General features: G+C 40.4%; 6 protein-coding genes and 2 long non-coding RNA genes across 14 annotated transcripts; 3 read left to right on the top strand and 5 right to left on the bottom strand.

The window, feature by feature from the left end:
- Window positions 1-4,953: 4,953 nt before the first annotated feature.
- LOC113417588 (uncharacterized) lies at window positions 4,954-12,427 on the bottom strand. The gene is made up of 2 exons (XR_003371636.2): window positions 12,192-12,427; window positions 4,954-5,944 (listed from the first exon to the last, which is right to left on the bottom strand). It is a non-coding gene; the product is annotated as an uncharacterized LOC113417588 (long non-coding RNA).
- Window positions 12,428-17,889: 5,462 nt separating this feature from the next.
- On the top strand, window positions 17,890-45,697 carry UBXN11 (UBX domain protein 11). Of its 3 annotated transcripts, XM_026676039.2 has the most exons (14): window positions 17,890-17,980; window positions 18,458-18,495; window positions 19,176-19,286; window positions 19,722-19,822; window positions 20,987-21,041; window positions 21,349-21,431; window positions 22,505-22,619; window positions 23,812-24,029; window positions 33,258-33,335; window positions 39,248-39,368; window positions 40,707-40,810; window positions 41,068-41,138; window positions 42,110-42,256; window positions 44,729-45,697. In XM_026676039.2, exons 1-14 carry the CDS (start codon window positions 17,916-17,918, stop codon window positions 44,880-44,882), a joined length of 1,461 nt encoding a protein of 486 aa, XP_026531824.2. In that variant the 5' UTR covers window positions 17,890-17,915; the 3' UTR covers window positions 44,883-45,697. The 3 variants fall into 3 exon arrangements, with proteins under 3 accessions (XP_026531824.2, XP_087826770.1, XP_087826769.1); XM_087970644.1 differs by lacking the exon at window positions 19,176-19,286; XM_087970643.1 differs by lacking the exon at window positions 33,258-33,335.
- A 3,377-nt stretch (window positions 45,698-49,074) lies between these two features.
- Window positions 49,075-53,650, bottom strand: SH3BGRL3 (SH3 domain binding glutamate rich protein like 3). The gene is made up of 3 exons (XM_026676047.2): window positions 53,252-53,650; window positions 52,311-52,478; window positions 49,075-50,035 (listed from the first exon to the last, which is right to left on the bottom strand). Exons 1-3 carry the CDS (start codon window positions 53,297-53,299, stop codon window positions 49,970-49,972), a joined length of 282 nt encoding a protein of 93 aa, XP_026531832.1. The 5' UTR covers window positions 53,300-53,650; the 3' UTR covers window positions 49,075-49,969.
- Window positions 53,651-55,981: 2,331 nt separating this feature from the next.
- Window positions 55,982-71,855, bottom strand: CEP85 (centrosomal protein 85). Of its 4 annotated transcripts, none has more exons than XM_026676014.2 (13): window positions 71,713-71,855; window positions 70,621-70,741; window positions 68,426-69,111; window positions 67,190-67,323; window positions 66,070-66,187; window positions 65,309-65,494; window positions 64,662-64,814; window positions 64,326-64,480; window positions 60,517-60,634; window positions 59,425-59,475; window positions 59,233-59,340; window positions 57,574-57,799; window positions 55,982-56,948 (listed from the first exon to the last, which is right to left on the bottom strand). In XM_026676014.2, the coding sequence occupies exons 2-13, from the start codon at window positions 70,673-70,675 to the stop codon at window positions 56,785-56,787; spliced, it is 2,154 nt and encodes a 717-aa protein (XP_026531799.1). In that variant the 5' UTR covers window positions 70,676-70,741; window positions 71,713-71,855; the 3' UTR covers window positions 55,982-56,784. The 4 variants fall into 4 exon arrangements, with proteins under 4 accessions (XP_026531799.1, XP_087826766.1, XP_026531801.1 ...); XM_087970640.1 differs by having other exon boundaries at window positions 59,233-59,358; window positions 71,713-71,854; XM_026676016.2 differs by lacking the exons at window positions 70,621-70,741; window positions 71,713-71,855 and adding an exon at window positions 69,413-69,608.
- A 1,951-nt stretch (window positions 71,856-73,806) lies between these two features.
- On the bottom strand, window positions 73,807-102,798 carry CNKSR1 (connector enhancer of kinase suppressor of Ras 1). 2 transcript variants are annotated; one of them, XM_087970638.1, is made up of 21 exons: window positions 102,608-102,798; window positions 99,383-99,540; window positions 99,055-99,257; window positions 98,040-98,124; window positions 93,849-93,890; window positions 92,978-93,097; window positions 91,625-91,684; window positions 91,049-91,117; window positions 88,084-88,212; window positions 86,977-87,053; window positions 84,036-84,169; window positions 83,457-83,641; window positions 83,047-83,077; window positions 81,771-81,943; window positions 80,528-80,601; window positions 79,674-79,745; window positions 78,785-78,858; window positions 78,125-78,189; window positions 77,662-77,788; window positions 76,654-76,835; window positions 73,807-74,877 (listed from the first exon to the last, which is right to left on the bottom strand). In XM_087970638.1, exons 1-21 carry the CDS (start codon window positions 102,657-102,659, stop codon window positions 74,677-74,679), a joined length of 2,313 nt encoding a protein of 770 aa, XP_087826764.1. In that variant the 5' UTR covers window positions 102,660-102,798; the 3' UTR covers window positions 73,807-74,676. The 2 variants fall into 2 exon arrangements, with proteins under 2 accessions (XP_087826764.1, XP_087826765.1); XM_087970639.1 differs by having other exon boundaries at window positions 92,978-93,175; window positions 102,608-102,787.
- A 7,557-nt stretch (window positions 102,799-110,355) lies between these two features.
- Window positions 110,356-114,243, top strand: LOC148129887 (uncharacterized). The gene is made up of 3 exons (XR_015750444.1): window positions 110,356-110,631; window positions 111,017-111,143; window positions 113,983-114,243. It is a non-coding gene; the product is annotated as an uncharacterized LOC148129887 (long non-coding RNA).
- A 9,399-nt stretch (window positions 114,244-123,642) lies between these two features.
- Window positions 123,643-126,529, bottom strand: ZNF593 (zinc finger protein 593). The gene is made up of 3 exons (XM_026676041.2): window positions 126,307-126,529; window positions 124,394-124,456; window positions 123,643-124,157 (listed from the first exon to the last, which is right to left on the bottom strand). Exons 1-3 carry the CDS (start codon window positions 126,501-126,503, stop codon window positions 124,025-124,027), a joined length of 393 nt encoding a protein of 130 aa, XP_026531826.2. The 5' UTR covers window positions 126,504-126,529; the 3' UTR covers window positions 123,643-124,024.
- A 5,126-nt stretch (window positions 126,530-131,655) lies between these two features.
- Window positions 131,656-139,607, top strand: C8H1orf232 (chromosome 8 C1orf232 homolog). Its single transcript, XM_026676040.2, has 4 exons — window positions 131,656-132,014; window positions 134,400-134,486; window positions 135,939-136,036; window positions 138,946-139,607. The coding sequence occupies exons 1-4, from the start codon at window positions 131,928-131,930 to the stop codon at window positions 139,241-139,243; spliced, it is 570 nt and encodes a 189-aa protein (XP_026531825.1). The 5' UTR covers window positions 131,656-131,927; the 3' UTR covers window positions 139,244-139,607.
- The last annotated feature ends 2,571 nt before the right edge of the window (window positions 139,608-142,178 follow it).

Here is a 142,178-nt window from a genome sequence, read left to right as displayed (position 1 = left end):
CATTGGAGGGCAATGTTTGATTTGAATTGTATATTGCAGTTTTGCTGGCAAATGAATTCTCATGTCTTCTATTAAGGAGGAGAATTTCTCATAGGATATTGCACAAAGCTGCATTCAGTAGAGCCATAACTGGTAGTGACTCCTCACAGGAATGTGTGAAAAACTAAATACAAATATATTTGGACCTCTTTCTTTAAAGTGACATCGCATTGCTCTTCTTTCTATTATCTATTCTATAATTGGACTTAGAATGACTGCGAAGAATATTGGGGACCACTTCTTTATATTTGCTTTTATTTCTTTTCAATTCTTTGCTTGCTTGCTTTTTCTTTTTCTTTCCTTCCTTCCTTCCTTCCTCCCTCCCTCCCTCCCTCCCTCCCTCCCTTCCTTCCTTCCTATTAATTTGTGTTAGCTTTTATCTTCTTGTTTCAAAGTTTTAATAAAAATTATATATGTATATTTTAAAAAAGGAATGTGTGAAAAACAAATGCATATGGCACCTGCCTTACAGGCTATGGCAGCTTTTTAAAAACTTTTTGCCCTGATGAGCCTTTTAAAACATTCCTGCAAATAATAATGTGATCTTACTTTCAAAGATCAATGCTCAGATGGTTGGCTTAAGTCAGAGGCTATGGATGGAGAACACTGTAGGATTTCCATCCTGTTTATTAATGGGTTCATTTTCCTGGGTACTGAAAAAATAAACCCTGCTACCATTAAACTTATCTTTCGATAAAGTACCAGGCTGCCATAGAAGCCTTGGTACAAAACATTGAATTAGCATTGGAAATTTTAAGACTTGTGGACTTCAACTCCCAGAATTCCCCAATTTTGAAAGTTGAAGTCCACAAATCGTAAAGTTGCCAAGTTTGGAGACTCCAGATTCTACATAAAACAAAGTAATGAAATAATTATTTCTCCTTCTCTTCAGCATAGCAGAGTCCTAACAACCCTTCAGCTTGATTTTTGTCTTCTTCTGGCCAGGAGAGCACAATAGAGTAAAGTCTTTCCACTTTCCTTTTCTAAAAATTCTTATGCAGCTTATAAACACCTTTGGAAATGAAGATGATTCTGAAGTCTCATAGAGGAATAATTGGCTTATTGGTGTCCATAAATGCTATGGGGAGGACCCTCCAAATAATGAGAAAAATGCATCTAATTAGATGTTGTATTTCTTGAAAATGACCCATAAATCCATCAAATTCCCATCTTTCTTTGGAATAATTTTTCAGGGACTCCATTCAGAGGAAAAGGAGAAACTCCCATTGAATTTGTAGCTTGAGGTCCTGAAACAAGAGAGTATCTTTACTTTAATAGCTGTGACAAGCTACATTGGCTTCAATATAGCTTCATGACAAGCTACATTGGCTTCAATATCCTCTTTTTCTTTCTTGTTTACTTCTGGCCAGTATCCCAGCCAGGTCCTGGGAAGAAAGTACATTGAATGTGGGAGGACAAGGTTTTCCTTGATGTGTGGAACGGGTTATGACACGCCCTTTGGAATACTTTAAGGATCAAACAGTTGAGCAGATGGAATTTGGAAGCCTTTGCATGTCCTTGAACCCACAGAAATCAATGCAGTTGTGGAATGTGCTGTAGAGAAATTCCATTCCTGTAGAAGCATCCTGCAGAGCAGTCTTTCTCAAGTGTGGATTTCAACTCTCAGAATTCCCTAGCCAGCATATTGGCTAGGGCAGCAGTTCTCAATCTATGGTTCACTGATCTCTTGGGGTGTGTGTGTGTGTGTGATGTCATCACAGGGGGTCCACAAAGGCTTGAAGAAATGTTATGATTTAAATATCGAGTTAAGTCTTGGGGGTCTGTAGCCAAGGTTCTTGGCCACAAAAGGTATTTAAGGGGAGGTCCGTGGTGAAGAAAAGACTGAGAACCACTTAGGCTAGGGGATTCTGGGAGTTGAAGTCAACATATCTTAAAGTTGCTAAGCATCAGAAACACTGCTGTAGAGGGTTTGTTTCTGATTCCTGCTCCTCTTTAATTGCCTCTGCTTTAAAAGGCCCTGAATATTCGTGAATATTCTACATTAACTAATGAATGACAAAGTCTAACATGTTGATGTTGATTTTGAATGGTACCGGAACAAGAAGACAGACTTTATTGTGTGCAGCTAAGGGGTTCCTACGGCTTTCTCCTAGGCTATGAAGCAGAAGGAGGCAACGTCATGTTGTCAGGGCATGTTGATATTGTGGCTGGGTGCAAATGGGAAATGACTTTATGGATGAACCTGTTCTGGCTATAAAGTTTGTGAGGTTTTCTCCAGGGCTTAATGAGGCTGCTTAATGCTCGGTGTGCGTGTGGTCACCGGGCGTGGGGGTGGGGGGGGGTGGGATAATCAAAGTAATTGAAAGGCAGCACTTCCTTTCCCATTGCGTCCATGAAGACAGAGAAGAAGTAAGACTGGGGTAAGCAGTTTGTGGTAGAGAAGAGGAAACGGTTTCCTATCTTTATCTGAAACATCAGGTTCACATGTTTTATAGGCAATGGAGCATGATGTATCACAGTAGAGTGGGTGAGGAACACATACATCCTGTGTTGAACCTTAAAAAAAAAATACATGCCAAAGAAGAATGCTTAGTTGTATCGGCCTCTTGGTTTTTCTTAAATCTTTCCCATTTTGCTTTGCAGCTGAACATGAAATTCCAAAAGGCAGGGTTTGTCTCCAACCTAAGAAATCAGCACCAGAAACCCCATGTACGCACACAGTCACAAAATGAGTGGTTCAATGCCCTCCCCTCCCCTCTCCAAGAACTGATGGTGATAAGACCTGAAGACAGAAAAAATTACCCACTTCCTGGATGGTGCATTGTTCAGCTCAGTGGGTGTAAGATTACTAGCGTTGTAGGCTTTGCGGCTGTCACTAGGAGTTGAGGAGACTCTGTAAAATGAGCAGGTGTTCTCGTCATCTTGACACCCTCAGAAGCTGCAGATATGTTTGCAAAAAAAGCAACAGCAACAACCCCACCACCCTACAATAGCATTGTTTTTTTGCCAGTTTAAGTAGGAACACAGTCAATAAATAAGGCGAAAAAAAGGGGGGAGGCAAATTTGTGTTAAACAATAGCCAGGCGTTTAGGGCTAAATCTGAAATAACATTAATTTCGGATTAATTTCGGGATTGCACTTTTATTGTTAGTAGGATACGTCAGTCTACTGAAAATGTGAAATAGTTAATCAGGGCGCCTCCAGGGACATATATACAAATGAAATATGATGTGATACAAGGCTGTCTCTAGAAATTGGTGAGGTCTCAGAAGACTGGAGGAGAAGAAATACTGACCCTTGTTTGAGTTCTAATAGAACCTAGGGTTGGAAGGGCCCTTAGAGGTCTTCTAGTCACACCCCTGCTCAGGCAGGGGACCCTATACTATTCCAGATAAATGCCTAACAAATATAAATACAGATAATACTACATATACTACAAATACAAAAAAAAAAACCACCACAAATGCAAATAACAAATAAATATAAACACATGCCCTGGTTTTAGAGCTGAAAAAGCAAGCAGTAATTTTGCAAGAAAGAATTGCTAAAAAGAAGAGCTTGAACGCCATTGGAACAGAGACTTGGGGATTGTTTCCATCTACAAATAGAAATAAAAGCAATCGGGGGAAAGAGACCCTGTAAATTTTTCTGTCCAGAGCTGAAAAGCAGATAGGACTTTTGCAAAGAATTACTAAAAGGGCTCGCACACTATGGGGCTCTCTGCTTGCAAGGATGACTGTCATCCCAATGGATTCATTTATGTATACTCACTTTTTATGCATACTGTACTGATTTCATGTATACATAATAAATAACTCCACATCGGCTTGAAGAGCAGTACTGAATGAAATGATACCATGGGCACATTTTTATTAATGGCCTGGATGAAGGAGTTGAGGAAATGGTTATCAGACTTGGTGATGTTGTAAAATTAAGAGGAAGGATCAACACTTTGGAAGAGAAAGAGAATATTCAAAAAGATTCAGAATGGCCAATAAAAACAACAGGATAAAATTTAGCAGGAAATATATATATATGAAATTCGGCTTCTGGGGAGGAAAATATAGGAATCTAGTTCATAAATGTGGAAAAGATCTTGGTTGTTTTACCAGTGTTTCTCAACCTTGGCAGGTTTCAGATATGTGGACTTCAACTCCCAGAATTCCCCCAGCCAGCTTTGCTTTGCTGGCTGGGGAATTCTGGGAATTGAAACCCACACATTTTAAACTTGCCAAGGATGAAAAAGTAGGCCACAGGCTTAGGGTGAGCCAATAGAGACACAGCTGCTTAATTAAGGTAAATACTATAGGGGACAATAAAGTCCAAGTCATAGGACATAGTAGTCTCTTTCTACTCAGTCCAATCTTTTTATATCCCTATGAGCTGCCCAAAGAATTTATAAATTTTTATAAGGTGAGATCAGACTGATATACATGCTATGAAACCCACCATCGAGGGCAGGGGCATCAAACTCAATTTCATTGAGGGCCGCATCAGGGTTGTGATTGACCTTTGGGGACCAGGATGGGCGTGGCCAGGATGGGCGTGGCCAGCTCAACATCACTTGTGTCAGGGGCGTCTGTGGGGGCCCGAGCGCTCTGCCAACGAAAACGGGCTTGCGAGCTCCATTTTCAACCATGACGGCCTCCTGCTGCCCTCTGCCAGTGAAAACGGCGCTTGCAGGGCTCCACAAGCTCCATTTTTGCTGGCAGAGACACCGCGGGCTGGTCCTTTGCAGTTTCCAGAGCGGCCCCATGGGCCAGATCTAAGCACCCTGTGGGCCGGCTCCGGCTCTCGGGCCTTGAATTTGACACCCCTGATCTAGGGTTTGCCCTGTCTTTGCCTTACTTTCTTCAAAGAATTCACAGTTATTTTGCTCTTCTGTGAAACTAACTAAATAGCCTTGCCTTGGAGGATTTTCTTAAATAGCCCAGACAATTAAAAAAGACAGGATTGCCAGCTAGCCAAAAAGCTTTTATTTAAATCAACCTGCATATATATATTACAGATGGTAACAGCAACCTATTTATAAAACAAACTTGTATCTTGTGTTATTATTTTCACTTTGAGCTGTTTTCTGTAAATGGCCGAATGCAAAACCTCTGATTACATTTCACATAAACGTAGGTGCAGTTACAATCAAAGACATTCCGTATGTTTGGTTACTTCAAGTCCGATGAACAATTGTCCTCTCCTGTCCTGTTAAAGAAGGATAATCTGGTGGAACCACCACACTAGATCTTGCTTTACTGGTATTCTTGTCTTGAAAAGCTGGAGCTCAAGATGAAGCCTCCTGGATGGAGGAATTACTTCTTTCTTTGAGACAAGAGAAGGATTCTCACAAGGTGGATTCATGGAAAAAGATATAACCGTTTCTCCAGAGGTGACATTATAGTCACTTGGGAGGCCAAATATAAAAGAGCATCAGTAGGATGGACACCATAATGGATGACAGGCATGTGTGGCTTATGTCTATTCCTCTGCAGAAGGATCTTGTGCCTTTTGTAGGAAAGTATGATCTGGATTATATCTCTCAGGCACAGAAGATGCATCTGAGATATTTTATAACTCCTCTTACTCAGATTTCCTCTGAACAATGACAGTCATATGTAACGTTACAAACAAATGCATGTACTTGAGTATTGACATCAGACATTTTCCTGGCTTTCTTTTCACTTCCTCGTTTAGCTGGCCGATGCAATGAAATCATGGATAGTCCAACATGTTGGAGTAATTGCAGCAAGAGCAGGATGCCGGCTGGCTGGATTATTAAGCAATTAGCAATGGAAAAGAGCTCCGTTTCTTAAACTTGGGTAGGATTGATGAGCCTTCATGTTCTCATGAAAAGTGAAGCTCATTACATGTGAAGAAGATGGACCATCATCCACATCAGTGGCAGCAAAATGAAAACTGGGCTCCCAGACACCATTTTTCCAGTGGAGTCCTGAAAGAGAAATTGAGAAAGATGTTTTATATTGGGTCAAATAGGGTGTCCACAAACCTCTACACTAACAATTATTTTATTCACTGACACATGTCCCCATTCATAGAGCTGGAATATGTGTTTGTCCTGTATATACACATAAATTTGACATCTATTTATGCTGCCAGAGTAGAGAGATAGATCTTCAGACCGTTCAGAGTAGCTTTGGAAAGTGAGATGGGTGGTATGCAAAATTTAAAAATAAAATGAAAATGAAACGTATGCAAAATAGAAGAACATGGAACATTTGCTCCCAAATATTGTTAACATCTGTTCCTCCTCCCCTCCTAACAATACCTAAGATATTGTAATATGATTAGAGAAGCAAAAGTATAAAAAAAAATAAACAGAAAAGAATTTTTAATAGGAAATCCAGTGGTACCTTGGTACTCAATTGCTTTGAAACTCATCGCATTTGGTACTCAATGCATTTTGACATGAAAATTTTTGTCCCGGTATTCATTGTTAGTTTGGTAGTCAATGCACAAGTTAGAACGTGTCGGTGTCGGCTGCCTTGTGACTCACTGTTCCTTATGGGAAAAAATTGCTTGGTACTCATTGTTTTTGGTTCTCATCCTGGAACCAATTAAGCAGGAGTATTGGGGTACCACTGTATATGGAAAGGATATCTTTTAGGGTTCCCTTTAAGCCACTCCATTAAAGCTCCATTAAAGTCTAGGCGGACACTGACTGTAGGACAGATAGATCCAAACCACAAGGAGGAAGTGGGTGTGCCACTCAACTCAGAGTTCATTGTGCATTTTAAATAAGGTCTGAAAAAGAACATCTAAGTGCATTCTAGCTTCAAAACTCCATGTGCTTCGAACTCTCCAAATCTCACCATATCTAGAAAATGCATAAGAATCTTCAAAGCAGGTGGATACATGGAAAAATTGTGGAAAAAGCAGATTGTTGTGAATCGTCCTCACCCTGGGTCAAATGACTCCATGAATCTTAACTGGAACATGAAAACACGCATGATTCCTTTGGGAAGAATTTTTTTTTAGACGCTGCACAGGGAATGCCTACTTAAGACATCCGTTGTCCCCATGGTCTCCATGCCATGCTTGTCACAGACCTCCTAACTTATTTATTTTATTTATTTATTTATTTATTTTATTTTATTTTATTTATTTGATTTGTCAATTGTTTACAAGATAATAAGTATAAGTGTATACATAGTTGTGAATACATGAAATGGGTACATATAAGAAAAATAAAAGAAGAATAAGAGAAACAATAGGACAGGGACGGTAGGCACGTTGGTGCGCTTATGCACGCCTCCTACAGACCTCTTAGGAAAGAGGTCGTCTAAGGTTAAAGTTTTTGGGGTTTGGGGAAGAAACTACAGAGTCGGGTAGAGTATTCCAGACATTGACCACTCTATTGCTGAAGTCGTATTTCCTGCAATCAAGTTTGGTGCGGTTAACTTTGAGTTTGTATCTATTGTGTGCTCTTGTGTTGTTATGGTTGAAGCTGAAGTATTCATTGACAGGTAGGACATTGCAATGTATGATTTTATACAATGTCTCATTGTGTTCCAATGGTTAATTAAAATTCTGTTTATACTTTCATAATGTGTTATGTTCCCCCCTGCCCAGATCCCTGCACCAGTTGCTTAAGTTATCAGTTAAACCAGGGATCCCCAAACTTGGCAATTTTAAGACTTGTGGACTTCAACTCCCAATTTGGAGACCTCTGAGTTAAACCAATGCAACTGTTGCAACGGACACATTCGAACTTGAAGAAACTATGGTTTCCTGTTCCTGCATCTTATTTTACTGTACAGAAAAGAAAATGCAGAAATAGCTGAAAGCAATGTTTTAAGAAATGTATCTCCAAGGAAACGAATGTCACTCCAAACCTAGGACGATAGAATTAGTTTGGTTTGAACTGTGAACTAATTTGAGCAGACATTCTCTGAAATGGTAAAATAAAGTTCTCGGACGGAGATGAAATGCTGAAATCTCAGACCACGCTGAAATCAATGAGATTTTGGGAGAGCAAGATGTATCTAGAAGTAGCAGAAGGTTGCACAATTGTACCTGAATTCTAAAGAAGTCGGCCAAGCTCTAATTGATTATATAATCTTTATTGTGAGCATAGATATGATTTAATGCTTGGAAGTTTTAGATTTGGACACAATTCAAGTGTTAAAGGGTGGGTGGTCCACACTCAAATAATCAGTCAGATAGTCCATGAAAACCTTCAAAAGATTTCTTCTGTTGTGATGGGATTTGGATTCAGCCTAATGTACTTTATAAGGCTGTTTGGCAGTAGCACAGAGCAACATAAATATAATAATGATGATGATAATGATGATTTTTAAAAATAAGTGACATTTAGTGCAAAGCAGCAGACCAGCTAGATATTAAAACCTTATAAATGCCTCCTTTTGGGCAGCAATATGAATTGGTTTGTTTGTACAGAAGTAACATTTACCTGCTCCGTTATCATGCCATACTTTACCGACATCAGAGAATGCTGTGTTGATTAAATTTAACTCCCAGAATAGTAGCAATTGGTCATGTTGGTAAAATTTAGCAGGTCTGGAAGATCGAATCTTGAGAAAGTTGATCTGCACCTGTTCCTTCCTTCCCATTTTTTTAGGATGAAACACAATGAAACCGTGCTAATCCTGCTACCCAGTGTAAATTAAATACTGCAAGCGTATTGACTTTCTAATTTTTAGCCAGCAATAACAGCAAGGTCATTTGCTTCTGCTATCCTGATACTAAATGATTTGTTGGGTTGTTTTTTTTTTTAAGAACCCAATAAACACATCTGCTTGTACAAAAAAGAAAAAAAACAACATTAATCATGGCCGCTGTGTTTAGCTGATTTGAAAGGAAAATTAAGCAACAGAATATTTTCCATATTTTGCCTTGGCCCAACACAATGGGTCATAAACCAGCCAAATAGTCTACGTTAACATAACATGGCCAACTCACAAAAGTCTAACCAAGATTAAAACTAATCAAGCCTAGATTTGGTCGCATAGTATGAATGCAACAGTTCTTAAGTTTGTAGCTGCCTGGATTGGGCCTGTTGTGTGAATCCACCCTCTTTTAACATCTTTCTTGACATGTGACCAAATTGTCACAATGTTAAAAATGATGTTTTGAGTTCTATTGAATATCAAGTCTGAGGCATATGAAAACACAGCCAGGTTATAGTAAATCTTGCAAAAAGTGTTAAGTTTGTGAATGATGGAGAACAGTTTGCCCTTCGAGATAAGTTAAGAACTGGCTGGATTGACTAGAGAAGAATCGGTGAGGTCCTTGTCTTGCTGGACATTATTTTCTGAATAGTGATTTGGAGTGATAAATTCAAAAGCTTGGGACCAGAATTTCCATTGTTAAGGAGCAGAACAGAACAGAACAGAATAGGAGCTGGAAGCTTGGGGTCTTCTAGTCCAGCCCCCTTCTCAAGCAGGAGAATCTATACTATTTCAGATAAGTGACTGTCTAGTATGTCCAACTGTACAGCCACAAAAGAAAACAGTCAGCGCAATGGCTGCAACGTGTGAAAAAGTAGTTTGGAGTAGTAATTAAAGCACCAGGCTATCAGAAGAAACTGGGAGATGGTGAGTTGTAGTCCAGCCTTAGGCATAAGGGCAGCCATTCACATTCTCTCAGCCATAGGAACATCAGAAAACCCTTGCGAAGAAAACTGCAGGGACTTATCCAGATAGCCTGAGAATTGGACGTGGTTGAAAAGGAAAAAAAATTGTGTACATGCACACCATACTTAAGTTATAAAATAAAAGAATGGAATAGAATAGGAACCAGATTAAGTTATTTTTAAATGACAGTAGTTGCAGTGTGTGTAAACATAATTTTAAAAATGCAGGCATTGCATACAATGAATCTTGAACATTTAGAATAATACTGAAGAAATTGCAGATTGAGGTCAAATGAGTCAATTAATAAATTCTTAACTGACACCCACCGTAAGGAAATGAGTGTTTTCTCTGTGCATTATCTAGTGGGTTAAACCAGGGTAACTGAAAATTAATGAACACAATGGGGTTACTTCAAATTCTTGTTTCTCTCCAAAAGTGAAAGGCAAATCATACCGTATATAGGTTTGTGTCTAAAATAATTGCAAATAGATCTTTTTCATTTCAGTTAATTGCTCATGAATACCACAGCTTCCTTCTGCAGTCTTAGGGTTGTAAGTACCCGGTAAACCAGGATTCGTATTTTATAAATTACTACAGTTTAACCAAACCCAAATGATCTCCTTACAGGCACCACCTTAAGCTATAAGGCAACTTGTTTGGCTACATGTTACAGGAACACAGCCAATGTGATTTTTTTTAAAAAAGACCACAGCACATTGTTCAAATATAATAATTATGAAGACACATTCATTTCTGGTGTGCTGTATTTCCAAGAGGCTGAATTTAATTGCTGGAAAAATAGTGCACCAGAAAGAAATTTTGTTTGAGTTTCTGTAAGAAATGAATTTTGAGTCAGGATGAGTTTTCTAGAATTTAACTGCAGTTAGCTAAGTGGGCACACGTTCTAACTCTTTAAGTATGGCCATCTCTGGAAACAGTCTGTTACTATGTTGTTGAAGGATGATTTGGCTCTAAAGCAGTCTGCTTTAAAAGTTGATTAGGATAATGGTAAATATTCCTTTATAAGCCGTGAGGAGAGAGGAAGTCATCATGGCTTGGGTAAGCCCTCCAGTGTTCTCTGCTAAATGCCATGTATATTCTATATAAATATACCATATGATGTGCAGAAAAGGAATTGTATATGTTTGAGCAGACTGAATACAAGGCAACATGGCTGCTATTTTTATGAGATATGTTAAGCCAGAAAAAAGGAGGAAGGAACCTGATTGTCTCTTAGTCCATATTGCACACATTATTTTAACCAAAAGTTGACCCCAAAGGGCCAGCACTGGAATTTATAAAACCTGGAATACTATATGAAGCACTAAAATGATAGGACACATGTGCTCAGTGCTTTGACTTGAATGGGATGTGAAACAGTCCTAGGGTAGATAGATGAATTTGTGCTCAGTAAGTCAAAATAATTGTCAAGTACTCTCATCTACTGGACTGGACAAAGCATCCAACCATGGGAATGGCCACCAGATGGCAGCAAAGAAATAGAGGGGGAATAAAAACATGTGGTAGTAGATTTCTGCCCCCCAAACAAGGAAGCCTTGGTAGGTATAGTCTGCTTGTAAAAACCCACTAGGGAGTATGCTCTGAACAGCCTACGGAGACATAGAGAAGAGGAAGGAGGAGCAGAAAAGTCGAGAAAAAAACAGAAGAGAGAATAGTCCAAATGGGAGAATACAATTTGATGCATTTGCAAAAATTTAACAGGATTCCCTCTGGAAACTGGAATGAAGATGTGCCAATTTTTGCCAACTGACTGTGGTAATTATTTTTGATCTTTATAAATAAGGATCACCTTATTTATAGTATGCTACTTTATCTACAAACTTTCAACAGTCCCCCCCCCCTGCCAAAAGATACAGAAATAGGAGTTTTCAAAGGCCAACTAGCAATCCCAATAGGATGGTAGACAGGTTGGTATCTATCTATCTATCTATCTATCTATCTATCTATCTATCTATCTATCTATCTATCTATCTATCTATCTATCTATCTATCCGTCCATCCATCATCTCATCCATCTACGGCAGGGGTGTCCAACCTTGGTAACGTTAAGCCTGGCTGGGGAATTCTGGGAGTTGAAGTCCTCCAGGCTTAACGTTACCAAGGTTGGACACCCCTGATCTACGGTATCATCCCATCCATCCATCTATCATCTACCCAGTCTTAAATAAAAATACAATTATGTCAGTAGAAATCACAACACAGCACGTGTGAGAAAGGCTGCTTGGCATTACAAACAGTTTGGATGCCAATGATCTCTAAAATCAGTTTTGAAGTACATGCCCTTTCAATTACATTTCTATATATATATATATATTTTATTAGCAAATAAGTTCTATATAACTTAGGGAAATTTCATCCTTAGTAGAAATCCACTAATACCAATTATTAAGCATAAACCATTGAAGTCTTATGGATTATTACTTAGAAATCAGTTCTTCCACGTTTAGTAGAACGTCTAAGAAATATATCTCTCATTGAAAACCTGTACCCAGTTCACAAACACATATTTCCTTCAATAAAAGCCTGATGTTTGAAATAACCAAAGATTCTAATTCAACTCACCCAGACAACTGTTTCATTTTGAGGTGTAGCTTTATCTTTACCTTCAGGTGAAGATTTATCTTGTTCATCAGCCATAACCAGGCTCATCAAGAGAATGGCACCAAGGAGCAAAGTGGCCTTCATGGTTAAGGTCTCTGCAGCTCTCAAGGTTGGAGTGTCTGGGAAAAGCAATTTCTTTCTTAGAAGAGATGCAGAAGGTTTTCTACTAAGGCAAAAGCAGAAGGAACTTGCCAATCACAACCAGCGTCTTTTGATTTGCTTTTGTGTGGATGATGGTGGGTGGGGATTATTATGGTTGGTCCTTTGACACATCCAGAGCTGATCTGCTTGCCTAGAAGAATAAAGCTGCAATAGCTTGGCTTATGGAAGTGCATTCAAGGGACAGCAAACCTTTGATCCGTCAGAGGACAGATAGACATTTTGTAAATCTTATTGCCTGAAAGGAGGGATCTGCAGGCACGACAACTGTCAATCGTCTTCCTTTCTTCTAAATGAATATGACGATGTAATGAACCAGGGGACGATTCCAATGATTTCGGCTCTTGTCATGTTTCACAAAAATCAATGGGGGCCAAGTCCAGTAAGTGTAAAATTCCTAATGTTTGGCAACTTGTGTCATTGCGCCAAAAGCTCCCATTTCAATCAATGTGACAACTGGTTCTTTTCCCCCGCCATAATTTTTCTACCTCAATTTGTAAATCTTAGTATTTTGTTCCTTACTCTGATGGTTTTCATCAGTTCTCTCAATATTGCCACATTAGTGAAATTTACCTTGATGATAATATTCCCTTCTGAGGACTGATTTGGCTGTAATTTTTTTCTCTCTCTAAAAGTCAAATTGAATTTTATTTGCCTTAGCTGTTATGTCTATGGAGATCCTCAGTCATCCAAGTCATGGTTGTGCTTTTTTCAAGAGGCAACTGGACTTTCTTATTGTTTATTTTAAAGATGTTTTGCTTCTCATCCATAAGTATATGGATACTTCCTTATCAATCCTTCCATTCCCCACAATCCAGTCAGAGCTGAAAAAGCTTCTTGGATGAGAAGTGAAATGTCTTCAAAGAAGAACTAAAAAGTCCAGTTGCCTCTTGAAAAAAGCACATTTGGGACAACCTTAGCTGTTATTATTTTAGGTCCTCTGCCATTGGTGACAGAATTAATGCTTAACAGGGCTGGTCCTATCATTAGGCAGATTGAGGCAGCTACCTGAAGTAGTAATTATTGGATAGCAGTAGGGACGCCCATCTTATTTTTCCGTCTGGAGAATAGAGATGCACATGTGCGATATACAGGTAGTCCACAACTTACCACCATTTATTTGATGACCATTCAAAGTTATAACAACATTTTTTTAAATTTGAGCACTTGTGTTTACACTTGTGTTTACAGCAAAAGCACATAGACTTATATACTGCTCCACAGTGCTTTACAGCCCTCTCTAAGCAGTTTACAGAGTCAGCGTATTTGCCCCCAACAATCTAGGTCCTCATTTTACTGACCTCAGAACGATGGAAGCCTGAGTCAACCTTCAGCAGGTCAGGATCCGACTCCTGGTGTGAGCAGTGAGCTAGTACTGCATTTTAACCACTATGCCACAACAGTGGTCTAGGCCAGTGGTTCTTAACCTTTTTGAAAGAATCGCCCCCTTGAGCCATTAAGGAAGTTATCATTGCCCCCCTCCCCCAACATAACCTCTCAATCACAACACAGGGAAGTAATTCTTCAATTTATGCAAACACGTTTTTTGTTTTCTTTAAAATTGTCATCAGGACATATCGATGCAAATAATTTATTTCCAGTCTTTTTCCCATATCTCAACTGTGTGAAAAATTCTGATGCCACCCATCACTTTACTCCCAAACTTCATGATACAAGTGTTTCATTACTATCTTATTTATTCAAGACACTTAAATGCAATGACCACTGAAAACAAAATTCAATTGCAAGAAAATGAAATGCCCGAAAATAACAGTAACATTTAATGATTTAATTACAAGTGAATTTTAAGATGCAAAAAGACATATAAAAAGAGCATAAGAACAAACTGTAATGCAGGAACTAAGAATTTCAAGACAAAAACTCTGATACTAAATTAAGATTCGAGGAAAATATATATTCATGCACACTGTAAAAAGGCTTAAAAAGACACAAAGAAAATTTTTACAGAACATTTTAAAACGCAGTTCAATCCACTAATAGCGAGCGATCTGATGTTTTTGTACGACAGATATACAGCTGCTCACTGTACAAAAAAAGTCTCAAAAGTGTCCCCAAAACTTCTCGTTCCATTGCCCCCCATATCAGCCCCTTCCGTTCCTTCACCCCCTTGTTGCCTCTTTTTGTTCCATTGCCCCCTGAAAAATGAAATCGCCCCCTGGGGGGACGATATCGCCCAGGTTAAGAACCACTGCTCTAGGCCAGGGGTCTCCAACCTTGGCAACTTTAAGACTTGTGGACTTCAACTCCCAGAGTTCCTCAGCCAGCTGGCTGAGGAAGTTTGGGAGTTGAAGTCCACAAGTCTTAAATTGCTAAGATTGGAGACCCCTGGCCTAGGCCCTCACCTGATTAACTATGCATTCTTCTATGCATTCTTCAAAAATGATCAGAAGAGTTTCTTCAGAATGCAAGGGGTGTGAATGCAGCACCTGTCTAAAGCAGCTGCTTTTTTCAAGCTTCCTCAGAAAAAAAAAAAAGACACAGATGAATAGATTTATTAATAACTGCAGATACTTTAAACAGCTTCTGGGCTAAGGCTTCTGCAGATAGCAGAGGAAATAATCTGAATGATTTTCAAATCATGCTCCCCTCTACTGATATTGACTGTAAATTGGGAGGGATCAATAAACCTGAAAAAATGGTTAGAGATTCAATGTTACTTTCAGAGCCTTTTAATACCATGGAACCAGTGGTGGGATTCAAATTTTTTAACTACCAGTTCTGTGGGCATGGCTTGGTAGGCATGGCAGGGGAAGGATACTGTAAAATCTCCAGTCAGTAGTAGCATTTGCCGGTTCTCTGAACTACACAAAATTTGCGCGACTGGTTCTTCAGAACTGGTCAGAACCTGCTGAATATCACCTCTGCATGGAACTGAAAAATGCCAACAGGAAGACTGCATTTGTCTAACTTGCTTGGGGGCTTCCCCAAGACACTTGATCAACCACTGTGACAATGCTAGGCTAGATGCTGGTTGTTTGATTTAGCGGAATCTTCTCATTTTCAACTTTTTCTCTTGTCCTTTTTGACTACACAAAAATGGCATACAGATGTGCCAAAACATTTACTTTAATAAAGTGAATTCATCTATCTTTGTGCTATTCAAAAGTCAGTGCATCAGGAGCACAAAGTCAGTCTTAGGAAGAAAAAAAAGATTTTTAAAAGCCACAATGCCAGAGATTTATATAAATCCAACATTATATTTATGGCAGGGTACATGGGATGAACACACACAAAATGTTTGGCTTTTGGCCTTCTCATCTGGGATAGGCAGTTTGGGCTTTCTAGACATTTGGCATTGCATGGGGTAGGATCATCATTGGACAAATCAGTCCAGAATTGTCACTCCAGGAACATACGAGCAGGCTATTTTTATGCTACTTCGGAAGACCCAGCTCTCTGGAAAATGGCCCAATGCTGGGAAAGGTGAAAGGAAACAGAAGAGGGCAACCAGCAGCAAGGTGGAAATAATTGTGGGGAAGACCCAAAGGATCCCCTTGGCAACATATAATCTTGGAGTAAATCTATCCCTGTGGTTGTTAAGAGCCCACAGTGACTTGATGGCATATTCTCCATCCACTCCATCCATCCATCCACACACACACCTGTTCACTTGTCTATTTGGAAGGGGACAGATCGTGTCCAAGGCTGCATTGATTTCTCTTCCTGGCCCCCTTCCAAAAATAAAATAACAGTGGAAATACAAGTGATGCGAGAGATGCTCCGTTCTCACAACTCTGCCAAAATACATCAAAGAAGAAGCTGAATCCCTGTGGAGATTCTCAATCTCAATCATCCAGGCCAGAGGTCTCCAAACTTGGCAACTTTAAGACTTGTGGACTTCAACTCCCAGCATTCACCAACCAGCATAGCTAGCTGGAGAATTCTGGGAGTTGAAGTCCACAAGTCTTAAAGTTGCCAAGTTTGGGAACCCCTGATCCAGGCCATGGTTGTTCCAAAGGCGCTAAGAAACATGCTAAGAAAAACTGAACTAAAGAAAGCCCAGTTGCCTTTTGAAACGCACTTTTTGGAGAAGCCCAGCTGAACAGGGAGCTTGGAATGTTGGGAAATGTAGTCTCGGGAAACGCAAACGGGGGTCGGTAGCCTAGGCAACCGCCGGTAAACAAGATGGCGGCGCCTCTCTGAAGCCTCCGGAGGGGCTGGTGAGTCCAGGCTGGGAGCGGGAGCCCCCCGCCCCGCGCGCGCTTCGTTTTCCCACCTGTCCTTGACGAGGCCGCCTCATTCCCGCGAAAGACCTTCAGAAAAATCCCCGGCGCCTCCCCAAACTAGCGGGGCACGTTGGTTCTCATCCCAGCGAGGTGGCTGCCAAGTTTTCAAGACCGTGTGAAAGGGCAACAGGGACGGGGGCAATTTAATTGGGGGTGGAGGTGGGGGGAGATGGCGATATTTCAACGGGCCATGGCAGAAAAGGGCCTTGGAAACTGACTCCTTAGCTAACAGTACCCAGTTGGTGGGTTTGCTTAATGTAGTCTGTTCCCATAAAACAGGGGTCCCCAAACTTCGCAACTTGAAGCCTTGTGGACTTCAACTCCCAGAATTCTCCTGGTTGGAGAATTCTGGGAATTGAAGTCCACAAGGCTTCAAGTTGCCAAGTTTGGAGGCCTCTGCCATAAAACACAACCTTGACTTCACAAGGCTCAGACCTCGGCTGGGTCCCTGGAAGCATGCGCTGAAGCTGAAATTCCCCCATGCCTTTCTCACCTAGCCTAAGAGGTTGTCTGAACCCAGCCAAGGAATCCCTCTGGCCTTAATAGGGAGCTTCATCTCAGGATAAGGATTTTGCATAAGGCTGATTCTCGTCTTCTCCTTTGGGAGCTCTTTAGAGGTGTTGGAGCATTGGGAACCTATGGAAGTTGAGGTCCCACATTTGGTGAGTGCAAGGATGGGGCGGGTTGTATTCGGCTGCAGTGCGGTCCCATGCAAGAGCAAGTCGTAATGTTTTCAAGAAAGGTCAAACATTTTTCCTCAGTTTGGTGCTGATGGGATAAATTTAACTTTAGAATATGTGGATTGCACTGAAATATGTTCCTTATGTGGACTGAAATGGCCTTCCACCTTCTGGCACCCTCCAAATGTGTTGGAATTCAACATCCATCATTCACAGCCAACATGGCTAATAATTCTTCTATTATTTCATAGCTAATAATGATCTAAGGGATGATGGGAGCGGTCATTTCACATATGTAATAACCACCAGACTGGCAAAAGCTGGAATCAAGTCTACCATTTAGTGGGCAGATACGCTTCAAAAAGAATATTGCTCATGTTTATCTTCTGCAGAGACAGTTATACTTCAGGATTGCCCGACACTAGTACTAACTTTTGCATTCCAGCGTGTATTCATGTGTTGTAATCATGATATAGTTCACCTGAGGATATTTTTTTTGCTGTTTTGAACAAATAGAGTATAATTTACACAATGGTCTCCAAAAGTTTATATCTCTTTTCTCCATCTAGGAATTAAAACTGTGTTCAAGAAAAAAAAAAATGTCATCTCCCTTCTCTTCTCTCAGCAAGATTCGCAGAATGCCACTTCAGTTGCAGCCAACAGAGTAAGTGAGGGCTTATTGGAGGAAATAATCTAAGTCTAAGTCTGTGGTAGAAAAAAAATCCCATATTTTGGCTTCCGAATATCACAACAGATGGACAGTCCTACCTCTTTTGAATGACTAAAATGGCCCTTAAGCTTCTTCCATTAGTGAGAGCATTACCTGGGAGAGGTTAAATGTTTCTAATACACTTAGTTTCATTCAGTTTTACTACAGTTTGAAACTATTAACCATGATGTTTTATATTTTTTAATTTTTTTCTATTTTAATGTTACATATTCCTACAGGAAATCCTAAGTTATTGTTTGAGTTATGCATATGGTCTAACTTCCTTAAAAAGAAGAACTAAACCATTCCAAAAAATAAATCATACGGCAACCTCGCAAACGTGATTGCAAATGTGATATATTGACATGATAATTGAATTAATTTTCCTCTTTATTTTTTAAATTGTTTCTCCCATTTGTTTCTGGATTTTAGGAAAAAGGGAGGACCACCCCCGATAAATATCCAGAATGGTAAATTAACAAAGCTTCATATCTTTTATTTTAAATACATGTTGTAAACATTGTAAGCTTTTCTTATAGTTTAATGAACCATAGGATTATTTTTACATCCCAGATTCATAAAAATTGCTGGTGTTTAAATACCATACCATTAATGTTATATATTTCCATAAAGCTTTTAAAATTCTACCAGGAAACAATTAAACTATAGAATGCTATGAAAATAACCTTTGGGACATATATAGGAAATATGGAACTAAGAAAGTTCTGCTTGATTTGACCAATTGATTTGATCTGATTGTTTTTTACACCCATATAGATGACAGTTAGCAAAAGATGGTGGATGCAATTAATGCTGTTTTAATGTGCCATACAGTTTCCTGGAAAAAATGCTTTGAATCATTCTTTCACTTTGTTATATCAGTCTGTGTGGGAAAAATGATAACAATTGATACCATGTGGCAATGGATATTTCTTTCTAAACAATAGAGTCCTTGGTGCTTTCTGAGCTTGGTTGTTTTCTTTCAGATGTTTCATTACCCAACTAGGTAACAACATCAGTGCTAGAAGAGTGTGGGACACACACACACTCTCTCTCTCTCTCCCTCCCTCCCTCCCTCTCTCTCACACAGCAGAATAAAGAGAATATCATAGCTTTGCTCTTGATAATAGTGTATCCCTTTGATTCACAGAAGATGAAGCTGCTATGATGGATGAAATTCTAGGGCCAGGAGCTCAAATTCCAGTACAAATTAATTTGCCTTCTTGCTCAAATGGAGCTACAGCACAATCAACCATTCTTGGTATGAGTCAAGGAATTGGATATAGAATTATGTAACTGTACTGGGTAATGCTAAGCATTTACATTAGTCACTTTAGAATGAGTAAGAGTAAGTTTAATCATAATTCACTGTACAGTTTAAAAAGCTGACTTAATGAGACCCATGTCCCTATGCTAAAAATACTTTGTGGTTCCTGTTAGATTGGGACCACAATTTGAATTCCTAAATTTTGTGTATAGAACAAAACCAAGAAACAGCCCTTTTCCCTGAAATCAGATAGCTTCTCCTCATGAAAGTGGAGATACTGATATAGATAAAGAGCCAATGCAGACAACATAGCAAGTCTTCGGGAAGTATGGCCCATTTTTGAGCAATACAAAGTGCCCTTAAACTGATTGCTAGTATGAAGGCTCGTCTCCAGATTATCCTCATGTCCTGCTCATTTCATGTCTTCAGGGAATGCTCCCAGTGATATGGAATTGATGACTTCTATGATGCATAAAATTGCTTCTTTGGAGCGGAAAGTCAAGAGCCAAGCACAAGCAATCCAAGAGAAGGTGACAACACAACCAGTGCAGGAATTGCCCTTGAACTATTTGTAACGGTTCAGACTGGAAACTGTTGAAATGTTGTTAATATTTTACTTACCATTTTGTTATTTTTAATTTTTTATGCATTTTTTTTAGGCCAGCTTGTAGCAGATATCTCATTAGGATAAGCGGCAAAATTAAGAAGAGTCATGATTACAATAAAAATAGTATAAAACAAGTAATATAATAACATCAAAACAACACATTAAAAGAGACCAGATGATAATAAATGTAGATAATTTGGCACAAGATGTGCAAAGAAATTTAAAAGATACAATAAAAAGCTCTGTATGCTAAAAGGGCATTACTCTATAGTTGCTCTTACATTGGTATGTTTGGAGTTAATACTCAGAAATGTTTTCTTTGACAGGGCACTTAGGGAAAATTGCAGTCTTAAAAGCTGAATAGATATACTTGAAAAGAGGTACAGGTAGTTCCTTGACTTAAGACTGTAATTAGGACCAGAAATTCAGTTTTATGTTGTTATGGTTATAAGTCAAGGCACCACATAACCAGAAGTAAATTTCTGATTTTTTTTATAGTAGTTGTTAAGCAAACATGGTGGTTGTTAAGTGAATGGGGCAGTTGTTAAGTGAGGCAATTGTTAAGTGAACCTATTCTTTGAATGGACAGTTTTTGCCATAAACCAGCAAAAAATATTGGGAATTAGTCACATGACTATGGAACACCATGGCTGGTTTTAAATTTGACCGTAGAAGAGCAGGCAGGATTAGGGGGCAGAGTTAAATGTGTCATTAGTTTAGAATACTTACGTGTCCACAAATGCTCCAAGCCTCCTTGAATTCCTTTGACTCTTATTGAGCACCAGTTTAGTGTGGGCTATTAGTTGACTAAATTCTTGTGTGGGGGCTTCAATAAATCTGTTGTGCTGCAAGTTAATGTATGGGTCCTGATCTTTTGCACTGTCAGGGGGAATAGAAATAGTCAAGGACAGGAGAATTTTTCCAATGCAGAAAATGAAATGTGAATAGTAGCAGATGAAAACAGACAGGGGACTAATGTGCTTTCCAAGTTTCAGAAAATTGTCTGGCTCTGTGTCTATAATAATCAAGTTGAGTTTGCATTAATATAAAAAGCAACTTGCTTTGACCTTTGCTTTTGGGCTGGCAGAATAAGAAGATCAGAGAACTTGAGGAGCAGATCAAAACCCTTCAGAAGAGAACAGGTAATGTGAATTCCTCTTCCTTTTCTTTTAGTCCTCAACAGCAGGCAGTGACTTGGGAAAAATGGGAAATGCAAAACAAGAGATCATATTTCATCCTTAGCATTAATAGAGAGATGGATTGTAAGACTTTGTAGACTACTAAGATCTGAAACTGATGAAATGTGGAAAAATAATACGAAGAATATATATCCCAAAGTAAATTTGTCTTATTTTCTGTTCTGAATCAGAACATTTATTGATTTTTCATTTGGTTTGATATTTAAAAAGAAAAAGGAATTCCAAATTCTTTTTTTTCCCCTCCCTATAGAAAAAACGTCATCGGGGACAACCCGAGTTGAGGAATTGGAAACGTTATGCCTTCAGCTGCAACGTCAGGTTTGGGAAATGGAGGTTAGCTAAATAATAGAAAGAAATAAAAATTTTCCTTTTCCCCCTAGGAATCTGAGCTTTTTCATGAATTCAAGGAAAACTGACAGTTGTTGAACTGGAAAACTACAGTGTGTCTCATGCAAACAGTAGTGGAAAGAAGATGGGACACACACAAACACCACCCTTTATGCCAGGAGTGTCAAACTTGATTTCATTGGGGGCCGCATCAGGGTTATGTTTGACCTTGGGGGGACGCTGGTGTGTGTGTGGCCAGAATGGGTGTGGCCAGCTCAATGTCACTTGTGTCAGGGGTGCCTATGGTGGCCCGAGGGCTCTGCCAGTGAAAATGGGCTCCTAAGCTCTGTTTTCAGCTGCGACAGCCTCCTTCAGCCCTCTTTGCCAGCAAAAGCAGAGCTCAGGAGTACTGTGAGCTCCATTTTCACTGGTAAAGGCACCATGGTCTGATCCTTTGCTGTTTCCAGGGCAGCCCTGTGGGCCATATCTAAGTACCCCGTGGGCCGGATTCGTTCGACACCCCTGCTTTATGTCATTCTCTGTTGCTATTAAGAAGAGACAGGAGGGACTCTGCATCTGCAGAGGTGGCTTTGTGATTCTCCTCCCAAACAACATTTTAAAATGTATTAAAATTCCCTACTTAAAAATGGCCTTAGTTAATGGCCTTATGAGCCAGGGTGGCGCAGTGGTTAGAGTGCTGTACTGCAGGCTACTTCTGCTGACTGCCAGCTGCCTGCAATTTGGCAGTTCGAATCTCAGCAGGCTCCAGGTTGACTCAGCCTTCCATCCTTCCGAGGTGGGTAAAATGAGGATCCAGACTGTTGGGGGCAATAGGCTGACTCTGTAAACAGCTTAGAGAGGACTGTAAAAGCACTGTGAAGCAGTATATAAGTCTAAGTGCTATTGCTATTAGTTGACTTTCAGGAAAATTAGTAATTTCAAGTTTTAACAATTTTAATTTTCCTATTCTATCTTGGAATGTACATATGTTGTCATTGCAGATAAAAAGATTAATGTACCAATTAATAAATACTATCAATTTCCTTGTCCCTAACTTTTCTATTCCCTCTCCCATAAAGCTTTTTCTGAATGACTATGGATTGATCTGGGTTGGGGAAGACCCTGGTTCTTTGAGAGATCTGGAGTCACAAGAGGAAGAAGAAAGCCTGACAGCAAAAACGTTTTGGAAACCAGGTTAGCTGGGAGGAATGATTTTCTTTTTTTAAGAAGCATGAAAATATACGTCATCTTTTATTTTAATCTCATTTCTCCTCTTTCTCTACTGATTTTATGAATAATGAAAGACATACTTTCAGTTTCTTGAAAGAGGAAATAATCTTTTTTTTCTTTGCAAAATTTCATAGAGTAGTTATGTATTTTGATATCTTCTCCCCATCAATGTTCATTATATAATCCTGCTGATACATCTATGGAGATTCTCAATTATCCAGGTTATGTTTGTCCCAAAGATGTTTTCAAAAGGCAACTGGACTTTCTTGGGTTTTTTTCCTTGAAGATATTTTGCTGCTCATCCAAGAAGTTTCTTCAGTTCTGACTGAATGTTGTCCCCACCCTTCAGTCAGAACTGAAGAAACTTCTTGGATGAGAGCAAAATGTCTTAAAGGAAAAAACGCAAGAAAGTCCAGTTGCTTTGTGAAAAGCACCTTTGGAACAATCCTGCTGATAGTTAGACTTGTGATAACAAATAGCAAGACTTTCAGGTGGGTTTTGGAGGAAAGCGTTTATTGACTGTTCCTATCAAAGCTGATTTGTTTTATATACTAGGAAACAAAAATTGGCCTTTTTAGTCCTCAGGAAATTATTCCATTCATTTTTCTATTCAGATGAGTTTGGAAATTATTTTGCCATATTTCTAAATATTAAATATTTTATTTTTGTTGTTTATAATTAAATTTAATTTTGTGGTAATTTTAATTATATACTTTTTAATTATATTGCAGATCCTTTGGAGGAGGGTGTGCGGTGAGAATTATAGTAGACATTTAGAAAATATTTTTAAAAGCCACAAACATATCTTACTTTTTAAACTGTGCTTTCCCTAGGAGGGAAACATCACTATACCTGTAGCATATGATGAGAAACTTATCAAATAAAGCAATGCCTTTGTTATAGAAATGCAGATAATAAAATTCAATTTGTGTGCCACTGTCTACCAAACTATTGCCCCCCCAAGGGTATTTAGACTACAGTTCCCAGAATTAATGTCAGGAGGACATCCAGAGGATATCACATTTGGGATTGGAAAGGTTGCATTGGAATGTTGGTTTTGCTTTTGCAAAGATGCAGTTCAAATACTGAGCTTGCACTAAAATTCAGAACTATGCCTTATCTTTGCCTTCTCACAGTCGTTTCTCCTTTCATGTAGGTGAAGCCATCATTTCTGAAACCCCAATCAATTTTGATTTGATTTTCAAGAATCTGAAAGATTTGAATGTGTTAGCTGGAGAAGGTGTGTCCCAAATCAAACACACTACAGGTGGAGCTCAGTTGAAGCGCTTGGATTCAGTTCCGATCACCTTCTATCAGAATGGGATTGTCATGTTCAAAGGGCCTTTCCGGTCCTATGAAGATCCTTCCACAAAGGTAGGGATCAAGCTTCGAAGAAATGAAATTGTTGGCTAGTAGCTAATCTGAGATTATCTGATAGCATTAGCACTGATGATGTTATGGAAATTGGGTAATGACATGTCTGCAAGAAAACATCCAAGCTTCTAGAGCACCAAGGACCTCTCATTTCAGCCCTGAGCTAGAAATATTCTGTGGTGACCTGGGGTGTGGCACAAAAGCAACAAAGTCACAAAAGTAGGTAAAGTCCTTTTAATACCTCCAACTTGGCCCCCAGTGTCCAGTTATCATTGGCTGGAGAAAAAAAATCTCCCAAGAACAGTTTTTAAAGGGAAGAAATTCCATCCGAACCCAAAGTACATATAAATTATAAATAAAAACCAACACAAACCATGCTGCAGCAATTAACAAGACAGGGCAGGATAAGGAATTGCAGACTTCAAAAGATAACGAAACACACACAGTTGGGAGGACGCCAAGACTTGACAAACAAAGATAATTAATGCTTTGCTTCCAGCAAGGTGCTGTGTGCAACGCCTTTTTTAAATCCTGTTTTCCCAGCTGCAGCTAATGAAGGGAATCAGGGCCTTTTCCTCCCCTGTAACTCACGTAACTAACGTTGCTCCCTTCTCCGTTCCTCCCTGTGTGCTCTTGGATGAAGAGGGGGTGGCCCTGGGTCTTCCTCTGAATGCCCAGCCGGACTGTGCCCTTCCCCAGTTTCTTCCACAGCCACCAGAGCCACACTCCCACTCCCTGTCAGCTGCTCGACCTCCCCCTCGGAATCAGATTCCAACAGGGCCATGACATATTCTCTTTTATTGGAATTTGAGAGTTACTAGTACATGTACAAAATAAAAATCTTTTGTGACAGTAACATTCTCCCACAACCATCGCCAAGCCCTCTCCCCGTCCTTATATTGTGGCAGAATCTTGTCTTTTAGTGGATCTTTGGGCATTTTGATCATTACATTTGGAAAGACTGACAAGATAAAAAGCTGCAAAGATGCAACAGGCATATGACAAGGTACAATTTGGATTTTACAACAAAGAACAGGAACTAGACAAAATATTACAAGGAAGTGAAAAAAAAGATTACTAAATTATACAATTGCTTATTGGAATTTAAAATGGAAGAGGAAACGGTTAAGGAGAATATGATAATATGGGCTAAAAATTGCGGTCGTAACATCCACTTAGAACAATGGGAATGAATATGGCAAACCAGCTATAAATTAATGTTATCAGTATCACATAAAGATAATATAAAATGTTCTACCGCTGGCACCTTCCACCAGCAAGATTGGCAAAAATGTTTCCCAATATGTCACCCAAAAGCTGGAAGTGCAATCATAGTCAGGGAACGTATTTTTACATGTGGTGGACATGCCCCAAGCTCGAAAATACTGGTCTAAGATACAGGGATGGTTGGAAGAGATGACAAAATTAAAGATCAAACTCAATCCAGAGACCTTCTTATTGGGAATATCAGAACTATCATGGAGTAAAAAACAACAGCATCTAATACTACACATTGTCACAGCAGCAAGAATAGCCTTTGCCCAAAATTGGAAATTAACAATGGTACCCACAGATCTAGCAGTAATCAACAAAATTTACCAATGCGCAGAAATGATTAGATTAACTATGATATTAAAAAACAAGGAAATAAAGAAGTATAGTGGAAATGATTAAAGAAATATCATGGAACAACAGAAATAAGGAAAAATGTATAGCTATGTTTACATGTATAGTATAGCTATGTACATAGGTGTAGTAGTGTAGTAACATAGAAAAACAAACTATCACGACGTATTAATAACATAGATAAGTAAGAAATTGGGAATTAGATTTAATATATTTTTGTAGTAAATGGTTTCAATTAACATGTACACTGTTATGAAAACACTAAAATGTGAGAATGTGATTCTCTTTTTAAAATATTTTTTTCTTGAATAACAACAAATAAAAATGAAAAAAAATGCCAAAAAAAAGATGCAACAGGCATAAAAGTATAAAAAGAGATCATTGATTGAAAGACTCTGTTCCTGTGGCTCAGGAGAGGTGGAGACTGTGGGTCACATACTCCTTCGATTTTCTTTTTGGTGGCCCAGTGGTTAGAGTGCAGTACTGCAGGCTACTTCTGCTGACTGCTGACTGCTAGCAGTTCAGCTGTTCAAGTCCCACCAGCTCAAGATTGACTCAGCCTTCCAACCTTCCGAGGTCGGTAAAATGAAGACCCAGATTTTGGGGGGGCAATATGCTGACTCTTTAAGCCGCTAAGAGAGGGCTGTAAAAGCATTGTGAAGCGGTATATAAGTGCTATTGCTTAGAGATACTGAAAAACCAAATTCTGCCAATAACTGCTAGGTATCCTGGCCGTTCTGATACTGCCTATCTTCAGTGGCTGCTTAAGGATGAACAGTCCATAACTACAGTGCAGGTTGCTAGATTCTGCACAGGAGCACTGGAGATTTTAATCCACCATAGGTAAAGGTTCTCCTCACACATACGTGCTAGTCGTTTCCGGCTCTAGGGGGCAGTGTTCATCTCCATTACAAAGCCGAAGACGTCTCCATGGTCATGTGGCCGGCATGACTAAATGCCGAAGGTGCACAGAACGCTGTTCCCTTCCCACCAAGGTGGTCCCTATTTTTCCACTTGCATTTTTTACGTGCTTTCAAACTGCTAGGTTGGCAGAAGCTGGGACAAGTAACAGGAGCTCACTCCGTTACGCGGCGCTAGGGATTCGAACCGCCGAACTGCCGACCTTTCTGATCGACAAGCTCAGTGTCTTAGCCACTGAGCCACCCCGTCCCCAATCCACCATAGTTATGTTATATAACAAGTGTGGCAAACCTTTGCACTGCTTATTCCTTTCCCTTTTAGTATTAAACTGACAACGGGCCACACAGTTTATGGCTTGTAATTTTAATATAGTTATGCATGGATAAAATCCAGACTGGATTTTATCATATATTTTAGTTATTATTTATTATTTTATACTAAAAAATTTAATTGTATATTTACTGAGTGTTTTTATTTGTTCTGGTCTCTGGTCTATGACTGTAATAAAGTTAATTGAATGCAACATTTAGTTGTCAAACTGATGTGGAACCACACTTATTCCATGCTGGGCTTAGACATACATCTCTGAAAGTTCAGCCTTGGAATAAGCAGTTTCCAACATAAACAGTGCAAGGTGTGTAATTTTGTTTCCCAGAAAGAAGGGTTGTGTAATATTATTGTTGATGATGATGACCATGCTTAAAAAGGAAAACAAAAGAGAATACAGAACTTGGTAGGGAAACATGAAACAAAAAGGAAGCACTGGAGGCTCAAATAGCAGCACAGAAAGGGAAATGGGATAATAAGATATGGAGAAGTTATTGAGAAGAATATTGATTTAGCAACTGTCCAGTTAGAGAAAAGAAAAGAAGGATTCCAGCTGAAGTGGATTGGGTAGCCGAAATATTACAGAAATTAACAGAAGAGAATAACAGCACAGGGACCTTGGAGGTCTTCCAATCCAACCCCCTTCTCAAGCAGGAGACCCTAAACCAGTGATGGCTAACCTTTTCAGCACCAAGTGCCCAAAGTGAGCGTGCGCGTATTCCCAAAATGCAATGCATGTGCACCCTGCGCATGCGCCCCTCCCCCATGCATATACGCACCACCCTCTGCCTATGCGCACATGGCTCCTGAGTGCTCCCTGTCACCCGCGCATGCGCAGCAGAGACCTGAAGACCAGCTGGTTGGCGGGAGGCGCACGTGCTGACCTGGGGTGACGGCTCGTGTGAACAGAGAGAGGGCTCTGCGTGCCATCTCGGGCACACGTGCCATAGGTTCACCACCACGGCCCTAAATTATTTCAGACTAATGTCTGTCCAGTCTCTTCTTAAAAACTTCTAGTGATGGAGAGCACCCACCACTTCTGAAGGCAAAGCTGTTCCACTGGTTAATTGTTCTCACTGTTAGGTAGTTTCTCCTTAGTTTTAGGTTGCTTTCTCCTTGATTAGTTTCCATCCATTCTTTCTTGTCCTGCCTTCAGATGGTGGAATATTGGAACCTTGCTATCATGTCATCCTTAGTCCTTCTTTTCATTAGACTAGCCATACACAATTCCTGCAACCGTTCTGCATATGTTTTAGTCTCCAGGCCCTTAATCATCTTAGTTGCTCTTCTCTGTACTTCATTGAAACCAAAAGTACGCCAAAATATCTGCTTGCGAAATTCCAGGAAAATGCTTGGATTAGAAAGTGTCATGATGATGATGATGATGATGTACAAGCAAGTTGCGGTGGCCTAGAGGTGGAGCTGTCGCCTCACAATCAGGAGGCTGTGAGTTGGATCCCAGGTAGAGGTTAATATTTGGAATAACTCTCCTGCTTGAGCAGGGGGGCTGGACTAGATCAGTGGTTGCCAACCGGTGGGCCGGGACCACTGGTGGTCTGTGAGAAAATTTTGGTGGTCTGCAGAGAAATGTCCCCCACAAAGCAATCAATCCAGGCTGCGTGGGAACACAAGGCTGCGTCACACCCACATGGCCTGCCCACCCTTTGGCTGAGCGCAAACCTGACCTTGAGTAGAGCCACGCGAGCTGGAACTGGAAGGTAAGACCAACGGCAGGGGAGGGAAATCCGTCCCATGGTGGCTTGATGACATTGGTGGGAAAGTCAGTCCCATATACCAGAGCTGCAACTGTCACAAGACTGGCCCTTTGGTCATCCTGGAGCAGCTCCTTCAGTCCATGGCAGGCCGGTGCACCTGGGTGGAGGAGCAGCTGCTCCGGGATGACCAAAGGGCCAGTCCTGTGACTACTGCAGCTCTGGAATATGGGACTGACTTTCCCACCTACGTCAGCAAGCCACCGTGCAGTCAAAATTCATATTAGTGGTCTGAGGGATTTAAAATTATGAGTTTGGTGGTCCCTGAGGTCCAAAAGGTTGGCGGCCCCTGGACTAGAAGACCTGCAAGGTCCCTTCCAACTCTTATTCTATGTCTATGTTATCCATTTAGTTGTGTCCGACTCTTGGCGATTCGGTGGACCAGATCTCTCCACCTCTTCCAATCTTGCATTACTTCTTTGAGTTGTTCTATGCTCTGGCTGGTGTCAGCTTTGATGGTGAGAAGCTGTCAAGATCGATGCCAATCCTTGGAGAAACAGGAGCTGCAGAGATTCCACAACTGTTCTTCCACAACAGAATTTTGATAGCTTCTAAGTTTCTCTCAGCCCCATTTCATACCATACAAAACCAAGGCAAGGTTATTTTAAAGTCCTCTCCACTTGCCATCTTTTCAGGACTGAAAAGTCTTTTTCTTTTCTTTTTTAGGTTTTTTTTTTTTACCTTTAATATTTTTATTGAGTTATGAACTATTATATAAGATGCAAAATACAAAAGTAAATAGAAAAGCAGTGGGGAGGAAGAGGGGGAAGAGACGTGAGGAAGGATAAGAAAAGAAAAGAACATTGACTTCTGACTTTCTTTATTGCAGTAAAATAAGGTGTTAGCATCAAATCACAACTTTCTGCTTTTTCATAATATGAACAAGCCATTTCTAGGACTGAAAAGTTTTTTCTTCTCCCTTAATGGTTCGCTGTTCTGTTCTGAAAGCCAGATCTATCTTCATTTACAGTTAGCAAGCTTGAGCCTAGCTGGTGTCCTAGGCCAGAGGCCTCCAAACTTGGCAACTTTAAGACTTGTGGACTTCAACTCTCAGAATTCTGGGAAGTCCACAAGTCTCAAAGTTGCCAATTTTGGGGAGCCCTGTCATAGGCTATTTGAATGCATCACAAATCATGAAAGAAAACTCCTGCTGGGGTACTGATTTTAAAAGGTAACGTGTGGGAAAAGCACCTTTCCTTTCCACCTGTGGCTTATTTCCCACAATCTGTCTGTCTCTCTCCAGGCTTCTGAAAACAAGGGTTCCAGTATTGGGATATGGAGCTTTGGCTGAGAGCAAAGCAGGCTTTATTTCTCTTACATTGCCAAAAACAAGGTTTTATTACTTCTCATTTGTTTGCCCTTTTCAACTGGAAAGTTTCACGTTTAAACAGCCGAGTCCTGTTGATTCTCATTCTGAAAGGGAGTTGGAGGAAGTGAAAATGAACTGTAAAGTGCCTTTCTTTTTGAGACAAACACAAGAATCTATATGTTACCTTCATAGTATTTCAAGTTCATTTATTGCACATCTGCCATGAATGGAAGCTGCTTCTTGTTTTCAGCCTGTTGCAGTTCCCCATCCACAATAACCAAGCTGTCTGGGGCCTTCACCACATGCAAATCCTAGAATCTGGTGTGACCTTTTAAAGTCTCCCCAGAAAGATATTGCAATGTATACAAATTAAGTTGCTTCTTTCATTTATTTCATTTATTTATCTGTATCCCATTTTTATTACCTTTGCAAATAAGTCAAGGTGTTGAACATATCCAACACGTCTTCCTCCTCCTCTTTTCCCCACAACAACCCTGTGAGGTGGGTTGGGCCGAGAGTGTGCGACTCTCAGCCTAACCCAGCCGGCTTTCATGGCCAAGGCAGGACCTGAGTTCACAGTCTCCTGGCTTCCCATGCCTTGACCACTAGACCAAACTGGATCTCATATTATTGTTGTCTTACTGTCAGGATTCCGGCAGTTACCCCAATTAAATCATGAGTCTTGAGCCAAACTTCCAAAACTTTAAAAGGATTTATTGGGAGTTAACATGTCCAGCACTGCCTGGGTTTAGCCGACTCTGAGACACATAATTCATTGTCACCCTTGATCCTGGTTTCCCCCCACCCCCTGGGTGTATCATAATTAATATTTTCCAGTGGGACACATCCATAGCCAAGTCATCAATCATGCTCTCCAGTTAGAATTTTGTGTGGCAGAAACTTCGGTCACCTAGTTACTATCTATGAAAACATTTATGGAATGCAGTTTTGGTTTTGCAAACTGCTGCACTGCTCCCCCCTCCCTTTCTGTTGGTGACTAAAAAGACCAGAGAAATATTTTATGAATTGATACTTATGATAAATAAGTTAGTTATTGGCTGAAAATTGTAGTTAAGACGTTTGCTGAACTACTCCATTTAATGTCTACCTAGATTTGACATTTTTATATGGAGAAAATATATTCAGTGCCCCCTAATCCTGTTATCCTATATTCACCAATTAACAGAGATACTTCCATCCATGTCCTGTTGATACTCAAAGTCTAAAAAACAAACAAACAGGATGGGGCAGGAGTTTCCTTTGTATTCTGATTTTCTTTCCAGAAGAAAATCTTTGTTCTGTATGCTTAATTTTTTAAAATTATTACCATTTCTACCAATTCACCTTTAACAGTTGCTAGGCTGACTGGCCTAAGTTTTCCTGGATTTCCACTTAATCACTTTCTAAAAGGGATGTGACAGTGACCTCTGGCACTGACCCTGATTTGAATAAAAAGGGATAATATTTGCTAGGAGGCCCGAAATTTCTCAAATGAATTATTTAAGATAAGTGGAGGCCATCAAGACCCAGTGATTTGTCTTTGAATGTCTCCTAGAATGGATGCTCTTGATATCCCATTTTGCTTCAGTTGTTCCAATTCCTATCCTGAGAAAGTCAACCCAAGCTCACTTTTGGTTTAGTCTATAGTTCCTGTTACAGACAGATGAAATAATTAATTCAACTTCTCTGCAATTTCTGTATCTTTCCTGAGGATCTCTTTCCCACCTTCATTCTCTAAAGGCCCCTCAATGATTTTCTGCTTTGTACATAAAGTTTTTGCATTCATTATTATGATTTTATTATTTTTCTGCTAGACTTTTGTGTTCAGCTTTATTCTCAGTCTTCCCATTTCTTGAGGGTCTGGGACAGTAGCTGGAATGGGCATTATATATCTAGGTGTACTACTTTTTTTGAGAGTTGCCTAAGATTCTCCAGGTTGTTTGCCTGCCTGCCTGCCTGGTTTCTTGGTATGTTCTTGATCTTTGAGTTAAGATATTAGACTTAATTTTGTCTTACTTGGTGCCTTTCGGGATGTATTGGACTTTGTATTTCAGCATCATGGCCAATGGATAAAGTCCAAGTGTTGAACAGCATGAAATTGGGGAAGCTGTAATAAATGGGCACTTCCTTTCTGTCTTCCCCTCCAGATAACTGTTTCATTGGCTTAATGTAGACTCTATAGTCTAGTTGGTTTATCTTTGCCAGGAATATACAGAAAGCCTCCCCTGTCCTTGCCAGATTGTAAACTTGTTCTTCAATGCTACATATACAGTTGGGATTATGGTTTCACATTTAAATATTGCAATTCACATTTCATTATTAGAATAATTGAGACCCAGTTGGATGCAGTGGTTAAAGCACTAAGTTAGAAACTGGAGGCCGGTGAGTTCTACTCTCACCTTAGGCATGAAACCAGTTAGGTGACTTTGTTAGGTGATTAATTATTTAATTAATTAATTAATAGACTTCTGTGCTGCCCATCTCGTCAAGGTGACTCTAGGCATCCTATAGTCAAGAAATTAAAAGACCATATAAAACATTAAAACAATAAGTAAGTATCATACAAATGAAAAATTCAGACAAAATTTGATTAACCATGATGGAAAGGCAGGGAGCAAAATAGGCATAGAGTAAAAAAATTTAAAAATTGAGAAAAAACAAGTGTAACTGAATTGTAGGATTGTATATAAATTAAGCCTTTGGTTTCTTAGTGTAATAAAGTACGTTCTTACCTAATCGACAAACCTCAACAGAATAACCAGTCAAGAAACTTGAAAAGACAAATTACAGTCTAGCTGATGAAATTATGACTCCCAAATAGGTCTCTGTCCAGCCCTCCTTTTTATTTAATTCTTCTATTCTTGGCCTCATCTTTATTGGTTGCTGTCATTCCTGGGCTAGGTAGGTTTCACTCCTTGATGTGCAGGTTCCACCAGGTAGTCAGTAGCCAAGGCTAGTTTCAGACTGGGTCACTCATTGGTCTTCTCATGTCCAAGTCTGCATTTCTTGAGATTGCTTGGTCTGTTCTTTTCAATCAGGCTGTTCCCTGTCTGCCATTGCTACTGAATACAGAAAATGTTGACCTATTTAATTTCTTCTTTTTTTTAATGGTGGGGAACAATAAACATTTTCTGTGTAAACCCCCTGATAAAAAGGGAATACATAAACGGAAATAGATAAGCTGTCAACAGGCAAATAATTGAATTTTTCTCCATTGTGGTTGCTATGTCATTATGGGGGAAATCTAATGAGTTGGTTCTGTTGTGGTTTCAGCATTGCCTGCGAGATATCATGGATGGCTTTTTCCCTTCTGAGCTGCAAAGTCGTTACCCCAATGGTGTCCCATTTCAGGTATATCTTTATAGCTTCCTGTTTTTGAACTCTGGGTTTCTTGTCACTCCAGAATTGAAATTCTGAGGTCATAATGCCTACAAAAAAGATACTCCACTACAACTTAATACTGTGTTGATTCTGTGGTTTTATGATAATGGATCCGTACAATCAGCACAGCTTCTATGAGGTGTGTTGAAGTGTCACTGACATATGGATAGAATACTTTCTGGTCAAGTTATTATACCTAATTTTTGTTTCATTCAAACAACAGACAATTGGTTTTTGTTGAATATTTTTGCAAGCTGTGAAAGTTTTTTTTAAATTATCAGACTGTTTGAGGAACTGAGAATGCTTCTTGTATCAGAAACTAGAACAATTTCTCTCATAAAACCTTCTTTAGAAGAGTTTAATTGTCATTTCTGTATTTTTGCTTTAAAGCAATTCTATTTATGTTAGGTTTCTTTTTTTCCTTTTCCTTCTTAGTTTGCATTTCTTTAAATTTCCTTTTTAAAAATACTGTTTTATTTTTAAAATAAAGATAATAAAATTCAAAAATCATCTACTAGTGGTAGCAATTTCTACTAATTAAAATTAAATTAAAAGGTATTTTCAGTAGGTAAATAGTTTAAGAATACCACTGGATATTTCAGCATCATGAAGGCTGACAAGATCAAATTCTGTTAGAAAAATTAGTTTAGATTCTCATTATGTGACTCAGGGAAGCAACAGAGGAAAAAAAAAAAATTGAAACATGGAAAAGCACATTGGCTCTCAAAAAAAAAATCTTTACCAGAGTAATTTACAACAAAGATCAGAATGTATTTTTTTTAAAAAAGCAATAAATAAAAATACAGTTTAACTCGGGAGATTAATAGGATAGTTTCTTTATGAAGAATGGAAAAAAGGTAAACCCACAAGTTGGAAACAGAAAAAGTTAAACAGCAAATAGATTTTTTTAAAATTGAGAAAAGACAAGTACAGTTGAATTGTAGGAATCTGTATAAATTGCCTTCAGTTTCTTAATGTAATAAATGATCCCTCATCCAAATATTATCTAGGTTTACCAAATGCTTACTTTTTTTTTAAGATTAGTGAAGATTGGCAAAGTGCTACTGCCTAGCTATACATTTGCCAATTTAACAAAGCAAGCAATGTGAAAGGTAGTTTCTTTGTTTTATAATTATCACAAGATACATACAAATACAATTTTATTTATTGAAATCAAGCCCAAAATAAAAGTAAAATATCATTTGTATACCAAAAGTACAAATAAGCCTAAAGAGATCCTTTGAAGGTTGTTCATCATATCAAACTCAATGGCTTGCAAACATTAATTGCTGCTGTCCTTCAAAAGCAAGAATCTGTCAGCTTGACCTGGATCAACGAACAACAAAAATATGAAGCTTTTCTGTCTGTGTGCATAAAAGAAGTAATATTGCAACATATATAGGATGAATTTAACAGAACTGGAGCCACGGGGCAAAATTGGCAAGTTATATGTATTTTATTAAACATCCTACATAGAACTGCTGAAGAGAAGATGCTAAACTGACTCTTAAAGAAGTAACTTTATTACAGCTAGGCTGTCCCTCTTGTTCCCTGGTGGAGTTTGAAAACAGACCAGTCTCATTGTGTGACCACATTGTTTAGCAACAGTAGCTCTGGTAGCCCCTGGTTACCTTTCTTAAGAAAGAATTGCACAGACTGTGACCATGACTTCCAATTTCTTGCCCGCTTCCTCATTGACTTGTTCCATGGAAAGCCAATAGGGAAGGTTGCAAATCATGATCACATGACTATGGCATGTTGTGACAGTCAGGAGTCCGAGCTGGTTGCTTGAGTGCTCCATTTTCAATCCCACCACCCACGCCCTCACCCACAATCACTCCAATCCTCCCACATAAACCAGACATGAAACATGGCAAAACTAATTCTACTCTATTGTAAAGCTCCATGATTGTAAAGCTCTTGCAAATCCAAAGGCCCAAATTTGGCTCCATTTTTGACTACTTGATTTGTTAATGCAGGTCTTTTCCTAAGTTTCTTTCTCTGTTAAGTAGCTGCAAGTTCCTGCCTCTCTTGTCTAATTGTTTCCTGGGTAGCATCTCCTCCTCTCTTTCCCCAATATCATTCTTAACTTCTTACATTCCATCACAGATGCTGCAACTACATCAGAACTGTGGCAAATCTAAACAGCTTTGGAATGTCCTTGAGTTTTAATTTTATTGGAAAAGCTCCTTCTATATCAGAGGTCTCCAAACTTGGCAACTTTATTTTATTTTATTTTATTTTTTTATTTGTCAATTGCTTACAAGATAATAGGTATAAGTAAAAACATAGTTATGAATAAATAGATACATATATAGATAATATATATATATATATAAAAGAAACAATAGGACAGGGACGATAGGCACGTTGGTGCGCTTATGCACGCCCCCTACAGACCTCTTAGGAAAGGGGTGAGGTCAATAGTAGACAGTTTAAGGTTAAAGTTTTTGGGGTTTGGGGAAAAAAACCACAGAGTCAGGTAGAGTATTCCAGACATTGACCACTCTGTTGCTGAAGTCGTATTTCCTGCAATCAAGTTTGGTGCGATTAACCTTGAGTTTGCATCTATTGTTTGCTCTTGTGTTGTTATGGTTGAAGCTGAAGTATTCATTGACTTTAAGACTTGTGGACTTCAACTCCCAGAATTGAAGCTCTGCTGGCTGGAGAATTCTGGCAGTTGGAAGTCCACAAGTCTTAAAGTTGCCAAGTTTGGGGACACCTGTTCTACATCATATACAGCTCTATGTGAGCAGAGCTGTGAGCTTTTGAGTTTCCAGTTTAGGGATTGGGAGGGTTTTTATTTTTTTTATACTGTATTCAGTCTGTGTTAAATCTTACTCTAGTCTACAAGATTTGTGTTCCCCATCTCAAAAGGGCAGGAAAGCATCCTGTCCATTTTGTTCACAGCAGATTCTGGTAGCCCAGAGAAAACCACTTTGGAGGGGCTCCGTGTGGTCCTGAAACTTTTGGTACCCTGTCCTGCCTTGAACTAAGAAATGTATATGTTACACAAAAGTAGGATTGAAGATCTGAATAATGTCCTAGAACGTGTCTTATTTAAGAAATGTACCCCTCCCTGCCTCTTGAAAGATAGTACAGTACATCAAAGAGACCGCACAATTTAGACACTCAGCAAGTTTCAGGCAAAGGAGGAAAATTGTAAGGCCATTTACTGATGCCTGGAATTTATTTTTGAACTTCCTTGAACATATTATCAGCTAGAACATAGCTAGAATAAATAAAACACATTGTTTTACTGATCCTTGTTAAGAGATAAGCCTCATTTAGGTAGGGTATTTATGTGCCTCATACCCAAGGGTGGGGGAAAATTTTATTACATTTGTAAACTTTCATTGTTTAGAGATGCATGGGAAAGCCTTGTTGAAAAAGGGGAAACGTGGGCCACTGTTTCTAAAACCAGCCCATGTGCACATTGGGCTGGTGACTGCTGAGGAAAACATCTGCTCTTTTATCAGTTGACGGTTGGGTGTAGGCCCTAAAAATGAATGCTTGGTTAGCTCTAGAGAGGAAATACAGACTGGAGGAAACAGAGAGTAGCAAAGTCACCAATATTCTGGTGCATTCTTGAAGTCTTAGACCAGAGGTCTCCAAACTTGGCAACTTTAAGATTTGTGGACTTCAACTCCCAGAATTCTCCAGCCAGCGAATTGAAAATCCACAAGTCTTAAAGTTGCCAAGATTGGAGACCTCTGATATAGAAGAAGCTTTTCCAATAAAATTAAAACTCAAGGACATTCCAAGGCTGCTTGGATTTGCCACAGTTCTGAAGTAGTGGTACTTAGACCGGTCCATAAAGCTATGCTGGCTGGAGAATTCTGGGAGTTGAAGTCCACAAGTCATAAAGTTGCCAGGTTTGGGGACCCCTGTCTTAGACTGTAGCTCCTATTATCCCAATCTGGTTATATTTTGCCTCAGCTCAGGAGAAGCCAAAGCAATAGCTAGTGCAGTGATGGCGAACCTTTTCGGCACTGAGTGCCCAAACCGGAAAGTGTGTGCATGCGTGTGCATGTGTGTGTGCCAGTGCGTGCGTGCCTGGGTTTTGGTCATTTTTTGCCATTTTTGGGGCCGTTTTCAGGCTGTTTGGGGGGTAGTTTTCAGACCATTTTTCAGGCCGTTTTCAGGGTGTTTTTAGGCCATTTTCAGGCCACAAATACCCTGAAAATGGTCTTTTTTTTACTCTTTTTGGGGCTGTTTTGGGGCCATTTTGAGGCTGTTTTGGGGGGCATTTTCAGGCCATTTTGGACCATTTTCAGGCCATTTTTCAGGCCAAAAATAGCCTGAAAACTGGCTGTTTTTGGACCATTTTCAAGTCACTTTTGGGGCCAAAAATAGCCTGAAAACTGCCTGTTTTCGGCTGTTTTGGGGGGCATTTTTGGGCGCTATGGCACCCGTGAAGATCAGATGGCCAGCGCGCTTGCCCACAGAGAGGGTTCTGTGCGCCAGAAACCAGAAAAGCATCTGGAAACGACATGTGTGCCCACAGAGAGGGCTCTGTGTGCCACCTGTGGCACGTGTGCCATAGGTTCGCCACCACGGAGCTAGTGTGTGTGTGTGTATGTGTGCGTGTGTGAGATGCAGTTAGTCCTTGACTTATAACCATTCATTTAGCAACCGTTTGAAGTCACAACAGCATTGAAGAAAGTTACTTGTGTGCAAGAGTGGTGAAAGTTACTTGTGGCCAATCTTCACAGCATCCCCACAGTCAAGGGAACAAAATTTGGACACCTGGCAACCTGAATGTATTTATGACAGTTGCAGCCTCCCAAAGTCAAGTGATTCTTCCTTTGCAACTTTCCTTAAGCCCACAATGGGGAAAGCTGGGTTTGTTTAATGACCATGTGAATCGCTTAACAACTGCAGCGAATCGCTTAATAATCATGGCAAGAAAGGGCGTAAAATTGCGTGTGACTCAATTAACCTTCTTGCTTTGCAATGGAAATTCGAGTTCCATTTTGTGGTCATAAGTTGAGGATTAGCTGCACGGTACATGATATAATTGGACTGTGGTATCACTGTTGCAAATGCCTGTCAGATAGTTACTCATTTATGAAATGAAACTTTTTTCTGTTCATAATGTCTGGAATATATTCATGGTTTCCCCCTAAAAGACCATGAGAAAGAAAGATAAATGTTCTCTCTACAATAGCTGAAAAATGTAGGTGACCTGTTGTTTTGTACTAATTCTGTTGATTTTATCAGGATTTGAGGTTGTGTAAGACTAGTGAAAGAAAACAGAATTAAGAAATCAATCAAACTTTGAATAAGTTCTCTCTGCCAGTTTCCATTACTGTAATCAGCATTCATTTCCAAACATCTGACTCAATTTCAATTGAGCTCAAGGAGATTTCTTTAGAGATACACCTGTAAAATACCATAGTTTAAGTGTTCAGATATTTATAGTTGTATGAGAATTAAAATCTAGTGATATATGGTCTGGGAAAGACGAATGAGAAATCCTTGTTTTTTAAATAAATGGAGAAAATGCATTTTAATTATTTGAGCATCTTGATTATTACTAGATATCTGCCATTGTTGGCTTCTAACACTTCTTATTTTGCATTCATTCTATAACTTCCTTTGTAAGAACAATATATTTATTGTGTCATAATGTTCAGTTCATTATGTGCAAGGCAACTCCTTGTTGGTTTCCTATAATGGGGTGTTATCAGGTGTGCTTACATTTCTGGTGTCTGAAATGTGGTATTTCCTTTGAATATTGACAGAAGAAGGAAGAGGTTGTTTCCATAGCATTTGTTATTGCTACTAACATCCAGTTTCATCTGCTTTTTAGTCTAACAGTGACCTCTGGAGTCTGGAATCCAACAGGGTACTTAACAGCACCGGGATTTATTCCATAGGTCACCAACAAGAGGGATGTCTCCTTTCAAGAACGGAAACTGCCAGGGTATTTTCCTGGCTTTGGCCAGGCCGTTGGGCGTTCCAAACCAAGTGGCATAAAGGAGACAAATGAAATCTCAGGTGATGGTTGGTTTGTTTTTATTCAAATGTATCAGCCACCCAACTGCAGTGGTTATACGTGTCTATTGCAGATTCATTCGGAGTTCAGAAATTCCAGGAATGCGGTTTGAGTTTGGTGCTACAAATACCTCTTTAGTAGTTTGTTCCGCTATTCAAGCTTGTCCCAACCTTCCCTGCTGTTGAGCATTGAAGTTGTGTAGGGGATTGCAACTCCCATTCATTCCCAGATGCCAACACATCTGGAGGGTACCAGATTCCTAAAGGTAAAGGTTCCCCTCGCACATACGTGCTAGTCGTTTCCGGCTCTAGGGGGCAGTGCTCATCTTCATTACAAAGCCAAAGAGCATGACTAAACGGTGAAGGCGCACGGAACATTGTTACCTTCCCACCAAAGGGGTCCCTATTTTTCTACTTGCATTTTTACATGCTTTCAAACTGCTAGGTTGGCATGCATCCTCTTTGCATAGGACCATTTATTTTATGCTTAGAGCTTAAGTGGGTTGTATCCAGATAATATCATGCTAATTGTAACCTGGGTATCTCTCATTCATTAGATAAATACAGGTAGTCCTCAAATTACAACAATTCATTTAGTGACCGTTCAAAGTTACAACGGCACTGAAAAAAGTGACTTATGATCATTTTTCACACTTATGACTGTTGCAGCATCCCTATAGTCACGTGATCAAATCTCAGAAGCTTGGCAACTGACTCATATTTATGACTCTTGCAGTGTCCTGGGGTCACGTGATCATCTTTCGCATAGTCAATGGGAAAGCTAGATTCACTTAACAACTGTGTTACTAATTTAACAACAGCAATGATTCACAACTGTGGCAAAAAAGGTGGTAAAATGGGTCTCACTTAACCACAAAAATGTGAGACTGAATTGTCATAAGTCGAGGACTACATGTACTGAGTTAAGGAGGCACTGTTGAAAATGTCCACTTACAGTAGATGCTTGTGTTGTTTGTGCAGATAGCTACAATAATCAGACATAAGAAAGGTTGAAAAAGAATGTACAATAGCTGTAGGTCATATTGAATAAGAGCTTCACTCCTTGACTACTGGAATTCCCTTTTGTGCTCAAAATCTATGTTTCTGTATTAGATGTATATTCCAATTATTTTCAGGAACTCAAGCTGCCATGCATAGTGCTTCCTCCTTCTGTTTCTCATACAATTGTGGGTGGTTTTAATACACCTATATTTGAGAGGATTTTGCCCAGGAAAGAAACCTATAGATATTTAAGTTAATTAAAATGAAACCTCAGCATGGCTTTGTCATTGTTCACATACCCCATAAAGCATCTACTCATGAAATCCTTTCTTTTGGCAGGTCCCAAGCTCACCATGGAACAATTTTTGAACAAACTTCCAAAGTCACTGGTTCGAGACGGGCAAGTGATAGGTATCCGGGAAGATCTTAAAAAGACCCTTCAGGTAAGATGCTGTCTAATTTTGCATCCCCCTCTTCAAAGCTACAAAAAAACAAAAAAACAAATAACAACTGAGATCTAAAAAAGCTATTTAGAATTATTACCAAGCCTTCTTGTTCTTTTTGAAATAGGTCTAGTAAAGAAAGCTTCCTTTCTTTTTGATCTTTGCATGTGTGGGCTGGTTGACCAGAAGGCCATCATCTGACTTAACGTCTCTTAGGGCATTTGAACATTGGCCCACATTTCCCTCTTTGCTTCCAGGGCCTGGATGGAGCGCAAAGCCACGAAGTAGTTTTGGTGGAGACGCCCAGCCTTACAGCACTGAGGAAGAGGTAAACGGGCCTCTTGAATCTTCATCGGTTCTTTCCCTCGTGCGTCTTGTTATGGCAGAAATCCAAAGCTGGAGTAGCACCAGGAGCACAATGTTTCACAGTGTTCAGGGACATGTTTTATATATGGAACCCTCTGAGATATGATTCTGGTTGCCTCCAGAAGGGAGATGATGAATTGCTTGGTGATGTTGCTAGTCAATGTAGATAAAATGGACTTCAATGAATCAGTTTGGAGGTCTGAATCCATCTCTTTCCTTATCCCTGATTTTATAAGAACATAAATCTTGTGTGACATTGCCAAAATCTTTTTTGTGAAAAAGAAACGTTAGTGTTCATTTTGGCTTTTTTCCCCGTTTTGTACATCATCCTCTATCATTTTCAGAGGGCAAGCTTGTATAAAGCAATCAATCCAACAAGCAAACCCGAAAGAATTGGGAGCACTTTTAACAAAAGGTTGACTCCTTTTCCTCAACAGTTTTGAGGTGTTTGCATGCCAGCCTCGATAACCAACCCCATTAAGTAAGCTGAATTTATGATTTGTCTTCCTTCTCCATCCTAATCTCATTATGCACCTGATCACTCCTGAGAAGCCAAGTCTCCCATATTTTATAATTTAGTGACTCTCCTCCCCCCCGACATGTGCAGGCCACTGTTTTCCCTGAGACTGTTTTGCATGTTGGAGTGATGGATTGTGGATGCTAAGTATTTGTGTGCCAGAACTAGAACCAGCATAAGGTAAATAAAGAAAATACACAGTAGCCTTCTTCAGTCAATTTGTGTTGGGACTGTAGCATGATTGAAAGCTCTGCTTTCTGGGAAATGGTAGATTCAATACATTTGGAGAATGTTAGGACAGCCTGTATCTATTTTATAAAAGGGGTGATATCATTCACACATACCAGTCTGCCTGGGTTATTCTGGCCTCCTTAGAGAAGCCATCGTTTCCATCCCCATCTCCCTTTAACTCTTAGACTGGAAGGGAAGCAGAAGACAGAGTGTTCTGGCACCAACATTTCAACTCTCCGCATAAAGTCAGAGGATGGAGAGAAGACATACATTGTCAAAATGTCATTCACAGAGACTATTGGAGACTTGCGACAACATCTTGCTCAGAACAGGTAGGAAGAATGATGGTCCAGCCAAATTTGAGAAGGATGCTAACTAATTGTTTTGTTTTATTTATTTATTTATTTATTTATTTATTTATTTATTTATTTATTTATTTATTTATTTATTTATTTATTTGATTTGCCAATTGTTTACAAGATAATAAGTATAAGTGTATACATAGTTGTGAATACATGAAATGGGTACATATAAGAAAAATAAAAAGAATAAGAGAAACAATAGGACAGGGACGGTAGGCACGTTGGTGCGCTTTATGCACGCCCCTACAGACCTCTTAGGAAAGGGGTGAGGTCAATAGTAGACAGTCTAAGGTTAAAGTTTTTGGAGTTTGGGGAAGAAACATTTTTTCTTCCCCAAACCTCAAAAAAAAGTTTTTGGGGTTTGTGGCAAACATCGGTTTGAAAAACTGAAAAACAAGCTCTCTCCCGGTTTTTGCATTTTAAACATGACTTGCCAAGTGTAATCTCAAGAAATAAAAGAGCCCTGGGAGTATTTAAGCATGGGTTCAGAGCCATGCCTGAAACAAACTTGGGTCTCCTGCAGCTTGGTCTATGTTGTTCCTAAGTGCTAACCATTTCACTAGATCCTGGCTTCCTCCCACTGCAACCTCAATATTTGGGGCAAATGAGAAATAGTTGTTTGCAAGCCATAAATGGAGGCATTTTATTATGACTTGCTATCTTGGAAAGAAAGGAAGAGGATTTGTTTTCAGTATAAAATCAAGGAGGTAGGATAATGCCCTCTCTTCCTGATTATGAGCTGAGCACTGGTTGGCTGAGATATCCTTTGTTCATCACTTGGTTAGGAAGGGTAAGCTTTGATTGGCTGTCAGATCTCTGTGAATGCTTCAGTCAGATTCAGGTAGAAATACAGTACTTAAGCATTCTGGAATTTAAGAGGTTGGCACAGTCTGTGAAGCTCTGCGTTTCAGTCATGAATCAGAAGATTTGGGTGATGCAGAGACAGAAATCTTTATGGACTCTACAGAGTGGAGTGGAGTGGAGCGGAGAATAAATGTTTGTTGACCAGGGACTTTCAAAATATAGATACAGAGGGTTTGTTTACAAACAGTTGTGCTTGAAGCTTAGGGTTTGCCTTATGTGGAGATCTGGATTGGTCATCTAAATGTCTCAGAACTGTAACTCCCAGAATTCCTCATCAACCCAACCAAAGAGGTTAACAATAACACTTAGACTTATATACCGCTTCACATGCTTTACAGCCCTCTCTAAGCGGTTTACAGAGTCAGCATATTGCCCCCAACAATCTGGGTCCTCAGGTTCTTGAAAATGCAAACCCAATTCATCCAGGTAGTGTTAGGTTGGAGAGGATGCCTGGAGGCCCACTTACTTTCACATCCAGTAACTATAATTCTCCTACTGAGAAACTAGGATTGATTATACTGGTCATCAAGAGTCTCAGCCAGAGCCATCAAGCACTAGCCATTGTCTGATTGTTAACCCAACTTTTTGGGTGGCCTGACTTGCATGAGTCTCACGATCTCTCTTCTTAAACTTCCTTCCATCTAAAACAGGGGTCTCCAACCTTGGCAACTTTAAGGCATGTGGACTTCAACTCCCAGAATTCCTCAGCCAGCGAAGCTGGCTGAGGAATTCTGGGAGTTGAAGTCCACAAGCCTTAAAGTTGCCAAGGTTGGAGACCCCTGATCTAAAAGGTAGTCTGCTATCCTCTTTTCTTCCCTTACATGTGCCTGCAATGGCATAGTATTATTTTTCTTTTTTTGATGACTGATTGGAAATAAACTTCCTTCCCAAATGTTTTTTTTTCCCTACAAAAATAAAAGCTGCATTTTTTTCTGAAACTGGGTTACTGGAATAGCAATTCTCCAAAAGATAGTAGAATTACTTGAAATTTGGCAAAGTAATATCCAAAAAGGATTTATTGGTCTGAGAATCTTTTTCCTTCAAACTGATTTAAGAGATAGCCAATAAATCTGGAATATACAACCATTCATTTAGCAGCCATTCAAAGTTATGGCACTGAAAAAGGTAATTTATGATCACTTTTTACACTTAATACTGTTGCACATCCCATGGATCATGTGATCAAAATTGAGTTGCTTGGCCACTAGCATGCATTTCTGAAAGTTGCGCTGTCACGTGATCGCCATTCGTAACCTTCCCCGCCAGCTTCTGTCAATGGGGAAAGCCAGATCTAATGATCACACCATTTACTTAACAGCTGCAGTGATTTGCTTAACAACTGTGGTAAAAAGGTCGTAAAATAGGGCAAAACGCACTTAACAAGTGTCTTGCTTGGTAATGGAAATTGGGAGCTCAGTTGTGGTCGTAACTTGAGGATCACCTATAACTGAATTTTTGAGTTGAAAAATAAAATCAACTCTGAACTACCTAAAACTGAATTCAGGAAGGCCACCAGATTGGAAAAGTTGGCAGGTGTGAAGTGAGTCTGTTTACAAACCTGGTTCTGCTTTTTTCTAGGGGTGAAGCACTGCAGCCCTATGAGATCCTCAGCACATTTCCCCTGCAGGTGTACAACAACGATGCTGCGAGCCTGGAGGAATGTGGGCTGGTCCCCAATGCATTTCTTCTGCTGAGGAAAAAACTCTCCCCTACCAAAGCAGGCAGGGAATAGCTGTAATGGTTCACAGTAGATGATGCATCAGACTTGGCTGCCGTTCAGCTAGGACGTTGTGTGCCTTCTTCTCCTTCTCCCAAGGTATACGAACCAAAGGTCTAACTGTATGAGAGCAGGTCCAGGATGGAAACAAGTAAAACTTGTAGTTCCAGCTACACGGGTTAGAACTAGCCACTGTATTCTGCCTTCCTGCCCCCCACCCCACCCCCATCCCCTAAGTAAACAAGCCAGGGCAAATTAAAGGAAGTTGAATGGTTTAGATATAGAGCAGTGTTTCTCGAGCTTGGCAACATTAAACTATGTGGACTTTGTCAGAGTTTGTTGTAGAAAATCAGATCCGGACAGCACACACAGATAACCGATTCAACAGGATTCATTAACTTCTTTATATACATAATAACACATGAAGTAAATATACAATACCAATGGCAGATTTTCCAATGTGGCAGCAGTTACAGGCAAAAAACAAGCAGAAGAGAGAAGAGTTTCGGTTTTGATTCAAAGTTGCAGACTAGTTTGCAGCTTCAGAGCTTAATACAGAGCCACGCCCAAGCTCCTTCCAGTTTTAGTTTCCAAAAAGTCCACGTTGGCTGACTTAGTTGCTATGCCTATTCATTGGCTGACCTTGTTTACCATGCCTTTGCCAGTTCATGAATATTCTGACAGACTTCGACTCCCAGAATTCCCCAGCCAGCCATAGAGCTTTATGCAACACTTTAATTTCTGATCCTGACAGAGGTAAAGACTTTAGCCTTATTTGTCTCATTCTACCCATCCTGAAAGGAACTGAAATAAACTGGCCTTTATTACCATTCCTTTAGGAATGTCAGTCTATTTCTGCAAGAAAAACAGTTGGGCAGTCAATGCCAGTTGGCAACTTCTTGAGCATGGTAAAGCTTTTGTAAAACACAATACCCATTTGGGGCATCACGGCCTCCCCCACCCCCCACCCCCCGGGGCAAGATGTGCCTTCATTTTCTTTGTACTCCAACATTGTAAATCATAAGCAGGAAAGGTGGACATTTCTGGATCCTGTTGTAACCAGGGGTGGGTTTCTACCAGTTCGCACCTATTCGCTAGAACCAGTTGTTAACATTCTAAGCAGTTCGGAGAACCGGTTGTTAGAAGAAATTACTGGCCTAATCCTGTAAGGAAGGCAGGAAGGAAACATTCTGGTGTTGTTGACAGAAACTGCCTCTCCATTAACCCTTATTACATTCTTGGCAGGACTAGACTTCCTGTCTCTGGAACTTCTCTGGAGTTTCCCCCCCCCTCTTTTGCTGGTACTTTGCTTGTGTGGAGTGACCATTCAAAGTTACAATGGCACTGAAAAGAGTGACTTATGACCATTTTTCACACTTACGACTGTTGCAGCATCCCCACAGTCACGAGAGGCCAGGCGAGGAGATGCGTGCCTCGATGTTGAGTGATGTTGAGTTGGCCACACCCAGCCAATCACATGACCACCAAGCCATGTCCACCCAGTCACATGACCACCAAGCCATGCCCACCACCTAAGCCACGCCCACAGAACCAGTTGTTAAAAATTTTCAATCCCACCCCTGGTTCTAATCTATTAAGGACATCCTGAAAATCATCAAAGGGGACTGGGGGTGGGGTGGGGAGCAAGGCTCTCCAACCTTGGCAACGTCAAGCCTGGCAGATTTCAACTCCCAGAATTCCGCAGCCAGCAAAACTCCCCAAACTCCCAAATTCTGGGAGTTGAAGTCCGCCAGGCTTAAAGTTGCCAAGGTTGGAGACCCCTGGTGGGGAGAGCTTTCTCCCTTTGGACAGATTTAATGTATGGAGCAGACAAGTACCTGAAGCAAAGGAGGACCAGAGCGGTCCAGCTATTATTATTTTTTCCTGGAAGAGCTGTGGCTGCAAGGGCTCACAGCTTTCCTCAGTTGTGTCTCTCTGGATGTCACAACTGTCCCCTACTTCATTGTTTTTTGGTTCTTCCAGCTGCGAGATGATGAGAATAATCAGCATATCTGAATAGGCATTGAGTGGGAGTGGCTTAGTGCAATAATACAGCTGGTTCCAGCCAACTTCCTTCTCATTGTTTGTCTTATCCTTCAACAGAAAGCGCTTTTTTATGACTTACCTAACTAACCTTTTTATTACTCATTGTGGCTGTTAATTAACACAAAGTATCCAGATAGTCTGTTCATTTAAGACCCAAAGCAAGCTTATTTCTTACTGTTGTCACTAGTTTTGTGCCCACGGGGTCCCATTTTTTGGTTAATTTCCCTGTGTGTACTCTATTTGGATGAAGACGTGAAGCATTAAGCAAAGGGCACCTTCAAATAGGATCTTTGTAGAGCTTCAAAAGAAGGCAGGCTGGATTTCTTCAGCATCCAAGTCTTCTGCTGTCTTTCCTCCCTTGGGGTTTGGACCTTCCAGAATTATATCAGGGTAGGGATTGAATTATGCATTACGATCCCCCCCTTTGTAGCAGCGGTTCTTTTCATGCAGAAAGCTCGATGAGCAAATAGAAGGCTTTAATAATTAAAAGCACATTTTGCCAGCAACGGCATCTATAGTGAGTGGTATGGTATTATATAAGCCCATGAGCTCTGTGTGCAAGGCTCTTCTGACCAGGAGGAATATCTTAAAACATTTGCCATTTCTCCTAAGCCTGCCACAAAGTTGCAGAAATATATTGATTACGAAAGATAGGCTAAAGGCTTTTTCTGAACTTTAAAAATCAGTTCTTGGTGCTACTAAACCACAAATGTTCCAGCACAACCTACTTTTACTAAGCACATGCTACACACGTTAAGATGCTTGCAGTCAACTCAAGTGGGATCTTCCCAGAAAGAGCCGTGGACAAATGCTTCATTGTCACAAGAATATGTCTCTAATCACTAAAATTGCCTGCCGCCATGGATCCATAAAATTTGACAAATTGTGGTAACTATTAGGGCTATTGATTCGGGGCTGATGGCTGCCGTGTCGGCGTCATCAGGATTTTTACAGAACAGATGTGGGAAGCATAATACTCAACTGAATCTATAAAATCTAAGGATGCCAGAGTAGGTATTTTGCCATTGTTCCCAGCTGCACAAAAGCAGCAAGTTGGCTTCTGGTTTTCAAGACCCCGTGCCAATCTCCCCGATGTTTAAAAATAGTGATGCTGAGTTTTCAACCAGCATTTTTAGAAGATATTCTGTGTGATGCTATTTGGACCATAAACACACCAAATTATTTCCATTGGACAATGCCCTCATTAATACAGTATGCTCAGCCAAAATTTGCTTAACTGTGGTACACTTAACTATAGTATCTTAACTGATTGAATTTACATAACAAGCCAAGCCCAATATGATTCAGGGTTTGGGTTTTGCATATTGTAATCAGGTGTGTTTCTTTCCTCCCCTTTCCTCTCCATGAACAATAGACTCATTGTCCAAATGTTTATCTGTATGTAACCAAAGCAGCATTGTCTGCATACAAGAGGGAAATTGTAGTAAGCCAATTTAGCCCCAGTCCAACTGACTTTCCCACCTACACTTAGTATAGATGGGGGTGGGAATGAATATTATGTACCATGAACAAGGGAACTCTTTTTGGCAACTTCTTGTACAACTGTGAAGTGCAGCTGACATTTTATATTTACTTACTACCTCCTCCTCTCTGGGAGGCAAAGAGAAGGATGCTGATTGGCCCTTAAAGCAAGAAGGTAGGACGCATTAAGGTCTTCTTGAGAATTGCTCTCAAGTATTTATCTATTTCTTGTCCTTTTTGCATTATTTTCACCAAAAAGCAACCTTGCACATTGCCTCGTACTTAGGTGGTAGAGAAATGTTGTGGAAAGTCTCTTTCCTCGGGGAAAAAAATGAACTGTAGACATGGGGGACAATTTTCACACCCCAAAATAGTGCAACGACTTAGCCTCACATTACAAATGGTTGCAAAAAGCCCAAACACTAAATCTTATTTTAGATGCAAATCACTGTAGGAGGCAGTTGTGGCAAAACACTTCTTTGTGCTTCTGCCATTCTTCCGGCACACTTAGGATTTTTTTTTTTTAAAAAGATAATATTGCCCAAGTATACAATGAAAGTAACCAAGTTGCTAAGAGTTAGAAAATAGTTTTTCAAATGAATGGAGTAGCATCCAACTTCTGCATCCAACCAGACCATTTTTAATTTTTATTTTAAAAAAAAACACAGAACCACTGGGATGGAGGTTTTTAGCAATATTTAATGGCATCTTAACAAAAACATGGCTGTTTGTAACTTTTACTTTCAGAAATAAAAAAAAGAAAAAGAATGCACTTGGTCCAAGTTTGCAAAAAGCCAGTTCCAAAAAAAGAGGAAGCAGGAAACAGCTGAGGCTAAAATAGAGTGGAAATTGCCTCCCCCTCTTGGGGAGCAGGGACGTGTTTTTTTTTCCATTGCCAGATGGGGGCACAAGGAAAAAAGCACTAATGGACTAGGAGAAATGCTCTTGCCGCCCCCTGGAGAACCGCTTTAAGAAAGGCTGAGCTACATCACCATGTTTTAAGACAGACACATACACACCCTCTCCCCACTAACCGCTGGCAGAGAAGGCAACGGGAGCACAAAACCCCCGTGGCAGCACTTTTTGCATTGCTAGACAAGAAAAATCCCAGTAAGAGCAGATGTCTGCTGCTCTCTTTCCTGGGTTAAAATGAAAAAGGAACTACAGGAACTGACATTTGCACATTGAAGGACGTATGATGATAAGAAGGGAAGAAGCAACCAGCTCTTCCCTTTCAATACTAAGGACAGCCTGAGCTTGGAAAAGAAAAGGGGGAGGAGGGGAAAGTAGGGGAAAGCTCTGCTTTCCAAGGTCCTTAATTAGAAGATTAGCATCAGTCTAACCCCATAGGCACGAGGAGAGGGGCCCAGCTGCATTCGAGGGGAATGCACCACCGGTCTTTGGAGACCACAGTGGAAGAGGGAATGCAATTCAGAGGCAGTTGGAGAAGAGGTTGGTCACGCAGAGCTGACAATCACTTGGGAGGTGATCCATCTGGAATGCAGAATTTCCAAGTCCTGGATGGTTTTCATGTGGGGAGGAAGGTTTTCATGTGGGGCAGGGAAGAAGCAGGCTCAGGCTAACTTCAGGAATTGCTGCAGGGTGTTCTGTTCCACTGCTTCCACAAACAGTTCGTAGTCCTGCCAGGTGGGAGAAAAGTAAACTAAAAAATAGGGACATTGTGCAGTTGAAAGGCTAAGAATTTCCTAGCATCAAACCAAAACAGCTTCTTCTGGAGCCAAACAGAAGAACAGCTTTCATTACAGAATGTTCAAAGCTGTTCTTGTGCCTCAAAACTGATTATATAGTCCTCTCCTTTGTAATCCCCTCTAGATACTTCTCCTCACTTAACAACTGAGAGGCTAATCACAAGTCAAAAGTAACGTGCGAAGTAATACAATTATACTGCTTAAATACAGTTGATACTATTGCTTCCATGTATTTTGTCCTCTTCTATCACATGAAAAACAATAATTTGGTGGAAACATCTGCAGAATCCCTGGGAGGTACATCTGAAATCTTCAACTAAATGGCTCATTGGTGCTTTTGCCCAGACACCAGCTTGGGTGTGTATCCAAGTCACAATTACTATGAAAGCCACAAATACCCATATAACCTCTGACGTTTACTTCATAGCTGTTCTGTCTGATACAAACTGAGTCACACCCCACTACCCAGGATTTGGTTAGAATAGAATAAATAGAATAGAATAGAATAGAATAGAATAGAATAGAATAGGAGAGGAGAGAAGATAATAGCTTTATTGGCCAAGTGTGATTGTACACACAAGGAATTATAAGGGACAGGCATGCAACTTTCAGCATTAATACAATCCATACATGCTGGAAAAAAAAAATTTTTCACAGAACAAGGCTAACAATCACTCTGGCATGATGACATTTCACAGTAAATGCCTTTTAAACTGCAGTATGTCACTTGTCAGTATCAGTATTAAGGCACAGAATTAGAGATTTTTACAGATACTTTCAGGTAGAGGGAAATGAGAATACCCTTTATGCCCACGGGGCTGCTCCCTCTGCAAATGACCCTCCGACTTTGTCAGGAAATGGCTCAGGAACATAATTTAAGCTGGAATCAATATTCATTCTCCTCTCAAAGAAATGCATCACTATAGTCTATTCATATTTTCTCCTGCTGTCAGCAAACCAAATGTCTTCCTCACCCTTACATTAATGATTCATTTTATAGTCTGAGACATTTTGTAATAAGCACCTAAAGAGTATGGAAATGTACAGAAAGAGATGGGATTTTCCCTCCCTGTCCTAGCAAGACTCCCTGTCTAGTTTCATGCCAAGCCCAGCAAGATTACAGCTTTCCTTTAAATTACTCAAGGGATGTTCACTGTAACGTGCTATTAAAAATGTTTGGAAATAGCAAGTGTTGCCCTACACTGCATATTTGAAAAAGGACTGTTGACAAAAATTCATTTGAACATTTGCTGGAGGAGCCTAAATCTCCAGATGCGAAACCCCCTCCAGATGTCGATGAACTACAACTCCTAATAGCCCCAGCCAGCATGGCCAATATTGAGGGATGCATTGAGCAATATTTGGAAAGATAGAAGCTTCCTTTCACCATTCTAATTAATACAAAACAACACAAGTAAGAATACTACCACAGTCATATTACACATAAGGAGTTGTTACTCTGAGTTACTCTCAGAGCACACCCCTTGTCATGCAGGCCATTCATTCATTTAACATTAATATTGAAATCTTGGCCTGGTCACAAAATGAGGCTACCGGAGTCAATATTCCATCCTATGTTTGTAGACTAGCCTCTTATGTAAAACTACAAGTTAATTATTAAAAGTCAGAATTTCCAGCTGGCCTAGCCAAGAGTCTTGCTGACTGGGAATTCTGGTTAATTCAAGGCCAACATGCATGGAGAGTACAGAGAGAAGGGCAACATTCATTCTCATTTAAAAGGGGCCAACAGAACCAAACAAAGTCCGGGTTGAAAGCAAAAGAAACAATGAAGCCCAGAGATTGAGCAATTAACGTAAAACAATTGTGAGAGACACCAGATGGCAGCACTTAGCCAACCTTGGCTGATCTTTAGAAAGGGGAAAAAATTGATCAAGCAGGGATGGGCATAATATTTACCAGGAAATTCAAGATTGCAGTTCAGACTGGGAAGTTAAAAAAAAACGAAACACACCCTGGAAAAAGTCAACGGCACTGGCATGCCTCATCTGTATTGTACCCAAATCCATGGATACTCCCATGCCAGGAGACATATTTACCACGATCATGATTGGTTCTTCACCCACCTCCAATTTTTTAATGCTCTTGCTAAAGGCTGGGGAGGCAGAAATGCTACTGCTGTCCCAGGGAAAACTCCCAAATTGTAATGTAAAATACAGCACCTACTACCGTGCCAGGGACCACTCACCCCGCAATAGTGGTCCCCGTTGAAAATCTGGGGAGGAATGGCTTTGGGGTTGCCTGATTTGGTCCTCATTTCTTCCCGAAGGGCATTGTCTTGGGAGATATCCACCATGTTGTACTTGATGTTCTTTCCATCCAAGATCCTGGTCACTTCGCTTTGCTGGGATTTGATCTGTGGGGCAGGCATATCAGTGGGGGAAAGGAAGAAGAGGAAGGGAAAGGGGGAAGAGGGTGAATCATCCTGCATTGGGATTATGCAGAGAAGGCAAGTGAAATACTAAGAGCCAGTCCTACTTCCAGTGAATGAATCCCAATCCTAGCTAAATACAGGCAGAATCCTCCCCTAGTGATCAAGGAGATCAAGCAGCCTCCCCACCGGAGTAAGGATGGCTCCACGCCTGGGGATGGGGAAGGAAGGAAGGCTCCACGCCTCCCCTCCACAAGGGGGAAAGAGCCTTTGGTAAAGGAAGACCCTCCCTCCCCTTTGTGACAGGATTGGATTTCTTCCCGTTCAGGCTTTCCTCAAATCGCTCCAGTGTCTCCACTGGCGGTGGGCGGGAATTTGGAGCCGAAAAGGCGTTGCTCCCCTTCCCCTTAAGGAATCCACCCTCGCGAGGAACCTAAAGGGAAGAGAAGCCCACCTAAAAGCTAAGAGGAAAGATGCATAGCCCGCCCTCTTCCAGATGTTCTGCCTGGAGGAGGCAGAGGCGAGCACATCTGGAACAGCTGGCTTTTGGGGCGGGGCGCGAGAAGCAGGGAGGCGAAAGTGCGGAGAGAGCAGGACCGTTTGGGGTGGGGGCGCGCAGGCAGCAGCCCCAGGGACGGGAGGGGAAGAGGAGACCCCACCCCCGTAGGCAGCGCATACTGCAAAGGGGCGGCACCGACTTCTTGCACGGACGGGCGCTGGTGTGTGTGTGGGGGGGGGCTGCTCTGCGCTGGCCTTACCTCCCGAGAACCGGTCACCGAAGTGCTGTAGATGGTGAGGCAGGCCATGGCTGCTCCGCTCCCTCTCGTTGGGCTGCCCGCTGGCTGGCTGGGTGGGGTGGATGGGGAAGGAAGCGAAAAGGTGGGCAGGGCTCCGTTGCCTCCCCAACCCCAGCCAGCACGTGACCGCAGCCCGACCAATGGGGTGAGTGGCCGCGGGCATGCGGAACAGGCAGCACGCCAGGCTCAGCTGTCCGCCGCCGCCGCCGCCGCCGCCGCCGGCCAAGCTGCGGTCAGAGGGGCGGCAAAAGATTCAGAGGCGGCCCGCTTCCCCCCCCCCCCTTCTCTTCCGGAGCTGCAGCCTCGGGATCGGCCTCGGCGGGCCTCCTTGCAGCTCTTCCGGAGTCCCCCGCCCGGAAAGGGGGCGCCTGCGGGCGTGGAAGGTCTCTGACTCATCAACTGGCAACGCTTCTTGATGTGGTTGTCTGTACAAATCCAGCGGATACAGGATAATTGTTCCACTGATCGATCAAGTCTCTGTTTCACACGTTTTGCTTTATTTATTTATTTATTTTACAAGTTCTTTACGCTTATTTGTGTTTCTGGTTGCATCTGGCTCACGAATCCCCGACCTTCCTATTTTCAGCTCGTTTTATTAGGAAAGATGGGGAAAAAATGGCAGCTATAAAAATAGGCGGGTTTTTTTTTTTTTTACTTCTGCTTCTTAGATAGGTAGGCAACTGCTATACTTTCACCCTTAGTTATTTTAATAACTTTTTAAAATTTGGAATCTGAATGGATTTGCAGCAATTTTATTGCTACACTGAATTTGCATCAATAAGAAATGTGTATAATTTCAAGAATACATTTTCTAAATTTCTCATTTAAGAGTCAGATGAGGTCCCAAAAATCAGGGTTGGAATTCAAAACATTCCATATACTTTGATTAAACGCAACTAGGTCAATTCTACCAAAACAAAGAACTTTTCTTTCTTTTTCTTATTTTTAAAATAAATTTAATTTCTTCTGAAAGAAATATGTTAAAACAATGAACACAGCTTAAAATACTCCTAGTTTGAAAATGTAATGTAGAAACTGTGTAGTAAACTACAATCTTAACAATGAAATTCAGTGCAATCCTTCTATTAAGGATATACTTTATATTTTAAAAGTTCTACTCTTTTGCAATAAAAATAACCAGTATACAAACAGATTTTCCTTTCTGCAAGCACAACAAAATGTTATACCTCTGAAATTTCCCCTATGCCTGTACAAAAAGTTCAAGTAAAAAATTTCTGCCAAATGCTGACAATAAAACAGCTTCTGTCACAATTTCAGATCATAGCTTTATAAACATTCCCTCTATTTTTATTAAACTTTCACTAAAGGCTAGTAAAAGTTGTCAAAATATAGAATACTAGCTATTACAACTGTATTGCATCTGGAGAATTTGGGAAATAGCTGTCTGCAAACCAACAAATGTCAAACAGACAGTGTATGGGCTGACAAGGGTGGCTGACATTATCACACTAATATATTTTCTAAAGCTTTAAAAGAATGTCGAATCAGTGGTACAATAAACTTATTGTATCCAGATAGTCTACTAAAAAATAGCAGCCATTGTTTACACATTTATTCAATTAGGTTAACTGAGTAAAAGTAACTCAAAATAAAAATATACTGATAGTTATTCAGCAAAAATAAAATCCATGAATTATAGGAAAATAAGGACACATTGCTTGGATCCACACATAACTACAATACATTATGACATTCTAAACTCTTGGGAAAAACTCCATGTATGAAGGTCAGCACCAGTTAAAGAACTGGCAACTCTGGTTTTAGTTTTTTGTTTATATAACTATGTTACTTATGTATATATTGCCTGATCCTCAGTGACTCTGGGCAATTAAATAATAGAATTCTATTCTAACCCAGAATAGGATTTGAAATAAGGACTTAGAAAGATACTTAAAATAATAGTTGAATCTATACAAAATAAGACAGATCTCCAAAGATAAAGAAATAGTGAATTTCATTCCCCACCCCCAAAAAAGAAATTGGAATATCTAGGACCCTAGCCTAGGCTATAATGATAAATATCCACCTTAATTATATGAAGAAACATTCAAGGGATTGTCAAAAATATATTGTTTCAAAGAATAAATAGCACTGATTACAGTCAACCTTTACAGGAGATCCCACTAAATGAAGTAGTTTATCATAAGCAATCTGTTTAACTAAATTACACAAGTATTCATATACTTAGTTAAATACATCTACAGCTGGGATTGTAGTCAAAAAGACTAATCAAAAGAATGGAGAATGCTTGATTTGCAGTTCTCTCATTTGAATAATTTCCACAGGTAAATATTTGACATGTAGGAACATACTCAGCTTTCTGTTCAAGGTCAATTTTCAATTTCAAGAGCAAGCGTAGACCATCTACATGCCTTCACATAGATCATGCTACCTACAATTGACAGGAGTTCATCAATATCAGTAGCTACCGCCAGCCATGCTTGTCCTAATGTAAGGTCTTTTTGTAAAGTGCTGGCACAGCATTAAAGACTCCTCCCATATTACAACCTTGTGGAGGAATGAGCATTAATCTGTTCGGTCATAAGGACTAACCAATTTAATTATCACCTTCCTGTTTCACAGAAGGGTTAGTTTTAAAATCAACCTGTAATTCTGTCTATTACAGTGTATAAACCTAATTGTCCACATGACAGCAATACAGAAATTCAGTTTCTCTCTTTCCAAAGATTTATTTCTAGGAGAATTAAGGCATTTCAACATTTGAATTCATACATTCTAGAATGTCAAGTTAATGCTTGCATAGATAACAGTGATATGAAAATACAGTTTAAAAAGTGCATCTGCATTGAAAATGTATGAACCCAAGATGGCACATGGACATTGAAAGTGTCCATGCCATTAGCAGTGGTCATATCCTAAAACCTGGGGAACCAGCACAGGCTTTGGAGACCTAAAACATTTAAGGAGAAATGCAATAATGCCTTCTACAATTTAATCATCATATTCCTAGTTTCAGGAAGGAATCGGAAAAAACCTGAGAGTACAAGATTATCTTAGAAATTTCAAAAACCTGTTTAAAAAAACAGATCTTTCTTCACTGTTCAGACTTTCTTTACCACAGCCGACTCAGTTTTTCTACATACGGACTGCCATTTTATATTCAATCCTAACTCATGAAAGATTTCGCAACCTCACAGCAATTACATTACAAAGAAAGTCTCCATGATTGTAGTGTCTGAAAAAACGTTTCTGCCATAAATTACAGAAATGAATGCTGGAAGGCACTTTCCTGACTGCAGCTGCTAACAGGAACCAGTTCCAAAATTGCAGGATACAAAAAAAAAGTTTTTGCCACACCCTTATAGGCTTGTTTTCCTTAGACAGCTTTCCTGTCAAGAGAAAATCTGATTTCCAGTTGTGGGAAGCATCTTCACCTGAACAGGTAATAAAGGCCTCTGAAAACTCACCCTGCACAGTACAAACTTAGTTCACATCTTCCACTAATTTGGCCTTCACTGTGTAATGCAGTTATCACCCACATCTTGAGCGTATCTGTCCGAAATAGCAGTCCGCAAATCTTCAATCTCTTTGTGTAGCTGTTTTACATCCTCCAGCTTCTTTGCTAGCATATCTGGTTTCAACAAGTCTTTTTCTTGTTGAACAGAATAATGTACAGCTGTGAAATCAGAAGAAGGGTCTCAGATTAATTACAGTCATTTTCCAGTGAAAAATCAACATTGGGGATTTTGCATCTAATCCCTATAACAACTATGAAGTTGGGTTTTTCCCTTTTTTTTTTAAAAAAAATGCAGTTTTAAAAACTGTTATTAATGATCACGGAGATCGCCTCCAAGTAGTTTGGAGTTAAATGGATAGTGCAGAATATCACAAATGTAACCATTACATCACAATCTTGAAAGTACAAAAGAAAAATCTAGGGAGCTCCACAAGAAGCAATCATGCTTAAATAAAATGGAGGGAAGAGTTAAAAGGTACTATTCAAGAACATCGATTGGCAAGGTAGGATATAAGGGTGCCTACATGGAGGGCAAGAACAGCAAGTGACAAATTGTACATGATGTCATAACCGTGCAAATGCCATGACTTAAGAGATTTGAGTCAGATTATCAGGACCCAAGTAAGTAGTGGGAAGATCTGCACAAGGGGGTCACTGGGTAAGTGGTGTCATGGTTTGCTGTGGACACCATGCTAAGAAAGCTATGAGGGGATTACAGTCCTAAAGTACTATAGACAAAGGGACCATAATCTGTCACTATGGACAACAGGCTCCTATGACTTACTGTGAATGCCTAACAGCAATGACAAATTGGGATCTTTCCCTTGAGCCCGCTGAGTAACCACACTGTAGACAGAGTGCAAGTCCTGTAGGCAGCTGGCTAGTTCACTATGCAGCTCTTGGGTCAGGCTGGCTGTTTCATCTGACAGCAACTGGCCCAGCTCCATCTGCCGGAGATGCTCCTGGAAGGTCAGGTTTTTTTCCATCAGTTCTTGGTTCTGAGAAGCCAGCTAAAAATAAGAGGTGAAAAATCAGGGCTTTCAAAAATGATTCCACAGCTCTGGATTTCACAAGCATGTTTGGGAACATCAGAAAGTCCATCTGTATCTTTTGCCTTTAGTTCTGAGATCACTTAGCATCGTCTAGGCTTAACCATCATACTGCTGGGAGAATGAAAAGATACATTTGCAGGAATTGGGATATTTGGTTTTTACAAGGAAGAAAAAACAAAGATCATTGCATGTGTGCTACTAGGGAAAATGGTCTTACAAAGAAAAGTGGAAATTATTTTGATAGGAGACATTCCAATACATTTATGCCTTGCTTCACAGAACAGAACTTCCAATTTGGAGACAGTTTTAATTTGTCCTCTTTTCCCCACCTGAGAAGCAGATGCAATCTGTCTTGATTAAGAGAAGGGCAATGCGGTCAAAATATAGAAAAAATAAAATTCCTATAAAATCCTTGTATCTTTCCAGGAAGGATAATCTAGCATACTTTTTAGTATCTAATGCTCCTCAGATACATTTCAGGGAAGTAGGAATTGGTATAGAATTTAGATTGTCCTAGCTTACAAAGTATTGGAGAATGAAGGAGTTACAAGTGCCTTGTGTATTCTATGGACATTTGTGATTTATTTGTGTTTCATTTATTCAGAATGGCACCAGATAGATGTTTGCAGTCCAACCCCTTCCCTCCCCCAAACTATTTAGAGGGGGGGGAGACGACAAAATGTAGATTGTCCTGCTTCATCCATTATCCAACTTCTGCTGGATTCAGTTGGGCAACCATATCTCCAGGAGTCCACATAATCTCCACCCAGCCTTCTTTTACTACAATATGTTTTTGTATTACCAAAGAAGAGAATCTAGCAGCTAGATGGCACTAGATGTAAATCACATCTCAGCATGATAACAAAACTGTAGGAATCAGCCCTAGCAGAACCATAATCTCACTTACAATAATGCAGAACATTGATAGCGTATGTGCTGGTCAAAAGGCTTTGAATCATGGGACTACACGCCCTCTCCAAGTCTCATGTAATCCCTCTAAACTGTGTTTGTTTTTACTTTGAAGTGACAGAAAGGAGACTTATTTAACACATAGAGAAAAATAACATTCTTGTTATCTTAATTCTGTTTTAATTAAACTTAAATAAAATGGAGTTTTTCTCTTCTTGTTTTCTCTTCTTTTTAAAGTATAGTCCTTAATATTCTACTCAAAGTCAAAGTACAGGCATTAATTAAAAAAAGATTATGCACTTCTGAACTAATTAAAAGGGAAGGTTCAAATCAGGCTACAGATTTAAACTGGGAAAAAATCAGATGGATAAGGATACACTATGTAAAAACAGAAACTGCAGTAGTAAAGTAGTAAGAAGAATCAGTCAGTCTAATAATTGCGATTGTTAAAACTGCCAGTGTTTTTTTTAAAGAAGCTACACCTCTTTCACAGCTCTGCGTAGCTGCTGCAATGCATTTTCCTGCTTCAACGCTTCTGCTCTCAGAGCTTGGGCTGTACCATCATCCTGGGCAATCTGTTCCTCCAGATCCTGGAAGACAAATTGAGACTATGTTACTAGTGATGTGTTACTTCAACAAGAAGTTTGCCTTCAATGTTCCAATAAGAAGCTCACCTTTATTTGTGAAGATAACTGGTCCAATTTCTTCTTCTGATTTTCCACAATCTAAATTTAAAAAATCAAAATGATCAAATGTTCCCATACATCTTCCACCATATGTGCTGCTGCTGAATGAATGTGCTCACAAGCATTTGTATCCTTGTGCGCGATCTAACCTAAAGGACTTGAAAAGTTTTACTCCTGAGGATAATCCCATACTCAAATTGCTAATTAGCATAATTTATGGGTTCTTTTATTACAAATCTGACTTATCCCATACAATGCAGCCTTAGTTTAAAATCATTTTTGCAGGAAAAGCTAAACTTCCAAACATCTGATATAAACAGTTATAAATAATATTTATCCAAAGAGACAGAACAAAATTAACAACCCACATCAAATCTGTACAATGCCTAACTTTCTCACATTATTTTCCTGAAAACATTCACTTCTTCAATAAATGTGTATCACATGTGAATGTATGTATATGTATCTATATAAGCATCCACCGGAAGCTGCACTAAAATGGGAGTTTAATAGTAAGTGAACTAACTTTAAAATTAATTGCTGTAAAATCAAGGTATTCTACACTTATATAATTAGTCCTTTATCTGCAAATAGCAAAAAAAGTTGCATAGATAGCAAGGAAAGGCACTGGTGCACTGAGGAAGGGAAGGGAGAACACAAAACTGAGCGAAGATGAAGAGATAAAGAGAAGACATCACCACCAGGAAAGAAGAAAAGCGTGTTAGTTTTTAAAAGGGTTAAAATAAACTAGGCAAACATCCCACACAAGACACTCTTTCTTTAAAGGCAATGTGGGAAGATTCCCATGTTTGTAACTGTAGATTACAGAATTAGCCCAGGTATGCTTATTTTAAGTGAACGTGGCTGTAAATTTTGATCCTTTATGATATAAACCCAACTTTGATTGGGTTTATAATCTTGACCAGGTACATCCCAGCCTGATCAATGAGATATTGCAATGAGATCCTAATACAAGAATATTGATATTTACAAATGATCATAAAGGAAGAGAATGCTGATCTTCTATTCAATACAAAGTAGATGCAGAGTTAAAAGCTCCAGCCTCATCTTTGGAGTTACCTTCCTGAGAAGATCACGTTCTTTGTGCAGAGACTCTTTTTCTCCTCTCTCTCTCTCTATCTCTTGGGCATAATCTTCTGGTATTGAAGGCTTCATCTGCTGCATTTTATCTTGTAAACTAAGAAACAGGAAGTTTTCATTAAATGAACTGAACTTTATATAAGCTCACCCTTTGAAAGTGAGTTTCATCATTCTGCCTCTAAAGCAAATTAAAAACATCGCTCCATTCCAAAGACATGCGCTGATACAACACCCCCAACTATTAAAGAGATTCTCCAATCTTGATTCTGTCTGTGTTGAAGTTTCATGTCTGTGAGAAATTGAAAAGCTAAAGTTGTCTACACACTATGCCCTTCTATTCTCACAATCAAGCCTAAACAACAAGGCAGGTTCTCTTACCAGTGTTACCAAATTCCCATGGTGGAAGCAAGCAAATAAAGATGCCATCAAAGCCTGATCCAATGTGGTTGCCCCCACCTACCCCAAGCCAAATGCCCTGTAAGGCTGATTTTTGTAAAGATGCTCAGAAAGAAGTAAGTCTTAAAGGGGGTAATAAATAGGGGCACCCAGTTGAGGGAAAAGCACATATGGGAAGGAGATATAAACACAACCCCCTCCCAAAAGAATTATCCTTCCCCAAACAGAGAAAGAGCTCATATATAATATATAATCCTCGACTTATGACCATAATGGAGTCCAAAATTTCTGTTGTTAGATGAAACATTTGTTAAGTGAATTTTGCCCCATTTTACGACTCTTCTTGCCACAGTTGTTAAATAAATCACTATAACTTGATAAATTAGTAACATGGTTAAGTGAATCTGACTTCCCCATTGACTTTGTCTGTCAGGTGGTTGGTTATATGACCCCAGAACACGGCAACCATCACAAATATGAGTCAGTTGCCAAGCGCCTGAATTTTGATCATGTGACCACGGAGGTGCTGCAATGGTCATAAGAATGAAAAATGGTCATAAGTCCCTTTTTTCAGTCCTGTTGTAACTTTGAACAGTCACTAAACAAAATGTTGTAAGTTGAAGACTACCTGTAATATCTTCTGTGACTGCTACTCCCGGGATTTTTTCTGAGTCCAAAACCAACACACTTTTGACTCTGTAGTCATTTTCCGCCTTCCTCTCTCTGGAGAGAGGAAGCCATAACAAAGTAGGACAAATGATGAAATAAAGTGCCATGCCAAAAGAATGCAAATCCTGGAGTTTCCGGTTTGTCGGCCAGAGCGGTAGGGATTCGCGAAGCTGCGCGATCCCTGCCGCGCTAGCCGTTTTGGGGCTCCGACCGGACGGGTGCGGAGCAAGGCTGCCCTGCAGGGGTAGCTGAAGGTAAGGGGGATCCGGAGGAAGGGTTTGGGGGTGTTGCAGACCCCCTCCCTGGCCGGCAGAACCCCCTGTTACCAGGACGGTGCAGCGGCGGTCCGTAATGGCCGCCACAAAGAAGTTGACAGCCGGGCAAGTATGCGCAGGAGGAAGAAGAGAAAGTTATTGAAAGTAAAAGTTCTTCTTGGTCGACCCAGGGCTTTGAGATTTATCTAATTTAATTCCTGGAAAAGATGGTTTTCTGATGATTTCTTCCACAAGAGAAAAAAAAGCGGCTATTTTTGAGGTGCTGAAGGGAAAGTTTACTCTCCCTCCCGACGGAATTAAGCCGGAAGGGAGAGGATAAAGAAAATATATTAATTTGGATCTTGTTGGAGGAGATGCCTTGAAGACTTGAGGACAGAAATACAATCTTAATAAGGCTTTAAAATATAGACTTGGATTCTTTTTTTTTTTATTTGTTTGATACCACCCCTGGAAGAGGAAGGGGGAATTTTGGCTTGCTTGGATTTATTGAGGATTGTGGATTTTGGGATTGTTTTGCCTTTCTCTCGGAATATTTGGTTGGTGTAAGAAGAAAGAGGAATAAAGAAAAGAAAAGATTTATTTATAATGGCTTTCCTTTTTGAAGACCTGAGGGATGAATATGAGCAAACAAAAGCAGCCTGCAAAGATGGCATGGAAAAAGCTTTTCTATTTCTAGAAATGGCGCTGGTCAATTATCAACAGACAATGGAACAGATGGAAACGGAAGAAGAACAACAAGGAAGAGACGAAGACGCCATCTTCATTGAATCCCAAAACTTATCTAAGGAAGAAGGAAGGAAGAGAGCAAGGAAAATGAAGGACTTAAGATCTAAAAAAACATTTGAGAAAGAGAAAAATATGATGCAAAGTAAATATAATGATAACAAACAAGAGAAAAAGGGAACACAACAGAGAAGGGATCCCAGCAAGGTAGAGGTTAGAAGAAGAAGGGGGGTAGGAAGATTTGGTGGGGAAGAAAGAAAGGGGAAAGGCGGAGAAAAGCCTCAAAGCTTTAAAATTGGATGGGAGAAGAGGGATTTTTTTAGAGACAAAGGATGAAATATAATTTTCTGTAAGAAAGATTCTGCTAAGGTACAGAAAGATGGTATTGTAACATTTATATTTGAAATAGTAAATTAGAATGGTTTAAGATTTAATAAGAAATTAAAATGTTGAAGTTTTTTAATAATGATTGATTTTTAAAATGTAATAAAATATCGAAGGAAAGGAGGATACAATGTATTTAAACATTTTTGGTGGATAGAATGTACCAAGCAGAACCAAATTGGGTATTTGTTATGCTGAATGTTAATTTTACTAACTTAGGGGAGGATAGAAAGGCATCATACTCTGATTAGTGATTTCAGGAGAAATTTTTTTTTATTATAAGAAGAGATAGAGGGATAATTGAATGGGCAAAAGATACAAATTTAATGATTTAATTAAGATGGATTAAATAAGATAGAAATGTGAAGAGTGATATGTGCTATTATTTTAGCCCATGCAAAGAGAGGTAACTGGGGCCAAGGTACTTTACTAAAAGATTTTTTTTATGTTTGTTTGTGTTTGTTTGTGTTTTATGAGAATATTGGGGAAATTATTGTAGAAAGACAGGGAAAGATTCAATATGTAATGATTTGTTTGTTGTTGAAACTTTTAATAAAACTTGTTTTAAAAAAAAAAAAAAAAAGAATGCAAATCCTGCCCAATTTGTACATAGGCCCCGAGGACACAAACCTTATAAAGAGGGTGGGATTTGTGCCCTGCCATTCCTTTCATCATTTTAGTAAATCTGTTGGGTTCTGTGAATGCCTCTGTCCAAGGACAATTCCCTATAGATTCTTAAAGCATATACTGCTTGCCACAGTTGGCTTTCAAGGCTCTTTTCTCCTCTCACTACAGTTCCCATCACTAGAATCAGGATCGAAAGGAGCCATTTGGCCCTCTTAGTGCAAGAATCTACATTAAGGCATCCTAAACAGATGAGCTGTCCAGGCTCTCTTTGCACAGATCCAGTGAAATGGAGACAACCATCTCTCTGGATAATCAGTTCCATTGTCTAACAGTAACTAACATTAACATCCTTTTTTTTCTCAAATTCCAATGAATCTGCTATCCTGTAACTTAAAAACCATTATTGCACATCCTACACTCTGGAATGAGAGAGAAAGGTCTTGATCTTCTTCTAAGTGAAGGAGTTTTAAAAATGCTACTCTATCTCCTCTCAGGTGTTTTTTCCTTAAGGCTAAACATACTTCAGCCATTCTTCTTCAAAGGAGATTCTGTCAAGAACTTGTCTCTTTTGATTCCCATCCCTTTCTCTGATACTCCTATATGGGCCTGCTGTGCCTGCTATCTGTAGGAAGGTTTTATTGCCAGGCAGCACAATGTACTTCTAGATTATCCTAGAAGCGAATGCTCTTGTTTTTTCCACTTCCCTGGTGTTACCTGCGCACGGTGGAAAGCAGTTCCATTTCTTTGTGTTTCTGCACTTCTAGCTGCAGCTCCTTCTCTCGGCAGTCACTGCGAACATCTCTTAGTTCCCTTTCAAGAGTAGTCACCGTTTCCTGCAAAGTGCTAACTATCTTCTGAGACTGCTTTAACTAAAACATTGAGGGTAGGGTGGGGTGGAGAGAGAACAAACACATACATCAGACTTAAAAGGAATTCCTTCTAGCAACTGGACTATTCACAAAGCTAACACATTTACTCTGTTCAAGTTTGCAGGCCTACCCTATCCAGCTACCCTTCAAAGCCAGCTGCATCCAGAAGGTGCCCTCCTACCTGTTGACTTTGTTTTTGATGATCCTCCAATACTGGGAGGTCAGCAATATAGCGCTCCAGAGCCTCAATTCTCTGCTGTTTCTCATGGTTCTGGTCCAATTCTTTTTTGCATTTCTTTTTCAGATGTTCAATGTGCTGGTCTCTGGACTTGATCTGCAGGATAGAATATCAGGAGTAGGTAGCAGCACTTTCCATTTTTGGTTTCAGATGCAAAAAGGCATCGCCCATGACTCAAAATGGGCCATTATGTGCAACAAAAGGAAGTGATTCTGGGGCATAACCTATGTTTTAAAAAAATATACTTTCCAGAAACATGGTTATGGAACAGAGTCTACATTTTACATTACATAAAGAGCAGGGATTTAGCTTTCTGCTGAAAACCTGAAGCACTCTAATAATACTCCAGCCTAACTTTAGTGCAATCATTTTGGGAAAATGTTAAAGCTTTATCTTTTGCTCCTTTCTTTTATTAATTCATAAAAACATCATTTCCCATAACACTTCTCTATTATACAATAGGGTATGAAATGTATCAAAGTTTGAAGTGTGAATATTGGAGGAATCAAATATTACAACAAAAAATTGCATTCCCGTGTAAATAAGCAGACATTGGGACATCTGTTGGGGCTTCATGCCAAAAAGCCTACCCTTTCTTCTTGTTTCTTCAATTCCACTGTATGCTTCTGTGTGGTCTCTTTGTGAGTCTCCTGGATCCGTTTAATACCAGCTTCTGACGCAGCCAATTTCCTTTCCAATTCAATCTTTTCCTTATTGAGTGACTCTGTTTTTTCAGTAAACTGGGCTCGTAAAAATATATTCTCGCTCTGTAACTCCTGCAAAATATATTAAATAAAATAGCAATAGCCAGAACGTCTCCTAAAAATCCATACTCATCGTCGTATTCTTTGAAGAATTGCTCAAATTGAATGTGAGCTCAGTAAATACTGGGGACAAGAAGAGAAACACATCAATATTTGGAGGACGATCAGAATATCTGATTCTCTTCAGTGTGCTCACCAGAGAATCAAGCAGCTCCAATGCTTAGGGAACAAAACACCTGTACAGAAAACACCTGAGTGCCTAGAAGTGAAGATGCTCGCCTCATATTCAGGAGGCTAAGAGTGCAAGTCCTAGGCAGCGGCAGGTGTTTCTCTACCAGGGCACAAAAAGAAAGTATTTGCTGCATAGGCATCAGGAAGGGCATCCGGCCAAAGCTCAGCTCCAGTAAGTTGCCTTGACTCCAATAAAAGGAATTTTAAAGAAAAAAATAATTGCAGAAATTAAAGGTTCCTGAAGGAGCAGCTACACGGCATGTTTCTTCTCCATCCATGTCTCCTCCAACCCTGCACTGAATTTAAAATCCTTTCCCCAATAGCATATTTCAAGTGCCACCAGTTATAAGGGTTACCTGCATTCTGAACAGATGCATGTCCCCATAAGGAGCAGGATGGCCATAGAGGGCACTGTGGACTTGCATTTCACTTTCTTGTAGTTTCTGCTCCAGCTGGGAAATGTGCTGTCTCTGCCTATGAGAATAAACCCGTGCAGTATATTAACACTGACAAAATTAAAAGTATAAAAGGGAACATGAGAGGGCTTTCAGTAAAATGGTTAAATAGCATTTATTTTTTTCATTTTAGAACTGAGCAGGAAATCAATACACGGACTCACAGAGTGATGTATGGGGAAAAGCTAAATGAGAAAGTTATCCACTTCCACAATTCCCCTCGTAAGTCAATAAAAGCCAATTAAATGCACTCAAGAGAAATCACAACTCACCCTAGAAGCAAAATATTTGTTATTCTAGTTAAAAGACGAGCTACATACCGTGTTTCTCATATAAGGCCGGGTCTTATTTTTTTTTGAGCCCTGAAAAAATGGCTAGGCTGTCTTTTTTGGGGGTGACTTAATTCCCCCCCTTGCATCTTCGGGCGGGCGGCGATGGCTTGGATGTTGACCTCGGCATTGGTGGGGCACTTCGTATCGGGGTCAACGCAGGCAGCACCATATCTGGGGGTGCAACAAAAGTACTTCCTAATGGCAAGCCCCCCCCCCCACCATTCCCCCCATTTTGCATGTTTTAATATAGGCCTTAATTTGGGGGGGCGGGGCTTAATTTCATTTCATGCCTATAAAACATGCTGGGACTTCCTATTGGGGGAGGCCATATTGTTGGAGAAACAGGGTATTAGTGTAACCAGAAGAAGCCATGCACTTCCTATTTAATTGAGAGAAGGAAGAAAACCTCTGTTTAAAAAGTGGTGTTCTTCCCCACTATTCCTATGTTTTTGACACAGCAAACACCAAAACTGTTTGGTGTTTGGGCAAAAATAGTCTGAACAATATAATAATTTCTTCCATGGAAATATAAAACATAAGCTTAACCACTCATAAGTAAGTTGTAGAGTATTCAGTGAAGTTTATTATGCCAAGGATTGTTTACTTTTCTATCAATATGAAATACAATCTAAGCATTGTTATTTCCTAGTGAAAAAATCTAGAAGGTAAACTAATGTTTAATTTCTTACCTGTCAATGAGTATTTCTTTCTCCAGGAGCAAATTTTCATTTGTATTTGTAATGCCAATCCACTGAGCTGGATCAAGTGTGTGCAGTGAAGTACTGTTCACCAAAGGATAGTAACAAGTTGCTTTATTTTGCAGCTGGAATTATGAAATTCAGAAACAAGGCATGAGTGTCAGTGTTAGATTTGGGGGGGAAGAGGATTGTGTTTAGATTTTTTTTGTCCTCTTCTCCATATGTTAAAACATGGAAACTTATTTCAGTCTATATCCAAACACCATCAGGCATATATAGTCTGTGACATAATTTCATATTATTGTGTGCCACTATAAAGCATCTAGAAGATAATGCATATTTTATGGCAGAGCTCCTTGAAACAAGTTAACAAGTCACTCTGTTCAGAAAATAGAAGTCAACAGCAGCAAAATTTAACTCAACAAAGCAATCCTGAACTCATTTGAACAACATCTAATTCTCAAAAATTTGGTTCTGGCTTATTAATGTTGCATTTTGGCTGACATAAATAATATTGTTAATATGACTCTGGATTGATCACTGGATTTTGCAGATGAATATTTATCTTGGCTGAATCTGTCTATATATGAACTTGGCATAAAATAATTATACAATACTGGTAAATCTACACCAAATTTGAAATGATGGACTGTTGATATTATTTTGTCAACATTTGTCTTTTTTTCAATCAAGAGACTTTCAAGGATTATCATAATAGTTTTTGGAACTATTAATAACAATTTTAATTTCTACTCCATGCCCTATTTTTCTTTAAATTATTATACTTATCAATTTTGAGATTGCATTTTTTAATTTGGTAATATATATTTGTATTTTTCTTGTATTGATTTGTGTTTAATGAAATATTGCCCATGTGTCATACTATATCTTTTACCTGCAACCTCTCCTTGAAAATGTATAGTGCCACCACTTTTCAAAAGCCTATAAAGCTAAATCTACAGCCATCAAGTCCTTGTTTTCTTTCCTAAAGGTTTGATTCTACAATAAAAGCATTTAGGAGATTATTTCTCCAGAGGTAAATACTAGAATACATCAGGCTTTTAAATTAAGACGTTTCTAAGGATTCTCATTCAGCATTTGTTCACTTTAAAAATTATATGCAACATTAGCTCTGGTCAACATACTCATGAGCCTTGGCAGAAAAGTTACAGGCAGAAACACTACATATGCAGACATTCCCTATAGACAGAGATTAAAATAACTTACATGCATCTGTTCCAGTTGCAGCCGAACACAATCTATATGTTGTTTCCAAGCACTGTGTGCACAATTTTCATGTGGATGTAGTGTACAAGCTTCCAGCTTTGATGTTTGAGATTGAGCAGCCAAAGGGGTGGAAAACATACTAGCAGCATTAAGTCCCAAGGATACTTGCTTTCCACAGACTCTATTGTAATCTGTTGGTGGTTTAGTATTCTGCAGTATTTTATTGTATTCCTTTTCTAGGCCAGCAGAAGTGCTATTTGAATTGTCTGGAGTGTACATCTGGAGTTGGGACCAAGGACCAAGAGAATGCCTATTTAGAAAAGCAGAATGGGTGACTTCAGCATCTAGGCTGATAGGTTTCTGAACACCTTCCACACCTGACTGACCAGAAGTATGAAACAAGGATTCATTGTAACCATTTTCTGCTGAAGTCTGATTCAGACAAAGAGAACTCCGGTTGATCACCTGGGATTGCCTCAAAGTATCAGAGTCATAGCTGGACATCAGTCCTCCCACGTTACCCAGTAAATTTGACATGGAGGAAGCCAAAGTGGTCTGAGGAGAGCTTAATTCACTTGCTAGACAAGTTGATCTGTCCAATGTGGAGGGCATGACATGAGCTGTAGGAATGGGCACTTGGGTTTTGATGGGTTGAAATGAAGAACCATAGTTGAGACTGCTGGATGCTAGAAAAGAAAAAACAATACCGGAATTAAAAATGAAATTTTATAGATCAGCTGATATTTCCCTTACCCTGGCTTTTGTGTATACCAAGTATCCAGAAAATTGCCCAGAACAGATAATTACTGCTTATAGTAATTATAATAATGATCATTAGCTTTCTTAATGTATAGTGTTATGACTAATAATAAAATCTAGATAGGCAATCAGATTAAGCCTTTTTGATTAAATAAGACTTTGTAATCATGTAGCATTTTAGTTGCTCATAAAACACAAGTTAAAGCTTTAGAAAATGTCAAAACTTACTTAGATCTTAATTATACTCCCATCCACTGAATTGAAATCCTCATTTGTTTCCAGATATATAAAGGAACAGGCTACTATTCCAAGGAAACAGTTAACTAGTTACTGCTATGAAAATGCAGTAAATGGTTCTATGTCGGCACCAGGCTCTTCCGAAAATAGGTGTACGTTTTTGCAAATCATTATATGGGATAAGAAGTTGAATGCTGAAAATACTGACGTGGAAATACCAGAGCTAACTAGATGGTCGTATGAAGTTATTCTTAGTAGCTCTCAGATTTCAATACAGGAAAAACAACAGCAGCTATACTAAACTGCAAGGGGCATGGTGTTCTAACAGTGTTTCTCTCTCATGAGATTCATCATATAAATTTCAAATGTATATATAACACCAAATCAGATTATTAGGAAGTGGATTGTGAAGTTAACTTTAGATAAACTGCTAAAATCCTTTTTAAAAATGTGAGAAAAATGGATTGATCAAAAATTTGTCTAGTAAGGCAATGCAGAAAAGTAGATTAGTGCTGTTTATGTTTTAGTTAAGAGAAAGCCAGTTTGATCTAGTGGTTAAGATACTGGACTAGAAACATGGGAATCTGACTTGTAATCCTGCCACAGAAGACAAGTGGGTGATATTAGTTCAGTCATTCCCTCTCAATCCCAGGAAGAAGGCAATGGCAAACCATTTCTGGGGGGAAAATATTGCCAAAAAAACTGCATAGACATGTCTGTGTCAAATCCAGGAATCAATTTTAATTTGAAAGGAAAAGCAAAATAAGGGGGGAAATGTTAAATAAAACTTCCTAGGAAGACTATCCCTGGCACTAAATAGTACTTCTTCTTTAATGTCTAATAAGACAAGTATTTGGAGAAAGGTATCCAAATATTAAAAGACCTGTCAGGCTAGCACACACAGAAGGAGACAATGCTTTAGAGACTCAGTTGTACACATGAAATTAAACTGCCTTTCAGATCTCCATGCCTGAATATATGGAGGAGACAGAATTGTGAGGCTGAATTTCTGAATGTGATCCACTTAACTGATCAGGCTAATCTGTAGCAACCTGCACAAACTGTTGGAGCTGTTCTTCAATTTATTGGTCCTCACTGAGTGTATTATTTGTCTCAAGATTTTTACAATTTCATCTAATACGGGGAGTTAAAAAAATTAAAGGGATTCTAAGAATTAAGAGATCAAAGTAAAAAATTACCATCATTATTGCTTGATGGGGGGGCTCCAATAAATGTTCCCCCAGAGGCAGCCATTCTTGATTTATGATAAACACTTCTCTCTAAAAACCACAGGTTGATCTGGAATGTTCAGATCCGTACCTAGGGAGTTGAACATAACAGAAACAATATAACACTTTCATAAATATAAAAAGGTAATAATCTTCCTAAATTAAGCTTCAATTCTGGTGACTGCTTTCATGGATTTCTGTTCTGATCAGGTCTTCAAAACTTTGATGCAATCAGACCAAGGTAGAGGCAGCTGAGTCAAAGCTCTCCAACTGATCTGAAACCTTCCCAAAATCTCATGTATGTCCAGAAGACACTTTGACCAGGATGTTTGACCACGGTCATGTGAACAAAATTCAGACCCCTGGCAACTGGCATATATTTATGACAATTGCAGTATCCCAGGGTCATGTGATCACCTTTTGGGATCTTCTGACAAGCAAAGTCAAAGGGGAAGCCAGATTCACTTAACAAAAGCAATGATTCACTTAACAGCTGTGGCAAGAAAGGTCACAAAATGGGGGAATACTCACTTAACCACAGAAACGTTGGGCTCAACTGTGGTCCCAAGTGGAGGACTATACCTGTAAATAAATCATTCATGTCACCATTATATACCAGGAGTATCTCTCCAACAAGCTTGATGGCCCAAAGTTGGGGGGGGGGGATACGTGTGTGTGTGTGTGTATGGGGAAGTTGTGTGCTTCCCCAATGCAACAAGACCCCCTTCTAGCACCAGTTCTGCGCATGCTCCAGAATAAGCCGCTTTCCCCCAACCTGTAGTCCTTTCGACCCATCAGACATCAACTCCCGTTATCTACAGCCTGAAAGTGAAGGCTATGAAAGATGGACATTGTAGTTCGCGCTGTCTCGAGCGCTCCAGTTGGGGCAAAGTATCCAATTGGTACATAATTTCACTTTCCGTCCCCCCCCCGCCCCCCGCCCCCAAGAAAAAAGCAGAGATGTCAATTCCAGAGGTTGAAGCACTGAGGGAAGGAAAACGAGAAACTCTTCAGGGCTGGAAACTTTTAAAGCAAAAGGAGAAAGTAATTTTTGATTATTACCTCCGAGGGAACCTCGGGCCTCCACTTAAGAGAACTTTAAATGGAGACTAACGACCACCGCCAGCGAAAAAACAGCGCCTCAGAGACCTTGGCGATAAGCCTGCCCGCCCTCCCCGAGCCGTGGGCTACCGCGCGTGCGCAGCAACCGTTGCCAGCAGGAGGTTACGACATCCCAGGCGCGCGGGCTCGCGGCGTCTGGCCCGCTGTCTCTTTATTGGTCTTCACCCCCAGAGTAGAACCGTCCGCGGTTGTCCAATGGAAATTCTCTTTTGGCAACAAGCTCCGCCCCTCGCCCCAATTTAAATTGAGAGCAGAAGAAAATTGTTCCTTGCCGCTGGCCGTAGGAAAACTGTAAAAATCATGTAAGAATGGACCTAAGTTGTCAGGGGTCTCCAACCTTGGCTACTTTAAGCCTGGAGGACTTCAACTCCCAGAATTCCCCAGCCAGCAAAGCTGGGGAATTCTGGGAGTTGAAGTCCTCCAGGCTTAAAGTAGCCAAGGTTGGAGACCCCTGGATTAGATGATGTTGCTTCTCTTAGGGGCGATGTGATGGGGAACCTGTTGCTTGGTAAAACTCGCCCCTCCTCTGTCAGCGTTACCATTTTTTTACTGGACAAAAGGCAGAACAGCTAAATCTGTCTTTTTTTAAAAAAAATGATAGAAGGTTCAAATGCACAAATTAAAAAAGGGCAGTGGGGTGAGAAAGGCAAGCGTGAGGTTTTTTGGGGATGGGACTGGGAGGAGGTCTATAAAATGAGCTATTCCATTAATCTGAATTATTCAATTTTATCCTGCCTTTTTACATATTTATAGGAATTTACACACCTGCATACAGTATACACATGACCTATGTACAATATATATGTATGTCAACTCAAGGTAGCAAACATGCCTAATACAGTACTCCAGCTTGCTATTTTTTTCACAACAACCCTGTGAGGTGCTTTGATCTGTGAGGGAAGGATTGGCCCAAAGTCACTAGTTGGCTTTCATGCCTAAAACAGGACTAGACCTCAGAGTTCCCTGGTTTTTAAGCCAGCATCTTCACCACTACACCAAACTGGCTTTCTACAGTTAAAGAAGAAATGTGGTTGCCTAGACTTGAGCCACTGCAAACCAAGCATTTCTACACATTATTCCTGTCAGAATAAAGCTAGAAGGTCCAACCCTCTGGCTGAAGCAGGAGTCCTTATAGCAGGGGTGTCAAACTCATGTCACGGCAGCATCATGTGATGTATTGGGACTTTTTTCCCCTTCACTGAACCAGGTGTGGGCATGTCCAGCACATGACACATCTGGCCCATGGGCCAGGAGTTTGACAGCCCTGCCTTATACCATTCCAGACAAGTGACTGTCCATTTATTTTCTTAAAAACCTCTAGTGATGAAGCACCCACAACTTCTGAAGGCAAACTGACCCACTGATTAATTGTTCTCACTATTAGGAAGTTTCTCCTTAATTCCAAGTGGCTTCTCTCCTTGATTAGCTTCCATCCATTGTTTCTTGTCTTGCCTTCTGGTGCTTTGGAAAATAATAATAATAAAATAAATCAAGTGATACTCCTTGTTTCAGGCACTTGATCAGTGACCCTGCTGGATCTTCATAAGACACAAGATACCACAGTGAATTAAAATTGCCTTCAGGATGCAACTGGAGAATAATCCAAAGAAATGAGAAAAGTTCTTGCAATTGCACACTACATACAGCATAGTATTTAACCACCTAATAGCAGAATCCTGAAAGATTTTACTTCAAGTTTCTAGGGACCGCAAGCTAACATTGCAATGTGTATTAAGAGGCTCAAAACATCATCCATTTCTGTGCAGACAACATACTTCAGTTAGTCAAATTTAACACGATATATTGAATATGTGTTAATGAAAGTTCCGGAAAATTTTAGTTGGCTCTGGGTTTTAATTTTTACTATTCTTCCCCTCATGTTACAGTACCATCAACATTTCATTAGGTCCCACGGTTAGAACTGCAGCAAACATACAATGTATGTATCACTATTCTATCAGTTTTGCCTTGCACATTTACCTGAATTTCTCTCTCTCCTAAACCAAAAAGAGTAAACGATATAGAGGAATGCTCATCTGTGTTTCAGTGCTTATTAACTTAAGACATCTCATGGTTCACAACTATATTGTCTTCCAATTCTCTTAGTAAAAACCAAACAGCCTTAGTAATTTCAATAAAAACATTGATCCTGGTGACCTAGAGAGTTCTGAAAAGTACTATGGGGCAGTATATAACTCTAAATGCCATTATTATTCATTCTGTTGCATTGCAGCTGGATTGTTGGCAAATGGTCATTTTGAAAATAAAAATAAGGGGAAAAATAATTAAACTACCTTTAATTATACAAACATATTGTGACTACAAACATATTGTGACAATTATTTATATAACTCATTTCTTACATGTTTACAGTATCCCGCTTCTAATGCAAGTTGGTTTTCAATATAAACTATCATTATTGAAAACCACAAACTGGTTTACTCAGATGTCTCTCAGTTGCTGAATATACTCAAGGGAAAGTTTCATTTTGAAAGATGCTGGAGGAAATGGCTTGTTTTGAAAAAATCTGAAGGGCACAAAGTCTGTGCTAGTCAATGCCAGCTTCTTTCCCAGATGCTTAGCCACTTTCTTCTTCGTTGGTCTTCTATTTTGCAGTTGGGAAATCTCCATCGTTACATAAAAAGCCAACAATCTTTCTCCATTGCCACCATCTTTACAATCCATCTCTCTAAAATGAGAGAATCATTTGGAGCTATTGTTGTTGTCTGGATAAAACTTTTAGACCAACCCAACTGTAATCCCAATGCCCTCTAAAGATGAAGCTTGTCATAACACATCCCTATCCAAAAATTAGAAATGACAAAACTGCACTTCTATCTGGTGTTGTGTAAGTGGAGCTGGGGGAAGAAGGTTTTAGCTCACAGGACAGAGGTCCCACAGATGTTACGGATCTGCAGCTGCCTCCAAGTTGAGGTCAAAACTTGAATCTAGTGAGCCATTGTCTTGGTCCAGTTTTTTAGCCCACCACATCTGTATTTCCTGGTATAACTCCTGATGTTGTTCTTTCCAGCTCCTGAATTTTTCAGAGTTCAGTTCGGTGTCCTCGAGTAGAATATCAAGTAATTGGAGCTCAGCAGTTTTGGCCTGGGGAAGGAAAGGAATGTTCTAAGGCTGGCGCATGACTCACTTTTACAAGGACAAGAGAGGCCAAAATAGCACAGCCATTTGGAGTGGCTTTTAAATGGTTTGCTAGATCCCTTTCAAGAGAGACAAGGGCCCACCACCCTTACAAAGCTGTCGCAAAATATGTTGGGGTCTTGAGAAGCAAAACACCCGATATACTAATAAACTTCCAGTTACAAACTGTTCTCCCTTGAAGTCGTATTGACTTTATTCATGATATTTCTAATGCATCCAAGAGCCAAAAGTGTCTGGCCAGATTCCAAAAGGATTTAAAACTATTGACATTTTCTAAACCTTTAAAAGGAAAAATAAATAAATAAATGAACAAATAAATAAAATGCTGTTCAAAAACAGCAGAGGAAACATCAAATCCATTGTGCCAGATTGGTTCAACCTCTTACGTTATTAAGCCTAAAAGAGGACTATCTTTCCTTGGAGTAAAAAGACATTATTATGCAAATCAGGTATGCCTAAGCCCACACAGTTGAGGAAGTCTTTATAAAGAACAAGGAAAGATTCAACCTGGAAATAAGGAGAAATTTTCTGACAGTCAGAGCAATCAACCAATGGAACAGAAGTTGCCTTCTGAAGTTGTGGGAGCTTCATCACTGGAAGCTTTCAAGAAGAGACTGGACTGCCATCTGTCAGAAATGGTGTAGGCAGGGTCTCCTGCTTGGGTGGAGAGTTAGACTAGATGACCTACAAGGTCCCTTCCAACTCTGATAATCTGTATCTGTATCTGCCTCACATGGGCTGGACACTTGGCCTGGATACCAGGGCAAGAGGTCAGATGGACACCAGGCATGACATTAAAAAAATCTCCTTTGATATTAAAATATTTTGGTCTCAGATTGATCTGGGTTACAAGGAGCACATCAAAGGAGCACATCAAAACCTTGCATTGGACCCAGAGACAATCTGACAGTGATATATCAGCAGTATAGAAGCTCCTTTTATTGATTGAGAACTCTGGTGGCCCTATGTGGTACTTTCCACTACGGTATGGATCTGCAGGATTTCAGACACATCTATTTTTCCTATTTGGAAAAACCCAAGAATTGAACTCAGGATTCTCCGCTTAGAACAAATGCTATTCCCGTCCTCTCAGTGATATCCCCAATATATGTCATCTGAAGCAAATTCTTATAGCCTTCTTAGTGATAAGTTCAGCATATGATCTTATAAGGCCTTCAGCTCTTGTTAAGCCCCATTAAGGTTTCAAAAAGGAGAGTTACTCCGGGAATCCTTTTCAGGATTTATCCCGAAACCTCCCAGCTAAGTGTGTTGTATGGGTCTTGGGGAGATCCTGAGTTAAATCTCTATATAATCATGACAGTGGGCTAATTATGGTCTGCCTTACTTCTCCAAAGGATTATTGTGAGGCTCAAGCAAGCAAGAGACGGAATTATTTATGCCACTGTCTTTGCAAGAAAAGTAAAATATGATAAAAAATAAAATCCACATTTCACACATTTTGCAGGCTAGGATTCAAGAAAAGTAGCCATTAAAATATATATTTAAAAAAAGGATTTTCCTCTTTTGTGCCTATTTAGTGAAGTATATTACAGTTGTAAATGGACTAATTTACCTCCATCTTCCATAACTTTCTTTCAGTAAACAAAAACAAAAACAAACCCAACAAACCATAAAACAAGTCCTACCAACCCTCCCCCACCCCGCAAGGCATCCATCCCATAAATAGAGCTCTTTCTCAGCACAAATTTATGTTCCACCTGCCTTGAGTGTGCTTTGAAGCGTCCGAATCAGATGTACTTTCTCGTTGATCTCTGGGTTCTTGTTACGTTTGACAAATGATTTCCGGTAATATTCACGGGTGAACACCTGCTGCTTCCCAATGAGAGATACTCCTCCTTGTTTCAGACATTTGATCATTGCCTGAAGCTCTTCTTCTGCTGGATCTTCATAAGATACAAGATACCATCGTGTAACATCAAACCTCAACTTTTTACTTTTATATAAGAACATAAACTAGCCGTTCCTATAACAACAAACCTATCTAATCAGCAAAACCCCAAATTAAAGTTTCCACCTCAAACACAAAGTCCAAAAGCTGTTTCCAAGTAAGTACAAAATTGTGTTCTTTTCTTTAATCAGAGCAATCAATTTGGCCACCTCTGCTAACTCCATCAACTAAAAACGTCCTCTATTTCTGTGCAGACTAGCAATTCAGACCTTCAGAGCCATGAAGCCAGCCTGCTACTTGGGAAAAGAGAGAAGGAAGGAAAAGGGTGATAGAAAGAGGGAGAAAGGGGCTTTGTCAAGAACAGAATGGCACCATCTGTTCACATTTATTGGCATGAGGATGTCCTAAATAATAGTACCAATAGAACACACTCAATATGAAAATAAAAACAGTTGCCAAATCTTCATTTGGCTATTGACATATGCACACACATGCCCATACTCCCTGTCAGTTTGGCAGAGGAAGATGAACACTGTAGTCTGAAATATTTGAATAATTCCAGTTGGAGAAAGCTGGCCTAAAGTTTCATACCAAATTTTCTCTGTTTCAGTTCATCCGCTTAGAGATGTTCAACTATTCTAGCTTACCTTTTTCCTATTTGCCTTTGCTAAGGGAACACTTCAGAAAACCTATAGAGAAATCTGCACCATTTCATCTCTCTGCTTTAGGAATGATGTACAATTATAGTTGCTTTTTCCCCAACATTTCACCTGCCACGTTCTTTCCAGTGCAACTTGGGAAGGTACCAAAAGTGAGCTCACCTGGAGAAGAGGTAGATGCTATTTTCTCATCTACATTGTCCTGGAAAAGTGGGCTGCCCAGGTGGTTTTGGCTACTCCTAGTAGCCCCTGTTGGCAACTGAGCTTTCTCCAATTCCTTCTGCTTTGTCTGCCAGAAATGAAGAACAAAAATAATGGATGCAGATGAAATATAAGTAAATATGATCCCCCTTGAGCTCAACCTCATTACATCCAACATTGTTCTGCAGTGATCTCTTCAATGGTTGCCTTGCAATCCCTCCCAGCCAAATGCACGGATTCCCACCTTAAGTTTGCATGCTGGGATCAGGTCCTCTTTTTGGAAATCACAATATGCCTGTTGTAGTTGCCTCTCATTTCCCCCAAATAATAAAGTCCCAAACGAGTTTATAAAAGGCATCAAGATATTTTAAAATAAAAACAGCCCACTATTTTTACAATTATGCTCCATCAAGAAGATATTGACCTGATCAAAGTTATGCCTAGGAGAGTCATCCTCGTGATCTTCTGCTTCCGTTTCGCTGTAGCAATCTAAGTCAGAATGAGTCCAGAAGAAAAAGCAAATTGAATGGAAACTCTGAAACGGGATGAACTGCATCGCACCAGCTTTCTGCCTCCATCTCCATCTTCATTCTATCATCCCCAGCCATCATATTCCTTCCCGTTTCCCCTAATCTAAGAGCTGTGGTGGCGCAGTGGTTAGAATGCAGTATTGCAGGCTACTTCTGCTGACTGCCAATTGCCAGCAGTTCAGCAGTTTGATTCTCACCGGCTCAAGGTTGACTCAGCCTTCTATCCTTCCAAGGTTGGTAAAATGAGGACCCAGATTATTGGGAGCAATATGCTGACTCTGTAAAACCACTTAGAGAGGGCTGTAAAGCACTGTGAAGTGGTATATATACCTCCTATTGCTATTGCTGTCTTAACTATGCATGCCTGTCTGATAATGGAGGCAGATATTTTTGTCTGTCTGATTTTTTGGGTGTGTGTGTTATAGAATTGTCCTCTTGCTTCAGGGTCATCTTGCTTCTTGTTTTCAGGTCAATTCCTTATTTAATATATGTGATGCAGGTGTATCATGTCTACTTGGTCACTAAAAAATGAACAACTTTCAATAGGCACTCACCTTCTTGGTTAGATGGCCCAGATTTACAGGACACTGTATATTTGGTCATTGATGTGATCAAACGGCTGACCCACCTGGGAAGAAACACAGCTTGTAATTTTCCCAGGTTCCCAGGTGTCTTCCTTGCAACATGAAATGCTATGAATATGAAAATGCTGAAAACAAATTTGTCTTTAAAGCAATGCCTTTTTAAGGCTTTGTTGCTAAACTTTTATGCTTCTGGAATTTGCCAAAGGCCAGCAGCTTCAAGAATCTGTCTGCAAAATTTGCTGGTAATGAGCACTCCCTTATATCTTTGGTAGATTCTGTCTGGAATCAAATCAGCAAAAATTTCAGAGAAAGCTGCCTGTTTATAGTGCTTTCCTTCCCTGTTTTATTTCATCAGCAACAATCTGTTTAAACAGGAAGATCCAGAATGAAAATGCCGCTCAGGTTGGAGAAGCTCTTTGATACTTCAGGCTTTGATGGAGATGGTGATGATCAGTTTCTCTTGTTTGTTTATTTATTAAATTTTATGCCACCCATCTCTCTGGTAAGGCATTTCTGGGCAGCTTTCTTCCTAGATCAGTCTCTCCATCATCCACTTCCATAACTGAGCATAGGAATGTATTTCCACTCGTGTCCTCGTGAAGTACAGCATTCCAAGTTTCCATAACTTTGATTACAAAAAAAAATTCTAAAAGGAACTGTGTTGCACAGATGAACTGATAAATTAAATATAAATTAATAGGTTCTGCCAGTTGGGGAGATGAACAGAAAGTGACCGGGCCTACTTCTCTGCTCCTGTGACCCTCTATGATGGAGTTGCATGAAAGATCTGCTAATATTCCCTGAGGAACAATCTCAAGCTCTTCATGAGTGTCAATCAAACGCATTAGAGGCTACTCACATGCTCAGATCAGCCAGGGTTTCTGCTGCAAAGATGAAGGGCTTGTACTTCTCATGGGTGAGTTGGAAAACACTGGAGAGGAAAAAGAAGTGACAGTAGTGGGATTTCTCACAATTCCTTGCTATTGGGAATCACACCTATACCTAATTATCAATCTGCATGGATACAGTTGCATATGAAGCTTGGAAAGGATTGTGTAATCAGTGTGACTTTCCCTCCTTGAATTTTGCAAAGTGTATGGTTCCCTCAAGCCTACCCATAGTGCCCTCGGATATACAAATGGTAATTTGTAGGCTATGTGAGGATTTAACACAGAAATCCAGTTTGCTCTTAGTGGGTATACCTTGTCAATTAATAAACCAAATGTCAACTAAAAATACTTTTTAGTTGTCAGCAGAAAGGGAGTGGGGAAAGCAGTTCCTTAAAGGCTTCAGATAATCACTTTGGCAACCGAAGCTTCTGGCATGCCAAATTATTACTGGAGAGCATAATTGATGACTCTTGGCTATGGATGTCTCTCATTGGAGAATAGACATCCAGGGGGTGGGGGGAAGACCAGGGTCAAGGGTGAAATGAATGATGTGTCACAGTCAGCTGCAACTGGGAAACGGCAATATTCAACTCCTAATAAATCAATCTTTTTCACTCTGAGATATGCGGCTAGGGACTTATGATTCGAATGGGGGTGCATGTCGGACTCCTGACACCAAATACATTTGGAGCCCACAAACTGCTGAAGGATCTCTTCTAGCTGGAATTATGAGAGTTTAACATATCTGAAGGACTTCAGCCTTGGAGAACGGATTGACAGCTTGTTCCTTCTCAGAAAATGGCTCCATTGAGTTTGCACTCACTATTTCTTTTTCTGTTCCTTGGTGCTCTCCAGTCTGTAGGCAGATACGTTGACCAATCCCACAGCCTTCTCATCCTGGTTTTCAGAAAAGGAAGAGGAAAGAAAGAAAAAAAGAAAAGAGGTAGAAGTATTAATATTTGGCCACAAACAGAAGGGTTTGGGACATTTTAAAGACTTTTAATCTATCACACATTTTAAAAAAAAAATGAAGCCAGACTTCACTGAATGAATGGAAAAGACTGGAGTTCCTCCATTCAAGAGGATTTGATCTACAGACGCTTGTGACAAGGTAACATTGGCTACTCTTAAAGGAACAACCGAGAACCATCCATGCGATGAACTGCTCTCTTTGCTGCCTTTTGTACAAAGAAGCTCTAAAATATTCAGTGACCCAGATCAAACAACCAAAACAAACCTTTAGGGAATAGATACTGCTTTTTAAAAAGTTGAATTAAAAATTCACTTTTTTATGTTTGCATCCCATCGAGAACTCAAGCAGCAAGCATACACTTCCTTTCCATCTTTCCACAAGGAATTTCTATGAAGCTGGATCTTCCCAATCATCCTCCTGCACCTTAACCACTGTACCACACTGTCTGTGTGAAAAATCCATGCAGGCTAACTAGCAAAACGTGTGTATCTTTTGAAATGCAACATAACTGGAAGTCAAGACTGGTGAAGGCCAGGCTAAAGCAATCACTGATTTATTATCAAACTTATATTCCATCTTTTTGCACAACTCTAAGCAACATGCATAATACTTCCATTTGTTTTCTCAACAAGAACCCTGTGAAGGAGGCTGGGCTGAAAGAAAGGGACTGGTCCCAACTCCCTCCCCTCCCTCTTTCCTCCCCTCCTCTTCTTCCTCTCCCTTCTCTCTCTCCTGTGTTTTCCTCAAATCTTTCTGGAAATGGAAGAGAACATTTTGATGTGGATCTTCCAATCCACGTGGTAACTACTTGAAATGGGAAAACATACCCCCTGACCTTGACATTTTGAAGGGCTTATAATTTCCTGGGCGTAACATCCCTCAAGAACTCAATCTCTAACATGCTATAAGTGAGGGCATCTCCAAAATAGTGGCCTTGCTCATTTAGTGGCACTCACTCATAAAGTTATTATCTTGGCCTATCCATGCATTGTTGTTATTTTTAACAAGGTTTTTAAAAAATAAATGGAAAACTGATACGCGGCAAAGGAAGTCCAGCCTCTCTTTGAGTTTAAGTATCTTGGAATGCACTCACTTTGGGGTTGCTGTACCAGTAAAGGTTGTGTCCTTTCAGCACGAACCAAAACCGTTTCCATTTCTGGGCCATGAAGCCCATGTGATCCTTCTTTTTTAAGAGCCAACCGTCACAGTCCACCTGTCCCAGTTCCTGGCAGGAGATGCGTCGACGACTTAATCGGGTAGTGACTCCTCATTAAAGCAAAAGGGAAAAAAAAAGATTGCCTAACACACCACAGTTAAGTTCAATTGAGGGAATGAAAGAATTGGTGGAGTTAGAAGAGATCCTGCTCTCACACAGTGCACATTCACACCTGCACATGGTGCACATCCAGACACATGCGCCGTATCTTGCTGACTTTGGAAGGAGTTCACTCAGGGATGTCCAACCTTGGCAACTTTAAGACCTGCGGACTTCAACTCCCAGAATTCCCCAGCCATCTGGGGGGGTGGGGTAGTGTATCAAAATCCTTCATTCATGATCCTTAGTTTAGTAACTATTCGAAGTTACAACAGTGGTGAAAAATTGATTTATGACTGGTCCTCTCACAAGTGTTGCGGCATCCCTGCAGTGACATGACCACAATTTGGGCACTTTGCAATTGGCAGGAATTTATAAGGGTTGCAGACTCCGGGTCCTGTGGTCACCATTTGCAACCTTCTCAGCCAACCTCTGACAAGCAAAGTCAATTTGGGAAACTAGATTTGCTTAACGATCGTGTGGTCTATGGAAAATCTCAGTCATCCAGGTCTGGATGTCCCAAAGATGCTTTTTCAAGGGACAACTGGACTTTCTGGTTTTTTTTCTTTTGAAGATGTTTTGCTTCTCCCCCAAGAAGCTTCTTTGTCTCAGAGCTGAAGAAGCTCCTTGCATGGGAAGCGAAACGTCTTCAAAGAAAGTCTTCACCAGAAAGTCCAGTTGCCCCTTGAAAAAGCACCTTTAATGACCATGGCAAAATAGATCATAAAATTGGGTGTGCTCATGTGATGACTCACTTAATGGCCATATCACTTAATAATTTATTTATTTTTATTATTTATTTATTTATTTATTTGATTTGCCAATTGTTTACAAGATAATAAGTATAAGTGTATACATAGTTGTGAATACATGAAATGGGTACATATAAGAAAAATAAAAGAAGAATAAGAGAAACAATAGGACAGGGACGGTAGGCACGTTGGTGCGCTTATGCACCAAGTTCCAGTCCCAACTGTGGTCATAAGTTGATGGGTACCCGTAGCTTGATATTCAGGCACCCAGCCCTTGGTGAATACAGAGAGGTTCTACTTACCCTTCTGCCTCCTTCGAATTTCAGCGCTGCCCTGTAGGGATCACATAGAGAGAGAAGAAAACAAGGTGACATGATTGATGAGGGACTTGAAATATGCAACCCTCTTTCAAAAACACAACTTTCTCTACTCTTTCCTCCCAAACCCAGTTCTTCTGAGGCCGAGTGGCAACAGGTTGGACAAGGAAGTACCATATGTGCATGTGAACTAATCAATGCGATTAAACGTTTGGATTTGGATGTCTGCATTCAAATCCATTTTGTAAATCAAAAATTAAAACGTAGCATTTGTTTGCACGGTCCTAATATATGTAAATCTCACATAAAATGCCTCTTATATTAGCATCTTCCCTGTGAAGGTGTTAGTCCTAAACAAACCAGTAAGTTAGTAAAAGCTGGGGGGAAAGTCTTACCTCTTTGGAATCAGCCGATGCCAGCCCCTGTTGCCCTCTGACAAATCCGTTCTCATGTCTTGCAGAGTTTCCTTGTTGATGCCCTTGCTTCCTGGGACTGGAAGGGATAGTGGCATCTGGAGATTTAGGCCCCATGGCATCTGCTCCAAAGCCCTGCCTTTCCAGAGCAGGATCAGCCAATGCCTCTGGAAAAAGCAGAACGAAAAAAAACAAGCGCTCAATAAATTAGATCATTTTGGCAGGAGGCCCATACAGTAGAAATAATGCATGGAAAGCGAAAACCCAGCAAGTATGAGGAGCAAATCCATTGGCTACTTCCAGATGTACTAAACAAGAGAATGCCATAAGTGGCAATGAGCCAATACAGACTTTAACATGGAATCTATCTGGATTTGGGGTCCATTTGAATTTTTTAACTGTTATTCTTTGGTTTTGGGGTGGGGGGGGGATGATAATGGTGATTCCTGAGCTCCATGGGAAAAATGTGATATAAAAGTAATATATAAATCAACCACTGAATGGAAGAGTCCAGGATAATTCTGCAGTTCTTCACTAGACCCAAGAGATCAGGCTCCTTACCTGCTCCAGAAAGGACTTCTTCCAGTCTACAGATATTATCCACAGGATGCCTGCAATCAATTCTCTTCTGATCCTCTTGAGCAGTGGGAAGATCAAGCACAGAATTCTGGGTTCCTTCGAACTCAGCCGTCATGCTTTAACAACAAGGGAAAAAAAAATATAACCTTTGATCTGCTCTATTAGATAACAACTATATGTCGCTGGTCAGAAGCTCCCCTGCCAGATATCAAATGGCATTCCTGCAAGATGAATGCATGTAAGGTCAAGTAAGGGAAACATCTGAGTATTTGTGGGCCCCGAGAACTCAAAAATTGGCTGCTGTCCCTTCTTTTGCCACCAAATGTCAGGAGATGCTGGATCTCTATTTCAACTTATCAATCCTAGTTATTTTCCAGCCCAGCCTTCCTTAACTAGATGCCTCCCAGTTAAGACTGAAACTCCCATCATTCCCCAATCAGCCTCCCACTATGCTGGCTAGGAATTCTGGGAACTGCAGTCTCAGCATATCAGACATTGTCAAACAGGGGAAGACTGTACAATCATTAGATCATAGGAATAAAACTGTAAACTTTCTTTTAACAAAACAAGCAAATGTTTTTTTGCACCATTTAATCTCCCAAACATCTTATTAAACAGCGAGAGAAATTGAAAAATAATGTGTAATTCAGCAAGGGGAGCATCCTATCAGTGGTGGACCAGTACGCAAGTAATTGTTGAGAACAGTTGTGGACAAAATGATTGGTGGGCTGGTTTTTCTACTCACAAAGAAGAGCTACAATAACTAGGTACAAAACATCTGTTTACAAGGTTATTAGCTACTCTCCCTTCTGTATGTCTACTTTTATTCCTCTTCTGGGCAAGGGTGCACATTTCCAAGCCCCTGGTGAAAACATCTCAACCCTTGAATTTTCTATGAAATCTCATGATACCACCCATTTGTGGCCCAGAAGCATTGCTGGGTTTGATGACGACAGAAGACAAGGATCTGGGCTATCGTCCCCAAGGACACTTACAATCCCTCCCACATGTTATATGGGGGAACCCTTATAAAAAGATGGAAACAAATTAGAGGAAAAATGCCTAATTTTATTATCGGAAAATTTAAAGTGCAGCCAAGATGTAGCTTGAGTAATAGGAAGGGGGAAGGTCACTAATTTCTTCAAGAGATATTTCATCTGTTCCTTGAACCAGAGTGTCTCCTCATGTTGCAACATTCTCATTTGTGGTTTCTTTCCTATTGAAAGCTTGAGTGAAAATGGCATTGCATATGTTGTTATGGAAGACTAAGTCACATCTGCATAAACATCAAGAAGCCAACCTCTACTAGGAAATTTGTAAACAGTTTCTGGAACCTTCTACTCTACTCTGCTACTTTTATCTTCTATTGCTATCTACTTCACTAGCAAGAAGATAAGAAGGTAGAAGAAAAGAAAGAAGCCATGACCTGCACATACCACACTGTCTAACTCTGGGAGGTGGGATAGTCTGGATTCTTAGCAATTGAACAGCCATAGAGACTTCAACGTTCTAGTCTAAAGCATTATAGGAATGTGAAGTCAACTCACTGAAGGGTTCCAGGTCGGAGAAGCTACCATTGGCCAACTGAAGTGGCCATTTCAAGTCTTAATTTTGAATACTATGAAAATGATCTGGTTGTTACTTGTTTGATTTATTATTGGTTATTTAGTCATTTATTAGTTTTTTATTATTATTGCATTAATGCCAGAGAGAGAAAGAAAGCAAAAATATGTGCATGAGAGTTATATGTGCATGTATGCATATAACTGCACAGAATTGTATGGAGGCAGGTTACATATAAAATAATAATTATAACCTGTAAGATAGGTGGGGTGATAGGCCTTGTAGGTGGAGATTTGTACCTTACGCTTATTGTGCAAATCCAGGTGAATGTATTATAGATAACTACAAAATGGGTTAATTTAGTCAGCAGATAAGTAGGTCGCAAGAATACATCTATTATATATTCATCAACTTAAGCCAAGGGTCTTCAAACTTGGCAAGTTTAAGACTTGTGAACTTCAACTCCCAGAATTCCTGAGCTAACATGACTGGAGGAGGAATTCTGGGAGCTGAAGTCCACAAGTCTTAAAGCTGTCAAGTTTGACGATGCCTGTCTTAAGCAATTACTTTGAAGGTGTCAGCACAGATGAAAACTGTTAGGCTGAGTGTATAAAATTCTCATACATTGCCAGAAGACAATATTTGTAGCTCAGAGTTGAATTGTGTGGCCCTTGGTGATCTCTGAGCATGATTATTTTCTTGAAGGCATTTAATTACCCAACTAAGTAACACCTTTGGGGCTAGAAGAGAGTCTGGTAGCAAAAAGATTAAAAGAAAATAAAAAGACCAAAACACCTCCTCAACCAGCAACTGACATCCTGATAAACTGGGATTAACAGCAGGATTAATTCCAAACAAACAATCAAGCCGTAAACAATGCCCAATCTAGGAACTATCAATCCAGACAAACAAATAGTAAACAACAATGTAATCAGAACTACTAGAAGAAAATAACACTTGACAAGACAAGCCACTCCATAGAAACATAAAGCACTTCCTTCTAGCACTGAAGATGTTACCTAATTGAGTAACAAAACATCTGCAAGAAAACAGTCAAGAGCAGAGAGCACCAAGAACTTCACATTCACACACATATTTTGCAATATGTGGAGAAAACATCTCAGGCTTGACCAGAATGCATTTCTCTCTTCCCCCCAGAGAATATCTGAGTCAGGCCCAGCTCTAAAGATAGCCTTCTCTGCATCACAGGAATGTTCTGTTTGCTCTTCGCATTCTCTTCACTAGGCCATGGACCAAGAGCCAAGACCTTCCCATGTCCACAGTTCTCATCCCTCATCACCAACCACACCCCACGGCAATCTTGCCAACAAACAAGTCCTCCACTTGATGGATGCCTGACCTGGATGTTGGTGACGCAGAGCTGGCTGAAGAGTCATCGCTTCTTGAGCTCAGGTCTTCTAAGAAAGCATGGGGCTGCTGGGGAGTAAACAAAGCCAGTTAAGGATAGTATCTGTCTAGGGTGAGAAGTAACGCTTCCTGTTGCCAACTGATCTCCACTTTCAGCTTCCCATTGAGTCACCAATGAAACTCCCGGGAAACCATAAAAGTAGGAGATGAATCACTGGTATATTTGGAGGTAGGGGACAATGGAATTTTCAAGATGCCTGTCTTTGCTTTTCCAATGTAAAATCAAGATGGTGTTGATTATTATTATTATTATTATTACTATTGGGGTGGTCTAAGGCCTAAGATCTTGGAAAGATAGACCAGAGAGATCTTCAGGGGTTGTCAAATGGTAAGAAGGCATCTAAGCAAGGAGGATGAAGGATGCTGGGGGTTCTCCATTTGGGGGAGGGGGATTTAAAAGATGCAAAAATATTCCACGGTTCATGAAATGTAGGTGGGAACCAAGATCCCTGATTTTGGGAAACTGCATCTTAGGAATGGGAAGGTATGACATTCCCTGGGATGTCCCACTATCACAATACAACCATAGGGACTACATCGTTCCCTAAGACAACCACTCCAATCTACCACATTACAGGGTTTGCCCTTAACTCTAAAAAGATGTTCTAAAGCTGTGTTTCTACATCTCAGCAACTTTAAGATGTGTGGACTTCAGCTCCCAGAAATCCCCAACCAGTATGGCTGGCTGGGGAATTCTGGGAGTTGAAGTCCACACATCTTAAAGTGATTGAGAATGAGAAACACTGCTCTAAAGATAAAGAGATGCTCATCATTTTCCCTGCTGAAAGTGGAGAACTGTGGCCACCAATTTCATACATGAAGGACCACTTCGGGCAAACAGATATGTGCTCTTCCACATGAAGCAGAATTCTGCACCAGTCAGGTTCTGGCATTGGTGGACATTGCAATGATTGGTGCGACGATTGTCTGGACATTGCAACATATGCTTCAAAAGTTGTGGGGGCTGAGAATTGTAGGAGTTGAAGCTTTTTCAACTATGAAGCACTGGGCCGGGAAATTTGACCTGGCCTAAACTTACTTGTTGGTGAAGAGGAGATTCTGGGGGACGGGAAGACTCCGAAGAAACCAGTGGGATTTTCTTCAGCACCAGCGTCACTCGACTGGATTCCAGAAGCTTCTTCACAAGATTCATCCGGGTCCACCCCACCTGCACAATCAACCCTTTGCCTTACTTTTAATGATAAGAATGGGGGTCTTGAGTGCTGTTATCATTTGATGCATTGGTTATGTACACTGCATCGTGAAGCGAGATACAAAGGCATCATTTTACATACAGGTGGTCCTTACCATCACTTGTTTAGTGACCATTTGAAGTTCTAAAAGCACTGACAAACTTACAACTGGCCCTCACACTTATGACCGTCACAGCATCCCCATGGTCACATGATCAAAATTCAAGCACTTGGCTACCAGCATGTATTATTGATGCATCCTGGCCAGGGGTGGGATTCTACCAGTTTGGACCAGTTCAGGTGAACCGAATATTAAATTTGCATCTGGTTCGCTGAACTAGTATTTGAACTGACCCACTGGCCCCGCCCACCACTCCCCTCCCCGGAGTCTCCACACAACCCATTTTCGATGCAGGTAAGTGCAGGGTCTGCGTGGAGGTTCTGGGAGGGGGAAAAGTGGGCCTTCCGGAAGTCCAGAAGCAGGCCTGTTTCCGGCTTCCGGAGGGCCTCCAGAGCCTGGGGGAAGCTGTTTTCACCCTCCCAGAGGCCCGAGGGAAGTCTCCGGACTCTGGGGAAGGTGAAAAACAGCCCTCCCGTAAGTTCTGGTAGGTCACACCTACTATGGCCATGCCCACCCAGCAACTGGGCAGTGAATTGGTTGCTGGGATTTTTGAATCCCACCCCTGATCTTGGCATCACATGGTTGCCATTTGAGACCATCCCAGGTCGCCTTCTGACAAACAAAATCAATGGGAGAAGCCAGATTTGCTTAAAGACTGCATGATTCGTTTAACAACTGCAGTGATTGGCTCAACAATTGTGGTAAGAAAAGTCATAAAACTGAGCATCATTCCCTTGCTTAGCAGCAGAATTTCTGGTCTCAATTGTGGTCTTAAGTCGAGGACTACCTGTAGATAAATGTGGTTGTGACTTTCTCTTTCCAAATATGGGGTGGCCATAAGAATTGGTACTGAACTCCATTTGTGAAACACTCTCCCCAGCAGACCAGTTTGGTACATATAGCGTTAAATTTTTCACATCCAAAAATATAATTTGCCTTTGAGGCAACCTTTGTAGAGCAACGGATCATTGTTTTTGTGGTTAATTGTATTATGGCAGTATTATTTTGTGGTGTATTTTTAAAAAATCTCTATTACATCTCTGTCCATACTTTGATATGGGGTACATCAAAATTAATGCACATGTTCAGAGACAGCTGAGAGCACCTTCCTACCGCAATCATGAACACCTGGAAGAAGACATGGCTGCTTTCATGAGTCAAATGAGAGGTGCTTCGTGCATGAGCCTTTGTGTTCCAACGCATCTCTTTGCAAGGATTTGCACATCTCTATGCTCTAATCTGGTAGTGCTCATGTGTTGGCCCATGCGGCATGTCATTTGGCTAAGATTTTAGTGCATTTGGGACTTCACGTGAAAAACACTCCAACACAATCACTACTGCATAACACCAGAAAGTATACTGGCAAATTATTTTTGCAATCAATGACATTTCCCAATTAAAAATATGATCTCCCCAGGTAGAAAAAAAATATCATCTGCTCTAAACCTTGGTGAGTCATTGCAGAATGTATTTCTGTTAATTTAAAAGTTAATACACGTGAGCTAATGCAGAGACTATGCTGTCCAGCTATTGTAGGAGGACAGCCTGTGTTAAGTCTGTGGGAGCATAAAAACTGCAGGAAGCCTCACGGTACCTTTCCTGACTAATGAAATTTTATTAAAAGGCAGCAGTTTTCATAAGCTGCAACCAGTCAAGCCTGCTATTTTGCAGAGGACCGTTCTCTTATTTGAAGAGTTGCCCTGTTTTATTCCATCTTAAAGATACACAATCACAGGAAGAGAAGCCAGGAAAGTTGGAAGTCAACCCATCACCACTTAGCAGGTGAGCAATACTCAAACAAAGTCTTTCTCACACAATAAGGAGCTAAATCTTAGTTTAAATATACTGAAGTTTATGTTTATATGTGTATATTAGCACATGGAAACTTTTCCATCTTTTCTCCTTAGGAAATAGAATAGAATAGCAGGAAACTCTCTATGCCATTTCAGACAAATGGTTGTCCAATCTTGGGTGATCCTGAGGACAAAGATAAACTTCCAAGTGCTTCAAAGACCCTCTAAAATGATGCAAATTACCAGCTGCCTGCAAGGAATATAAATCCTTCCATTCCCTACTCTCCTGTCAGAGCCGAAGAAGCTTCTTGGATGACAAGCAAAATGTCTTCAAAGAAAAAACAAGAAATTCCAGTTGCCTCCAGAAACTGATTGTCCAATCTCTTCTTAAAAACTCCCAGTGTCGGAGCATTCACAACTTCTAGAGCAGTGGTTCTCAACCCTTTGGGGGTCGAACGACCCTGTCACAGGGGTCGCCTAAGACCATTGGAAAACACATATTTTCTATGGTCTTAGGAACCGAGCCATAATTTTATGGTGGGGGATCACCACATCATGAGGAACTGTATTAAAGGGTCACGGCATTAGGGAGGTTGAGAACCACTGTTCTAGAGGCAAGTTGTTCCACTGATTAATTGTTACAACTTGCCTCCAGAAGTTGTGAATGCTCCAACACTGGAAGTTTTTCAGAAGAGAAGGAGAGAGAGAGAGATGCTTTTCTCGGCCGTAAAGGATCTCCCCATCATCCAGCAAAGCAACTTCATGCAGCAGAAAAAATTAAGGCAAGTTGATAATTAAGATCTATCCCATTCAGGTTAATCTCTCCCTTCTAAGATAGCTCAGCACCACAGTACATTCCTGCCCCAGAAACCAAGTAGAGAAGAAGCCTCGACTTACCACCACCTGGTCATTGACTTGGACTATTTCATCACCTGGGAAGACCTTGTTGTATTGGTCAACAGGAATCTGGAAGGGGAAAAAACAAGAGACCCTCAAGGACAAGGCTGCCTTTGGAGAGAAAGGGCTGAAAAGGCAGTACGGACAGTCTCACGGTTTGTATAACTGTAGTAAGGAACCTTTTGGACAGAAAAAGTCAAACTCTTGGGGGTTGGAGGAGGAAAGATTCCTGCCCGGGGGATTAAGTATTAACTTCAAGCTTGACCTTTTGGTTAATTCTACTCAATAAAGAATGCAAGGGAACGAAGGAGGCAGCTGTGCCAAGGAGAGGAGGGGAAGGGAAGGGATAAATGGTAATTAGCCAAGTATGATGCAGAAACCCCACGGGGGAGAAGCAATAATGGCAATTGCCACATTTTCACAGGCAACAGTTTGAAAAAGAAAGAACTGGCCTGTTGGAGAGGAGGGTCTATTTTAAAGACCAGAGTGACGGTGACTCTTGCTAGTCTTGGGAATGTGCCTTGGAGGGGGAAGAGACAGAACTATGAACTGAAACCGCTCCCACCGTATACTCACCTCTCGGGCAGTCCCTGATATCAAATGGAGACAGGAGGGCAAGGACTTAATCTCTAGGCCCTGCAGAGAGAAGATTTAGGAGACACGCTTATCAGCTCAACTCTGGCTCTGCCAGAGACAGCTGCCTCGTGTGTACGTTCAGTTCCCGGCACCTCTGTCGAGTCACTGGATAGCAATGGCTCATCAAAAGAGATCAGCCTTCCCTAATGCACCACCCTTCAGATAATTTGACTGCATTTGCTTCCAGCCAATCCCCAAACTTGCTGTGGAGGGTAGGAGGCACAAAGCATTTGAAGGAGGTCCAAAACATCCAGGTTGAGGAATGCCAGATGATGCAAAACTAGCCAAGATGGACTAACCCAGTGGAAGGCAATTTCATATGTAAACAGCTCTGACATGGACCATATATATGTCCCAGCTTGGGGTTGTTGATTCCTGGATAATTTTATATATGTACAGCTATAGAGAATTATAATTATAAACTACATATAGAAAAACTATCCAGGAATGTACAACCCCAAGCTGGGACATTAATCATTGTTCTTTTTAGCAAAGGAACCTAAAATAAATGAGGGGATGTCCACATAGTGATTAGCTGCGTAGCTTGAGAATGATAGATGTTGGAGTCCAATACTGGTCAAACTTGTGTGGTATGTGAGGGAAATTCCTGTTCCAACCATAGCAAGATGAGATTGATAGAGGGGCCCTTTTCTGAAACCCCCGGAAGAATGACTCCATAAAGGCATCTATATCAGTTCCTGTGGTATCAATTACATGGTGGGACCTGGAACAAGACTTTGCAACATGAAGTTCTTCAGGAGGCCAACTTCTCCATGCTGAACTCTTCTCTCCTTCACCCCATTCTTCATCTGCCCTGGCAATGGTACTTCAGCATCCCATGTCCCCCGAGCACACTCTGGCTATTTTGGCTCTTCCTTTCTTTCCCTTTATGTTTTCCCTCTTCAGACATTTTAGGCACTTCCTCATAACTTGAGATTCCTCAAAGATATCTCAGACCTCTCTCTTTTGTGTTGGAGCTTACAAGATTACCAGTTGGGGTCCAAACCCTTTTAGATCTGCAAGGCAAACATTATTTATCATACAAGATTTGTGTAGACCTGATTAAATTACATGGAGAAGAAAATATGTGTGAAAAAAAATAAGAAGACAGTGTGCCTCATTAATGATTTTGATCATGCCCAAAAACCTTGCTCAGACCCCCTAATGAGTACCCACAAGAGAGGAGAGGGATATTTGTAGTCAAGAACTGGTGTAGAATGAATTAAGTTGGTGGACATTGACTTCAGTTATTTTTGTCCAAAACAGCTGTAATCCTGACAGTGCCAGACTCACCAAATTGTCTTCTGGACCTGCAGGTTCAAGCTCCACCGTTTCCAAAATGGCTGTTTGATCCAGGAGATTCGCTGGGCTACAGTGCAAGATATGCTCACAGATTCCAGAGATGTGTCTTCCCTGCAGAGTCAAAAGGCAAAGGCTCTGGGGAAGCATGGCTTGAACTGCCCTGTACGGTGGTGTCCTCAAGAATGACCACTCGAAGAACAAATGAGATACAAGGAGCTCCAACACGGACATGTGAAATGAGCTCAGCTACAACTGGGCAAATGCTACTGAGTTATTTTTATAGACTTTCTGCAGATCTTTTCAGATCACTTAGGAAACAGTCAAAAGGCAAATCTCTCTTATGTAGAAATAAACAATGCTCCCCACTAAAGATACAGTGATGGTCACCTGCCAGAAGGCTTTGGTTACACCATTTGTGGTTCACAGCAGTCCAGTACCATGAGTGGTTTAAAATTGGCCCCAAATTAAAACCCATTCTACAACCCCTCAGTACAACTTATGACACCCCCTCCCATCAGATCAAGAGGTATAGTTGTGGCCCTTATCCTTCAGAATTTGCCCATGTCTGCCTGGGGATGGATATATGGAAATAAAGTATTTCCAATAGACATCTGGCTGAGCAGATGGTCTATCCTAAGAGGTCTAAATTATCCTTGGTCTAATCCCCCACATTTCTTCTTTTGTGTGTTAATTAGAGAAGAGGAGGAGTTAGGAAGATACTTGCATCTCCACCAATGACTTTTCAGACAAACCCATTTAAGATTCTGTATATAAGGCAATTATATGGCTATTAACCAATAGAAGGTTGGGGAAATTGTAGTTTCAACATTGTGATGGGGACCCAGACATTTTCACTACTTACGATCAGCAAAATTCGGTCCTCTCTTTCAGATACAGTGCACTCCTATAAGAACAAATGCAAAGAGAGGTACATTAATAGAAACTAGGGTTGTTGATTCAAACTAGACACCTTTTCTGGTTGAACTAGAAAACTTTTCACCAAGACCAAAGGTATGATAAATTCACAGAAATTCAGATGGCAGTCCAATCCTCCTCCTAATTGGATTCATGGTGATTCCAATTTGGAATGTCCCATGGAATTTGGAGACCCATGCATTGCCCAAAGTTTTAAAACAAGAGTCAACCGGGAATGGGGTTTAATCTTAAAATGGTCACATTATCAGCTTAAGAGCAGAAGGCATGCATCTTATAAATGTGTATGAAGTTTTACACAACTGTTTTAATAAAGGATGGCCATAATTCATCATGATCATCCATGCATAATTTATGTCTGGAAGCAACTTATTCATATATTTACTGTATATGTATCAGCAGCTCTTAATCTTTTTGTTATTGCTTTCTTTTCCACTTGTTGCCTTTACATAACCAAAGGCAAATAACTCTCAGCAACAATCCCACCACACAGTCATGGAAGATGCAGGAAATTCTAAAAGGCGACAATGTTTTGGCATCCAGGAATACCACAAGTTCAAGTTTTAGTTGTTACCTTACTTGCTTTTCAGCCCAATTTAAATCCGCTAATATCACACATTTGAGTAATTTTTTAAAATTAGCTTTGGCTTGTTCAAAGCAAAGATTTCATATAGAATAACAAAGATGGAAGGGACCTTAGAGGTCTTCTAGTCCAACCCCCTCCTCAAGCAGGAGACCCTATACCAGTGGTGGCTAACTTTTTTGGGCTCCTGTGCCAAAAATTGTGGGCGCACTCGCGTGCCAGCACCCAGAAGGCAATGCTCCTCCCCATGCCACTGCGCATGCGTGCACAATCCCCCACCGCTACTGCCGCCCCCTTACCTGCACTGCATCTCCCAGCTGATTTTCAGCCCCTTTGAGGCCTTTTTCAGCTTCCCAGGGGCTTGATGAAGGACTCTGCAGCCCGAAAAATAGTCCCGTTTCATCACTTCCAGTATTTCTGGAAATACAGGAAGTGACAAAACGGGCCTATTTTTGGGGCTGCAGAGGTTTTCTTCAAGCCTCTGGGAGGCCGAAAAAGGCCTCAAACAGGCCAAAAATCAGCTATGAGGTGCACGCATGCGTAGTGGGGTAAGTTTGCCTGTGGCTTGCGTGCCGGCACAAATGGCTTTGCGTGCCACCTGTGGCACGCGTGCCATAGGTTCGCCATCACGACCCTATATCATTTCCGACAAATGGCTGTCCAATCTCTTCTTTAAAAGCTCCAGTGATGGAGCACCCACAACTTCTGAAGGCCACTGGTTAATTGTTCTGTCAGGAAATTTCTCTTTATTTCTAGGTTGGTCTTCTCATTGATTAGTTGCCATCCATTGCTTCTCTTCCTACCTTCAGATGCTCTGGAGAATAGGTTGATCCCCTCTTCTCTGTGTCAGCCCCTTAGATATTGGAAGACTGCTATCGTGCCACCCCAGTTCTTCTTTTTATTAGACTAAATATACCCAATAGCCAGTTCTTCGCATGTTTTAGTCTCCAGTCCCCTAATCATCTTTGTTGCTCTTTGTTTTAAGACAGTGCCCTTCCCATTAACCTTTTTGCTGCTATCCATTCAATTTCACAGTTTTAACAACACCTAATCCGGTCAATTTCCATTATTCCCAGTCAATTTCACAATTGGAATAGGGATTGTACAGCAAGAATCTGGAAGAGGAGCAGGAGGAGGAGCAGGAGAATGGGAAGAAATTTTTTAAAAGAAATAACATTGTGAAGAATGTTGGAGCCTGAGTGGCTTTTTCCATGAGTAGGTTAGTTACCATACTTAACAGCATAAAGTAATATAAGATTTCACCTCTTTTTCAGCTCAATGGTAGAGTACTCTACAGATAAAAGCATACAGTGTAGAACCAGTTTGGTGCAATGTTTTAAGGCATCAGACTAGCAACCAGAAGATGGTGAGTTCCAGTCCTGCCTTAGGTACAATATCAGCCCCAGGAAGGAGGGAACAACAAACCACTTCTTGAAAACAATGCCAAGAAAATGGCAAGGCTTTATCCAGGCAATCTCCAATTGGTGAAAAAAAGAAAAAACAGAAGTGGAACTAGAAAAGACTCTCATCGAGTTACTGATAGTGAATGCCAATAATATTGAACTAAAAGTTTCCAAACTATGGCAACTTCTAGACATGTAGAAGAATAGAATAGAATAGAATAGAATAGAATAGAATAGAATAGAATAGAATAGAATAGAATAGAATAGAATAGAATAGAATAGAATAGATCATTTTAAATGTACACTAATCAGCATACATTAAAATGAAATTTTGTTGCATTCAGTTCTTAAAAGATAACCATATACATATACTCCACCCTTCTCCACACACATATGACACAGAGAAACATCACAGTCTAATTTGGATGTATTATATGACGGGATAGGGGAGGGGAGAAAAGAATCCTGAGAATTTATAAGATGGATGACATAAGAAGCAAAGTTGTTACAGAATCTAGTAATCCTGCTATAGATAGTTTGAAACCTCCTCCCAGAGGGCAGCAACAGGACGTGGGTATGTGGGGTCTGCAACAAGGCTTTGAGCTCTAAGCAGATAGCACTTATAAGCAGTATCCAGAATTACGGAAAGCAAGCTTCCTATGATCTTCTTGGCTGCCCTTACCTCTCTCTGTATGGACTTTCTATCTGAGGCACTGTTGCCACCAAACCAAACAGTGATGCAGTTTGTTAAAACGCTCTCAATTGTGCCTCCGTATAAAGTGGCCAGGACAGAAGGGAAAAGCGTGCAAACACTGGTTTGCACATTTCACTAAAGATAACATCTGAGACCACCAAAATATGTAGATATCTATCTCACTAATCTAGAAATTGCCAAGGAGGCAGAAGGTGGCTAAACAGAGCAATAGACAAATCTAGTCGAAAACAGCTTTCCTTCCTAAAGACAGGGAGGTAAAGAAACTGTGCTTAAGATTTGTATACAATTATCTCTGCATCTTCAGGTGAAACTAGGCAAGCTTCCTATTTCTCCCCTACTGCCCATTTAAAGCTACACATTGTCCTGCATTGGGGCAATTTTTCCTATTTTCTTCTACGTACCCTCCTATCCTTTCTCATGCTTTCTTCCTTTGGTTGAATGTCATCTCCAGCATAGCTATCCATTGTGAAATCTCCCCAGCAAATTCCACAGATTCCATTCAAGAATAACACATACGCTATAGAGATACATATGTAAAGAAAGCGAGGCGATAGGAACACCCAATGAATATTCTTAGAATGACTACCGAAGAACCTACCTTAATTTGTAGTTCTCACTCCTAACAGATTGTAACCTTCAGCCCATTTGTTCCCTTTTAGCAGGAACTTCTGAGAACTCCAGCACCCAGCCTTGCCTCCGATCCCAAAGTGTGAGTCACGGGATGACTTCTATAAAAGACAACTGGCTGGCCTCCCCTTCCAACTTGGTTCACTCTTTCTCTGTCCTTATTCCTCCCACCCTTCCTGGTCAGCTGTATTTCCCTCAGTTCACTCAAGTTCAGCTTCTTTTTCAGTTAGCCAACATTAAATCTCAGGCATGGATAGTTTTTCATCACCTCCCAGAATAAATGCCTTCACCGTCTTCTCCAGCTTTCCTATGAGCCGGTGATCATAAGCCAATCACATCTTGCTCAACTAACATTCCCAACAGCACCAGTCAGCTTTCTTAAAATTGAGAGATGCTCAATTTTCATAGGATCATCTCTTTCCCCAAAGAGCATTTCGTTGGGTTCCATCTGTTGATAACTATGTAGATAATTTTAATATACAATCGGTCCAAGAGCTTCCAATACATGCAACGTGATCGTTGTTTCCTCTTACAAACCTGTAAGAATACCTACAGATTATATCCTTACAAATGTTAATATAGTATATGAACACTATCATAAAGCAAATTACCCCATTAGCCACACAAAATAGAAATACTTAACTATCCATACAATCAGAAAATCTACTGAAAATCAGTAAAAATAGATTTTTCTAAAAATGTTCTTGTTCTAACTAATTTGCAGAATAGGCACAAGTCATCTCTGGGGTGTAAAATTCTTCCCTGGCCAAAGTGCTACCCATTACTACCTACCTTCTGCACAGTCTCTGCCAGATCACCACAGAGCCAGATGATGTCTCGGCTGGCTGAATAATCATGCAGGTGGGAGAAGAGATACCTGCAAGAATAGACTTGTAAGCTCCTGGTAAGATTCTGTTGTTCAGGCAAACTACTAGGGGCCAGATGGAGGAAGTGGACATTGCTAAAAGTTCTTTCTGTTTGCATGGTGTTTTTTTTTAAAGCAGGAAGATTCCTATTCACATGCACTGATTCACTTCACAGGTTATCCTAAAACAACTATATTTCTAGGGCACTCAAATTCAGAGTAGGCACCCTCATACAGTAAAAGCAAAGCAATAACCAGCCTTCTTGACTTCAATTGAACTAAACTATGTGAAGTATACTAAAGGCCAGATGCTAACTTAAGTATAAAGTATTTTGACAATTTATTAGTGTTTTTCCTGCCAGACAGGTGTTGGTGGAAAGAAAGAAAGAGAGAAAGAGAGAAAGAGAGAGAGAGAGAGAGAGAGAGAGAGAGAGAGAGAGAGAGAGAAAGAAAGAAAGAAAGAAAGAAAGAAAGAAAGAAAGAAAGAAAGAAAGAAAGAAAGAAAGAAAGAAAGAAAGAAAGAAAGAAAGAAAGAAAGAAAGAAAGAAAGAAAGAAAGAAAGAAAGAAAACATCAGTTTGGGAAAGGCTGTCTTAATCCATAATGTAGCTCAGGAGGGGACAACTGCTTTTTTTCTTAAATAGGATCTGCAGAGGAACATGTCAATAACAGGGTGGGGTTTACAAAGGTCAGGGCCATAGCTAAAAATTGACAGAACTATCTGATCTCTCTCTGACATCCCACTCAGGCCTTCTGTTGCATACCTCTTCCCACCCACTCAACAAGAGACTAAAGCAAACTGCATTTTCAAAAAGTGGACTGTGATTGTTTATTGAGGGCAGCAGGAAATTATGAGCAACCACACACTGCCCTCCCATGTTTTATCAAGATGACAGCAGCCTTGGATACGCACACCCTTCCCAACATCTAAGCAAATAAGTACCTGTTCAGCCATAAAAAGAGGCCTTTAGCAGCACTGATCAACTCCACCACAGATGCCAGGAGATCCAAGCTGGACTTTTCGGTAGCCGCTCTGTGATAATTGCTCACTTTTCTTCGACTCAGAATGCAGACCTCGATCGTCCGAAGGATCCCTTGCAGCTTCTCTGTGAGTGTCCTCAGGTTGGAGGTTGTCAGCTCATAGTTCTAGAGAGAGGAATACAGGCCCAGATATTCTGTAAGGAAAGCAACGTTTCACCCCTTCTCTACCAAAGCTATCGGCCGTCCATTGAGGGTTCGCTGGGTTTTTTTTTCCCCCTGCAGACACCCACCAAAACACAAAGCTGCTCCACAGCTTCCAGGAGGAGCTCCTGGTGGCCGATGCAGCTCACGCCCAGATTCTCCAAATCCCGATAGGATAACCGGAGCAGCCTCTTCCCGGTCAGCTCCCACGTCTCCACTGGGTAACTTTGTAATGCTGGATCCAAACCTAAACAGAGGAAGCAAAGCAAAGCAAGTGATTTCCTGGATTTCACCAAACCAGTCCAAATCTTTTGAGAACTGTAGCTTAGCTCAGGGGTCTCCAACCTTGGCAACTTTTAAGACTGGTGGACTCCAACTCCCAGCAAAGCTAGCTGAGGAACTCTGGGAGTTGAAGTCCACCAGTCTTAAAGTTGCCAAGGTTGGAGACCCCTGGCTTAGATCATCATACGCACACACCTTGCCTCAAAAAGAGGCCAGTTTCAATCCCTGCAGTAACAGGTAATCCTCAACTTACAACCACAATTGAGCCCCGAATTTCCATTGCTAAGCAAGACCATTGTTAAGTGGTTGCATCCCATTTTACAGCCTTTTTGCCACAGTTGTTAACTGCAGTTGTTAAATGAATCATGCAGTTGTTAAGTGAACCTGGCTTCCCCCCACTGGCTTTGGTTGTCAGAAGTTGGCTGGGAAGGTTACAAATGGTGATCACTTGACCTTGAGACAGTACAATAAGTAAATACAAGCGCCCACATTTTGATCACATGATCATGGAGATGGTGCAATGGTCATAAGTGTGAAAACTGGTCATCAGTCACTTTTTTCAGTGCCTTTGTGACTTCAAAATGGCCACTAATGGCCACAAAATGGCCACTAATCAAATATTGTAAGCTGAGGACTACCTGTACTATTTCTCCCTTTCTCTTTAAATGTTATTTGAAAATTTGAAAATTGCTTAGGGTTGCTTTAAGGCCATCATTGCTTCTACTTGCCCCACCAAATCTGATGGGAATGACAGGAATCAGGCTGAGAATAGAAATAGCAATAGCAAGAGTAGGAGTAGGAGAAAGGATAGGATAGGGATATTGGCCAAGTATGATAGGACACACAAGGAATTTGTCTCCAGTGCATAAGCTCTTAGTGTACACATATACAACAAAGGGATAGGTCATAGATCACTAATCATTGACCATCCCATCGGTCATCCATTGGTCATCCATTGGTACCGTTTTCAGCTAGGATTGAAACATATGAATCCTTTTCTTTGGCTGCTACCATCATTTGTCATTTCTATGCTAGAAAAGGTCAATAGATTACTCAGAAATGTTCACAGGGTGTGTGGTCAAAATAGTCACAATAATTGCCATGATGTTACAGTTGAATCTCCTATTTATATATGCCCATAAAAACTTTGGTTGCACTCTTATGGTGGCTCTCTTTTTTGACCATACCCTGGATACACTGCCATCACTTGAAAGACGATTTGCAATCCCCAGAGCCAAATTCTAACAGCTGCACAAAGGCTTGGCATCACAATCCATTAGATCAGGGTTTCCCAAAGTTAGCAGCTTTAAGACCTGTGCTGGCTAGGGAATTCTGGGAGTTGACGTCCACAGGTCTTAAAGTTAAAGCCAACCTTGGGAAATCCTGCATTAGACTGATGGATGGAATAAGAACAACTTTTTTTCAGAGATAGTTTTCATTCTATCATTAGCCAAGGCAACGAGACTGTTTGAATCACCGTTTCTGCTCTATTTGAATGCATTTGACGATTTAGATTGCTGTTTTAATAAGATTTACAGTTTTAAATTAGCTGAGTTTGCGTTTGAGCCATGGAGAGGGTGGGGCAGAACAAGCTTTTTTCCTTGAAAGACAGAAAAGAATGACCGTCAATAAATAACAGTATACCGAAAGTGTCAGAGGATAATGGAACGTGGCGGATGACATATAAAAGCCATCTTAAGCACAGTGCTAAATGCATATACACACACATATTGCATATACATACCCCTAGGTGTTATGTTTATATATCCTTCCTCTGAATGCTCAAGGGACTTTTTATTTTCTCTTCCCAACAATGCGGGATAGGTTGAGGGGTGCCAAGAGCTGAGTCTCCTAAGTCCTAATTCACTATTTTAAGGGCATGTGGTGGGGTGAGGGTCAGATATTTATTTATTTATTAGATTTGTATTGCCGCCTATACACCATGGTGACTCAAGGCAGCTTACAACATATAAAACCACAATTTAAAACAATAAAACTCGTAAAATCAAATAAATTAACATAGTAAAATCACCCCCCCCCCACCTCCCCCCAACGACAGCAGATCACACAAGCCATTTAATGCGCTCCATAGAGCTCTGGGTTCCCCAGGCCCGCTGGCAGAAGCAGGTCTTCAACACTTTCCGGAAGAGAATCAGAGTGAGGGCCAGTCTAATCTCTGGGGGAATGATGTTCCAGAGGGAGGGAGCCACCACGGAGAAGAAGGCCCTTCTTCTGGGACCCACCAGGTGTATCTCCCTCAGGGATGGGACCCGCAACATTCCTTGCCTCTTCGCTCTGATGGGTCAGGTAGATGTGACCGGCAAGCGGCTTTGTTCCTCATAATATTGAAGAGAGCAAGCATCAGCAATCCGCAGCCCATTCAGAGCTGCACATGTCCTGTTAAATCTAATCTAATTCTCTTGCAGATTTCGAGTTCCCCCTGTCTTCCAAGAAAGTTAATTTCGAAGGATCTGCCCTAAGTTTCTTCTCTTGTTTTGAGAAAGAGAAAGAGAGAGAGAGGGGGAGAGAGAGAGAGTTTAAGGAAAGGTCCCCGAACTTGACAACTTTAAGATTTGTGGACTTCAACTCCCATAATGTTTAAGGCAGGGGTGTTTAAAGCAGGGGCCCCCAAATTTGGCAACTTTGGGAGTTGAAGTCCACAAGTTGCCAAGTTTGGAGACCTCTGGTTTAAGGAGTTGAAAAGAAACAAGGAACAAGGTGGGGGTTTGTCACTCCCAAATTATTGGCTAAAGCTCCTCTCCCCCAGCCCTGAAAAATACCAACTGCGTTTGGACACTAAACAAGCCTCCCTTCCTGAACCCACCTGGCCAGGACCAACCTTGCCCTTCGCAGGAATGCAGGGGCACCTGACTCCTCTCCAGTTGCCATGCCGGCCCTGGCAGGTGAGTTCCTCTCACCTGGGGCCGCAACGGGTTAGCCACAGAGCGAGTCTCGTCGAAACACACACACCTTTTTGGGGGGAGGGGAGGGAGGGAGCCCTAAGCCACCCCGCCAAGATCGCCAGGTCCTACCTCGGATCCAAGCCAGCACCGTCTGCGAAGTCCAGAGAGAGACAGGCTCCATACTCGGGCCCCGGGCTCGGCCCCTCCCTGCAGGCCCCCCCTTCCGTTCCGGGTAGAGGCTTCCGCGTTCGGGGAATCGGGGCGAGCGACCGAGACGAACCTGAACGTTCCAACAGGTAGTCGTCAGCCGGCCGGCTGATTGGCTCAACCTTCTGTCAGTCATGGGAAACACCCGCCCACTACTCTCGCTCTTGAAAGAGAGAGTTTTATTTTATTTTATTTTAAAAAAAGCTGGACTTGAAACATTCTTTCGTTTGGGGTGGGCAATGTACCCCCTTTATATGAAGCCCCCACCCACCCACCCACCCACCCCACCCCTGAGCCAGCACTCAAATGCGGATAATTTCAGGCCACTCAGGTGATGCTCTTCTAATTTTTTATATTATATGATGTGGGAATCGTTTTATCGATGGTTAGAGAAAAAAAATATGAAAGTTAGAGATGAGCAAATAGAAAATATGTTTACAGAAATAAACAAGTTAAGATGAGGATTGTTATAAAAATTAGATATATTACGTATATCAGCAGTAAGCTAAGAGTAGAGAATTTATTATTTTTATTTATTTTATTTTTTTATTTTTTTATTTATTTGATTTGCCAATTGTTTACAAGATAATAAGTATAAATGTATACATAGTTGTGAATACATGAAATGGGTACATATAAGAAAAATAAAAGAATAAGAGAAACAATAGGACAGGGACGGTAGGCACGTTGATACCAATGTAATGATTGTGGCTGGAAATTTTAATTGTTATGGCACAAAACACCTACACACACACCCCTCCTCTGCATAACCCACCTCGCTGGGTTATGGTGGGGAAAAAAAAAAGCAAAGCCAAAACGCTCAACTTCGCTCTCTGCCTTAAAGGGACAGAGGCCGTTCATCGGCCAGAGGTTCGGCAACCAAGGGCGGCGATCCTAAGCTCGCTTCGAGAGGGAGAGAAATTCCACGGCCGGGAGCTGAAAGGCGCTTCTGGGATCGTCCGGGGTCGGGGGTCTTTCAGGCCCCTTCCAATTGGGATCTTCCACAATAAACAAGACAGTTTTCACTAACAGAGTTGGAAGGGACCTTGTAGGTCATCTAGTCCAACCCCCCCCCCCTCCCAAGCAGGAGATCCTACACCATTTCTGACAGGTGGCAGTCCAGTCACTTCTTGAAAAGCTTCCAGGGATGAAGCCCCCACAACCTCCGAAGGCAAGTTTTTCTCCTGGTTGATTGTTCTAGCTGTCAGAAATTTCTCCTTATTTCCAGGTTGAATCTCTCCTTGTTGAGTTTCCATCCATCTTCCCAGGTGTTGAGATTTTAGTAAACCTGAGCTAATTCTGCATCCAGAAGTGATAGAATTGGACTGCTTATATTTCCCTTTTTTAAAACAAAAACAAAAAACAAACCATACATGCATAAAGAGAGGATTATACAAATTATAAGTAATTATGTGTATGTGTAAATATGTACATGTTCCTATAATCCCCAAAATCCAATCACTGCATCCTGTTGCAAAATGTGGTCTAAATCCTAAAACAGATTTGATGCATTATCAAAAGGAATGTCCTTTCCTCAATCAATCAATCACCAAACCAATCACACTTGGCCAATAAGAAAAGAATTCTAATTCTAATCCCCATTGTGGTCATAAGCTGAGGACTATCTGTACAACTTCCAAGTCAAAAGGAAAGTATGAACAGGGTTAGCAAATATTGTTCCAGAAAACAAACAAGAATTCTGCATTCCAGAACACTCATATTGCAGTGCAGAGATTACAGTATTCCACAATGATGCATCATTGTCAAGGCACAACAATATTGGAGTTTTAGTCACTCTCATGGAAACTGACAGGAGGAGATCCTGTGCAACTCCCTTTTCAAAGCTGCAGGCATGCACATGTTAATATGTTTAAGAGAAAAATATTTGCACATCATCAATAGCTAAAGCCAATATAAATATTTATAGTCCTGTCGGGATTACAGCTTTCAAGAATGACTGACCAAGCATTGGCTCTGTGACATAATCATGAAAAACAACAAAGTATTGTTCATGGGAAATGCTGATGTGAAAGTTAACCACCACAAGAGGGAAGCAGAAAAGAATGCCATATCTTACCCATGCATAATCATCTCTGTTGGATCATGGATCTGTTACTGGACAATGGTAGAATAAGGTGAGATCCTTAAGAGCCACTTCAGGAGTTGTGTGCCTATCAGTTTAGAAGCGAATCAAGGACACACAAAAAGAAAAGCTGAAAATCTTTCTGCAAATTTCAGAAATACAGAAGTTTATACAGGTAGTCCTCAACTTAAAACCACAATTCAGCCCAAAATGTATGTTGCTAAATGAAAAAAATTGTTAGATGAGTTTTGCCCCATTTTATGACTTTTTTTTGCTACATTTGTTAAGTGAATCCCTGCTAAATCCCTTGTTAAATTAGTAACACAATTATTAAGTGAATCTGGCTTCCCCATTGACTTTGCTTGTCAAAAGGTTGCAAAAAGTGATCCCATGACCCTGGGACACTGCAACCGTCATAAATATGAGTCAAGTTGTCAAGCTTCCAAATATAAATCACGATGCTGCAATGGTCATAAGTGTGAAAAATGGCCATAAATCTCTTTTTTCAGTGCCCTTGCCACTTCTAATGGTCACTAAGTGAACTGTTGTAAGTTGAGGATAATCTATAATGCAAAGAAAGATAGGGATGCCAAATGCAGAGGAAGATTCCATGACTGAAGAATTCTACAGCCATAAATACTTTAAATTTCTAGAGTAATTCAGCCCCTTCCTCAGATAACATCTTTCAGAGTTAATGTAGACCCCAAAGACAAGAATTCTGACTTTCCTATCAGTTTTTAATTTTGGACTCCTACAACACATTTAATGCTGTTGTTGTTCATGTCTGAGGATGATGCCCAACATTGAACCCTGAAGAAACCAGAGAGGTTTTGTATAATATTATAAGCCGCTAAAAACAAATTAATAAAAACTAATTGAGCTTTGCCGTTTTAATTATTTAACTGACTTAGATGGGTAGAGTTGAGAAAGACAACATTCCACGCTCTCTCCTGTGGAACCTAGATCAGACCCGGCTGTCTTCACGCTTGGGGGGAATCTCTCTCTATAATTTTAAATTACACCCATTTATTAAAGGCATATTTTTACAACTCTTAGAATTTTGAGCCCAAGCTCAGCTAACAAAGTGCATCATAGCAAGCACCTGCAACTTGGAGAGTCACAAAATTGGGAAAGGGCCATTCTAGGAAAGTGATTGTTTTGGACCAGAATTCACACACAAACACACACACACACACACACACACACACAAATTGATTACCCCAACCTAGCTCTTGGCAGATGCATCGTTTGTTTCTTAAACTTGTAAACAGAAAGATGTGTGAACTTAAACTCCTGGAATTCTCCAACTAGCTTTCTGTCTGAAGAATTCTGGGAATTGAAGTCCACACCTCTTCAAGTTGCCAATGTTGAGAAACACTGACCTAAAAGTTAAGAATCTCTGAGGATTCAAGATGATTGAAAAAAGTGCTGGGGCAAAAGCAAACAGAGCGTCCAAGAAGTGGAGCTCACATGAGAAAACTTTATAGCAAAGAGTCCCACTTAGGACCCAGTGATGCTTGATCCTCCATGAAAATAATATGGATGACTGCTGGTACAGGCACTTTATGCATCTGATACAGGTAGTCCTTGACTTATGACCACAATTGGGATTGGAACTTTCATCCATCAGTGATGCAGTTAAGGGGGTCATCATGCGATAGATGCCCAATTTGAGAACATCAACAACTCTTGCAGAGGATAATTAGGAAGATTTTGGTCTTTTGTATTAAATGCATTAGATATTTGTACAGTATTTCATTTATGGAACCTATAGACATAATTCACAATAGCATTATCACTTAGACTTATATATTGCTTCGCACTGCTTTACAGGCCTCTCTAAGTGGTTTACAGAGTCAGCATCCTGCCCACAACAATCTTGGTCCTCATTTTACTGACCTTGGAAGGATGGAAAACTGAGTCAAATTTGAGCTGGTGAGAATCGAACTGCCAAATTGCAGGCAGCCGTCAGTCAGCAGAAGTAGCCTGTAGTACTGCATTCTAACCATTACGCCATCACCACTTATCAGGACACATGGAGGACACATGTACCAAAGGTGGTATTCAGCAGATTCTGACCAGTTCTGGAGAACCGGTAGAGGAAATTTTGAGTAGTTTGGAGAACCAGCAAATACCACCTCTGACCAGCTCCGCCCCCACCTATTCTCTGCCTCCCGAGTCCCAGCTGATCGGCTGGGTCTTCTTTTGTTGCCCTGCATGGGAGAACGGAGCTGGAAAGCAGGTTAGTGGGGTGGGGAGAGAATGGGATTTTGCAGTAAACTTCCCCTGCCACACCCACCAAGCCATGCCATGCCCACCAAGATATGTAGTAAAAAATTTTGAATCCCACCACTGACATGTACTATGTGGATTAAAGTGTTGATGATGTTACCTAGTCAGGTAATAAAATATCTTCAAGCCAAAAACCAAGCCCTAAGGACACCACTGTTCGACTATGACCTACAGAGTTTCTCTTCTATTTGAACATGCATCTGCAGATGATCCATTGCCAAACTCTGGTTTATGATGTGGTCAAAAGCATCCAATGATAATGTTGTGACTCATCTAAAGAAAACAATGCCTTTTAACTTTTGAAGATTGTTAAATTTAAAAAAAGACAAAGAGGAGGGAGATATGATGGTGGGATAAATAATGCATGATATGGAAAACATGGGTGGAAAAAGGCTTTCTCCATTTCACATGAAACCAATGAAGCTGAACAGAGGGAAGGTCAGGGCAGATAATAGAAAAAATATTTACATTCCTGTACATAATTGAACTTGGTAATTCAGTGCTACAAGATAGGGCAGAACTCAGTTTGGATGGCTTTTAATAGAAAATTAGAACAAGAGGATAAAAATATAGAGAGGGGATAAAAAATAAAATATATAGAGAGAACTTGGAGGCTAGTAGAAATAAACCCAGAGAAAGAGAAATGGTTTTAGAGAATGCAAGATAACTTTATTAGTACTGATATATATAGAGAGGGGATAAAATATATAGAGAAGATACATTATATATAAGCAGCCAGCTTATAGGTACCAATGGAGGGAGGGGGGAAGGAAGGAAGGAAGGAAGGAAGGAAGGAAGGAAGGAAGGAAGGAAGGAAGGAAGGAAGGAAGGAAGGAAGGAAGGAAGGAAGGAAGGAAGGAAGGAAGGAAGGAGGAAATATTGTAAACAACATTTCTTAAAAATATGGAATTATTTAAAAACAAGAATAAGTCCAGTGACCTCACCATTACTGATAAATGCTTTTTATTTCATGGATTAATAAAGCAAGAAAAATCAAATCACTAATGCCAGTATGATACATGAGAGTCAGAAAATAGATTAAACACATAGCAAGAACTGCTTAGTTAAAGTAGGAATTTACCACTATGTATAGCATTTACAAATTGCTGAAGAATAAAATGTGATCTCTTTAGAAGGATAAAATTTGAAATACTTTTACAAAACCAAGATTGTTTATTACGATATATATATACAAATTGTTATTGAAATAGCACATGAAGATGGAACAAATAAAACTGTATGATAAAGTCAATACAAATCTATTAAGTAATCAGAGCAGAACAATGGAAAATACTATGGAAAAAGTTAATAAAATATACTCCAAGTTACAATTTAAAGGAAAAATGGTATAAAATGTGTTATAGAAAATAACTCCATCAATAATTGCCAAGATAGGCAAATCATATTACAATAAAAGTTGGAAATGCTACAACAAAAAAGGACAACATTTTATCATAAGTGGTGGGAACATAAAAGAAACTCAAAAGTACTGGAAAAATACATTAAATTATTCAGAAAATTCTAAAAAATAAAATTTGAACTGAGCCTATAAACATTTTATTAACTATAATTTCAGAAAATATAAATGAAAAACATCCCAATTTGCGGGATCTAGTTAGGGTAATGAAACATCTGCCACAAAACAACCAAGCTCAGAGAGCACCAAGGACCCCTCATTTCAATCCTTAGCTACAGGTATTTTCCCTTATTGGTACATCACAATTTACCCAGATATATGTTGACAGCCGCAAGGACAAATCTGACACAACAGTAGAAAAGATACATTTTATTGACAATACAAGATTGGGAGAGACCCAAAGGGGAGAAAATTGCAGCAATGGTTAAACTAGCATTCGGTAATCAAAATCTAGCCAAATTTAAGCACGAATGGCTCCCTTACATACTACACCTCACACAGTAAGGTAACTTTAATATTTGGTTTGTAGGGAAAAAAATGAGACAAAAGAATAACAGATGAAATCACTTAAAAAAGGAGATTTGGAGAGCCAGTTTGATCTCGTGGTTAAGACACGAGAAATCAAGAGACCGTGAGTTCTAGTCCCGCCTTGGCATGAAAGCTGGCTGGGTGACTTTGGACCAGTTGCTCTCTGTCATCACAACCCTCCGCACAGAGTTGCTGTTGTGGGGTAAACAGGAGGAGGAGGAAGGAGTACTAGGTATGGTTGCCGCTTTGGGTTATTTATAAAAATAATAAATATGGGATGTAAACAAATAAATAATAGACGCTAGCAATAACCTTCAGTGTAGAGTACAAATATTTAAGCTGTGGTTAGTTGTGAAAACAAATGGAGAATACATTACTAAAAAGTTTTTCCATAATGCTTTATTTTTTTTCCTTTGTTGTTGTTTTTAAACTTTATTCTGGTGTAATTCTTAAAAAAAATTGTTAAAAGATTAATAAAAAGAAAAGAAAAGACACTGCTATAGGAGAAAGAACCAAAAATTGATGGAAAATAACTATTTATGGCTGTTTTGTTAAATAAATCACAGTTAGCTATATAGTATAAGCAATGTATTATTGTTTGATGACCACAAGGGTTGCATTGGGGTTTTGTTGGCCAAATCCAATCAAATTATGTGCCAGTGTCCTGTGAGAGTGTAATCCAGATATATTGCATGAGATCCAAGTCCAAGCTAGCAGGTATGAAATCCTTGGAAGGAGAAATGGGAAAATATTCTTCTACAAAGCAGAAGCTGAATCAACTTCTTTCCCAGAGTGATTCTGAAATTATTGCTTGTTCTTGAAAAGTGATTGACAATGTTTTTTGAAGGCTTTTTCCATGATGTTTTGGGAAAAAATGCTTCCCACTTTAAAAAAAAAGAGCTGCATCTTTTCCTATAATATTTGCATATCTTACCTAGAGTTACATAACTAGAAATTATCATTTAATCAAAACACTGCTTACCACAGTAGACCTCCAAATGAACATCAGCAGTTGAATTTTAGTTATTGGACTTCAGTTCCCACCTTACCCAATCATTGATCTGGTTGGTTGGGTTGATGGAATCATCATCATCATCCCACATAGTTATAGTGGACTTGGAGTGAACGATTCTTCCAATGATGGATGGATCTAGATCTAGAACAGGGGTCTCCAACCTTAGCAACTTTAAGACTTGTGGACTTCAACTCCCAGAATTCTAGAGCAAAGCTAGTGGGAAATTCTGGGAGTTGAAGTCCACAAGTCTTAAAATTGCCAAGGTTGGAGATGCCTGATCTAGAACACCGGGTACTCCATGAAGGTTTGTTTCACAACATCACAGTGGAAACTGGTTCTCAGAGGCTCTCATGATGTTATATTGCTCCCAAATTTTGCTTCCCCAATAAAAGCATGGAAAAAACTTCCTCTTGATGCGTGGATCGCGTGCGGTCAACGGAGCAGGGAGTGCTGATTCCTTGTGACAGCTGCTGCTAAGGCAAGCAGTGGCAGGCTCATCATTGGGCAGGAAGGGAGGAGGGCAACATGAGAAAACATCTCTTGCACACAGTCGTCCAGCGTTATTGCTAGGAGTTGATACGCGAGGACCAGGATCTTGAACCTCCGAAGAGGTACGTGCATTTATATCCATTGCCTTAGCATCGGAGGAAGATATGAAGAGAGAGAAGATAGCAGGTTGGAGAATGCTGAAGTTGGTTGAAAATGCTAGGGAACCAGGGAACGTGTTCCATCAGAGAAAGTGATGGCGGCGTTTCACATACCATACATTTCAGGGAGTTGCCCTGTTGTAGACAAGGATGAGCCTGAGATGCTCATTAAATTAATGAGTAACTCAATCAACAACCCATGCAATTAGCGCCACGTCTTTTGCCAGAACTTTGGGGTCACCAGAATAGTGATCTACAGTCAAGTCCGGCAGACCATTTCTCTGCCAGATATCAATGCTCACATGGTTCCCTTCCTCCTGTCATGTCCCTTTTCCCTTTCCTTCTACAGCTTGGTTCTGCTGAAATAACTCAAAAAACCCCACCAGAAGAGAGTTAGGAAGGGGAGCTCTCTCTTTTCTTCTGCTATGATCTTCTGCCTACGACGTCTGACCCCAGGATACTTCCGACTGCTGCAGGTAAGCAGAATTTCCTCCTGTATCAGAGAGCAGAGCGACAGAAGGATAGACAGACAGATAGGAATTATCTTGCTCGAAAGTCCTGAATAATGTATTTGGTATCAGAGGCTGCAGATCAGAGGGATCTTAGTAATCCAGGAAAAGGCAACAAAGGGGGAAAAATTAGCAGGATTCCCTCTTTTTCTCATGTTCAGGCTGTGAGGGCAGACCCTATTGTAGCCTAAAACATCCACAAACAAGAGGAAAACCTGTGGAAAGATCAAGGTTTGTAGAAGGCCGTATACTGGTTAAGTTCTCGCTTAGGAAGAAACAATCTTCAGATATGGCTATGGGGAGAGAAGCGGGGGAAGCAATGATGATTTGGTAGCAAAGGAAGGCTGACATCTGAAAGTGGAATGAAAATCTTATGAAAAGAGGGGGCCTGTTGGAATCCCTGGAATTCAAAACAGGGACTTCTCTACAACATTTTGTTATGGAATCTGCCAATATATATGTTGTTTTATGTGGAAAAAAAACACTTTGCTATTAGGTAGAATTCTCTATTTAAATCAAATCTAAGTCCAGTTTGAAGATAAGCAGAGCAGAGGTTCAGACATGATTCTCCAAACATACCAGCGCCTGGGTGAGGACCAAGCAGGAATTCAAGTCACCTGGTCCCTGTCTTTCTACTAGAAAGTATAATGTGTTGTGTTTATGTTTCAGTTACTGTATTTCAGTAATTTCTGCATGGGTATATCTGTTTGTACTCTTTTGTGATGGTGCCTACAAATGTGTGGTTAAAAAAAGGGCAAATGATGGCCACAACTATGAGATCAAAGTTCTTTGTGTCTTTTATTGTATATGCATCACACTGTGGTGGCTGCCATCTTGGTTTTGTGGGCTGCCAATACCCCTCAAAGCGGAGGTGGTCAATTTATGATATTCTTGTTATTTGTAACTGGATCCCCTCCTGTTGTGTTGGATTACATCCAGGTTTGAAATGACCAGGCAAAACACACACATATAGGTAGTCCTTATCTTATGATGGGTTGCTTAGAGACTATTCAAAGTTACCACAGATCTCCACAGGGGAGTTTATTACTCAGTTCCAAAGTTCTAATTGCTTCCCCTATCAACGGGGGTCCCATGACAGCATTTTGGGTGTTTGGTAACTGGCATACATTTATAGCTGTTTGCATCAGCCTATATTCAGGAGATCACATTTTGCTTTTTTACCAAAAACTAGCATTTACTTCTGGTTTTCAGCAAAACTGGCCCATAGCAAACAATTGATTTGTTTAACAAGAGTTATGTTTGCTTAATGACTGCCACAGAAAAGGCCATGAAATTGGGTTGGTCACATGGATGATCAAATTGATGACTGTCACTCGCTATGACCATTATGGTTGTAAGTCAAGGACTACCTGCATTTTGTACTTTCCATTACATTTATTCATTTTGTATGGTTCATCTTAACGAGTGAATTTGGATGGCCTATGAAATTAAAGTAAAAACAATTGCAACAATACAAAAATTAAAACACACAGCAGTCGAGAAAATATCATATCCCATAAACACAGAGATGGCATTCAGCAGGTTCTGACCAGTTCTGGAGAACCGGTAGCAGAAATTTTGAGTAGTTCAGAGAACCGACAAATACCGCCTCTGACTGGCCCTGCCCCCATCTATTCTCTGCCTCCCGAGTCCCAGCTGATCGGCTGGTCTTCTTTGGTTGCCCTGCACAGGAGAACGGAGCTGGAAAGCAGGTTAATGGGGTGGGGATCGAATGGGATTTTGCAGTAACTTTCCCCTGCCATGCCCACCAAGCCACGCCCACATAACTGGTAGTAAAAAAAATTGAATCCCACCACTGCATAAACGATAATATAAGCAAGAAGTGGGTCCCTGCACATGCTTGGAGCCAGGTCTTTAGGGCCTTAGAAAAGGCTACCAGAGTTGGAGCCATCCTGAAGAGCCATGGTGGCTCAGTGTTTAGAATGCAGTACTGCAGGCTACTTCTGCTGATCACTGGCTGCCTGCAGTTCAACAGTTCGGGTCTCACCAGCTCAACCTCTGGATGGAAGGCTGAGTCCGAGGTTGGTAAAATGAGGACCCAGATTGTTTGGGAGCAATAGGCTGATTCTGTAAACCACTTAGAGAGAGCTGTAAAGCACTATAAAGCGGTATATAAGTCTAAGTGCTATTGCTATTGCTATCACTAGAGGGAGAATGTTCCATAAAGGTACTGTATGTTATGGGAGAGAGAAGCTACGTGTATCTCACTGATCCTTGTAGAAGGGAGTCCATGTGCAATGCAAACCTGAGTCGGTTTTCTTCTGAGAAGGTTCCCCCGAATACAGTAAAACCTCTTTCCTAATAGGGAGGAGGCAAAACTTGCTTGTTTGTATTTTAATGCAAAGTTACTAAAATCATAATTGCTAAAGCTTCAAGCAGTTTGGAAGGCAATTATTCCAATTATTATTAATATTGGTGTAATGGTTTAAGGCGCCAGGTTAGAACCTGGGAGACCATGAGTTCTACTCCTGCCTTAGGCACAAAACCAGTTGCACCACCTTGAGCCAGTTCTTAGCCCTCGAAAGAAGGCAATGGCAAACCACTTCTGAAAATTGCAGTACCTAGTCCAAACATTCATCAGGAGACAACACTGACTTGAAGGTGTGTGTGTACATGCATACAAACCCATGTACACCATGACAGCTTCTTGGAAGAGTGTGCCTATCATGTGCTTTCTCAAAATCCAAGAAGTATTTTGGGTCACCAGGTAGGTTCAGTCCTCAAACGGCTGCATTCCACCATTTAAAATGTTTAATGTACTTCCCATTAATGTATTTTCCTACAGATGCAGCTGGCCAATGGGTCTGAATCAGACTCCGAAGATCGGCTCGTGAATCACTTGGCCCTGATCTTAGCAATTATGGGACTGAGCCTTTCCTACTACAGTGTCCGGCAGCTGTCTGAAGAGACCAAGCCTCCCCCAGAAGCTTTGGGCCCAGCTACCAAACAGGAGTGACCCAGACCAAAGAAGATGGCAGAATCTCTGGTACTGTATTCAACCTGTGTGGACCCTTGAACATATTTCTGGTGGAGTTTGTACGAAGCCTTTAGTCGTGCACATTACAATGTGTGTTGCCTTTTATGTTCTTCTCCTATAATGGAAGGGTCCTGTAATTCTCGAAACTCTTTTCATCTGTGCTTACTTTGCTTTTCGGGATTCTCACCCAAAAGGATAGACCCCAATGTTTTCAAACCTACACATTCCCCTTTAGTGGGGCCATCGCCTACAAGATTGCAGGGTTTCACACAACTGTCTCAGCTGAAGATCTGGTTCATTCACGAGTCTCTCCCTGGATCTCACCCTGCTTTCTTGGTTCATAAAGAGCTTTTTGCCTGGCTCTGTCACCTTTCAGGTATTCTAATCCCTAAGGAACTTTAAAACAATTTTTTAAAAAACCCAGGATGAGGGCAATAGAGTTGAATAGTTTGAGAAAACCCAGTGATTTTGTCTTAGCATGTTGTATGAGATGAACAGTGGAATTGTTGTTCAGTAATCTGGAGTTAGGCTTTAGCATCTTGTATGCGTCTCGCAAAGAGGAGAAGGAGGACCTTTAGGTTATGGGAGGTCAACACTGAATTGGCATCCTTCAGTCTCAAGAGACGATGGTATCGGGCTATGAAATGGGTAACAGGATAAACTGTTACCCAAGCAGCAGATCCCCCCTCTCCATGTCACTGAAATAGTCTAATGCAGTGGTTCCCAACCTTTTTTTCGCCCCGCACCCCTAAAGAAATGTCACTCGAACCTCGCACCCCCTGAAATTTAGACTTTAGGAACTACTGAGCGCGTTAAATATATGGTAGGATTGAATCTTTTCAGCTATGTATGTGACGGCCACTAAATAACGATACTTAACTCTAAAATGAAAACAAAGTTAATCCATTGCATAATAAATAAAAATGCCAACATATAGCCAATATCCTATTATTTACCTGGACTTTTCTCGCACCCCCTGGAATATCGTCTCGCACCCCAGGTTGGGAACCCCTGGTCTAATGGAATGGCAGAGCCGATACGATGAGTTCCAGCTGCGTTGCAGGAGTTACCAGAACATGATTATACACAGTCACGAACTGCTTCTGGGACTCCGGCTCCAGATTTTGCCTTGAGGTTGACTCCTGAAGCCTTTTCCAAGAATAGATATAGCCACAAGGCAGTGGAGGTTTGAAATCAGAGTTTCCCTTCCCCTAGAAGAGGGTTCTACCGTTTTATCTGCCATTGGGGCAATAAAGCCCTCTTCCGCCTTCAAAACTGTTGACCATCTTCTCCTGTAACCCTGGAAAGGGGCCCTTATGAGGTGCTACCAGCCAGGCCAGCTGGACCAAGGTTTTTTAAGGAGGTAGTACTCCTCCAGCACTCCTCCTCACTCCAGGAAGCCCAGCTCGGCTCCATTTGCAGTGTCCACTATCTTCCAACTGTCCGAGGTCAACATACCACAGAAATAATCTGATGCTGATATAGAAAGGATAAATGGATGCAAACTGATCTAGAAGGTGGATCCTGTCCTGCATTGGTGCTGGCAGCCCAAAACCTCTATCTTGTCAGGCCTCTCTTCCTTACTTCAAGGAAGGATCATTTTCCCAGGTAGAGTCTGAAACTTATTCCTGGAAAGCTATAAAGTCATTGGAAAGGCATGGTTAAATTTGGAAGAATTTGTTTTGTATTTCTGAAGGCTGGAAATTAGAATATATTTCAGGCGTGTATGTGTGTGTGTGTGTCAAAAAGCCAATATGGGGATTGTGCAATCTAAGCCCTTAGGCATGGAAGGTGCAATACTTATTTTTTTTTAAAAAGGGAGGTCAGGGCTTTGATCAGAGAGTCACAGCCATCACTTTGACTTCTGACCTTGGACACCACAGATGGGAATCAGAAGCCCTTAAGAAGCAAACCACTTTCTCATTCACCCCCATAATGAATTTGCGCCCAGCTCAAATTCCCCATTGCTCCAGATCACATGGACACGGGTGTCAAACTCGCCGCGTCACGTTGCCATCATGTGCAGTATCACAATGTTTTTTCCCCTTCATGGACCTGGGGTGGGTGTGGCCTCCATGTGACACATCCGGCCCGCAGGCCGCCAGTTTGACACCCTATACCGGGGTCCCCAAACATGGCAACTTTAAGACTTGTGGACTTCAACTCTCAGAATTCTTGGTAAGTTCCCCTTCTTAGAAGGGGAACTTACCAAATTTGCAGATGATACGAAGCTGGCAGGAATAGCTAACACCCAAGATGATAGGCTCAAGATCCAGATGGATCTTGACAGACTAGAACACTGGGCCGTATCTAACAAAATGAAATTCAATGAAGAGAAAAGTAAAGTCCTACACTTAGCCAAGAAAAATCAAAAGTACACCTTTAGACTGGGTGAAACCAGGCTCAATAGCAGGAACTGTGAGAGGGATCTTGGAATCTTAGTGGACAACCAGCTAAATATGAGCCAGCAGTGGGCAGCAGCAGCCAAAAAAGCTAATGCAATCCTAAATTGTATTAACAGAGGGATACAGTCAAGATCAAGGGAAGTACTAATACCACTCTATAAAGCCTTAGTAAGACCACACCTAGAGGACTGCATCCAGTTTTGTTCACCACATTATAAAAAGATGTTGAGACTCTAGAAAAAGTACAGAGAAGAGCAACCAGGATGATTAGGGGACTGGAGGCTAAAACATACAATGAATGGTTGCAGGAACTGGGCTTGGCTAATCTAGTAATGAGAGGGACCAGGGGAGTCATGATAGCGGTCTTCCAATATTTGAGGGACTGCCAAGAGAGGAGGAAGGGGTCAAGCTGTTTTCCAAAGCACCGGAAGGCCAGACAAGGAATAATGGATGGAAACTGATCAAGGAGAGATTTAACCTGGAAACAAGGAGAAACTTTCTGACAGTGAGAACAATCAACCCATGGAACAGAAGTTGCCCTCGGAAGTTGTGGGAGCTTCATCACTTGAGACTTTCAAGAAGAGATTGGACTGCCATTTGTCAGAAATGGTGTAGGGTCTCCCGCTTGGGTGGAGGGTTGGACTAGATGACCTACAAGGTCCCTTCCAACTGTTTATCTGTTATCTGTTATCTGCTAAGTCTTAAAGTTGCCAAGTTTGGAGACCTCTATCCTATACTGACAGTTTCATTAACATCTTTCTAAGCTGTGACTTAGACACCCACTCACTGGATCATTTTGCTGCTTTACTGCATTAGTCCTCAATGGGTGGATTGAGAACTGCCTCTTCACCCAGTGAATGGCAGCATGGCCAAAACTGCTTCTGGGCTTCCCTTGAGCTTGTTTGGAGGTGGCTTTACTTGTCCCCCTAGCTCCATTTCCATTTTTCTTCATTTTCTAGCCAAGGTGGCTAGCTTAAAAGGCAAAGGGTTGTGAAACGTTATCCGATGTGAACTGAGGAGGGAAAGGGAAAAAGATGGACAATTAGAAAATAAAATCAGATCAACCCTGGGTTCCGTGTTACAGATGGGAACGGAGAACTCCAAGGGAAAACCTCTTTGTGGCGTTCTAAAGAAAGAGGTTTCCAATGGGTCGTTTCCTTCCTTCTAATCTACGATGATGGGAAACTTTGGGGAGAAGGGAAAGAGCGGCTAAGAACAACAGAGCAAGAGATTGTGTAATGTTCCTGTGCCTTTAGGCAGAAAAGCTGCTTTATGAGAAACTGCAGACTGCCAGCATTGCATAAGAGAACATGTGTCCAGGCATCTGTGACCTAAATAACATTAAAGTGGTGATTAGAATAGAGGCTGGGGATTCAGGCGAACATTCTTTTTTCAATTAGAATAATGCATCAACAGGGCAAGGGGGAGGAGGGGAATGAACATATATTTCTCCTCCTATAATGAATTTTAAAAAACAACCCTCCCGTGTCAAGACAATCATATCCAAGGTCAGCTATGATCAAATCGGTCCAGCCATGCCAGAGATCTTTGCAAATATTATACTGAAGTTTCTTTTATTGGCAGTGATTGGCTACCTTACAATATGTAACTGGCTGGGGACCCAGTATCTCCATGTCAGGCAAAGCAATTGCTTTCTCATTAAAGTTATGATCGCTTTCTAAAGACACTTTCATGCAGGATCTCTATCTCAGGCTCCTCCTATTCATGCCGAAATTCTAAAAAACCTATAGCCCCAATTGTTCAACTTGCTTACTGCACCCGATATCAGTAAGCTGGGCTGGAGCACTTTGCACCTGCTTGCCCTAAGAGGTCTCTACTCCTGTATTTTACACACAAAAAAGAGTGTTTTAAATATTCTGTGTCATTTGGGGACCTCTCAAAAGCTAATCCAGCTTTTGTTGCATGATGGTTGAATCAACAAATGTTGATTCGTGTCCCTAAGAATTGTAGTTGCTAAAAGCTATTCTTAATATGTTTTTTCTAGCTGATGTGAGTACAAAGTAATGTTCGAAATGCCTAATAAAATATTTCAAAGCAGAGGCTAACACCAGGGATTCTGTCTTGTGTAATTCCTTGCCTGTCTCAATTCATGACTCATAAAAAGAAAGAAAAAAGAATTATATCTAATAGGATATATGGGAAGAAAGGTTATATAATTTTGCATGCATTATACAGGCTGCTGGATTCTTCTGTCGTACAGCTAAATACTAAATATTTTACTTGGAGCAAAAGCTCTGTGGAGTGGAAAACTGGAACACCCTTGTTTTTCTGAGTTTGCACCAAACAAAAACAAAAATCAAGAGCGAACAAAGTTTTGAATGTTACATTCCAAGAGCTCAGTTTTGCATTAAACTGGTGCTGCAGGGTAAACACCAGCATTTAGAGCATACTTATAATTGCCTCTCTGGCCTCAACTCCACAACAGGGAACATGCCCAATGAAATTTGCATAGATCATACCCAGCTGTCAAGTGCAGGAAAATCAGACGTCCCAGGCAGTTCAAATGAATATAAAGATTTATTGCAAAACCTTATGTTTTCTGCAAGAACTTGAACTGCTAACCTTCAAAGCAAATTGGTGGTAGAGAAGAGTCAATGGAATTCAAGGTGGGTTGGACTTAAATCTCTTGAAGACACTAAGGAACTCAAGACTGATGATACCTTAATTCCTTCCCTCAGCTCAGCCTGATCATCTCCTCCAGCAGCATTTATATATAGCTGGTCAGTCTGTAATCTTAAGACTACATCCTACAGAAAAAAAAGAAAAGAACCTTTTAAGCCAAACTGGGTTCTTGATGATTTAATAGTCATATTTTAAGGCACCAGGCTAAAAACCTGGAGAGTGTGAATTCTAATTCTGTCCTAGACATGAAAACTGGCTTGGTGACCTTGGGCTAATCACTCTTTCACCTCACAGGGTTGTTGTGAGGAAAAGAAGGAGGAGGAAGCATTAGATGTTTGCCATTTTGAGTCACTTATAAAAATAATAAAAGGCAGTATATAAAATAATTAAATAAACAAAGAAATACCTGGTTGAATTCTCAAATTGGCCAGTAACTCTATCCATTCAGCCTGATGGATTTCTAACCAGGTTAAACTCTGTTTAGCAGTTTGAGAACCAAGCTTCATTGCTGCAGCCTGGTTGAGTGTCTTATGCTGCCATTTCTTTAATAAGTTCATTAATAACAAAGTTAATTGAAATTAATGTTATTATGTGATCTGTAATTTAATTCTACGTTTCTTCTGCATGCAATCAGATTAAACTCCCATCTCTTGTAACCAGGATTTTGTATCTCAGAAAGGGGGTCCGCTAATAGGTTTTGGGTCTGCCCCTCCCATTGCTTGCTTCAGCTTTTACTTTCCAGGCAGCCTCTAGCAAATTTTAATTTAGTTTTTTTTTTAAAGGGCCCATATAGATCAGCGTACAACAGCCTTCAAGAGAAAAGCTGTTGTCATACATTAATTTATGCAATGCCAGATTAAACTAAGAAATCTACAGAGATTTATCTTAGCATCTTGTGTCAAGGAAAGCATAAATGTTTGATTTGAGCCTACCATGTTATGTGAACGTAATTATGCACTCTGAACCCATATTTAGGGTTACAAAATTTCCCAAGGATGTCATGCAAGATGTTGTATTTACCCAAAAGCACTGATTTTGCAAGATAAGGCCATTTTCAGTTGTATTATCCAGTCGCTCAATTTAAAGGAGTTACAAGTAGCATTTGGGGGTAATGATAGGCTGCAAAATGCTTTCATAGGCACCACATTGTTAATCTTTAAATCCACCCTAATACTCATTCTGGTATGTTTAGTTGTTTCAACTATCAATGCCTTCATCTCTGAAATAATATCCCCCTAACCATGAAGACTAGAAAATTAAAAAAAATGCAGAACCTTGGAATGTAGAGGGAGGTAACAGAATTAATCACAATTAATAAACAAAGTTCAATTTAGCACTTTGTCTCTATCACACAGCAAAAGGAAAGTGCGGTAATGATGAAAAACATTTTTCTTTCTTCTTCCAAAGAAAAATATTTTAGCTTTGCTGATTCAGAGCTAACAATATGCTGCTTCAGCAGATGTCAACAGCTAAATGTGCACCCTGGGATATGTCTGACTAATGTAGCAAAGGATTAATTCTGTTCCCAGTGTGCTGTTTAGATCATCTAAATATTTTAATGGAACAAATCCTCCATTCAATGGGAATGTGAGATGTGATCTAGTTCACTCATCTAAGCTATAATTTGGTTTGTTTTTGGCTTATGCAAATCCATTCCTCTGGCTTTGTGTTATTTGAAAACTATCTTTTTGCTCAACATATCACAGCAGAAAATGCCAATGTGGTTATTTGTGAATATCCATGGTAATACAATCATCACAAAAATTGTAGAGAAAATAGCTAGGATATTTCCACATGGCCTAGAATGAGAATGAATAGAAAGAATGTCCTGGGGAAATGGGGAAGGGGGATACGTGAATCTTTGATTTTTTAAAAAATGTTTTCCTTGGATGCTGTTAGTTCTTTGACCTAGGACAGGCTAAATGTCAGACATGAATAACTAGAAGCATTTGATGAGTTCAAAGCACAGAAAAGTTTATTATTGCTACTTCTATATAAGAATCTTGTAGTAATGCAATGACTCCAAACTGATGACATGTTTAACCCCACTTTCCAGCTCAGCCTGCTATTCTCCTACAGCAGAGGTTGGCAACTTGGCAACTTGGGGGACTTCAACTCCCAGAATTCCCCAGCCAGCATGTAAAGAAACAGAGGATTCATGTAATGTTACCCTATCATTGTAAGGTATACTAACAGAATCTTGAAAGCCAGTCCAAGAATATATCTGTCTTATATCAAACAAAATCCATGTCTAGCTGAGTTTCTTTCTCATCATTTTTTCATTCTCTGGGCTGTTCAATCACCAAGTCCTCCTTAATGGTTTGCTCATTCCTTCGAAATTCCTTTACAGATTCCAAATATAAAACTATATCCCAGATATAAAACCAAGGCAACAGAAGCTAGATATAAAATGCTGAACAGTACAATTATTTATGCAACTCATAAACCACAGGCTGCGGTGACCAGAGAAAGCTTCATGCGAGATGCTTATGGATTGCAAATTTAATACTAATTTATCAGCAGACTACAGTATGACTTTATGAAGGGAAATTTTGGTAATGGCAGATCTCCAGATCCTGCAATTTTGAAAATAGCACTAGCACTTAGCAATAGCATTTACCACTTCATAGTGCTTTACAGCACTCTCTAAGCAGAATATAAAGTCAGCAGATTGCCCCCAATAATCTGGTCCCTCATTTTATCAACCTTGGAAGAATGGAAAGCTGATCAACCTTGAGCCAGTCAGCATCGAACTGCTGGCTGAGGACGGAGTTGACATGTAATACTGCATTCTAACCACTGCACCACCACAGTTCCTTCCCATTTGTCAGGAAATCAATTCAAATATATTGCAAAGGTGCAAGTACATCCCAGAATATATCTTCCCTATTCCAGGTTGGCATTGTCTTTCTCCTCTTTGTAAAAGAAATTTCAAAATACATTCTCCAAATACTTCATTTCCACAAAACTTAGAACATTGATTTTGGTAGAAAATGTTACAAGGAAGAATGACACAGAATTACCAAATTGCAAAAGTGATATAAATTAAAATCTAAGTTTCTTTTGGCAGGAAAAGATGTTTGTACATGTAGATGAAGGGTGGTCAAACTGTGTGACTGGTAATACTGAACTAGAAAAAAGTATGGTTCAAAACAAGATGATTTGCTTTCCTAAAAATATAATTGTAATTATTATACTATTAACCCTAAACTGAATTGTATAGTCACGTATTCACGCTTTTTATCTCTAGCCATGATGCACTGTGCCTTCTTAAATTGTTTCCACGAAGGAATCTCATTTACTGCCTACTTCCAAATAACTTTGTCTCTGATTTCAAAGATTAGATTGGAAATTGGGATATAACTCATTTCTCTGCTCTAAGTGAAAACAATGATTTTAATAAATCATGGAGAGAAGCAACAAAGGGAGATTGCAAGAGAACATGTTTCATGGCTGGCTGGGGAATTCTGGGAATTGAAGTCCACGCATCTTAAAAGTTCCCATAGTTGAGAAACATTGTTTTAGTCATTTGAATCAGGTATATTTACTGTCATTTTTACTTATCACTTATCACGGGAATGAGGAATTAAGTTTGCTTAGAGTGCTTGTTAATAGGAGTGACGTACAAGTCTCAGGAAGTAAGGAACAGAAACTCTGACATGATCTGCCCACTCGGTTCATACCATCTGCAGGGCTCTTGCCTTCTCCCAGGTATTAATCGTGGCTACCCAGTCATCAAGAGGTGGTTCACTTCTATCTTTATGTTTCAGTTCTTAACCAACATTTTATCTCTGAACCAAACTAGAATTTGTCTCCCTTCCCAAGTGATTCATCAGTAGCATAGACTTGTAATGCTCCAATTTAGAGGATTTCCCCTATTGAACAACCTAATGCACCCATTTTCAGTTTCTAGGCATGCTTTATGAGAGATTCTGACTCATTCCATCAATGTGATTTTTAAAAGCTCAAAAAAAAAAAAAAAAAAGGTCATCTATGCCTGTTTTAGGATTGCCACGAACAGAACTGGGGGGAGGGAGAGGAAATTTGAAAGAGCATTGCAGCAGTTTGGAATCGAAAGTGCATTCCATTTTTATCTTGCAAAGATTGTAACTAAGCGACCAGAGTTTCTGCCTGGGCAAATCTCTAATCGGAGAATGTGATTGATGACTCTTGGCTATGAACATATTTTGTTGGAGAATATGAATTATGATGCACCCAAAGGGGTGGGGGGAAACCAGGGTCAAGGGTGACAGTGAATTACGTGTCTCAGAATCAGCTTCAAACAGGTTGTGCTGACATGTTCATTCCTAATAAATTCTTTATAGTTTTTGAAGCTTGGCTCAAGGCTCATGATTTAATTAGGGCAACTGCCGGAATCCTGACACCTTCAACACATTCAAATCAAACCCCCAAAGCAAAATAGGAAAGGATTAGCCAACCAGATTGTCAGCTCATTTATTAAGTGGGCTCAATGGAAGAGTGGAACATTAAGAGCAAAGTAACATTTGAAACCATTGCAAGAGAATCAAAAACAAGCTCATTTGAGCAGCATGGCTCCTGCCTCTGACTTGCGGCTGAACTCTAATTCATACCAAAAAAGAAGGGGCTAAAATGTCTTTTTTTCTCCATCCAAGGGGGTTGATCTTTCTCATCTGCATATACATTTCAGTATAAATACCGCAAACATACTGCAATAGTACAACTTTAAGGATAGCATATGCCAAACCATCTAGTTATACCAATGTTTTCACTATCTTAGTTATCTCCAGATTTTTCAGATGGAGAAAAAATGTCCTTGTGCCTTAGCTGGATTCATCCATCTCATCAAGTGGTTGTGTGTGGACTTCAATTTTCTTGGGAGGAATGTAGGACCCCATTCCTGCAGCCCTCTCAGCTTCCTCTTGGGTGTAGGGTTCCTCACTCAGCTGTTTCAATCTTTTAAAAAAACAGAAACAAATCCAAACGTTTGCAAATGCTGATATGCCAGTTGATGAAGGACACAAAACTTTAATGGAATCCCATCTTCTTTGCCACTGGCATACATTTCGATTATTTATTTGCTAGATAAACGTGACAGGTAGGCCATTTAGAAGAGAGAGTTCAGGTTCAAGAAAATGGACTGATAACAGTACTCCCTCCCCCGCCACCCAATTAAATAAAGTTAACATTACCTCTTTTTGTGAACTTTTGATCTGAAATGATCCTTCATACTTTTTAAGTCAATGAAATATCGCCTAAGAAGACAGAAGAAGAAACAAGCATGCTGTAAGCTGATGGAAACTTAGTTGGGTCTAGTGATTAAGTTGTTGGGCTACAGGCAAGGAAAGCTGAATTCTAATCTTTAGAAGTAAACAATACCTCAGTCAAGGAACTGCCAAACAAACTAACACTAAACAGCCCAATCAAAGAACCTCCATCATTCCCACAAACACTAACAAAGCAATGCATTAGAATATAAAATGAGATCAAACCCCACTCCCTACTAGCTCTGATGATGTTACCTAGTTTGGATAATGGAATGTCTGTCAATATCCAAGATCAAAGAGCACTAAAGACTCACACGCGCGCGCGCACATGCATACAATTCTAGTCTTTCTTTAGTGTATGTCTTTGGCCAGTCACTATCTTTTAGCTATAGGAAGAAGCAAGGAGACATTTTTGAAAAATGCTGCTTAAAACCTGCATGGATTTGAGGTGGTTTGAAAGCAATGAATCAATCAATATACCAGGATATATTTTGCTCCAATGCAGTTACTAGCCTATTAGGCCAAAAATAACTACAAACCACTCCTTAATATTATTTCACTTTCTAAAATGTTCTCATCTTCTCAAGGACAGATTCTATTTACAGATAAAACAGGAAAAACTGCACTCTGCTTGTAATAGTTCCACTCCCTACCACTAACATCAAAATCTAACATCAAAGCTGCATCAGCAAATGTCTTTAATAATATCTAACACTAGCCCATTTTCACCACTGATGTTTAAATCTTGGGTTTCAGATTCAAACTAACAAATCTAGGTTAGAAGGGAACCCAGATAACACTAAATGTAGTTAAGATTTGTGCCAGTAAACTGTTCAAATCAAGTTAGAGCTGTGGGCACTCAAAGAAGCCCACAAAATGGGAGGAGGGAGTATAATAGGTATGCATTATTGAATTATTTATAAAAATTAAGGAATAAAAATCTAAAAGAATTAATGGGAATAAAGTTTCCTCTGGGATGGGAAGGAGCTGTTTGAAAGCAGTGAAAGATGATGGCTGACTTGCCTCTAGCCTCTTTCTCAAATTTAGGCTCATTGGATTTGCCGAGTAGCAGAAAAACCAAATTAATTTGCTGACTTATGCCTTTGAACCTTAAGAGAGAACTTTGCTACAGGGCTATCATAAACTGCTCTCCATTCCATGCCCTTCCCTAAAATGGAAATAATGAGCTGTACAGAATTGTCAAATAAAGTTTTTAAAATAAACTTTGGCCTGCAGTTTAAGAAACTGCTTATCTTTTCTCACCACACCCCCACACCCCCAAAACCTGAAAGGAAATGTAAGTTTCATCTTTGTCCCCTTTGTCTACAATTAGGGCTCCAGGTTTGGATTACCAAAATGTGTTTGGGATGGCAAAATAATGCAGAAATCTCTGGCTCTTTGTTACCACCTAGCATCTGTCTGGTTGTTGTTTTTTTTTTTGCATCTTAATTCGTTTATTTTTTAACCCCATAAAACAGGACTTCTTCAGCCCTTTCTTTGAAAAAGAAAAAAAGATTTTTCAGTTTTTCTATATACGTTCTGCAGCTAAAATCTTACATGTTGATAGGCAACGCTCATTTATGTTTAATGTAGCATTTTTCAAAATTGGCTACTTTAAGCCCAGAACTTTAACTCCAAGAACTTCCCCCAAACAACATGCTAACTGGGGATTTTGGAAGCTGAAGTGCACACATCTTACTATCGTCAAGATTGAGAAACATTAGTCTAACTCTATCCCACAACCGAGAGTTGGTCAGATCTAATTCTTATCTCTATATGCAAGGGGTATTCCACGGGGTCCAATCCCCACCCCCAACCTCCTTTCCCTCTTGACGCACGCGCAATGCAGGCAGTAATGCTGGGCATTGCCGGGCAGGTCGGGATCCAGCTCTTGGCGCAGAAGCTTCGTCGCGTTCTCAGGCAACATGTCGTGGTGGATCTGATCCAGATCTCGCCGCCGCCGCTTCGTTTTCCACTGGCGGGCCAAGGAATGCGTCTTATGCGAACCCGTTCGACGGGAACTCTTGGGAGCCATCTTCCAACTCCGAACCTCGCCAGAGAAAGGAAGCTTCACGGCCGCTTCCGATAGGCGCATGTGACGTCATCTCATGGCGCCATCCCCTGAGCGTTTCCAAACTGATTTGAATATGGATGAGATGAAGTTCCGTAGCCAATCGTGGTTATGAATGAAATAACCAATGGGAGCGCCAAGGAAACAAAACATCTATGAATATATTTATATATTTCTAGATATTTAATATATATCTCCAAGTTTCCACAATTCATCTGAATGTAATAGCTGGAAAAAATAAATGACATAAGTTAACCAAGTATTTGCGAGACTCGGCAACTTTAAGATGTGTAAACTTTAACTCCTAGAATTGACTGACCCCCATTCTGGCTTTGAAAAACACTGAATTATCCTAACATCAAATATTAATGGTGCAGTTCAGTTCAAAGCCTCATTTACAAAGATACAAAAGTTTGCAATTAAACCAAATTCAGGGGAAAGGAGTTATGGTTGATTAACAAACAAGCAACATGACCTGAAATTCATAAAAGGACTTTTCAAATGAACCAAGCATAGTTGTTTGTTGGATTTATAGCATGTGCTGTATTTCTGCTACAGAATGACATTCAAAATTGCTGGCAATTGCATAATAAATTTATTTAACATAGTGTTATAATTGGGAATATCGGTGTGATCCTAAACAAAAAAGTGCCACCTTGGCTTTAGTGACTGGTTTCCTTGGCAGAATCATGGCTTTGTATTGCCTTCTTCCATGATATTTTAATATGAAGCCAGTGCTAGAGCAGGGGTCTCCAATCTTGGCAACTTTAAGACTTGTGGACTTCAACTCCCAGAATTCCTCAGCCAGTTTTGCTTAAAGTTGCCAAGGTTGGAGACCCCTGATCTAGAACATCCTAATAGATTGGAGGTTGGAGACCCCTGTGCTAGAGTATTTTCACAGCACAAGCATCTCCAATTTCCTCATAAAACCATTTGAAGCCCAGCCCACTTATAATCATTCACTTTTTAAGATTCAGAATGCATGATGTAGAAAATATCTTAGAGGTCATCTATTCCAATGTCTTGCTCAGGGCAGTAATCCAGTGACTAGACTAACCCCTGAGGTTCCATTGTTTTCAATAGAAGAAGACAAGGAAGAATATTCAATCAACGTCCTGTCCAGACATCCACCATCAAAAATTTCACCTCTATTCCATACAAAAAAAATGTTTCTAATTTCTCACATTCATTTATCAATATATATGTCTGTATGACTTTCTGAGTGTTTAGTGCATTTATTACATTTATATCCTTTTCACCTTTTGTTGTTTGTTTCAACAAAAATATTTTTAAATATACTAGATAGAATTTTTTTAGTTCCGCTCTGTTGCTGCTTGTTAAACTTCACGTTTCTTATGACAGCACATTTCTTGTTGTAACATTTCTGTTATTAGCAACTATGTGTTATATATGTATAATGCAATGCAGGGTTTTGTTGAAAAAAATAAAACTAATACAGCTTCAGCCTCTGTTTCCTGATCTGATCTGCAGGTCTGAATCTACCATTCTTTGACAAGAAAAGCCATCTTCCAGCGATTTTCCAACTCTTTATCCTTTCTTGGAATTCCACTTTAAACCTTTAAGATGAACATAACTAGAATGTAATTCCATCCCATTAAGAGGCTGTGCTGTAGTTCAGTGGTCCCCAACCTTTTTGTACCAGGGGCCAGTTTCAAGCAGAAACACTTTTTCAAGGGGGAATCCGAGTTTGGTGGTTTGCTTGCAGATCGTTTCATTACCTGACTAGGTAACATCTGATGTTGTTACCTAGTCGGGTAATAAAACGCCTGCCAGCAAACCACCAAGTTCAGGAGCGCCAACGCCTCCTCATTGCAACCCTGAGCGACAGATATTCTCTTCTATTGGGACATTTAAAACGGAGGGTTTCAGCTGCAGATTCAGGAACTGCGCCGGGCTGAGGAGCGCCTTCAAAACTGAGCGCTGGGCGGGCGGCGCCCACGGCTCTCGGCCCTGCCTTCCTCAGCCCCCATCCCTCAGGTGTCTCCCTCCCTCCCTCAGGTGTCTGCCTCGTTCCTCTCTCAGTCGCTCTCTCGCTCCTCCACCAGCCCAGGAAGAAACTGCTTCAAAGAAGCCGGCAGCGTGGCTTTTCCTGTCGCCGCAGCTCCTCCAGCGCCCGTTCACCCCCACCCCACCGCCTCGCGCGTTCAATCCAGTGCTCCGTTCTGCCTGCCTGCCTGCCTGTCTTCGTTTCTGGTTGTTTCGGAGAAGCTTCGCTGATAAAAAGAGGAATAGTTATTATTCTCAGCCGAAGCTGCTCCCAAACAACCAGAAACGAAGGCAGGCAGGCAGAACGGAGCACTGGATTGAACTGCGCGCGAGCGGGCGGGGTGGGGGTGAACGGGCGCTTGGGAGAGCTGCGCCGACAGGAAAAGCCACCCTGCCGGCTTTTGAAGCAGTTTCTTCCTGGGCTGGTGGAGGAGCGAGAGAGCGACTGAGAGAGGAACGAGGCGGGAGGAAACCGAAGCCGCTGAGCCAGAGAGCAGGACAGGCTTTGGTTGCTTTCTCCCTCCCCTTCTTTCATTTGTGTCCTTGATCCCTGATCCCAGCAGCATTCACCGAAGGAGAAGAAAGCCGCCATTTTTATTTTATTTTATTTTCTTTGCGGCCCGGTGGTTGGGGACCCCTGCTGTAGTTCACATCTTCTTAATGCTGAGTCACAAAAAGTGACCCTTTGATCTAAGGCACTGTTGTGGTTTTTGTGTGCGCGTGTTTTCCTGATGTCCGGCTAATCCTTTGGGAAGAAAATATATATCAGGATTCCTCATCAAAAGATTTTATAAGCAAAGAGCAATAACTCCTCTAGGCTAACCAGCTTTCATTTGGGCTTATTGATCTACTTTTCTCTTGCTTTCAAAGTTGATCATAATATTCTGTTTCCTGTTCTATAATGTTAATACATACAAACATACATGAGCACTGCCTTACATTACAGCAGGTGATACTTCTCTGGGAAAGGGTCTGTATGGCAGAATCATGAAAGATGATCTAACTGCAAAATTATGAGTAGCATTTCCCTTTTGGATGGAATGATGAAAAAGTCTCTTGGGAGATTTCGGTTTTAATGACCTTGCATCTTCTTGATTCAAATCTGCAACAAAAGCCCACTCATTTCCCCAAACCCAATTCATTCATTAATAATATAATAGGTCATATCTCCATGATATACAAAAGGATAAAACAAATTGTATGGAAAAATACATGGTTTTCCTTCTTAAGAACCTATAAATCTTAGATATTTAAATAATCCAAACATTATAAATAATATTATTAGATCAGTTACAAGGTGCAAACAGTGGGGTATAATGCATCAACTCAAGATGTGAAGTTTTGACCCCACAAGCTCTTTGGGTGAGTGAACTTAAAAATTATATATGAATAGATTTGCATGAACACTCAAATCTAGTGGTGTTTTATGCCCTACTTTTCCATCAAGTCAATGGCTTGCCATGGATTAACTAGCCTGATTATTTATCCCTATGGGGGATAAATGTGCTCGTGTGCATCAGAGGTGGTATTCAGCAGGTTCTGACCAGTTCTGGAGAACCAGTAGTGGAAATTTTGTGTAGTTCAGAGAACCAGCAAATACCACCTCTGACTGGAGATTTTACAGTATCCTTCACCTGCCATGCCCACCAAGCCACACCCACAGAACCGGTAGTAAACAAAAAAAATTGAATCCCACCACTGGTGCGCATACATGCATTATGGTCTCCAGTGGTTTAGATATGTGTGGCAGTATGTAATGAAGGGGTGGGACTTAGGTTTTAGGGGGAGTTTGGGAGAGAGGATAATTTGAGAAGGAGGTCTTTCTTTCTCACATATCAGTTCATTAGAACAATACTTGTTTTATCTCCTCTCCCCATCTCTAAACAAGCACCAGAATTTCTCAATGCCATGATTTCCAGTGTTCCGGATGTCCTTTGAGCCACAGTCACCCTCAGTAAATGACATGATAAATTGATCCCAAGTTTAAGTTTGGACAAAATTCACTTGACAATTCTTGGATCTAAATACACTTTATTTATTTTTTTATTTATTTGATTTGCCAATTGTTTACAAGATAATAAGTATAAGTGTATACATAGTTGTGAATACATGAAATGGGTACATATAAGAAAAATAAAAGAATAAGAGAAACAATAGGACAGGGACGGTAGGCACGATGGTGCGCTTATGCACGCCCCCTACTTCCAAATAGACTTCAGCTTTGTGAGAAACCCATGTTTGATGTAGAATGGCTATGTGAAGTGTAGCACAAATGAATCTGTGGCATTAGCATATGGTTGTCATCACAAGACAAAGGAATAGCCAGTTCATTAACAATTTGTTATCATGTTGCTGCACCAGGCTGAGAAATAGTAAGACATTTACTGATATGGAAAGGCAGTGGACAGGCATCTGTCATTAGCTAAGGGGAGAAGGGCCCCAGCAGAAGCAAGTCGAGTGAGGAAAATAGAACACCTCCCTGTCTTCTCTTCAACAGTTAGAGCATAATCTGGACAGTGGCAATCCAGCTTCCTTGCAGGTTTTAAGACACCATTTGGACATTTGGCAGAGTGGGGAGGAGAGATTGGCATTCTGCCTAAAGCAGAAACTAAATCCAGGAAGGAGAAGATGCTGGTCTGCAAGGCTATCAGCCCTACAAAATAATTTATCTGTCAGCAGCTATTTTAAGCCTGCTGCCTAGCTCCTACATTCCAAAGCCCGTTCTTGCAGGAGATCAGTTACAGGCTGCAGACAATGGGGTGTAATGCAGCAGCTTAGGAACACTTTCCTTGACAATTTCCTTGTGATGCCAAAGTGGGAGAAACAGCCTGCTTGGGATTAGGGAACTTCTGAAGCCAAGTGGCACATTCTGAAGACAATGGGGCTTTCTACACACACACAAAAATGTGTTTGCCCATAAAGAAAAGTTTAATGGACATGGGTAGCCTAGAAGGATTAGCTTTCCATGTGTGAGATGAAGAAGACAGCCAATTTTTTTTTTTTTTGCAGAACTTATCTGGGGGTGGGTGCCTGTTTTTTCCAAGAGCTGTCATCCATTATTATTCTGGGTCAGCCATGTATCTGATTCTACTTTGTTCTTTGAGATGAATGCCGTATGCTTCTGAATTGTTAATGAAGACACCAGATCTAAGGAGGCGGCGGCTAGAAACAGGTGTGAAGTAGCAGGACACACTAGTTTCTTGCAGAGCTACTAATATCCTGCAGAGCGTCCAAAGCAGCTGAGTGCCATGGCACAATGGCCACTGGAACTTAACTTGTTTAGCGCTCAACACAGAAACTGAAGAAAGAACTGTAAAGCTTGAAGCTTCTCTAGCATCTGAAGAAACCGAGACCCCAAAAGCTGAACTGGCTGTTGCAACAATGACTCAGGGATTCTGGAGAGTCTACAAGACAAAAGTAATGCAAGCCCTTGGTGGAGAGCTCCAGGAAGAAGATCTCCAAGATGAGGTAGAGCAATCCATAATCAGGTCTCTTCTTTTTCCTTGGTCATTGAACATGGACTTTATTAGCTTTCCCATCCATTCCAGATGGATGGACCTTCATTCCAAATATTTTCCTGCTGGCAAAGCCATTGACAAAAATGCTGGGGGTTAAAGGGCACACATCTGGAAGGCAGAGAAGAACCCAGATCATAAGTTTAGAATAGGATAGGATAGGACAGGACAGGACAGGACAGGACAGAATAACAGAGTTGGAAGAGACCTTGGAGGTCTTCTAGTCCAACCCCTGCTTAGGCAGGAAACCCTACAGCATTTCAGACAATACATTCTACTTTCTATTTTTTATGAGAACTAATTCTTTAGTCCAGAATGGAAACAGTCAGTGAGATACAAGTGACTTTAAATAATTTACTTACATTCTAACACTTGCATTTTTTAAAAACAAATAAATAAGGGGCAGAAGGTATGCTGTAAAGCAATATCACTTCTGGCATCATCTTTACATTCAAAAATGCCTTGAGGTGGACCGCACATACAGTAGGTCTCATCTTGAAAGAGAACAACAATGGGAGGTTGTTACTCAACTGATTCTTTCAAAATGAGACTTTTTCTGTTTGATCAGGAAAAAAACCTGCAATGATAAGCTGAGATGGTTGAGATAAGCTGAGACAGGACACTAAAGGAAGTGATAAAAAACAAATAACCAGTCTGACCGCTGATCAAGTGGTTATTTCTGATTACAGGTAGTCTTCAACTTACAACTGTAATGGAGCCCAGAATTTCCATCATGACAGTTGTAACGTGAGGCACGCAAATGTGGAGGGATTAATGGGCATTTTTTGACAGAAACTGGCCAAAGTGGCTGATTTCCAGCCAAAAAAACCCTGTAAATCATGTCATGTGACCATGGATTGCTGTAACTAGGCATAAAGTGAGTCGGATGCCTAATGCTGGAAATGTGGTCAGGTGACCATCAGCGGGGTGGTGGTGGTGTTGCTGCCCTCAGAACTGCGGAACTGCATCATAACTGCATTGGGAGCGTTTGTGGCAACTTTGAATCGTCACAAAGCTAAGAGAACTTACCTGTAGCAAAACTCAAGGTGGCAGCTTTTTCTGAATGGGTAATTCTTTCCCCAATAGCCAGCATGTGTGCATGATACCAAAACCAAAAGTTCCCCCAACCTTAGTTGAAGATGCAGTTGTGTCCTTTGATTTAAGAAATCTCTGGTGATTGATTGAATCGGATTTTTTTCTATCACCGACTGGCCTATCTAAGCCTGAACTAATTTCTCTGTGATGCAGGAAAACAAACGACATGCCTCCCCCACACCTCTTAGGTAAGGGAAGCATTGGAAACTTCATAACTTTAGGAAATTTGATATCTGTCCCATTCTGGAATGAATTTGCTCATCCTGCCCAATAACAATAGCGAGATCACCTTTGCAAATCATTAAATAATCACCAATATTTTTTTTGTATGTGCACCGATCTGTTTTATATACAGCTGCTCTTATCTGATCAGTAGAATTTTGTTATACTGTCTGCAAAAAGAGGGAGACTGACTGCCCACTGACAATCCACCACTAATTATAATATATTATCTTGTCTGTTTAATGTTCCTTGTGTCAAGGCTCCAACAAATCCACCTTCATTCAAATCAAAAGTCCCTAACTGCATCTCAGAAAAAGTAAATTGGTTTATTAGAAATTGCCATGTTGGAGCGTGGCTGGGTGCAGCTGATACTAAATCACACCATACACTTCCCCCTTGACCCTGATCTTCCCCCCACCCCCTGGATGTGACTTCTCCAGTGGGATACATCCATCTCCAAGAGTCATCCATCATGCTCCCCAACAACCTTATAGTCCAACAACTTTGGGCTGCCAAGGTGATTACCTAGGCATTTCAAGAATTCCTTGTTTTCCTCCACTCCCTTTTTCTGGCAGCTAAAAAGACCAAAGGAGTATCTTTTTAATTGATACCTTGTTTGCAATGCCGGTCTGAGACCATAATATAAATTATTGTTATTATTAAATAATCTTTGAGATGGGGGAGGGGAGATGTTGAAAGATGATTTGCAACACTTCATTTAAAAATGGAGTAAGGCAGCTCAGCTATCTTTATTCTGCTCTCTCTACTGAATAGAGCCACAGATTCCTATTAAACTTTTTTTATTAGTTTATCGAAGTATAAAATACAAAGAAGAAAAAAACATGGAAAAGTAAGAAGAGAGGAAGGGAAAAAGAGGGGGTATAGTGTAACGGGAGAAAAAGAAAAAAAGAAAAAGACAATCCAACTCTATTGACTGGAGCTACAGATTCCTGTAGAAGCAAAAGGCCACTGTTGCCTGTTCTTGCACCAACAATTTTCAAAAGATGATCTCTTATTTCAGAGCGAGAATCCTCAGCTGGTGGAAACTACAGACTCCATAATGCTGTCAGAGGAGGGACTGAACTCAGTTTCTCAATTGGCTCGGCGGGTAAGAACAGTAATTATCTTCATCCAAAGAGCTTAAAGTCTATTTTAGACTTCTGAAGTTACTGTTGCATTACAGACAAAATGGCTGGAAAACTCTGAGGTCCAAACAAAAAGCAACTCGTGACTAAATTTATGATCACGCGAGAACAAAATGGCTGGCTCAGCCTCTGAGAGGAGGGGAATTTGAGAGGAGGGGAATCTGTCAACTCTAGGATTATCAATAACAATTATGCATCAACATCTTTCCAAAATCAGCACGGTTTTCAAAAAGATTGTGCAGAAATGTTTAAATTGTAAATGAAACGTTGGTAGTTGGGCCAATAGGAGAAAGCTGCCCTATGGTGTGAAAATATGTTAGTATGAGCACGTTAAAAGAAGGAATAATGTGGGAAATTAATTGAAAGTGAAGTTTTCATCCAAGTGACAGGTAGTTAATTGAATTGGATTGGATTGGATACTTGATTTGGCCAAGTGTGATTATACACACAAGGAATTGGTCTCCAGTGCAGATTGATATTGACATAAAGGACGTTTCAGAATCGAAGCTATAAAATAAGGGGATTTCTTTTACTTGAAAGAAAGAGTATTGCAACTCTATTCAAAACGTTAAAAGGCAGAGACGTCATGATAATTACAAAGCTGGATATTATCAGTGCCATGGTCTTCCCAGTTGTAACAGATGTTATGAAAGCTACAAAATCAGAAAGGTAGAATGAAATAAACTGGACGCCTGTGAATTGTGGTGCTGGAGAAAATTATTGAGAATATCTTGAATTTGCAAAAAATAGGTCATTATTCAGTTAACCCAATGAAAGCACTAATAATGAAACAATCTGGAATGCATAACGCAAACAGCCAAAAATCATTACAGAAGCCCAATGACTGAGTAGGATAGTACTGGAGAAGACCCTTTTTCAGAAGATGATCATCTTGGGGGACTTTGAGGCAAAAAAAAGGAGGGATGGAGCAACCACTTGTGGTCCAAAGGGGTCACCTACTTCTGACCTCGAACTATCCATCATCTCAGATATTTTTACTTGGCCCCAAGAAAAGGATTCATCTCTTACTGAGCACCCCAAATATGCTTTTTCAAAAGGCAACTAGACTTTCTTGTTTTTTCATGGAAGACATTTCATTTCTCATCCAAAAAGCTTCTTCAGTTTGGACATCTTCAAGGAAAAAATAAGAAAGTCCAGTTGCTTTTTGAAAAAGCACCTTTGTGACAACCCTGACTTGGATGGCTGAGAATCTCCATAGAGTCTTATTGAGCAGTTGGGTTGAAGAGTTGAAGAGTTCCAGAACACTATCCATTACAGCTCCAGAAAGAAAAACAATCATGCAAATGCTTGATTTGAAAGGAAATTGCATTGAGGAAAGGACTCTGAAGTTTGTCTGAGGAAGCCTCTTACGATGATGTCTACCCACATCCCAATTGTCTGATTTTGGTATGTAGGTCCAGGGAGCTGGAGTCAAAGGCTGGAGGACTATGTCATCTTTGTTCAGTCGGGAGGATGAAGATCAGTTGCTGGCTCCTGAACCATCTGCTGACCAGTAAGAGATATCTAACTAATTATAATTTTTAAATTGCCTGAATGGGGCAAATATGAAGATCAGTTGCTGGCTCCTGAACCATCTGCTGACCAGTAAGAGATATCTAACTAATTATAATTCTTAAATTGCCTGAATGGGGCAAATATACACCTTCATATCAATCACTTTTTATCCTCTTTGCAGTGATTTTCTACCTTGATAACTATAAGATATGTGGACTTCAACTCCCACAATTCTCCAGCCGAGCCAGATAAATATAAGGAAGTTGAAATCCCCATATCTTAAAGTTTTCAAGGAAACATTGTTTTAAAGAAATAACATGTACACAGAACCATCCCTTTACCCAGAATGCCTGTTCATTTTTATAGTCGTAACAGGCACTCCTCCCTCTAAACTCAGAGGTGCTCCAAAATCTGCAAAATTTATTTATTTATTTATTTTATTTATTTGATTTGCCAATTGTTTACAAGATAATAAGTATAAATGTATACATAGTTGTGAATACATGAAATGGGTACATATAAGAAAAATAAAAGAATAAGAGAAACAATAGGACAGGGACAGTAGGCACGTTGGTGCGCTTATGCAGCCATCAATCAATTCACATTCCTGGCACTTTGTTCAAAACCACAACTATCCTGAATGTTTCATTTCCTTATGTTTTTCTGATATGAGCTGTTCCTGGCTACAATTGGCCGAGAAAGCTACTGCTGCCCAAAGAATCAGGAAGGAAATGCACTGGGCCTTCAGCTTCCTTATTTTTGTCTAGAAATAAGTGTTAGTGTTTTGTTTTCTAGTCACCCTCACCAACCAGATTAATATTAAGGAGTGTGTTGGCTTGGTTTTTGTCTCATTGTGGTTGATGCTTTTGCAATTACGTATAAATATGAGACCACCCTTGGAATACTGCATTCATTTCTGGTCACCATGATATAAAAAAGAAGTTGAGACCCTAGAAAATGTGCAGAGAAGAGCAACAAAGTAAGGAGTCTGGAGGCTAAACTGTACAACGAATGATTAAAGGAATTAGGTATGTCCAGTCCAGGGGTCCCCAAACTTGACAACTTTAAGACTTGTGGACTTCTATGCTGGCTGGAGAATTCTGGGTGTTGAAGTCCACAAGTCTTAAAGTTGCCAAGTTTGGAGAGCTCTGATCTGGTCTAACAAAGAGAAGGACTATGGGTGATATGTTAGCAATATTTAAAAGGCTGTCACAGAGAAGAGGGAGTTAACTTATTCTCCAAAGCACTTGAAGGTAAGCCAAGAAGTAATAGGTAGAAGAACATTAAAGAGAGATTCAACTTAGAATTAAGAAATTTTCCTGACAATGAGAACAATCATTCCGTGGAAAGGCTTACATCTGGAAGTTGTGGGTGCCTCCATCATTGGAAGCTTTGAAGAACAGACTGGACAGCCATTTGTCCAGAATGGTATAGGTTCTCCTTCTTGAACAGGTGGATGGATGATTTCCAAGGTCCATTCCAACCTATTATTCTATATGGATATAACCATACTGGTGCCCATTGGAACAGGGTCCCTGCAAACTAATTGCAAACATTCCACTTTGCCCAGCTAGAATCAGTCAGCTGTTCCTTTTGACCTTCTGCCCTCCAGTGGGTAGATAAAATATGGCACACAATTGTTGAATGGAGTCTTCAGCCTCCAAGAGTCAGTCAGTCAGTCAGCCAGTCATTTATTCATTCATTCATTCATTCATTCATTCATTCATTCATTCATTCATATTTATTATAGGCGCTCAAATCCAATGGATGTTTAAACTAAACCTTCAAGCTATACAAAAATTCTAGAAAATATGCTCTTTATTTTTATGGTATCCATTAGCCTCCACTTATCATTTTAAAAAGCTCAAACGAGATTAAAATGGTAAAAATGACAATTATTAAATCTATGAAAGCAAAGCAATATCAGATATAACAGTGAAGATCTTAAGCGCCTCTAGGCCAGACAAGGAATAATGGATGGAAATTGAACAAGGAGAGATTCAACCTGGAAATAAGGAGAAACTTTCTGACAGTGAGAACAATCAACCAATGGAACAGCTTGCCTTCGGAAGTTGTGGGAGCACCATCAGTTGAGACTTTCAAGAAGAGATTGGACTGCCATTTGTCAGAAATGGTGTAGGGTCTTCCGCTTGGGCGGGGGGTTGGACTAGATGACCTACAAGGTCCCTTCCAACTCTGATTATAACTGGGAAAAGTGCTCTTTAGGAAAATTTCTAAGCAGGCATTCAAAATTCACAAGTGGCAACAACCATAAAAGAGAGAGAGAGAGAGAGATCTACTATAAGAAAGGCCTTCCTTTGCACATTGTACTATAACCATTCTCCCAGGTAGGTTCCCAAACATGCCAAGCTCAAGATATGGTCCAGATAGTACTGTATTGGTACCTTAACATTCTTTAGGATTATTATGGACTAATGTTAATGCAAAGCTTTTTAGGATTAAGATCACATTTCCAGATAGTTTCCCACTTAACTCAATAGGTGTTTTTTTTTTTACTATACATTCCATCTATGATAGTTTAGATAAGCATCTCCTATGAAACCAAATCAATTACTACAATATTGTTTTAGGGAAGATCAGAGAATATATTTTACATGAGAAACATCCATTTTAGTTTCCATTACTCTTGGGAAGAGTTGGGGAAACTTATGTCTGAAATTCTGGTGAGCCATTTCCACTTGGCCAAGAAACTGAGAAGAGCAGTGTGTCCAACTGACAGGAGAACCTTTAACTGTAGCTTTGCTTCCACTAAGAGCAAGATCTGGCTTGGCCTTAAGCAGCTTCTTGTGCTTCCAATTTTATTCTTAGAATTTGGGGGACTTAATTAACATACAGTCCAATGTAGTTTTAACACCTCTCCTTTCCTAAATTCTTCTCTCCTTTCAGTCCTCTAGCTGCAAAACCAGCAGAAGAAGCAGCTGAGAAGAAGACCGCTGCCCTTTGGGATGTCTTTGCTACTAAGTGGCAGCAAACTTCAGCTCTGGAAAAAATGACTGCCAAGGTGGACCCCAGCGAAGAAATGGTTGAGGGCAGCGTGGATTCTGGGGTGATGCCTGCTGAGGAAGTCAGTGACCTTGGCCAGGATAATGATCTACGAGACGCTGAAGGTGTGGCCTTCAAGTGGAGCTTCCTAACCAACAAACTGGCTGAGTTGAAGAACAAGAATATTCCCAAAAGTAACTAGGACAGACACAGAAATGGAGAACTTTGAGTGAGTGACCCTTACTCAGTGGTAACAATATATATTATTATTTTCCAACAGCTTTCTGAAAAAAAGTGCTGGGCTTAATGTGAAATATTCAGTTCCAGATATGGGTGTTGTTTAGGATAATAACTTTATGAAGCCTTTACAGAGTGTGTGTCTCCAATGCCTTCATTCCATTTCTCTCCTTTTCTCTTTATAAGACTGTTATTAGAATAATTATATTAATGGACACTTATGAAAATCTCCCTTGCCAGAGACTGCTGCCTATCAAAAAATTGAGCATCTCCTTCTCTCTTTCCACATTCACCTATTTTGATGGCACTAAGAAAGCAGCTGTTGCAGAACAATTAATCCAAGAGTCCAATCTATAGCAGTCTACAAGCTGATTCTGTGATAACTTGCTGCAATTGATAGACTTGGATGGAGAAGACCTGGATACAGATCCCCGCTCAGCCATGATAAGACCTGAGCAAGAGATCTCACAGACTTATGATGATAAAATGGGAGAGCTCCATGTATGGAAATTCCAATCTCTTCACACAAAGAAAAGTATGATGCAAATGTTGGCGACCAAAAGTAGTTAAATCTGCGCATGGAGACACTTTCCAATAACCCATAAAGGCATTTCGAGCTTGCCAAGGAGATCTCAGAGGTTCTTGGTGCTGGTGTTTGTAGTGTTGTTAGAGCCTGGAAATTCTGTTTTCCAGTAATTTCCAAGTTTATTTATTTATTTGTAGGATTTATGTGCCGCCCATCTCATCCAGAGCTGAAATTCAATTCCTGGTATCTCAGGAATGGCTGAGGAAGATCTAAAGTCCTGAACAGCTGTTGTAAACAACATAGATGGTACCAAGCACCAAGGATTAAAAGCAGTTTGATCTTAGGGAGTTTCCTTTATCCCTGTTAGACGTAGTTATGAGGCAAAGTGCATACCTTGTATGTAAACAAAGTCTCCAGTCCAATCCCTGGTATATCTTAGCAGGGCTGGAGAAAAATCCAGTGTAAAATCCTGTTTTAAGGTTGGTTGGTTTGAAGATTATTTCAGATCATCCTCAAATCTGGTTGGGGAATTATAATGGAAGACAGCTCCCAAATCAGGGTAAGATAGACTTCTAGATTCATAACTTATGGAAGCTAGTAGTTCAGGTAGACAAGGATTATAACCCTAAAATGTGTCAATAGATTGGAGACTCATTTGGCTAAATATGTGGAGTAAGAGAGAACCCAGGCTACAAAACTAGAGTGTCCAAGATTCTGCTACAATCTTCATCTATTCCTGGCGCTTCTATTTAACTGGACAAAATGTTTTTCCTCCTGCAACATGCATGGACAACAGGTGACTTTTAGGAAGTAATTAGCCTCTAACCGCTCAGCCCAAATCTTTATGATTAATGGTGCAGCATGATGGGGAAAATAATAAAGCTTCAAGCATCTACTCTGTAATGAGATCCTTGTCTTCTATGAACCAAGAATCATCAAAAGAAAGATTGAAGGATTGAAAGATTGACGATTCTATCATGGATCTCCACTCTCAAAATGTTTCTGTTGAAGCTGGCACCATTTTTAACAAATATAGTACCCCTGGATTCACAGTGCTGGTTTGTCACTGTGTAAGACTATCGACATGAGGGTTCAGTGGTTCTCTGCAGAACTTTCAGTCCTGAACTACTACAAGCAGACATTGGACATAACTACCTCATTAACACCTTCAAAAACATCATTGAAAACATCCTAATCTGTTAGGATGTTCTAGACCAGGGGGTCTCCAACCTTGGCAACTTTAAGACTTGTGGACTTCAACTCCCAGAGTTCCTCAGCCAGCAAAGGAATTCTGGGAGTTGAAGTCCACAAGTCTTAAAGTTGCCAAGGTTGGAGACCCCTGGTCTAGGTACTTATCTAGTGTTTCACTGCTTGAGAAGAGGCTTCTGTTCAAACATGGTGCCTCTGCTACTCTTCCCCCTTCACGATCTGTCCCAAGTAATGTTTAAATCAAGCGTGTTGAAAATTAAATATGTTAATAGCCAGAAATAGCTTCAGACTGATCATTGTCTTTTACGTCACGGAAATGTAAGTTCATAGATAATTGTGGACCACCTGCTAAACCAAGTCATAATTCTAATTTTAGGCAGTCCTTTGCCAAATTTTAACTCGTCCCCATTCAAGAGATTGGCTCAGACTTCTGCAAAAAAAATTACCTGTTAGAATTTAGTGAACCGAAGGTTCAGTTCAAAGACAATTAGATCACATCACCACTTGGAATAGGAGAAGAGAATCAAATTGCTGTTTTCTCCTTGAAGCCCCAGAAAGGGGATGTCTCTGAATCAATTCAACATCCACAAACACCTTTCTCTGAGCAGATAGTTGGACTCAGTTAGATTCCACAATTTGGATCAACTCAACTCACTGCATTAAATGAATAATTTTAATCAAATCTTGGGCGATGTGCATGTTTTTAGTCTCTGCCTCTTTCCTACAGCTTGCTGCTGGGAGGAAAGACAACAGAATATCAGAGGGAAAGGAATTGGCATCCATACTGACCTCGTAGTCTGGCTATAGTCATATCTTGGTTCAGCCACACATACTCAAGATCCATCAGAATATACTCAAGACTTTCTTGATATGCAGCCCTTAGAAGCAGTGTTTCTCAGTCTCAACAACTTTTAGAAGCGTGCGGTTCTAAAAGCATCCAGGCTGGGGAATTTTGAGAGTTGAGGTCCACATATCATAAAGTTGCTGAGATTGAGAATCTCTGCCCTAGAGGCAGAGAAAAATGGTCTCTCCTTAGCTATAACTAAACTAGAGTCTGTAAGCCTTTTGCACAAAGACAGCAAAGGTATACATAAATAATTTTTCAAAGAAATTAGGTGTTTTGCATACTTTTGCAGTGTTATCTATGTTGCAGATTAATTATTTT

This window comes from Notechis scutatus, chromosome 8 (assembly GCF_049901735.1).
Source record: "Notechis scutatus isolate UNSWTSFEM ecotype Mainland chromosome 8, rNotScu1.2, whole genome shotgun sequence".
Classification (NCBI taxonomy): Eukaryota; Metazoa; Chordata; class Lepidosauria; order Squamata; family Elapidae; genus Notechis; species Notechis scutatus.
This window is presented reverse-complemented; position numbering and strand designations above follow the sequence as displayed.

Excerpts from the sequence above, each read along its gene's own strand:
- UBXN11 (XM_026676039.2), top strand. The coding sequence starts at position 17,916 with ATGTCATCTCCCTTCTCTTCTCTCAGCAAGATTCGCAGAATGCCACTT. Across the intron at positions 19,287-19,721 it reads AGCACAATCAACCATTCTTG|GGAATGCTCCCAGTGATATG; the intron begins GTATGAGTCAAG and ends TCATGTCTTCAG. Across the intron at positions 39,369-40,706 it reads GGAGACAAATGAAATCTCAG|GTCCCAAGCTCACCATGGAA; the intron begins GTGATGGTTGGT and ends TTCTTTTGGCAG.
- C8H1orf232 (XM_026676040.2), top strand. The coding sequence starts at position 131,928 with ATGACTCAGGGATTCTGGAGAGTCTACAAGACAAAAGTAATGCAAGCC. Across the intron at positions 132,015-134,399 it reads AAGAAGATCTCCAAGATGAG|AGCGAGAATCCTCAGCTGGT; the intron begins GTAGAGCAATCC and ends CTCTTATTTCAG. Across the intron at positions 136,037-138,945 it reads CCTGAACCATCTGCTGACCA|TCCTCTAGCTGCAAAACCAG; the intron begins GTAAGAGATATC and ends CTCTCCTTTCAG.
- SH3BGRL3 (XM_026676047.2), bottom strand. The coding sequence starts at position 53,299 with ATGGCCTGCCTCACCATCTACAGCACTTCGGTGACCGGTTCTCGGGAG. Across the intron at positions 52,479-53,251 it reads CGGTGACCGGTTCTCGGGAG|ATCAAATCCCAGCAAAGCGA; the intron begins GTAAGGCCAGCG and ends CCTGCCCCACAG. Across the intron at positions 50,036-52,310 it reads ACGGGGACCACTATTGCGGG|GACTACGAACTGTTTGTGGA; the intron begins GTGAGTGGTCCC and ends CCCACCTGGCAG.
- CNKSR1 (XM_087970639.1), bottom strand. The coding sequence starts at position 102,659 with ATGGAGCCTGTCTCTCTCTGGACTTCGCAGACGGTGCTGGCTTGGATC. Across the intron at positions 87,054-88,083 it reads AATCTCCTCTTCACCAACAA|CAGCCCCATGCTTTCTTAGA; the intron begins GTAAGTTTAGGC and ends TTTACTCCCCAG. Across the intron at positions 78,859-79,673 it reads ACCCTGGCTGATCTGAGCAT|GTGGGTCAGCCGTTTGATCA; the intron begins GTGAGTAGCCTC and ends GTTTCTTCCCAG.
- CEP85 (XM_087970640.1), bottom strand. The coding sequence starts at position 70,675 with ATGGCTGCCTCTGGGGGAACATTTATTGGAGCCCCCCCATCAAGCAAT. Across the intron at positions 66,188-67,189 it reads AAAGAAATACTCATTGACAG|GCAGAGACAGCACATTTCCC; the intron begins GTAAGAAATTAA and ends TTATTCTCATAG. Across the intron at positions 64,481-64,661 it reads ATCAAAAACAAAGTCAACAG|TTAAAGCAGTCTCAGAAGAT; the intron begins GTAGGAGGGCAC and ends TCAATGTTTTAG.
- ZNF593 (XM_026676041.2), bottom strand. The coding sequence starts at position 126,503 with ATGGCTCCCAAGAGTTCCCGTCGAACGGGTTCGCATAAGACGCATTCC. Across the intron at positions 124,457-126,306 it reads CATTACTGCCTGCATTGCGC|GCGATATTTCATTGACTTAA; the intron begins GTGCGTCAAGAG and ends CTGTCTTCTTAG. Across the intron at positions 124,158-124,393 it reads TCAAAAGTTCACAAAAAGAG|ATTGAAACAGCTGAGTGAGG; the intron begins GTAATGTTAACT and ends TTTTTTTAAAAG.